The sequence below is a fragment of the Mus musculus genome, chromosome 19 (assembly GCF_000001635.26).
Source record: "Mus musculus strain C57BL/6J chromosome 19, GRCm38.p6 C57BL/6J".
NCBI classification, from domain to species: Eukaryota; Metazoa; Chordata; class Mammalia; order Rodentia; family Muridae; genus Mus; species Mus musculus.
In genome coordinates, this window is record NC_000085.6 from 35,815,800 (window position 1) to 35,958,030 (window position 142,231).

At 39.5% G+C, this 142,231-nt stretch overlaps 1 long non-coding RNA gene and 1 pseudogene across 1 annotated transcript; one reads left to right on the forward strand and one right to left on the reverse strand.

Annotated features, from left to right (window-relative positions):
* Positions 1-19,421: 19,421 nt before the first annotated feature.
* Positions 19,422-108,779, reverse strand: A830019P07Rik (RIKEN cDNA A830019P07 gene). The gene is made up of 5 exons (NR_152130.1): positions 108,571-108,779; positions 107,688-107,748; positions 26,565-26,622; positions 25,475-25,530; positions 19,422-20,814 (listed from the first exon to the last, which is right to left on the reverse strand). It is a non-coding gene; the product is annotated as an RIKEN cDNA A830019P07 gene (long non-coding RNA).
* Gm17926 (predicted gene, 17926) lies at positions 54,280-54,973 on the forward strand (annotated as a pseudogene).
* Positions 108,780-142,231: the final 33,452 nt, after the last annotated feature.

The following is a 142,231-nucleotide window of genomic DNA, read 5'->3' on the forward strand; positions in this document are numbered from 1 at the left end:
CAGAACTTTAGCCATATGTGATTGTTTTGAAGTTAAATTTTTGACCTATTCTGGACAAATTATGTGTCAACCAAAAGCAATTTGGAATTACAAATCAAAGAAAAATGGGCAATCTCCACCATGGTTTGAACCATTAAATAAAATTTAGAGCAGCTGAATATAAAATCATCTTAAGAGGAGTTGAATGTGAAGAAAGGAAAAAGGCAGTGAGATGAATAAAAAAGGCAAGGAAACAGATCTGATAAGATGGTTCAAGGGGAGTAAAAGGGCTGGTCTTATAAGACTAGCCTCCTGAGGCTGATCTCCAGAACCTACGTTGGAAGGGAAAAAGCAACTCCTGACAGTTATCCTCTGACTCACAGTCAGTGACAACACATGTGCATATAATATAGACAGACATCTCACACTCATGCATACACATACAAATAATAATAACTAATAATAATATACACACATTCATGTAATGATAATTAGTGATTTGCATTTATAGGAAAGTAGGGAGGATATATGGAATGGTTTCGATGGGAAAAGGGGAAGGAAGTAGTATAATTATTATCATAAAAATAAAAAAATTTTAATTATAATAAGTAAATTAATAATTTTAAAAGTTAAACCATTAATTATTTTGTGTCCCTAGATGTCCACAAAACATCTTCAGGCATTCTCTGTTTGGGTTAATCACCATAATTGCCTTCTTGAATACCACTCACCTTCAAAAACATAGAGTCCCAATGGCAACTCCTCTACTTTTCTCCCTCATCACAGATTTTTTTTTTTAATCTTTAGATCCTTTCAATTGCTATCATCCCATTCTCTATTTTTTTCAGACTGCTGCTTTGGCACTGCCCAGCTAGTAGCTCTGGAAAGCTCTGATATTTTATTTGCATTAAGAGAGAGAAACCCTATCTTGAAGAGAGAGAGAGAGAGAGAGAGAGAGAGAGAGAGAGAGAGAGAGACTCTGTTGAGGGTGGAAGTAATAGATTCATCTCTGGTTTTTATTGATTCCTGAGGTATGTTAGTTATTGGTGAGATGAGGCATGGAACAAGAACATGTTAGAGGTTTCCTTAGGCAAATTATTTCCTACTTACTAGTTCTACTCTTCCCAGGAGGATCTGGAAGCCAAAGAAATTACAAGGTTGAATTAGAAAATACAGAGGCTAAACAGTGATTCCACACATCCTTTTTATTGTGTGTGTTCTGGGAAGTGTGCTCTTCTTGGGAGTAAATATGGGTTATATAGCCCAGAGATCTAAAATGTCACAACATAGCTTATAGGATGTCTATAGCTCACCAGGAACTGGTAGCCATAAGTTCCTGAGAAACTAGAACATGCCATAGATGCTCAGATTATATGGCATAAGCAAATCCCTCCAAAGGTATAATTAATAATTATATACTAATAATTAATTAAGGTATCCCAAAAGAATACATTCTTGGTATCAGAATAATGGCAAACTCTAATTTGCATATGGTTTCCAAGCCCCTTTATTACTTTTTCAGATATCAATCCCTTTATGTGTTAGAATATTTATTGAATATCTGTCATTGCCTAGTCACTATTATACATTGTGTGATAAAATGAGAAATTTTTCCCAAAAGTAAAACCAATCAAAACAAACTACTTGCTTCTCCAGAATTAGAGACTAAACCCCAATGGAACTCCTTATAAAACCAGAGGCCTCCAGTCTCAGCAAAGGATGCTCCAGCTTCCCATGAGCCAGAGTGCAGTTCAGGAACTGATCCTTCCTCTTCAGTAGTAAGCACATCTAAATTGGACAATGGCTAAGCAATTAGTCCCCCATTGGTGAACCTGTTTCTGATTTTTACCTCTAAAAGGAGAAATCAATAGCAAAATATGAGCCTCCATAAGAGCATAGACCCGCATGGCCAGAATCTCTGGCCATACATCTATCTATAGGATAATAGAAAAGTTGTACCTTTATTTTTCTTGCTGTAGTCTGGCCTTCAAGTTACCCCTATCCCCTTTAAAGCTTAATCCTTGATCTTTTCTCCCAAAACACTGGAACCCATCACATGACAACTCAGACAGTACACACCTTGGCACTGAGAAAAATGTTTGTGGTAAAGGAGCCTAGTATTCTTGAAGCAGGAGCATGTGACTTTCCATGAGATTAGAAGAATAATCTGTGCCGGGCATGGTGGTGCACGCCTTTAATTCCAGCACTTGGGAGGCAGAGGCAGGCGGATTTCTGAGTTTGAGGCCAGCCTGGTCTACAAAGTGAGTTCCAGGATAGCCAGGGATACACAAAGAAACCCTGTCTCAAAACAAACAAACAAGATAAGATAAAATAAAATAAAATAAAATAAAATAAAATAAAATAAAATAAAATAAAACAGTGTAATCTGTGACCCAACCACCATCCAAAGTCGATCCACTCTGGTTTGGCCTGTGGAACGGATGATACTCTATCTCACATTACCAATCAAAGGCAGAAGAATCAGAGGTCTTCAGCACGCTGGTCTAAGTGGTCCCACAACTGATCAGTCTAGGCATCCCCTTCTCCATATAGTTCCTGATCTGTATGTGACATTGTTTCTACAGTCTGTGATATTTCATTCTAGACTTGAATCTAGAAAGATGATGCTGATAAAAGTGATGATAACCACTAATATCCACTGGTGTGTGTGTGTGTGTGTGTGTGTGTGTGTGTGTGTGTGTGTGTGTGTGTATGTGTGTGTGAATAGTTAAGAGAAATATATACATCATTTCATCTTTACAAACATAGCTGCTTTTCATAAAATGAGACATAGAGCCATGAGAGGTCATCTGTGGAAAATGGAGGAAATACAAGGTCATGTGCACTTTCTACTACATCTGTCATAATGGCATGATACATTCTGACCCAAAACATGTTTGCATTACAGAATAATTGCTTTAGAAATGAATATAGCAATGCTTGGGCATGTCCCTAGCCTTATCTAGGGAGCACACACTTCCAAAACTAAGCACACTGCTCTCTTACATTCTTCTAACAGAAATTTCTCAATCCAAGCACTATCAACACTCCATGGTAAAAGACGTGGCACTCTCTAAAAGGGAAGATCTTATGGCCTACAATGCTTGAGGATGGATCAAAAGTAATTATATTTTCTTCCCTGTAAGGAAAAGTAAAAGGAGGTCTGCTTCTTTAGAAACTTCTGGTCTTGTTTAGTTAAATCTATTTTCTATACCATAACCAGGGCATTTGTCTGAAACAAAAATAATTCATTCAAAATTATCCTGTTAAATTTATCTTCAAAAAATAAAAGCATCCTGTTTCCGAGTCGCAAGGCTGTCTTCATTCCTAGGCACTGGCAATGCAGCATTGAACTGCAGGAGGATGCTCTTCCAAAGCACACGTCATACATTTGCTGGTGTCCATGCCCCGTGTCAGCCTCAGCTCTTCTCTTGGATTGGCTTTGGATTGCTCATGATTTTCACCTCTTGTCCTGAACAGTGGACTTGCTTCACGTATCCTAGACAGTTCTGCAGCTGTCTAGTGTTCAACCCCAGGCCTCTTCCTGGTTGTCACTCTACCCTCACTTGCTCTGAAGTAAGAGTGGATCACCATCCCGAAAAATCTACCCCTTAATTTTGTTCAGATAATGATTTTTAAGACTTCACCATCTGTAATGATTATGATTGCAAAAGTCACTTAATTGATTATTAGAAATGTAATTTGAGCTTCAGAGGAGCTATTATAAAAACAATATATAATGAAATTTCCATGCTTAGCTTTTCCCAGTTTCAGATGCCTCCTCCTGCCTGCATACAAGGCGAACTTAATCTCTTGCTATTCCATCTCTGTTAACTTCTAAGTCATTGAGCCTCTGGGAAATAAAATATTTTCCTCATCTATCTATATAAAGCATTGAAATATTTTTAAAGAATTTGGTCATGTCTTAGGGAATAGAACCAAAAGAAAATTTTCATGGTAACTCGGTGCTTATCTTTTAATTCTGTGGTGACTAATGACCACAGGAATTATTTTAAATAAGGAGAAAAAGAGAAGAAAGCTGACATTTATTGCATCATTTCTTTAGCTATGTGCACATTTTAGGTATAATTTCACTCCCTGGTCCAAACTGCACACATCTCAAATGTTTTGCTGAACAGCCTAAAACTCTCTGGATTATAAATGTATGAATTTCCTTTAACAAATCCTTCTGCAGTAAGTTCCCTGGTGATGTGACTATTGTGTTCAGCCATTATATTTTAATGGTTGATATCTAAATGTGTGCTATTTCTTAAATGACTGTCTTCCTGATTTAAAAAGAAAGAAAGAAAGAAAACAGAGTATTAGCAAACAACAAAAGAAGAAGGAAAAAAGACATCACAGACATGAGAAAAGATGACCACTTTCAGGCAGGATCATATTGCAGTACAGAAACGTCCAGTAAGGGCTATGGAGACGTCCCAGTGATACCTTAGCCCAGTGATATGCATGTGCAACACCAGTAACAATGGTGAGTGTTCTGGAGAGAGGAAGGCAGGCAGGTAGATTCCCTGGGGCTTACTGGCCAGCCAGTGTAGCTGAGCTGTTAAGCTCAAGATTCAGTAAGACACACTGACTCAAAGCTATAAAGTGGAAAGACACAGGTGAAAGCGCCCAGGATCAACCTCAGATCTTCATCACTATGCACTCATAAATGTGTGTGCGTTTACACATACAAATGCACACACATACCTGTAAATGCACCAAACACACACACATACAATAAAATATTTAAAAATAAAATCAAAAGATTAGTGGATACAAGCCTCAGATATTATAAAACTAGGGAATGGCCTAGTCATCAAGCCAGCTAGGTCCTCAGTAAAGATCAAGTGTTTCAAACTCACTACAACCCAATAGTTATTCAAAACATGTGGAGAAACAGATTTCCTAGATGTCTCCTGATGATGACCTTGCTTCCTAGCCTTGTTAAACTACCTCCTCAAGTTGAAGAAATAACTTCTGGGCTTGGGAGATGGTTGGCTGTTATTTCAGAGGATCTGGGTTCAACCCCCAGCATCCACGTGGTGTCATTCCAATGGACCCAATATCCTCTTCAGGCCTCCATGGACACCAGACACACAGGAGGTGCACAGATGTACACCCAGGGAAAATATCCATATATGTAAAGTAAAGATGATAAAACATTAAAAAAAAATTCTACTTTGCTGCAGTGACAATAAGCCACTCAACAGGCACAGGCAAAATACAACAGAGCACTTCCTTCCTCTCCAGCTCCCTCCAGCTCCCTGCCACGGCTTTTTCCAAGTGCTTATATTCATCTGCCTCTAATAAAAAGTACTTGGTGTTTACATTCTGTTCTAAGACAACATTTTCTCATAAGGTCATAGCTTTCTTTGTTCAGTGAACATCAGATGTGCAATAGATAAAGTAATAGAGATGTCCTTAGGCAATAACATTTCCAGAAGTATATATTATAATAAGAACTTCTAGCTGCATTTGCCATCCAAGAAAAAGAGATTTCCTTTTCTGCTGTTTCCCAACATAATTGCTGCTACTTACAAACTGGAGATTGTGTGTCACTATATTAGCATTTATAGCTATATGAAATCTTAAGAGAGCATTTGGCTGAGCCCTGTCTCTAAGGACCCTGTCTGTAAGAGCCCTCCCTGTAAAGAGCTAAGGAAGCTTGCTTGTTGTGGGTTCTATACTTTCTGAGAAGTGGATTAATGCATAATTATATAGGATTGAAAGATGTGGCCTATGCAGTATTGGATAAATTCATGCTGCTGTGGGTTTTTTTTTTTCATTCCCTAAAACGAGTCTCTCAACTTTCACAGCTGTGAATGTTCTCAATCTATTTGACAGAGTCAGAGAAAAGGAAGAGAGTTCACACAATAATTGCAAATAAAGAGCCCTTGACTTCAGCTCACCAAGACTGGTTTAATCTAAAGCAAAAAAGAAATGAGAGGGGGGAAAAGTGAAGACTTTCAGAATATCATCAAACTATTTCTATGTGTCTGGATTATAAAGTACTCCTCAGTAAAATGACTCACCAGAAAGATGCGCTAAGACAGCAAGCATGAATGCCTGGACATGTGTGCAGTATCCTACTCTTCCTCTCTACCCCTCTGCTTTCTCCACCTGGGATTCTGACTCCTTGCAATTCCTGCCAATCAAACTACTATTGATTTAAAGGGCTAGCTTAAACGAGGTATCTTTCTAGAAGACAGTGTCAAATTACCCAGAGTATTTTCCTCCTTTGTGCTGCTCAAACACGGTTTCCCTTATAAAACTCTGTCTTCTCCACTTAATAGAAGCATAACAGGAATAAAAAGATGAAAAAAGTATTTCTCTCTGTCTAATTTAGGCCCCGAAGCTGTTCTAGTTAACTCTGATTCATGGGTAAATACTTGATTATCCGAAAGTAGCCTTGGTCTTCAGAATGGTGCTTGGTTTATCTCAAGCAATAACTTTTATTAAAACTATTTTTTAAAGATTTATTTGTGTGTGTGTGTGTGTGTGTGTGTGTGTGTGTGTGTGTGTGTGTATGTCCGTGAGTGCATGTGCACCTGTGTGTGAAGGTGACCATGCTTATACACATGAAAGGAAAGGACATCAGATCCCTGGATGCTAGAGTTACAGGCACTTCTGGAATACTAACTTTTTATGTGAGTTCTGGGATCCAGTTCTCATGATTGCATAGCAACAGCACATACTCTTAACCACTGGACATCTCTCCAACAATCAGGTAAGTATTCTTAAGGGAAAGAAAGTTGCTTTCTATCATGTGGCTACTTAAATCTGTCAAATTAAGTATTTTACATGTATTTCTTTGTTTCAGTACAAATACCATATTTAAGGTGTTTTTCTTCACCATATTACATGTTAGAATAGATACTGCAGTTCATATATTTTTCTGAAGAGAGCTCTTAGCTAGTGCATGCTAAAGCCAGAGTTAAGACTCAGTTAAGAAATGAGTGTTCTTTTTTTTTCTCCCATACCTTTGTTCTCAAGAAATAAAAGAGGGGTGCTTCATTTCCCCATCCTAATCTCAGACTCTTGTAGGGAGAGGAGTCTCCACATGGTCTCTTTTCTTCCTTCTCTTCTTAGGTTCCCTCCTGAGATGCAAAGAGAAAGTCATTCCACTGAGCCTGAAATTCCAAGTCAAATACCATCCTTCCTTGTTCCTATTTTCTTTGTTGACCTTTTTCTGTCAATGAGGCTCAAGGCAGGCTTGTTCCTGCTGCTAGTGACACAGTGCCTGTTTATACAGAGGAACAAGCCCTTGAACCACCAAGCGTGCTTTTTAGTATGTATGTCAATATAGTTCATGTAAAACACACTGACAAATGGAAGCATAAATGTCATTTTAATTTATGTTTCATATGAAATAATCTTCACACTTCTTTGCAGTGTTATAGAAAATATGATTTTCTGGTTATAAATGAGTGAAATAGATCAATCTATTCCTTAGTTCTCCTAGGACAAGCCGTGCAATATACTCATAAAAACATAATTAATTCTTAGATTGTGTACAAAAATAATACCCAAATTTGAAGGAATGATGATTGTATGATACCCTGACTAGTATAAACTATATGTAATGAGAATCATATTTTACAATGAATGTAAACACAAAACCAAAAGCTCTAGGAAAGAGCATTGAAGATGCTGAGTCATTTAAAAAATATAATTGATAGTGAATCAAGAAGAGACTAGAGAAGGCAAAGAGAAGTCCCAGGAAAAGTGTTTCTCTTGTCCCCAGATGCCTGATAGACCATGTGGAGGGAAGTCCAGGCATGTGTCATGTCAACCATGTTACTCTAAATGACAGAGATGATACAGAGAATAAAACTCTCAAGGAAAGCTGATTTAGTAGAAGTGTCAGCTAAGAGTAAGAATTCATACAAATTTCATGATGCCATTTTTTAAGCAGCTGAGTAATACTCTATTGTGTAAATGAGCCACATTTTCTTTACTCATTATTCTGTTGAGGAACATCTAAGTTGTTCCCAGTTTCTAGCTATTATGGATAAAGCTGGAAGGAACATGGTTGAGCAAGTATCCTTGTGGTAGAATGGAACATCCTTTGGGTATATGCCCAAGAGTACTATAGCTGGATCTTGAGGTAGATCAACTTCCATCTTTCTGAGAAACTGCCATATTGATTTTCAAAGTAACTATACAAGTTTACACTCCCACTAGCAATGGAGGAGAGTTCTGACCTCCTCCATATCCTCACCAGCATGAGTTGTCGCTGTGTTATTGGTCTTAGCTATTCTGATAGGTATAAGAGAGAATCCCAAAATAATTTTGATTTGCATATCCCTGATAGCTAAGGATTTTAAACATTTAAGTGTTTCTCAGCAATTTTAGTTTCCTCTATTGAGAAGTTTCTGTTTAGATTTTTACCCAATTTTTAAATGAATTATCTGGGTTTTTTATATCTAGTTTCCTAATATCTTTATATATTTTGGATATTATTTATATTGCATATCTGGAGTTGGTAAACATCTTTTGCTATTCTGTATGTTGTTGTCTTGTCTGATCGATGGTACCCTTTGCCTTACAGAAGCTTTTCAGTTGCATGACGTCCCATTTATTAATTGTTGTCCTTGGTGCCTGCATTATCAATGTTATCTCCTGTGCTAATAGATAGAAAGCTATTCCCTACTTTCTCTTCTATCATGTTCACTGCATCTGGTTTTATATTGAAATCTTTGATCTACTTGGACTTGAGTTCTGTGTAGAGTGATAGATATAGATCCATTTGTATTCTTCTACATGCAGCCATCCAATTAGACCAATACCATTTGTTGAAAATGCTGTCTTTTTTCCAGTGTGTATTCCAAGATTCTTCATCCAAATTCAGGTGACCGTACATCCATATGTATGTGGATTTATGCCTGGGTCTTATTTGAGTCAATTGATCAGCATGTCTATTTTATGCCAATATCATTCAGTTTTTATTACTGTAGCTCTGTCATACAACTTGAAATCTGGAATCTGGAGACCTCCAGCAGTTCTTTTATTGTTCAAGATTGGTTTAGGTATCCTGGGATTTTTTGTTTATCCATGTGAATTTGGAAATCATCCTTTCAAAGTCTGTAAATAGTTGTGTTGGAATTTTGATGGGGATTTACTAAAACAAAGGGCTTCTCTCCACAAACAGACAGTGGGGTCCCATTGCTGACTATAAAACCCATACAACACATTAAACACAGAAAAGTCAAGCTGGTCCCTACATGGAGCCTTCTTTACCTCTATGTTCTAGTCTCTTTGGTGTGGGAAGGTAGTCTGCAAGCCACTGAAAGATAAACATAGACACCAACCTAGCCACAGACCTTTAACCTACAACCAGTTCTGCCTTCAAAATATGCTTGGACAATGTTGGCACAGACTTGTGGGAATAGCCAACTGATGTCTTATTTGACTTAAGGCCCATTCATGAGAGGGAACCAGTGCCTGACACTGCTTGGATAAACAAGAGACTAGATACCCCAGAGTCCTAGAGTAAAACCAATTACTACTAGTCTAAAAAAACAAAGTATCAATAAAATGATTTCTAATGACATTCTGCTATACTCATAAATCAGTGCCCTCATCATCAGAGAGGCTTCCTCTCTGTCAGTAGATAGAAATGGATACAGAGACCCACAGCCAGACATTATGAAGCTAAATGGGCTAAATGGGATTCTGCATCAAAAACCCTACCCTTAGAGCTCAGGAAACCTCACAGAAGAGAAGACAGTGGCAGCAGGAGCTGGGAAGTCAGAGGGGATAGAGGATACCAAGAGAACAGGATCCTCTAATTCAACTAAGCAAGGCACATATGAGCTCACTGAAACTGAAGCAGCAAGCACAGAGCCAATATGGGTATATACACAGATGTATATATATAATTTGTGTATATATTATAGCTTTTAGATTTTCTGGACTCCTGATGGAAACCTTTGCCTGCTCTCGAGACTCTTTTCTTCCAATTGGGTTGTCAGGTCCAACTTTAATATGACAGCTTTTTCCTCATCTGAGTATTTTTATTTTGTCATGTTTGGTTGTAATCTTTTAGAAGCCTTTCTTTTGTAATGAGAGACAGAAAGGATGTATCTAGAGGGAAGAGAAAGTAGAAAAGAACCACGGGGAATATAGGGAGGGAAACTATGATTAGGACATATTGTATAAGAAAAGAATCTCTTTTTAATAAAGGGAAAAGTTTTTAAGTAAGAATTTCTTCTGAGTTAGTGAAAGAATTATAACCATCAGACCAAATCAAAGTATAGGAAACTTCTGCTAAAGGAAGGAGCTTCTATCTTATTGTAATCTCTCAGAAAAGATTCTTTAAACCCTTTATCCTCTAGAATCCATCTGACTCCACATTCTCTAATAATTGGCCCAGCCAAAGCTTCAATTTTCTACACTCTCTCCTGCTCACCTTCTAACATGGCCACAGGGGGTTCACTGAAGGCTGGAAAAGAGGTAAGTACAGGCATAGCTGAGGTAGAACCTCTCCACGCATTTCAGTGGGTTTTGACAGAAGTTCCCAGGGTCTTTGCCCTTTTCAAACACTGTTACCAAGGCAACTGGTTGCTTGTGACAATGAGAGAAGACAGCTCCTACATGAAATTATGGCCACTTTGTTCTGAGAACAAAATGATTTCAATGATCAGAGCTTGTTTTACACAGAGCATGAGCTCAACGCCTATGTTCAAAAATGAGGCATCAGCTAAGTGGTTCCTCTCAAAGAAAACAGAAAGGATGTGTGTGTGTGTGAAAAGCAGAGTTAAACCTCAGCCTTAGGATTCACCATCAGGAATGTATCAGGCTTTGCTCATGTTTCTGTTGTAATAACAGATTGCACCCTGCCAAGGACAAGAATGTCAATACTACACCACAGTAAGACCAGTTTTGTCATGCCACTTCTGATGTAAATAAAGTCAAAATAAGTTTAAGCACATGGATTTTCAAGCAAAATTATCTTATTCAAAACACATGTTTGGCTACCTAACAGCTTAATGACCTTAACTTTAGTAAGCCACCAAACCTTTATGCCATTTGGATTGTTCTCTCTGAAATAAAAGAATAGCAACCTCTTAGTGGCTGAGTAAATAAATTTGTAAATACATAAATAGTGTTTAGCGGGTATCTGTCTTTTATGAGTGCTGATTGTTACAGTTATGAAAACAATGCTAGTGGTAGTGATCAAGATAAAGGACATAAGAACATGGTAATAGAGACCAGTAAAGAGAATAGTAGGCCTAGGAGCCCAAGGATGTGTGCCTGGGTACATAGGCAAACAGATCCTGGAAAGATGAAATGGCATTTAATATGAGCGTCTATGCTCAAACATTGTCCTCAGTAAAAGTAACAGCGTTTGTTGGGGCCAGTCCTTGAGTCATACAAGGGAACATGAGGAAAATGAAATTGGTGCTGAGGTCTCACCCTGGCCATTAAAAGCTACCTTGAGGATCTCCTGATACTAAAACTCCTTTCCTCCTTTATTCCAAGTGAGCACATGGCCACCTCTGTTAAAACATCATAAGTGTCTGTTCTTTCATTTAATAGTATTTATCTCTAGTTATAGCACAATAGACCTTTGAGGAGGGGATACACAGTTTGTATTACTTTAGTACCATCCAAAGCATTGTTTTGTGTCACAGAGAATATCCTCAATAACATTAGTTAACTTGATAATAAGATGCATTCTATTATAAGGTTTGGGACAATGTGGTATCCACAAGTTGTTCAGAAGTTAAGATTGATTCAAAAAGAATGATACGTCTGATTCATTTCTATGAAGGAAAATTAAGTACATGAAAGTCTATAGAAAACAGAATATCTCTTCTCCTCTTGCACTCATTCTATAAACATATAAGAAAAGATACTTCATGCCAGTATGATTACTTACCCCTCTGGCTTCTGTGTTATAGAAAATCCCAGTGTACTGGAGCTACATAGACATGATCCAGACAGACACAGAAGTACCCTAGTTCCACCTCCAACACGGGAATTAACGCGAAGATTTTTGTTTCCAGATAGTGCTGTTAAGGGAAGAAGACCCTCTTTTCTCAAAGAAACCAAAAACCAAATAGGTTGGGGAGGTTCATCAGAATGACTCAAACTATGTGCCCAAACTGGACTCACGTGAAGAGCTTGCAAAGCTACTTGTATCCAGGCACCAATTAAATTAGATCATCTGTGGGTGTTTTCAAGGCGCTGGTCTCCTAAGGAATCCTGGTTTGTCACCGTTGTTTACTCTGTATGACTTAGGACAAACTGCTTAGACTATTTGTAATTTATTTTCTCCACAATGAAGGGGATAATGTTCTGCTTACTTGATGACGTTACTGTGTTATGACACTAAATATGCGATGGTGAAAGCAGGCTAAGACACAGGCTTGTTAATCCCAATCTGAGCCCATTCTGTGATTCCACTGGAATTATGGGAGCATAAAAGGGTAACAGTGGGACATTCATTTGGAGCGACAGCCACTTGTTACATAGGGAGATGCATACTGAGCATTTTACAGTGCCTTCCTTTTATCTGAGTCTTCTAGGTTGTGTATTGGTCTCCTTGTCTATGCTCACAAACAAGGAGAGCAATGGGATAATGTATTGAGGGTTAATGAAGTGTTGCTTCTCTGCCTCAGATGTGAGACAGAAATATAAAAATGCTCTTGAAGTCAGCCAGCAGTCCTCTGTTGGCAAATAGCATAATTATATCTGATGCCAAATCTATTTCCACCTAAAACTTCTATTTTCTGTGATGAACTCAAGAAGGCTATTTTTTGCTTGGAGATTAAGATCAGCTTAAGAATTGTATCCCACACACTAAGTGTACATCACCATGTTGTGCAATAGAAGTTCTTGGTCCCATGTAACCAAGAGCTGTGATCACAACTCACTCCTAAGAGAGGCAGAGTTTTGAGTGAGGGTAGATCCCTCTAAGACACCATTTCTTACCTTATGAGCATGCTTTTCATTTGATTTGGGGATTAGTAAAGATTGATTACGACCTAAGTTACCAAGGTTTGCCCATCATATTTTGGAGTCAATCATAAATGAACGTGTCATATCCATATCTACTGCAATCTTAACCCCAGTGAGTAACATTCATTGAGTAACAGCAGTCATCAGGTAGAGAACCCTGATAAACATTTCAAATTTATTTTTATGTCAGACAACCTTCATAATCCTCTAAAACATCTATTATAAGTATACAGTCCATAGGGTAGTGTTGCAGTTTTCCCTGTCCAATAGTGCAGAGGAGGTCTGTGATTGGACAGGGAAAAGGGAGGCAGAGCTAAGAGTTGCAGAGAAAGAGGGAGCATGTCAGAGGAGGGGACAAGCAAGATGGCTGTGGACACATGGTATTTACCAGCCACAAGTAGCTATGATTTCACAAGGTTAGAAATATTGGGATAAAGCTTTTACCATTATCAATTGGCTCTGAAATTATTGTATTGGCATCGTATAAATTGTGATATTATTGACATATAAGTCAGATTGGTTAATTAAGCTTTAAGAGTCAAGATTCTACCAGGATACTGGGTATTGTGATCTGATGGCTGACCATGGGGTGCATGGGGCATGGCATGATTGTGAGAGGAACTGGGGTTGGGGGGTGCTGCCAGAAAGATGGCCCTGTGGGGAGCCCTGTGGTCTGGTGTGGCTGGAGAGTTGGCAGGTTCATTTTTTTAATATTTCCCACAACAGGGTAGAAAATCTATAGCTTAGAAAAACACATCTAGAGTTGTGAGTTCAAAGACAAGAAACAGGATTTTATATACATCTGACTCCCAGTATGAAATGGTAGCAACAAATGTTACTAGGAAAATGTTTAGCTGACGAGTTCTGCTCCAGATGCCAAAGGAAGGCCTTCCCAATGAAAACCTACTCTGAGCCTCTGGAGTCCTTTCCTGCACTTCTTCACTAAATATCTACTACACTGATAATGGTGGCACTTAATGTGTAAAGACAAAACGTACATAAAAACTAGGGAATGGCCACTTATTGTTTTGACAGCAATGGCTACAGCATTTACATAAAATTCATTCTAGAATAAGCAATAAGCTGTCCATAGAATGATAATTATCTTCTCATAGTTGCTGTAGAAAGATTACCACAAATTTAGCAGCTTAAAACAACACAAATTCACCAACCCTGTCGGTACACACCTTTAATCCTAACACTCTAGAGGCAGAGGTAGGGAGATTTCATGACTTTCTGGGCCAGCCTGATCTACCAACATAGTCTGAGTTCCAGGTCAACCAGGGCTACAGAGTGAGGCCCAGGCTCAACAACAACAACAAAAACAAGAAACAAAAAACAAAAAACAAAAAAACAAAACAAAACAAAAATTCCACAAGCTCATTCTCCTACACTCCTGAAAGTTGAGGCATAAAGATAAATTTCTGGACGATACAGGTCAGGTTTCAGGAAAGCTAATTCATTCTGGATAATTCTCAGATCACGAAGTGTCCCTTCATTCTTGATGAGGGCTCCATCTTCCATTGCCCCAAACTCTTGCTTTCGTCCTCACAGCTGCCTTTCATTTGGGTCATTTGGTACCATTCTTGCCAGAACTCTTTGAGATTATGACTTAGAGAGCCTAAGCACTCTCTCATCTCAAAGTTTTTAACTTAGTCATATCAGAAGAGTCTATTTTTTTCTTACACTCACATTTTATTTTTTTCCACATTTTTATTAGATATTTTCTTCATTTACATTTTAAATGCTATCCAAAAGTCCCCTATATCCTCCCTGCCCCCTGCTCCCCTACCCACTCACTCTTACTTCTTGGCCCTGGCATTCCTCTGTACTGAGGCATATAAAGTTTGCTAGACCAAGGGGCCTCTCTTCCCAATGATGGCCAACTAGGACATCTTCTGCTACATATGCAGCTAGAGACATGAGCTCTGGGTTTACTGGTTAGTTCATATTGTTGTTCCACCTATAGGGTTGCAGACCCCTTTAGGTCCTTGGGTACTTTCTCTAGCTCCTCCACTGGGGTCCCTGTGTTCTATCCTATAGATGACTGTGAGCATCCACTTCTGTATTTGCCAGGCACTGGCAAAGCCTCACAGGAGACAGCTATATCCGGGTCCTTTCAGCAAAATCAGAAAAGTCTATTTTGTCCTGAAAGTTAGCACAGGTACTTGAGGTTAGAGCACCTTTATAGATGACATTATTCTATCACAATTAGCAACAATTACATTCTAAAAGGAAAAACATGAATTTTTTAATGAATTATTATAAGCAATTGTTGCATGAGTTTTCCTGGGGAAATGTGAACAAACATCTACTTACCCCACATAGAGCACTAATAAGAGAACAAGGAAATAATTCTATTGAAATACAGCTTGATAAACTAGTGAATCCATAGGGTTAGTCAAAGAGCAAGAGGGTTCCAAAGACAGCTGAACCCACTTGGGAACAACTCATGAAATGCATCTCTGAGGCTTCCTGCTCATTGTGAAGGCAGTTCTGCTCTAGTCTACCCTTGAGTCCTCAAGTCTCTCCTAGGACCTGCTCATTACTAACATAAATTCAGGAAGGGGCCTCCTTATCCTGGGACTTTCTTAGCTTTCCTTCTTCTCTAGAAGAGAATTTTCACTTCTGAGAAAATTACTCCAGAATAGCACTACATCTAGCTTCCAATTAATTTGGGTGCCTTGAAGGCTCACTTTCATGGCAATAAAATTATATTTTTCTTCATGTAGGTGTAGTGACTGGGTCACAAAACAGCTTGCATGAGCACCTACACAGGAACCACTGTGGCAAGTTATATTTAGAAGTTTTTGTTTTTGTTTTTGTTTTTAATATTCCGGAAAGAACTATTCCCTTAGTAAAAATCAGCCTTGAATTTGTTGCAAAAGGAGAGTGAGGATTATAAAATTCAGAGAGTGGCGAAGACCATGCATTTAATGTTAAATGGCTGATAAAGAAAGCCAAGAAGGTTAGAGGAGAAAAATTAGGGAAATGCAGTTTCTTGATTGATAATTGAGCTGTTTCAAATCTTGATTAGAAAAGAACATGGCAGGAAAACCTGTGCTTTTGCTTCCTAGAGTTTTTCAGTTCTAACCACGGGAAAAAAAGAAAACTGGAGTGTGAGATGCCTTCTGAATGACACTGGAGACCAGAAATGAAGAAACCCTCGGGAAAAGTGTGGTGAGTCAAGCCTAACCAGAATTCTGCTTGCTTTTCTTTCAGTACCCTTGGAGTTGGTGAGTTGGCAGCATATCCCTGATACCCTGGGAAGGGATGCCTTGATGAGAAAAGAACAGACAAATCTTCTAGGCACAGACAAGACTGTCTACTCTGAAGGTTCAAGTTGCTCCTGAGAGAATCATGTAAAAGTCAAAGTGTCTTTGGAAAGAGATTCACAATTTCTAGCACTGGAAAAGCCTTGTTTATCTAGATATGGCCTTTTTACAGCTTGATTCTAAGAAGAATAATTCAGTACATATGCATATATATATATATATATATATATATATATATATATATATACATCTCATCAAATGACATTAATTCATGATGCTATTTTTAAAAGCTTTAGTTTATTCTCAAAATAGTATATATTTACACATGAAATGTGCTTTGAAACAACTATCAATAATGAGTGAAATATTATTGTCCTAATTAGAATTTATTTACCATTAGGGGAAATTGATAGTGGGTGAGGCAGATGGAGGCTGTGATCTACCAGTTCCTAAAACCTACTGGATCATTTATCATTCTTGAAAACATGCACCAACACTGGTTCATGTATAAAATGCATAAGAATTATGAATTTTAAAATAGTGACTCTGATGCATGAGGACTGGATATTGGGTTTCCTCACAGAGTCTGTGTTTCCTATAAACTCCTGAGTGGTCTCATTGCTTCTGTTCTCCACTTTGAGCCAGATGTTGTCAAGAGCCTTGTAAAATTACAGATACCAAAGTCGCACATCAGACCTTCTAACAGACCAGTTACTTTAAAAGCCGCTCCAGACACCTCTCTCTATTTCTAGACTTCTACTGATGGCGTGCACTGAGTCTGCAGGATTTGTTTGCAACTAGAATGCCTGCTCTGGACATGTAATAATAAAAGTAATTAAATCTGATTTTGTTTTACTATTCATCATTTGTTATCATCCATTATTCATTCAATTTCTCAGATGTCATGTGCATATCATGCTCCCTATGAAAGTTTTACATAAACTCTGGAATAGCTACCAACCTGTGAAGAACCCTACAAAATCACCTGAACAAATTTTGTAAATAATTTCAGGAATTTTCATGTATTTTGGTCCACTGATGGTGCAGTTATAACTCCCTGAGAAACCATGTGTCAGTGGTTTCATGATTCAGCTACTGATGTTCTCATTCCGCCCTCTGAGCCACATGCAGCGCTGTCCCCACAGCAGACTCCTCATCCTTCGCGGGTGCTCTCCATGGTGCTGACCTGAAACTCTCACCATTTTCTTTCCTCCCTCTCTCCCTTCACCCCACCCTGTCTTATTTTCTGTTGATTCTTTCTGAATGTCACATCATTCACTTCAATACCACTCATCCCCTCATCCCTTCATATAAACCTCCCACCCTATCATCCTATTCTTCAAAATAAAATAAAAATAAATAAATGAAAGCAAGCAAATAAAATATCACCATGGAAACTTCAGTGTGTCATGGTGTGTCACACAATATATCGTTCTGTCCAAACATCCTTACTTTTTTTAAAAATTGTTTTCAAGATAGGATTTCTCTGTATATCCCTGGCTGTCCTGGAACTCACTCTGTAAACCAGGTTGGCCTCGAACTCAGAAATCCTCCTGCCTCTGCCTCCCAAGTGCTGGGATTAAAGGCATGCACCACAACTGCCCTGCCAAACATCCCTACTTTTAAACCTTCATTGCTGTAAGTCAGTAGTCTGGTTCCAGGCTCCAGCCTCTGCCACACCATCAATACTGAATACTCACCAGGGCTCTTCTCAGATATCCTGTTTGTGCTGTGTCATGGAGATCCATTAGAACCATCCCTATCATGTGCTCCAGCAGTTCATAATGGGGTGGATTTGATGTGGGCCAACTCAAAGCCCTGGATATAGGCCTGGGTAGCAGCCAACCTGAACAGCCTGCCATCTCTCCTTCAGCACCACCACCAGGACCAGTTCTCCACAACTCTCTCAGTTAACTCAAGCAAGTGCTACAACCACCAAGGGGCAGGGCCAGCTCTCCTGCTCTCATCTCAAGCCTACTCACCCATATCCATGACACCAGGGTCAGGTCTGAGGTCTGCTGTGCTGCCCAGCTAAGGTGCAGTGGCAGGTCTACCAAGTGCTACAGCTGTCAAGTGGTGAAGCCAGCTCTCCTGCCTGCCACAGCTCTGCAAAGCCTTTGAATAGCAACATAACCCCAGGCAGAATACCAGGCCAACGATGTCTGAATAGCTTTTGGTAGTAACATAGGCCACAGACATTGACACAGAACACCCCCAAGTTCCTGCATAGCCAAAGACCCATACATGGCAGGTTGGGTTGGGTGAGCTTATAGATGGGGTAGATGTTGCGGTGGGTCCAGTGTCTGTAGTATCATGGGTTGGGACTTTACTATGACCTCAGGTGACAGCTTAGGCTTTTCACATCAGGCTGTTCATCACCACCCTCATGTCTCTAGTTTAGCCTTACTTCATAGTGCTCAAACAGTTCCACTTTTCTTTCTCTCATCTCTCCACCACATATGTGCACATTGTAGTGGCTCCTGAGATGGGTGACCATTGAGAGGGGTCAGTCCTCTGGGTCTGTCACAAATCTCTTAAGTAAACCTTGGACTGGGGACTTATTCAGTGCTGTATAAGAAGAGTGAGTCTGATAGGTTGGACCACCAGCAGTTCACATCTCAGCAGATGCAGGTTTCCTTCTCCCTGCTTCAGTGCCAGCCACACTAAGGTAAAATGTATTCAATCCTTTCCTCTGTTAAGTTTTGTAAAACACAACAAACAACAGAAGTACCCTCTCAACTGCAATTTTTCCTTCTGAGAACAAGCTTCTGATTTCCAAGCTCTTTTGCCAGTCTCTCAATTTTAGACCCTTCCTTCAATCCTAGATTTTAACTCAGTAGAAACTTCAATCAATAAGACAATGTTTTTTGCAGCATGTTCCATGAACATGCTTTAACATATACAAGCATTTGTTCGACCAAATTTCTTGCAACTTCAGCAGTCATAGAAACCCTCTGCTGAAAATTACCTTTATTTTTAGTCCCTTAAATTTTTGTAAATGCCAGGGCTGAAGAGCAGCATAGTGGTTAAGAGTATGTACTGTTCTTGTAGAGGACCAACCTTCAACTCCTGGTGCCCATTTTTAAGCTTATAACTGCCTATAACTTTAGCTCAAATGATATCCAAAGCCTCTGGCTTCTAAGGTCTTCTATATACACACACACACACATGCACACATACACAAATTAATACTATTATATTTCAATGCCAATATATTTTTAATATAATACAATTTTAACGGGGAGAGTATATAAGGAAATATAAATGTGTTAACATTACAATGAAAAATGGAGTTATCTTTGGATTGCTAGTGACATGCACAGACACTCACTGCAGACTTTTGGAGTTATATGATTGATCATCTTTATCATCTTTTCTTATAAGTGTCTTGAGGAATTGTGCTCTGTTCAACAACACGGAGATACATCTGAGTGTTAGTAGGAAACTGTAATATATGACAGCATACACTGAAGATTTTTGCTACAATTTTCCTTATTTAAGTGTACAAAATGCTAACAATGCATAGATGATAGATACATTAAATAATGAGAATATAGAAATAACTTCACAATGTATATTTAAAAATGACATGCACGTAGATTTTATATGTCAGAATCATGTGGTTGCAAAACAAAAAGGGAAACATAAGTATGCAGTTGATTGAAGAGTCAATAGTACAGAGCATCATCTAGTAGCCTTTATGGTAAAGCTGATTGCCCTCTAGCATTAAAAAAATGAGTAGTAGAAGTGTAGTTTCATCCAGATGGATGTGCACTGGTGCTGTCCTCTGAATATCACCCAGATACTAGTAGGTGCTGGTACATGCTGAACAAGAGACGTTTCTGTTCACTGGATGATTTCTTTGTTAAATATCTTTCTTTATGAGTAGCCTTAATACATAGAATGAGCATGAGTCTCTACCAAATCATCCAGAAAGAATGTGAATGGCTTTGACTTCTAAGGACAAATTTTAAATGAACAGAGAGTACACCAAAGCAAAAATGATACAAAATCAAACCTACAGAGACAGAATTGGTCTCACCAAAGCACAAATTATCTCAGACTGATATGAGTAAAATACATATTTAAAGGAAGATGGTAGCCATTATAAATTGCTAGGTCCAGCAAGCTGGAATTGGTAAAAGACTTTGTAAAGTCACATGAAGGCAATTCACTCACATGCTTTACCCAGGGGACTTTATTCTTTCATCCTTGTTTTTATTTGGGAAACAGGTTTCTTGTGGGAAAAAAATTACATATTTTTGCTCCTATGGCTTTTTATCTCTCATATATATAGTTTCTACTATCATTGCAACAAATTACATAAATTAAGTAGCTCAAGTACTTACTGCTTTATATTTCTGGATTAAAAAGTAAAAGATGTTAATGAAATTGATGTGTCAGCAACGGACATTATGTTTTATGGATGCACCATAAGGGAGAATATTTTCTTTGCTTTTTTTCAGATTCTGTTAGCTTCCAGGGTTCCTTCGCTTGTATATACATGGCACCAATGTTTGCTTCTTTAGGCACGTGGCTAATTTGAACTCTTGCTCTCCTGATGTGGTCCTTGTTCTTATGCCACTGAGTCCTTAAAGTAAAAATATGCAACCATAAGATTTTAATCTTATCTAGAAAGTCTAATTTGACATACAAGCTTGTAGGTATAAATTTGTTGCAGCCTACTTTTAATAAGGGTTCGACCTCTCCTCTAGCCCATCACCCAAGCGAGGTAGTGGAAGAGAAAAGTTATTAGGATTTGAGGGACCTGTTCAGTGATAGTTCATTGGGGGAAAGCTCAATCATTTTTCTCAGCAGTTCAGTCCCATAGCAAACACCAAATACAACTCAGCAGCTACAGACCAGTCCTCTAGGTAGGCAGACACCAAAACATAAACTGGCAGCTACAATCCAGTTATTTCAGCAGGCAGACACCAAGCATGAACCAGCAGCTCTAATTCAATACTGAAGAAACTGCAAGGCTTGCCAACCAGCCTGAGATGAATCTACAGAAACAGCAAGCTACTCCAAGAACCTCACCAACAAAGGTGGCATTACCACGAGTAGAGCTCAACAAAACTATGTAAGGCAAACCAAGAAATGCATGTCATTAGCGAAGAAGAGCAAGACCAGAGTAAACCAAACCAATGCTCAGTGCACATCTCCCACTGTGTGTGGAGTCATACATAAACTCCTTCATCATGCATCCACTCATGTGTCCACTATATCAAAACATCCTTTTACCTGTGTCTGCTTCAGGAAAACATTCTTTCCTTTGTCTGCTTTAGCAAGCCATCCTTTCACCTGTGTGACCCAGTAAAACATCATTTGGCATAATTTACTTTCCTAAGAAACTAGAAGTTTCCATTTCACAAGCTAACAAAAATGAAATATGGAAAAGGTTGGACACAAGCTGGTATCAAGATAACATAGCTTTGAAAAGGAAAGCCAGAAGATGGTAAATAGACACACAAGATGTGGCTACCTACTTTTCTTCTTAGATTTCTTTAAAGAAGCTTCAGCATTGAAAGTAAATGCCGTAATAGTATCTCATGGAGATAATTTAAATTATGCCAGTGGATACAGAGGCAGGGGTAGTCAGAGGAACACACGGAAGTAACACTGTGCATGATCAACTCAAGAAAGGAAGATAAGGAAGAAGAGGAGGAGAAAGAAAGTTTATATACAGTGTAATCCTTAGGAAATCCAAGAGGAAAAACAAATAGGCACAAACAATCACCAGTCGATGAAGAAAAATTAAATATTAAGGTAAATCCCAATAACTCTCCAAATAGAGCATGAAAGAAAGAAAAGAGAATAAAACTGAAGTTAGCAACCACATAGGACAATTAGTAGAGTGACGTCTGCTTCTATTTGTTGTGCTTTTTGGGACTCTGGAATATGAGAACCTTGTTCTTGATCTCTAAACTTTGAAGTTGATAGATGGCTCCCCATCATGGACCAAACAAGCACCTGTGCCACCAGCAGCATCACCACGTTGTAGAACTCTTACTTTTATTCCATGATGTGAGCTACTGTTCTATCCAGAACCCCTGAAGATCATGCTTGATTACACACACACACACACACACACACACACACACACACACACACTTGTCAAAACCAGACTGCTACTGCCACTGCCACTACCTCTGCCAATTCTAAGGAAAAAATAAAACAGCACTGTGTATCATGGGACAAAAGTCCCTGAACACGTTTATCTTGCATTTTTGAGCAACCTTATTTTCAAATTCGGTTCATGTCCCATGGCCACTGTTCTGTGAGCAGACAAAAGGTTTAACTACACATCTAAAGAGCAGACTTTCCTTTCCTGCTGAGGTTCTAATAAAACCAAAATTCTCTCTCTTAAAAACAAACAAACAAACAAACAAACAAACAAACCTCTTATGTCAATTTTAGGAGTCACGTTATTGTTAAACAGAATAAGGAAAACTTAGTGGCCTATAAGTAACAGTCTTCATCAAGTAGTAGAAGACATGAAATCTTCCATAGAGCAGGGATGGTCGTCTACTTAAGACACCTAGCCACTGACACAAACCAAGGTACCTAAAACAACAAAACTTCATTGAAAAATGGCCCTTGTCAGATTATCTCCTCATGAATGAGACTCTGTCTTTCACCTCTTGAATCTAGGGCAGGCTTGTGAGCTCCTTTAGTGAAAAAGACATAGACACACTTAACATTTTCTGGGCAGATGTGAGCAAATGTCTACTCACCCCAGACAGTGTGCCACTGACAGACCAAAGAAAAGTTTCATCCAAGTCAAGATAAGGAAACCAAAGAGTTTACTGGGTTTACTTATATGAGCATGGATGACAGAAAGCAGCTGTATCAAGAGAAGTCTCATCTTCAAATGGGTGATAGTCTCACAAACGCTTCAGAGATAGAAATCTCCCTTTCAGTTAATCTTCTCCCTTATGTGTACTGTAGGACCTGCCGAGACAACGAGAAGCTGAACCAGGAATACTAGGGGAGTGGTACAAGAGTGAGCAGAGGCTGAGTTAGCAGGGAAGGGGCTGGTGACCCTCCCCTTACTCCTTCAAGAGAGTCTGCTGATGCCCTGGTCTTGTGGAGGTCTCTTAGAGGCAATCAATGCTGCTCTGACTTGGATATGGTAACAGCACATCCTGCTCAGATGATAGCACTGCACACGATACCCAGATGATAATGTTCCACATAGCCCCAGCCTTCAAGTTAAGGCAGCTGTCACTCAAAGCTTCCATCCTTGCAAAAAGTTATTAGCTTAAAAAACAAATACTACCATCTTAACCATGCCCTCGACCTTGCCTGTCTGACAACACACCAACCTGCCATTAGCCATTTTAGGATTTTAGCTTGTATGCTAAAATGAAAACCTTGAGAAGTTTCATTGCTTTTGTGGGGAAAAATTATGTTTGTTTTTTTTTTCTGGTAAACTGACCTATAAAATACCATAAGCCTGGTGTGTCGACCTACATGGCAGACATAAAGCTTCTTGGCTTTTATTATTTACAGACACATGCAAAAAAAAGCACTGTAATCTTTATGCAAAGACAAAACAAAAAAAGCCCAAAGGCTAGGCAGTCTGCTAGCTTCACCCTCTCAAATTCTGCCTTTGGTGAGCTCACTCGTGCTGTTAAGGACAGTCGTAGCTTAATTTTGCCTCCTAAGACCACTGTTCCAACACCAGAAAATGAGGTTAAATCAGGGACACAAATACAAAGGTGAACACTGCAGTCTATCCTTTGCTTTCATCTTTTCCTAGTGAATATGCTTGGTGTGTATATTTAGGCTCCAGATCACAGAACATACAGAACTCTCTACATTGTGCCTCTTGATTTATTTGATTTATTATATTGATCTCTGTGGTCTTGGCCCATTCAGCAAAAATTCATACTTACAGAATGTGTTTCAGTCTTCAGCACAGCTAAACTACTTCACAGTGTCTCATCAAATTACCAACTAGCACCTAACTTCAGGGGAGTAGCTTATTTTTTGTAAGTTTTCTGTTTTCTCATTCTTTAAATAAACATGCTGAATGGTAGATTCCCTAATGCCTCTCCTTTCTGTTTTAAGGTTTGGTGAAATTAGGGCCAGAGAGCTTTCTAGGAATAAATGCATCCAGTGTTCAGGAACCCTAAAATTTTCATGGAGAGATAATAAGCAGTAGTTGAGGAGTCCCAATTGTCTCCCTTGATTCAGTTGGAGACAAGTTGCTGGAAAGCTCAACTGACAGAATTTTCCTGTAGTATGAAATATCATTTGAAGTCACTGCTCCAATAGTTTAGAAGATGATGACAAAAGGTAAGAACTAGAAAAAAATCTGTAGAAACAGAATAAATATGCCATGGTATGCTAGTATAACCCTTGTAATAGATATTCAGCACTGTCACTGTATGTGGAACATGTGGACAGTGCTCATATAAGCAAGTGTTGTTTTGAACAAATGCAAAAATTATGTTGGAAGTGGCCCCTGGTGCACTTGTGGCTAAAGTAGACTTTGTAATAGCAAACATGCAACTTTATTCCCACACACTGAGTAAGACACAGAACCGGACAAAGTTTAGTATTATCACAAGCATTTACAGACTGCCTCAAAGCCATACAATAATTGAAACCATGACAAGGAGATAGTTATAATTTGAAAGCCAACTCTCATTGCATAAATAACTGGTAAACTGCCTAATTTCTGTGAATCTAAGTTTCTTCACTTTCAGGTTTTGAAAAGGAACCAGTACATGGAAAAAAAAAAAAAAAGAAGAAGAAGAAGGGGGGACAACATCTGTAAAGTCTTGTGAAATATAGTGTTCTTTTCACCTTTATCATTGTATTAAATCTCATAAATGACTAAGTGACTACAGGAAGCCTAGATATTTTTGTCTCATTTACAACATTCTGGCTTATTGGTAGCATTAACATATTATGAATAGGACACTAAAAATCATATTAGAAATAACTGCGAGTACTTCCATACTGTGTGAGGCTAAGGTCTTACAACTGACCAGAGTAGCAATAGGATGCCTCCCAAGACTTCCTCCAACATTTGTGTTAGTGAGGTTTGATCATTGTTCTAATGCCCAGTCTAGGTGTGAGCAACAACCATCCAATTAAGGAAGTTCTGTTCTTTCTATAGGCATCAAATATGTCCCTGAGAAGAGCCTAGAGAATCAATGTCTACATTCTGTTGTTCTCACCCTGATAGTATATACAATAAGGGGTTTCTATGTTCATGGAAACTTAGTAATACAGACCTGGGTATATGTCTCCCCTATGTCAGTTAAACTTGGCATTTGGCTCCAAAATGGTCCTGTAGGAGAGAAACCAGAAAGACTCTTCTTGGTGTGTATCAATGCAAAGATAAGGCTGCCAGGCGTACAGGTAGAGAAAATCTTAGTGAGTTTAAACTTTATAACCAGGACAAATGATACATACACAGACCTTTACCCCATCCCCAGGTATTAACCTTACCCATTTACATTTTAAAAAAGCAAAAGTCACAGCCGTGCAATTTTATTCGTAAAGTACCAAACACTTGACACTTTCAATGACTTGTTCTGGTTTTCTTGACATAACTCTTTTGGCTAGTAAAGAAAAAAGTATTTAGTATAAGAAATTGGCAAAACATTTAAAAATAATAATTAGTGGTGCAAGTATAATCCATGATTCCTTAAGGCAAACAATGGAGCAGAATATTTGTGAAGCTGACCACGGACAGCCATGTTGTCCATCCAGTAGGCTCTTTTGTAAGGTGAGTTTGACATGGCACATAACTAGAGATCAGGTTTGATGTGTTCTCTTCATAAATCTGACCCAACATTTCAGATTGTTTTACCACTGGAATGACAGAAAAGGCACTCCACAGACAGCATCGTGACTTGGAGCTTTGGATTTGTTTGTTTGGAACTCTCAATACTTGCATTTTTAAGTGTTGCCTAGTTAAATAAACTAGGTAAGTGAAATCTAGTGTATTATGTGCCATAAGGCAGTCTCTCAATGGAAAAGATAGGTAAGATAGCAAACCAAATGAAAAAATAAAATCAGTAGGTCCCCAAACCCAAAAGGTACCAATACTTTTTTAAAAAGTTGAAATTATCTGATTAAAATGCTAAATAGTCCAACATAAAATTTTTTCAATAAGTATTTAGGAGCTTGTTGGAACCAAGACAGTATATACAAAATCAAAGATGGAAACAAACAATACAGATGAACCAAATAGAAGTTTTAAAGATAAAGCCTGCAATAAACTAAATTCTGAACTCACTGGAAAGGCCCAACAGCAGACTGAAGAGGCTAGAGGAAGAATCAGTGGAGCTTAAAATTAAACCATAGAATATACTCAACCTGAACAACGAAGAGAAACGAACTGGAAAATCAAACTCATGGAGGCTCAGTTGAAGTTCTGGGAAAGAAGTAAAAGGACCAAGAACAGGTTAGGAGGAGAGGTAGACAGCAGTAAGGATAATTTTAAAAGGCACAGGGAGTCATAATATTTTATGTTCACCTAAAATTGCATGTAATGTGCATATGCATATTGTGGACGCCCGACTCGCCAGCAAGGAAGACGCCACAACAGGATTCTTCTGCGCACGCTTATTGGGAGAGCTTGATAGAGAAGGCGAAAGACCCTGAGCCCCAGAAGTGGCGCTGCTTATATAGGCCTAGGAGTGGCGTCTATACCTGATTGGTTGTGCTTTCAGTACCTCATTTACATTCCCCAGGATGGGCTGTGACTTGGCGCAAAACCCTTATGCACATGAGCACATTGGTTGTTTACCAGAACTTACGGGTGGTGGCCAGTGGTAGCCAGTGCCATCTTGTAATGGCGTATGTGGCTTCCCACACATATGACAATATGTCGTTTAAATGAAGCTATGCCTATGCCATTTAGAGTAATGATGGTTCCCGTGACTGCCACAATAAAACTGCAATATTAGACGTGAAAAAGTTCCTCTCAATTTGTTGGTCAACAGTGTCCAAAAACCCCCAGAACAATACAAGCTATTTCCATTACTGTACCTTGCCTTCTGGAATTTGAAGGTAAGATCCAATTGCTTTGCTGAACGTACCACACACTTTGGACATAAAACTAAAGGGAAATGAAGTTGGACTTGACCTATAGCTTATTCCCTGGGGAATGTCTGTTAAAGAAGGAAGCAATTAGTAGTCATAGATCTAAAAGAAGAACCTACTACTGCAAGGTTCCTAAACCTATATATTTTTTTTTATTATTTTCTGAGTATATACCCACAAGTAAGTGTAGCCTCATTCCTCACCAAAGAAGCTTCTTTTTGCAACAATGGAGGATGTCATAGAGATACACAACTGTTCAAAACACAGAGAATACATGACCATTGAGTACCCAACTTCAACTGATGTATCTGCAACACAACCCCTATATACCTACTTTCGGGGATGAAAAAGTGTGGAAAAATTGAAGCCAGATACTCAGGATGTCTGCTGTTAGAAAGTGTACCTCTAAGCACCACAGGGAAAAGGCACCCATGGACCCTCAATAATATGGCTGCTTTAACGAGGCTAACACAATGACAATACAAGTTGACATGTCAATGTAGACAAGAGGAATCCCACAAGGTTCCCTTCTACTCCTAGAGCTGTAGGCAGGTAGCCAGCACCTGACGAGTGAGGAAGACTCAGTTCTCTCCCGAGATGAGCTCCATTATAGGTTGTATAATCACAAAGCGTCATCCCTGGAAACATGCACATACAGGCCATGCATAATTAACAGGAGTTTGATGTAGATGTAGTACGCATGTATGAGTTCTCAAAAAATATAATCAGCAAAATTAAAATAATCATTTTAAAGGAAGCAATACTGAAGCTTTTTTCAAAAAAAATCACTTGAAAGTTTTACAAACATGTCAAAAGACAAATTTATGGACTAAAGGAACTGAGAGGAACTCAGACTGAACTCAAAGGAACCATCAATAAGACACAACATGGTTAAACCTCAAACACATAGAGGCAAAAAGAAAACCTGGAAAGCAACCAAAGAGAAATAAAACATTTTTTGTAGGAATAAAAAAAGCAATTTTATTGATACAGATTTCTTGTCAGGATCAATGAAGTAAGGAAGATATCTTGGCACATTTTCTAAGTGTAGAAGTAAAAGAAGTAACATTTCAAAATTTTATAACCAGCAATACTATCACGCAGGATACTCTGAAGAAAATATAACACACACACACACACACACACACACAAAGAAATTGCCATAAGTAAAACTATGGTAAAAGTATGCTCTCTGAAGAGAAACAAATTATAAAAGAAGGATTATTGTAATGTCAAAATAGAACAAAAACGGTTGTTTAAAGGATAGATAATTTTTCCTCTTACATTTTCTAAGTTGTGTTTGATTGTTGTTGTTGTTTTGTTTTTTCGAGACAGGGCTTCTCTGTATAGCCCTGGCTGTCCTGGAACTCACTTTGTAGACCAGGCTGGCCTCGAACTCAGAAATCTGCCTGCCTCTGCCTCCCGAGTGCTGGGATTAAAGGCGTGCGCCACCACGCCCGGCGTGTTTGATTGTTGAACCAAAACTTATAGCATTGTCTGATTCAATTCTGAATGTAGGTAGAGAAGATAACCAAAGTGATCATGATGGGGAAGAAAAGGGGTGTAGAAGGACTAAGACTTCTATGCCCTCTCCATCTGGACAACATGAAAACGGTAGATAGTAATGGATCTGCATATCTGGAAACACATAAACGAGTTAGTGAGCCTAGTATCCACAACAGAGCCACTAAGAAGCACTAAAGATCCTTGTAAAGGAATCTGAAATGATCCCAAGGAAGATAACAGAACCTGGCCTCTGGAGCAAGGTAACCTGAGCTAGCCTCCTGGCTAAGCTGCACTGAAAAAGGTGACTTACTGGCTTCCCTGTATCCTCCATCACTGTGTTTTTAAGTTAGAGACAACAATATCACTTTGTGGGATTGTGATGAGATTTTAAAAGGTTAGTGTTTACTTATACCAGGTCCTGATACACAGTGAGTATTATAGGAATATATTAGATATATGTTCCAATTGGAGAAAAACTCGAGTTGTAGCTCAGTTGATAGATTGCTTGCCTGGCATACATGAATCACTGTTTCCTAGAACTGAAGAGATGCACAGTAGTAAGAGGGTACCTAAGATATAGAGACAAGAAGATTGTGGTCATCATCACTTTATACCTAGTTTGAAGCCATTTTGGAATATATGAGACTGCCTCAAAAAGGGGACAAAAATCCAATCAACACAATTGCCAAGCAAATGGCTCAAGAGAGGCAGGCAGACATTCAGTTGTTCCTCTTACCACGACCACCATGACTAAATATCATACTGTGACAGTCTTTGCTTTCACACTTAATCTATATTTTAAATGACTTTACAATAGACAAATCCCTCTACAATATGTGTTGATGTTTATATTCCACCTCATTCCTCTTTTTCCAAAGGAGGTAAAGTTCACAGACTTTTTTTAAAGGTAATTTTGACACAGATTTTGATTACTGGATCACTTGAAGCACTCACTAAATTTGTTTTACCAGTACAGTGAGTAGAACATGCTTATGGTACAATATGGGAAGACACTCAAATTATTCTTGGTTTTACATGTCACTCCAAACTCACAAGGAGAAAATAGTATGTTGGTTACAAGTAGAGACTCTGAAATCTGATCACCTAAGTTCAAACTCCAACTCTACCGTTCATTAGCTGTGAAATCTTGCTTGTGGCACTCAGGTTTTTCAGGCTTTGCTTTCTTCCCATTAAAAAGGGGGAAATAATAGTGTTTGTGAAGATGAAATGGGTTAATGTACCTAAAACACTCCAAACAGTGTCTGCCAATAAGCCAAGTGGAAAGACTAACTGCAGTCTGTTTTGTGATGGCCTAGATTCATTCCAAAGGCATGCAGACAAGGAAGTTGTCTTGACCCTCTATGGAAAATTAAGAGCAAATTCCACCCTTTTAGTGTTTACCAGTGTGAGCAACCAAGAGTGGTATAATAGAGCCATCAGTAGGTCTGTAGCCTGTTTCACACTGCCTTCCCATAAATCATTTTTTTAAATGAGTAAAAATTTACACATTTTTTTTTCATGAAGAGTTTTGCCATAGGAGCTGTCTTTAGCTGCACGCACATAGCAGAGATTAACACATTTCTTTCCTGGCACACAGACTGGCTTGTCTCATCGTAGCCTCTGAAAGACTCAGCATGAGCTTTACAATTTTTGTATCACTTGACTTAAAAGAATTGTACGACTAAAGGAGTTTATTCTTGAGTTTCTGACAGTTGTAAGTCACAACACATGAACCTACCTTTGGAGACAGTGTTTGTTGTATTCTTAAATGGAGTTTAAAATAAACTGTTAAACTACAGGCTTAGAGTAAAACCTATTTTGGGGATACTCTTACTCAGTATATAAACGAGCTGTGCCTAGATAAACTATATGAGATTCCATAATTCCTACTAAAGAATAACAGATGATTACTGCAAAAATTTCAACTTCAGCCAGGCTCTGAGGCTCATGCCTATAATCCCTGCGAAGTCTGAAGCAACAGGATTGCCATAAATCTCAGGCCAGCATGGACTACAAAGTCAGATTGTCTGAAAAAAAGACCTTTCCCTCCTTCTCTTTTTGTAGTGGTTTGTTTGTTTGTTTGATCATTTATAATGGCTGAATAAGCTTGGAACACAGATTTATAACAACAACAAAAAAGAACTATACATTAATCTATTTCCTTTATTCAGCCATGTAGCAAGATCTTGACAATACAAAGAAATAATTCTAAATTAGTCAGACTTCATACATCATAGAAAATAGAAATCTGGGCGTCTGATACATCTCTCATCAACTCATATCTAATTAGTATATGTTAATGTATTTCATATTCCCTCCATAGTCTCAATGTTATAGACACTTCTTAGACTATTCCTAGCAAATCCTTAAATTCTACTGGAGACACTGGAAGCCAAACATTCCCGTTACATCTGCTGGTTATCCTATGATCTGACAAGGCAAGTGTCAACTATAAGCTATAGAGACCAGTAGGAATGGGATTCTAGGCACCCCCTCTTATTACTAATGCTCTCAGGACTCAAGGTCAAACTAAAAGAGAAGCCTCTCCATAACTCTTAAGAATATCTGCTCTAGCTTAGTGAAAGCCTCAAAGATTTAAAGAATTGGATGTAAATAATAAAATAGCTAGAGCTCTTCAAGCTGTGGCCCATGTGTGCATTGAAAATTGTTTTCATGAAGAATAAGTTAAAGAAAGCAAGCCAAGGTGGTTGTAAGTGTAGACCAAAGGGCACTCCAGCCTCTATCGTTCTGACAGTGTGGTTTCAGTCACACAGCATATGCTTAACTTTGTCTCCACCATTTATTAGCTGTACAATATCAGCTATGCTGAAACCTTGTTCAACTGTAATAATAGTTTCATTCTTGTAGGATTGTTTGTGATGATTGAAAGAACTAGGAAGTGTAGAGTAGTGCTATTAAAACATTTTGACATTTCTGTCATTGAAGAGACATTTACAATACATGGGAGAGAGATTTACAATACAGTCTGAAAAATAATAACTACTAAAATGTATTGTGGCTGCTATTGTTCTGTCCTGTGCTAAACACACATTATGCAATTATACATATAATGTTTAGTTAAATGGGGGAAGAGAGAAATATCCCTTGTAGAAATTTTTCAAGTGTTTATACAGATATTCTGCCTTCATAAATTAGCCAGTACCCCCACCCCCAGAGCTCGTGTCTCTAGCTGCATATGTAGCAGAAGGTGGCCTAGTTGGCCATCAGTGGAAAGAGAGGCCCATTGGTCTTGCAAACTTTATATGCCTAAGTACATGGGAACGCCAGGGCCAAGACGCGGGAGTGGGGGGGGGGAGTAGGGGCAAGGGCATGGGGGACTTTTGGGATAGCATTGGAAATGTAAATGAAGAAAATGAAAAAAAAAAGAAAAGCAAAAACTCTTAGTCCTTGAATATGTAGTAACTTTCTTCAAGAAATACCATATGGAACGGGTGGGGAGGCAATAATTTTACAGTATTAAATGCCCCCAGTGTATTTATCTTTATGCCTATAAATTACTGCATCTCTCAAACCTCATTGGAAACTTCTATTTTCAGTAATTGTTGATGAATAAAAGACACCCCCACGGGTAGTCATTGTGCAAAGATAAAGAGAATGTGGGATGTTCGGTTGTCAGTGGACGCCTATATCAAACTCTCTCAAGGCTCACTGAGATGTTCCACCCTCCATGAAGCATCTGTATCACTCTCCCCTCCAAAGGCTCACTGGGACGCTCAGCCCTTAATGGCTCAAGAATCACCATGGAAGAAGAGACAAAAAGATAGTAGGAGCCACAGGTCCCAGGTGTCTGCAGCAAAACAATGCTCGATGTGGAAGGACCACTGCACATATGAACTCACAGTGGCAGTGACTGCATGCACGAGACTGCACAGGGTCAATCTAGATAAAATCCCAGCACAGACGGAGGACTGAACACGAAGTTCCACCCCTAGCTGAGGAGCTGTTGGCAACAGAAGACTGCTAAGAGACTAGGATTCAATTTTCATTAAGAATTCAGCTCCTAAGCCGGGCGGTGGTGGCGCACGCCTTTAATCCTAGCACTTGGGAGGCAGAGACAGGTGGATTTCTGAGTTCGAGGCCAGCCTGGTCTACAAAGTGAGTTCCAGGACAGCCAGGACTACAGAGAAACCTTGTCTCGAAAAACCAAAAAAAAAAAAAAAAAAAAAAAAAAAAGAATTCAGCTCCTGAGGGGCCACCTATGCTCCAGTATTTAGCACAGTACCCAAGCACACACTGGCACCAGTAAATGGACTCAGTGTTTACAAAGACAAAAGTACATGAACTTTAGAGGAGAAAAATGATAGAAATGGATATGGAAGCAATTGGAGGGAAGAAAATGTGGTGGATTTAATAAAAATACATCTTCAGGCACAAAATTCTCAAACGGGGGGTCCATCCCATAATCAGCCACAAAACCCAGACACTATTGCATATGCCAGCAAGATTTTGCTGAAAGGACCCTGATATAGCTGTCTCGTGTAAGGCTATGCCAGTGCCTGGCAAATACAGAAGTGGATGCTCACAGTCATCTATAAGATGGAACACAGGGCCCCCAATGGAGGAGCTAGAGAAAGTACCCAAGGAGCTGAAGGGGTCTGCAACCCTATAGGTGGGACAACAATATAAACTAACCAGTACCCCCCAGACCTTGTGTGTCTAGCTGCATATGTAGCAGAAGATGGCCTAGTCGGCCATCATTGGGAAGAGAGGCCCCTAGGTCTTGCAAACTTTATATGCCCCAGTACAGGGGAACACCAGGGCCAAGAAGTGGGAGTGGATGGGTAGGGGAGCAGGGCTGGGAGAAGGTATAGTAAACTTTTGGGATAGCATTTGAAATGTAAATAAAGAAAATATCTAAATTTTAAAAAAAGAATAAACATTCTCTCCCTCAAAAAAATAAAAAAAAAAGTAAACAGATGGTCCATGCGTGTAACTCTAGTACTAAGGACAGAGACAGGTGGATCCCAGGGTCTCACTGGCCAACCAGTCCAGGAAGCTGAGCTCTAGGTTGAGTTAGAGACTCAGAAAACAACAGAATAACAGAGGAAAACACACAACATTGACCTCTAATCTTCATCTAAACAACATGGAAGGATGTACCAGCAATGTGTACATGTGCACATACATGCATACATCACACATCCACACACATGTGTGGATGCACATGCATGTGAATACAAACATACGCACACAAGAAAGTATGAAAAGCTATTATAACCAAGTAGAGTCTATAAGATGGGATCAATATGTAAAACAATTGATGCAGTAATAAAAAAAAAACATTAAGTAAAAACTAAAGCAATCTGAAGAAGCTATAAATTTTAGTTAATAATGGCATCTGGATATTGGTTATTTTTATAAAATGTACCATATTAATATAAAATGACAATAATAGAGATTACTGAATGTGTCATGTAAAAACCCAATGTCTTGTTATTGTTTTTGTATATCTAAAACAGCTCAAGGAAACAAAGTTTATTTTTTAAAAACATATTATGACTTGGTCCATAATAACACTTCAAGGGGTACCATAGAAAGCAAGACTGTCTGGAGCTATCAGTTTCTGTCATGAGGAGATTAAGAGTTAGAGAAGCAAAACAGGAGACAAAAGAGCAGCAAGGACCCAGAACAGAAAGCACTAAGTTGTAGACTAAAGACTGCACCTCTCACAGTGGAAGCCTTAAAAGACATGTTAGAAAGGAGATGTGGGAAATAACAGCAGGAAACACTCCCAGCAAGCCTCTTGCTCTCTTTAAATTAAGATGTTTGTCATTATTCTTCTGCTAGGAAGGACAGCTAGAACCCACCAGGCCTGTCCTACTGATAATGGCATTTATCTGCCAATGGCAATGTGTTCAAATGACTGGTGACTTATAGGTTCACCTAAAGAGATACTTGTGATAAGAAAAAGCAAAACCAAACCAAACAAAATAAATCATCATTGTTAGTCAGAAAGAAAAAAATCCTTGTGTGCATAAAACAAACCTCAGAAGAGCTCAATCTGAAGGGCTTCATTTAGATAACGCCTGGCCAATCTCACCTTCTGAATAATCATGTGAATTTTTAAGTTGTTGAGAGTTGGGAAAGAAGATATTGGACTTCAGGTACAGGTGAAAATGTACTTGTTGCAGAAGTATGTCACTTGGAAGGGACATGGGGAGTGTCAAATTCCCAAGTCAGGCCCAATGGCTCTCTCTCTGCTTGCTGCCTGAGCATGTGGATGTAGAAATCTAGACTACTGCTCTACCACCATGTCTCCTTGCACCCCACCATACTTCCCACCATGATGACAGTGGATTAAAACTTTGAACTGTAAGCCAGCCCAATTAAATGTTTTCCTTTATATGTGTTTCTGTGGTCATGGTGTCTCCTCATAGCAATAAGACATTGACTAAGACAGAAGGAATGCCTTGAGGCTTGGGTTTTATATTGTACACAACTCAGTTGCCTCCAAAGCTAGTAAGTTAGCAATTTTCCATCACCCAGAAGACAAGCAGATTTTTGCATTAAGAACACCAGTATAAGTAACAGGGTCAATTGTGCATATTTAAATTCCAATTTGTGAAATGAAGAGTAGAATTTATCCAACCAATATCATTTGTAAAGACAAGGATAGACAGAAAGGTTTTGTGCCCAACTATGACATAGTCCCATTCAAACAAATATGCCATGTGAACCCTTTTATTACCCAGGTTTTATGGGGATAAAATACACATGACTTATTGGCTACCTTAGCCATTTATAGGTGTATAATGCAGTCACATTAAATACATTCATTTTGCGATGCAATCATTACTGTTATCCATCTGCAGCTTTCTTTTTACAATACTGAGACTCTAGTCTACACTAACTATACAATGCCTCCCTATTCTCCTCTCCTCCAAGCCCATGTATGAGTGTGTGACTACACACACATGTGTGTGCACATACACACATGTACAGGTGCACATATAGGGGTGTGGCATGTTAATAGCAGCCATTTAATTAATATGACCTAACACCAGTTTCAATTTTCAATTTGTAAATTTTTAAACTAATATCTATTCAGGTCATTTGCCCATTTCTAGCTGGGTTAATTGGTTTTGTCATTATGTTTTACTTCTCTAGAGTCTCAATATTAATCTCCTCAGATATGTAAATATTTATAAATATTTTCTCCCATCCTGCTGACTCCCTTTTAACTGTGTTAATAAAGTTCTTTGATGCAGAAAAAATAAGCTATTGTAAAATCCAATTTGTCTAGTGCTTCTCTAGTTGCTTAGTTCTTTGATATCATATCCAAGAAATCGTTGCCAAATCCAGCACCAGACAGCTTTCTCTTTATATTGTAAGAGCAAATTATTTGGTATGTGTTCTTTCCTATTATTTTTTATTAATTCTTTTTTGTTTCTTTTGGTTTTTCTCTTGGTTTGTTTGGTTTTTTGGTTGGTTTTGAGAGGGGAATGTTCAAGAACTCACTGTGTAGACCAAGCTGGCCTAAAACTCACAGAGATCTCCCTGCCTCTGCCTCCTGGGTGCTGAGATTAAAGGCTAGCACCATTGTGCCTGGCTTCTTGTCACTTCTTTAGTTAGTATGCAAATGCATGGGTTTCATTATGTCACATTCATACAATATGTCAGGTTCCTTGTTTTTATTCATCCTCTCTCACATTATCCTCTTCCATCTCTTTTTAGTCTCCCATTATGCTTGTTCCCTTGTCTTCCTAAACAGTATCCCCTATCCTTCATGTCACATGTATTCATTTGCCCTCTTAAGATCTCATCCTCCCATCTCAAGGTTCCTTATTCTACTTTTATGAGCTACATTACCCTGGCATGTGTGTGAGTGTGTGTGTGTGTGTGTGTGTGTGTGTGTGTGTGTGTGTGTTGCACATGTATGTAAAATGAAAATATGGACATTTGTCTTTGATTGACACAGTGACCTTCATTTTCGTTTATTTTCTTGAAAACATCAAAATATCATTTTTCTTAACAGATGAACAATATTCTGTTATGTGTATATGCCATAATCTACATATTCATCTATCATCTATTGATAGATATCTAGACTGTTCCTATATTTTAGCTACTATAAGTAGTAACGCAGAGAGCATGAGTATATAAGTATCTTTGTGGTGTATGTTGAGATAAATTCCTTCAGGAAGATGCCTAAGAGTGATACAGCTGGAACATACAGTAGTTTTGTTTTCAGTTTGTCATTCAATTTCCTCATTAAGTTCCATAATTTACTGGTTTACGTTCCCCAGCAACTGGCATTTCTTGAGCCCTGATTTGGATGACAGTTGTGGACACTCTAAGCTTTCATTTCTTCAAGATTTTGAGAACCTGGAATTGTTAGAATTGATAACAGCTAAGAGAATTAAATAAACGCAGGCACTTGACTACTACTAGTGGCTGGTTTATTCTCTGAATCAGACTCAGTAGCCAATTAAAAAGTTCGTAATGTGGATACTCCTAACTAAACAGGCTGGAAAAGCTGAATGCAAACTTAAGAAATATTGCAGTTACTCAGTAGATTTGCATTTGTGACTTCATTACTCTTGAAACTGTGAACACCTGGTCGGTTCCATTGCATCAAATACGAGGCTAAGATATTTACCCAGTTATTTTTGTTTAATGTTTATAGTCATTGATTTCAGAATACAGCAGGGAAGATTCTATCATGATTATTATCTGTAGGTCTGTAACAATATTTTGTTTTATAAGTCCTTTTAGTTTTTTATTGACAAGAAAAAGGTTACCACTTTTTTTTTCTCATGTGAACCAAATTCCAAAAATAAGGTTGTGGTATTTTCTTAACATGCACAAAGTTCTAGGTTTAATTCCTAGCTCTGACAGAAGAAGAATTGAACAGTAGTTTATGATTTTATTCTGTTTTGTGTTATTATAACAAAAGGCCTGAGAGTGCATGAATTCATGATCCAATTCTCTTCCATTATGTTCTACCTCTTAAAAGTTCTGTCAGACTGTTTCTAAACACATGGAATTGTGAGGAATAAACTGCTGAAACTATATGGTATTAAGTGTGTGTGTGTGTGTGTGTGTGTGTGTGTGTGTGTGTTAGTGTATTTGTGTTAGTGTGTCTGTTTGTCTGTGTGTAAGTTGGTTTTCCACCAAACAAAAATGTTGAACTATCAAATGAACACTGAAAATTATTTTTTCCCATTTTTATTAGATATTTAGCTCATTTACATTTCCAATGCTATACCAAAAGTCCCCCATACCCACCCACCCCCACTCCCCTACGCACCCACTCCCCCTTTTTGGCCCTGGCATTCCCCTGTACTGGGGCATATAAAGTTTGCGTGTCCAATGGGCCTCTCTTTGCAGTGATGGCCGACTAGGAATTATATTCCCATTAAAATATGATATTGATTAAAAATAGGCAGGTACAAAAACTTTTAAAGTACAGATTTTATTTTATCATAGTTCTTTAAAGGAAACATTAAATATGAATTTTATCTGCCTCCAACTCTGCTACTAAGTAGCTCTGTGAACTCTGTAAGGCGCAGTGACATTTATACTGAGCTGAAGGATCAAACAAATCTAGATTTTTAAACTGTCTTATAGCAGGACATTTATTTGCACAAGATGACAATACAACATGTGAAACAACAAAAGTCCTACTTCTCTCTACCCTGATCACAGCATTGCCAGGCACCTGTTCCTACAAATAGTTAGATATAATACTAACCATTGGCAATTTAGGGTAATTTACTCTCAGGTTGGAAAAGACATCTGTCAGTATAACCATGAATCAATTCAAATCTTCATCTCCATTTTAGAGAAGTGGTCCTCCCCTTTTGTCCACTTTCAAAGTTTCTCACATTCCTTAATTCAACACATGTTAGTATAGAATTGGAGGTAAGATAGGTTAGACATTAACTCATTAATATAAGAGCTGAGCCATCTAGTTGACCTGCTTTCTTTATGGCATAATTCTACAATACAAGTGCAGTTGATCGACATAGACGCTTAGCTACCACTCACTGCTATTTGCAGAGATTTGGCTAATCTTGACTGTGGAGTATAAGTTCATGATCCTAAAAATCCTAAGAAGAGTACTCATATAGTTCAAAAATAAATAATTTGTGTGAATATCAGAAAAAGTATCCTTAAAGAGGATACAGCACAAGCCAACACATATAAACAACAAAGCCAATCACCAAGAGGGAAATGCAAATAAAAGGCACAATGAATTCTACTGAAGAGTAAAGTTGCAGATTATGATCATTGTGGGACTATTTGCAACAACCAAAAGTGTCAGGTTAGAGGTAGAGGATAAAGAGAACGCTTTACTTCTATAAAGTAGAATACGACAAGAATACTATTCTACATTGATGTATAAAAATAACCAATTATGGCAACATAGATGAAACTGGGAGATGTTGTACTAAGTAAAATAAGCCAGACGTAGTAATCCAAATATTTTTTTGTTTTCATATATGTGTGGAGGCTAAAGGAGTGCAGTTAAATAGGGGGAATAATTTCTAAAGATCTGTAAAACACGCACACACATACACACACATACACAAAGCTGGTTGACCACAATTAAGTGAATATTTCTGGTGGACACCATGCAGGAAGAACTATGGGGGACAAGTGAGTGTCCTGGAGTTGATCCACCATTTTGCACCACTACAATGGATGTACCTTGGAGAAGTATAGGTGGGGGTAGGGAGCAGGGGTCATCTCTGAATTACTTCTTGCTGCTGCTGTGCCTTCTCATTAATGTCATTGCCACAGTCTTCCTGTATCTAGCATTGTGTGAATGGCCAAGGGGAGACCCTCACTGCCTATATTCTGGTGTGATTTCTTCATGGGAGACAACCCACTCTATCGGACAATTTTCCCACAGATCAATGAACTTTCATAGAATAATGCTCTTTTAATGAATTAATAATTTTACAGAATTCCTCATTTGATTTAAATAGTTTTAGGAAATTGGGGTAGTTGATTAGGAAGATTCAGGAGATGATTTAGGTCGTTTTGCCACAAGAGATAACAAAGATAAAACTAAGAGTAGAATCTGCCCCCTCTTTGTAGAGTAGTGAGGGCTGTATAGGCTAGAAATGAAGGATAATGACCTTTCATGTATTACAAGCACATAGTTGTACTTGTGAATAAGTTTGAGACTTAAGGACAAAGAAAGCATTCATTCTCAGTTGAGCCTGAGTTCCATGATCTTGTGATCTAAGGATATGGTCACAGGTTTTGGTGTGCTATATGAAAGGGCAGATCTATGAACAAAAAGTAAATAATCCTATTATGAATATAAGAATAGAGAATAGATGATTCTAAGACATAAGATAAATGATTTGTTTCTTGGTAAATACAAATTGTCATCAGCCAGCATAGGGAAACTAGCTAAAATAGACTTGGCTTGATTAAACTTTGCTAATCAATGACAAAAGAATTATTGCTTTGGGGTTAGGATGAATTTGTGAAAAAAAAAGATAGATTGGAAATATTTAGTTAGGTGTGGGTTTCAAAAGAATATATAATCAATAATCATGTTGTAATTTCCCTTTGTGTAATGATTTTAGTTTGTTTTTGGAGGATATGTTTTTCTGGTGATTGTTTTTGGAGAATATATAACTTGCGATCATGAGGTGATCTTTTTTCTTACATAGTGAATTTTTGTCTTAGATGATATTAAAAAAAAGACTAAGAGAAAAAATGTCATTGAAGCCTTCTTTTATCCACCGTGTATGTGTGTGTGTCTCTGTCTGTGTGTCTGTGTCTATGTGTCTCTGTGTGTGTGTCTGTGTCTGTGTGGTTTTCCCCCATTTTAGTCAGCTCCAGATAATTAAGTTTTGCTGCCTCAGAGAAAAGATCTGCTGAGTGATTAGCCATGGATGACAGACACACATCCTCCTCAGTGCCTGATCTGTTGAAGCTGGTCTTCAGCATACTTCACAATAGCTAACGGAGAAGACTTTAAAAATAATGCTTTATGTATGAGGTAATAAATATACCAATTACCTTGATGTGATCATTATACATTGCATAAATGTAGTGAAATACTACACTGTGTTCCATAAATATGTATAATAACATGTTTTAAGTTAAAACATATTAATTGGAATTACAATACAATATTAAAATGGTGAAAATTTTAATATAAAAAATAAATGTCTTAGAAATGTAAGAGAATATCTGATTTATTGCTCCAATCATACCCAATGGTGTCAGTACCCATCTGTAGACACATGATTCAATCCATTAAGATGTTTGAAAGGAACTGGGAATTGAGTATATGGGACTACATTCTCTATTTGTGATTTTCATCTACATAAATCTGGCCTTCTTTGTGTTGCTTAGATCAATAGTTAGCTCTACTCTCTGCCCAGCTACTTAAGCCAAAAGTCATTACATGCCTGTCCTGCTGGAGCATCTTGTCCTCATTTAGCTCTGCAGCCTCACTTCAAAAGCTCTCCTTCACTTTCGATTCTCCAGAAACATGGTCAGTCACTGGCTACATCCTGCAAGCTCTCCCACTCTGAGCAGCTCCTCTGCAGCCATGAAAATGCCACTGACATGTGATCAGGTATGCTGAGATCATCGACCTTCTCTATACTCCTAGTCACTCGTGTGCAGGTTGTCGGGATTTTCTGATTTCTGACTACTTTGAGGGAGGAGCTACCTCTTTGTGAACTTGGTGCTGAGGGAACTCATCTCTCTTGATAACGAACAACAACAACAAATCCCATCAAATTAAATTCTCCACTTACCCAGATTCTCATGATTCTACTGCTGTATTAAAATTTTGTAACTTAATTTTCACCCTTCACAGAACCATGGAATACTTTGACAGTGCCCTATGTATATGTCATAGCTGTTAACTTGATGGGTTTTAGGGACTCTTAAGTGTGGAAGTGGGTATGTCTTGGACTCTTCTGCCTGTTCTTAGGACTCTTTCTCCTGCTGGGTTGTCTTTGTCCAGCCTTAATGTGATAACGTTTGCCTTGTCTTATTGTGCCTTATTTTGTCCTGTTTGGCTGTTGTCTCTTGGATGCCTGCTTTTTTCTGAAGAGAAAATGGAGGGCTAGTTTATCTGTGGAAGAGAGGAGCTATGAGCAATGGAGAGAAAATGTGGTTGGGATATGTTGTATGAGAGAAGAATTTATTTTCAATTAAGAAAAAGAAAAAGGGTATTAGACTACAAACTCTACAGATATCTGTCCTAAAAATTCCAGTGTTGAACTGGTTGCCTTCAATTGTTTTTCTTGTTTTTTAGCTAAATTGTATAATTTACCATATCTTTCCTGAAATTTGATGAATTTCTGAGTGCCTACGATAGTAGAATTTTGGACCAACTTGTTGCACTGTTCCTGAGTTCACTTCCTTCTGAGAAAACAAGCCCCTGTTACTGAAGAATCCCTCTAAGAACATTATCCCATAGCAGACTCCATCAGGGTTTCCTTTTGACTCAGCCAACCACATGGTGATAGGCTACCTTAATCATGGCATAGCCATAGCTTTCTGCCCTCTTTATTCTGGTAGAATGGTCACCCAAAAATGTCAGTGGTGCTATTGCCACCATAAAGGCAAAATGCAGCATCCATTCTGTGAAGCTAATTGATGTCCCATTGGCTTCAAGATAGCGTGAATTAGCAGCCTCCACAATGGCACTTCATAGGGCTGAGTAAACAATACCACAGTCATTTATGTACTGTGGCTCAGCTGAGCCAATGTTTAACCTGAAATAGGCCAAACGTCCCTTGGATCACTAAAATATAGGCCAAGAAAAGAGATATTTGATACCTGTAAGGACAGAGCTATCCTTAAGAATAATAATGAAGAGAATTGAAGGACAGGGGAAGGACTGGACTACTAAACATTCATTATTTTCAGTCCTTTCATACTATGTACTCCCAGAACCTCAGCTTCAGCATTAGCTTGTCAGGATGAAACCTTGTTGGTTCAATCATCTTCAGTCTACTGTGATCACATCTTGCTCTCCATTTGTGCCTGATACGTGCAAATTAAAGAGTTCATAAAAAATAGATAGTACTGAATAAATAGGTTAAATATGAAATTGAATGATTATAATATAGCCATATACATTTTGCTGGCTATAAGTCCAAATATTCACATGTATATTAATTCTCAGTAAAATAAATACCGTCAGCTTTGGCAGTTTGAGTTCGAGCTACATATCACTTACTGAATGGGTAACCTTTAAAAAGAAATTTAATTCGGAAGCAGCATTGCAATAGAAATCTTACCTGATTTTAGTCACAAGGCTATGGATAAACTGTCAAGGCTTATATCAGATGGTATAATTTATTAGCAAAGTTTAAAGGCTTTTCTATAAAAGCCATAAAATACATAATATATAGTTAATTCTTGGAAGAGAGAAACTTTGCAATTTTCCTCACAAACTTTAATTTTAAATTGCTTAATACACTAATCAGAACAATCCAAAATGAACCATTAAGAAATGGAAGATGTAGATACACAAGAGAGTAATTGTTAGTTGTATTCACTTACACATTATAGGGGCTAAGTTCCACAGCATGCTGACTATAACCTAAGGATACAGGAAAGTCAGTAGCTTGGCTCAGTGAGGTCTAAAAGTCTCAGATACCAGGAATCCAGTGACACTAACACCCAATTTAAGCTCAAAGCTCAAGCCCTGAGAATTTGGCTCAGGGTGGCAGGGAATAGTACTTATCCAAGTCTTATGGTGCAAAGAAAACTTGGAGCTACAATGTCTAAGGTCGGGAGAAATGACACAACCTCCAGAAGAGGCAGAAAGTAAGGCAGGGAAGAAATTTACCTTTCTTCTGCCATTCTGATCAATCAGAGCTCTCCACTGAGTGGTGGCACCCCCTGACACAGACTTTCCCCACTCAGCTGACCCATTCAAGCACCAACCTCCTTGAAAATGCTGTCACAGAAATACCCAGAAAGATGTTTCCTAGTTATCTGGATATCCTTCAGTTCATTCAGTTAATCTGAAAGATTAATCTGATTAATGATTGATAATTAACCTGAATGGTTAATCAACTGTCACAGTAATATATTTGTGGAGGGCTGGTTAAGAAGCAAGTACTATAAAAGAAATATCTATTCCTTATCATTCAATCATTAGTATATATTTCAAAACTAGATCCTTTTCCAGATGATTAAGCTAATCTTTAGGGGTCAAGTGCCTTGAGAGACAGAGACACAATGCAGCTTCTGGTTTCTGTGATTTAAAAACTCATCAATGTCTCTGGCAATTATTGTTAGTTTTTCATTTTTATTTTTAAGACTTACTTATTTTTATTTTATGTGTATGTATGTTTTGCCTTCAGGTATGCCTGTGACCATGTGTGTTCATTGCCTGCAGAGGCCAGAGGAGGGTCTCAGATCCTCTGAAACTGGAGTTACAGGCGGTTGTTAGTTGACCTGTTGCCACTAGGAATCAAAGTGGCACCTCTGAAACAGCAAAGAAACTCTTAACTACTGAGCAATCTCTCCAATTACCTCAACTGTTTTAAAGAGCATCATTTCACTTTCTTTCATGGTATTAATTATTGCAACGTGAATTCTTAACCTTAAAAAACTAGGGCTGCAAAAAATATCTCAAAAAACCTAAGGGGTAGAGAAATCATGAAGGTAGGGGTTTAGAAACAGATAGCTTTGTGAAAGGAGAGTTAGAAGCAGGAGACCTAAGATGGAATTTAGAACAAAATGGAACTGATGAAAGGCCAAAGTAATTAAACAAATAAAAGATGTCCCCTACTTAACAAAAACATCTGCAAATTGAAAGGCTCTTCTCTGTCAAATCAAAAATAAAAATTCAACATACCTTAGTAAAGTTACAATCACCTAAAACATTTTAAAAACCTTAAAGGCACAAAGATTGTACACACATTGCTCTCAAGTGAATAAATATAAAACAGGCATTTTCCCTAACAGAAGTTGGAAAAATAGTAGAATAAAATCTATAGTTTAAAGTGTAAAACTTAATTCTTTAGCCCATCAAGATATGAGCATTCTTTCGTTGATAATATACAAGATAATAGATAGTAAATACAGTCAAAGGAAAAGAACTGGACGCATTACTCAGACACAAGCTAAACAAAAAAAAATTCAGTATGGAAAATGAGAAGACAGAAATCTCAACAACTGAATGTGATTAATTTGTACATGTAAAATGCTAAACACATCCATAGACAAAGTAACAGTGATAATTTGTCAAAAACTGCTTAGTACTAAGAGTTAAAATGTACTTACACTAGCAAAAATATGTTATAACATACAACAATTACTGTTAAGATGATTTAGGGGTTGTCATTGGGAGGGTACAATAAATTTTTAATGGAAGAAAGGAAAGAGAGAATGTGATGGCTCCAACAAGCTTTATCATGTAAAGTGGGACTGCCAAGGGAAATGGGTTACCCAACCATGCGTGCACTGACTATGAGAAATGACTGACTTTATTCCACAAATTTTGAAGCAGAATTCAGGGAAACCACTAATATAAGGGAAATGATAGCAGAACATCCAAATTTGCAAGAGAAAACAAATAGAATAAATATCCATCAAGCCAGCAAGCTTTTAAGAGCAAACACCAAAATAGTAGAAAAATAGTTATTAAATCCAAAGAATGTCTAAATTAAATCATTCCTTGAATGTGAACAGATAGGATTCTCCTATTAAAATGAGGACCACCGGGCTACATTAAATGTACTTTTCTCATCATAAGGGTGTTTTATAATACCCTTACGATGAAGTGACAAAGACAAAAAATAGAAAAATCAGCAATTGTCAGAAAAACACAAAGAAAATATAAATGACAGTATTCTTATCAGAAAGGGTAGAATTTATTAAAATTTATATAGGGATGAAGATATTATTATGCAGTGATAAAGTCCAGTTGATGGATTTAGCTATTATTATGAACTATACGAACTGAAAGCTCATCTGTTAAGTATCCACTCAGAATTCGAAGAAAGCTGGGGGACGAGTGCTGTTGCAGGGCCTGCAGAATGGCTCAGCAGGCAGAGCTGCTTGGCACCATGCCTGATGACCAGAGTTCAGTCAGCAGGAGCCATGTGGTAGAAAAAGGACCGAATGACTCCTGTAAGTTCTCAACTGATCTCCATTTCTGCATTGTAGGATACTTCCTGGACAAATACAAGCATGCAAAACAATTTGTTTTAATCCTAATCTAACAGAAGACTTCAATGCAACTCTTGGTACTTAGTCATCTAATGTAAAAACACAGCTCAGAAGTTAAATAAACACAGAAGACAGAAGTTGGCTCAGAAGTTTAAGAGAGCCTACCCCTCTTGAAGAAAACCCTTCTTTGGTTCCTAGAGTACATGTTAATGGCTCATGACATCGAGTGACTCCAGCTTTGGGAGATCTTTCTCCATTTTCTGACCTCTGCTGATACCCACACTAGTGTACAAATACTCACATACAGATACACAGAATTTAAAAGTAAAAAAAAAATCTTTTTAAAAGAAATATTTAATAACATCATCAATAAACTTGACTTGGTAGATACATACAGTGGTTTTCAGAGCTTGTTTGTAGCAGATTTTGAGAGTTCATTATGCATATTCTTCTTGTCTACATAGTTGATGATGTCACACAGGGTGCTTGAAACAAGCCAGGATAAGAGTATATATACCACAGAAATGTTACAAACCATCCTATGAGAGAGCTGTGACTTAAACATTTATTACCACATCATTGGAGCTGTGCATAGAAATTTATATTCTTCAAATAGAGAATATAATTTGTGTATATATGTGTTTTCATAGAACAATTTGAAAAATCGATCATGCAATTTATCTGGTTTTACAAATTATATGTTTTTTGACAAAACACCAATACAATTTAAACTTCATAATATACAGATAACAAAAAGTACTGCTGAGAAATTTATAATATATCTTGCAAGTCTCAGATCAGACAATCATAATAAAAGGGAACTTGAAATCATATAAAATGTAAGGAAAGAATCATTTGTCAAGAATCTGTGGGTTTAAGCACAAAGTCACACAAAGGGACACATTTAGGCAATTAACGGGAGAGTTAATATGATTTAGACATGCAGTCTATTTCCCCACATAGTGACAGGGTGAATCCCATAGCCCTGCTAATCACAGCGCCTACACAGCAACTCCACAAAGCTATAAAGTGCAGTCCCGGTGGTGTTATTGGGCCAGAAAACCCAAAAAGTGAATTATGGAGCATAATTAATAGCATCACACTACGGCAGACCCTAGCATACAGCCTTACACACTTATGTGTACAGCCCAGTATCCTCACCTGAACAAGAAGCTATAGTTCTAATCATGGATCCTAGACTGAAGCACTGGAAAACTACAGACAGCAGCCTGCAGCCCTACCCAACCTGAGTACCTAAGTGCAACTAACTAATCAGCACAGTGAATAACCTGGAAAAAAGAACAGGCCAGGCCTTGCACATCTACGGAGCTCAGCTGAGGTCTGATCGATGATGGAGTCCAGCTGTCTCACTTGGCTATGGGAAAAACCCGAGGCCCAATCCAATTTTGGAACCATCCTATGGCCACATTAAAATATGAAATCTTCCTAACAGCACCATCCAGCTAGAGAGCAAACTGGCCCTCTATGTACCCAGTGATTACAGATGGCACACAATGACTGTGTCCTACGGTGAGGCCAGTATTATACAGCTGGCGAGTAGAGCCAGCTACTCCGCATGCTCAGAGGGCAGTTCATCAGCACTAGCCCTAGGAAATCTTAATGGGTTTTTCCATCTGAAATGAAAAGCAGTTATTAGCAACATAAGAGGATATAAATGTATAATATGCACCAGTTCAATTCATGTCTGATTCACAATTACTTCTTTTTTTTTTTACTTTTTACTCTTTAAATTTTATTTTCAATTGACAAATACTAATTTATAATTATAGGGTACTGCAAACTTTATATGCCCCAGTACAGGGGAATGCCAGGGCCAAGAAGTGGGAGGGAATGAGTAGGGAAGCAGGGTGAGGGGAGGGTATAGAGAACTTTTGGGTTAGCATTTGAAATGTATATAAAGAAAATATCTAATAAAAAAGAGAAAAATAATAATTATAGGGTACAATGTGATTATTTATGTTTACAATGAGGAGTCAAATAAATTTGCTGAACAGAATTATCACCTCATATATGTGTGGTGCCTTATAAGTCACTATAAAATTTGACATAAAAGTACATAGATAGATAGATAGATAGATAGATAGATAGATAGATAGATAGATATAGCCTAACCTTTAATGACTGAGACATCTTGAATATATAAAAGTGAGTATAACAGTAATTTTTCATCTAAAATATAAAACATAAATTATATAATATAAATAACTTAAATATGAGAAAGAAAAAGGTAACAGTATAGAACATAGTAAATGATTAAAAATGTTCTTACGATCTTAAAATGCTACAACTGTAAAGCATGTAATACAAACACCATGACAGCCAATATCGTACTTAGTAGCTAAATGCTAAGGGAAAGAAGTGGGAGCACATAACAAAAAAAAAATCCTCAAACACAAATGGGACAGGAAAGTATCTAATGATGGAACTATAGAACTGCCAGAGGTCTCATACACAATAGGGGTTTTCTCTGTACCAATAATCTCTTCAGCCATAAATTAATTAAATTCCACAATCAAAATACATAAAGTGATTACATTATTTTTACCCTTGTCATTTGTTTTATAGGAAAAAAATTACTACAGAGACACAGGGGCTAAAAGTAAAGGAATGGAAAATATATCCTATGATAATGAAAATCCTAAGGGGAAAGATAGAGTGTCTATATTATATAAGAGAAAATTAAATTATAAGTCATCGATGATGCCAAGAAACAAATAATGTAATTATATAGTGATAAAGATGTCAATTGGTGTGAAACATAAAATGTTAATCTGTTCAATATAAAAAGATCTAAACATAAACAAATTCTAACATATCTGAAATAATAAATTAACAAAATTTAATACTACTTTGAATTTAATACTCCACCTTTAATAATGGATCATCCAAGAAGAAAATTAATGAAGAAAAATAAAGGAAAAGGGGAGAAATCCTCTCTTAGGTCTAAACTTCACACAGAAATGCTTATGGGTAATATTATACGCTTAACACTTTAACACGCTTAACATTCAGGCCAACAGTACATAACAGGTGTCTTATGAATTCTCCAGATGGATATAGATACCAAAACTAAAAATAAATTTACCAAATAGAATTTGAAAATGTATCAAAATATTTACACTATATTAACACATGGTGAATAGACATTTGATATCCTAATGTCATAGAGCATCTTAATAAGAATTAGATACTAAGCAATGATTATATGTGTGACATAAATATTGCTTGTCACTGTCATGGAGGTTCTAGAAAATTCAATTAGATGAAAAATGGAAAATAATGGCTAGAAATAATGAAAAAGAATCCATATTATTACTGATACGTGTTCCTTTACCCAGGAAAACAAATTAACTCGAAATTTCTACAATCATTGAGTGATAAAAATCAAGATGTACTAAATTAGGCTTAATATTTTCTGTTCTACAACAATGACAAAGGGGGAGAAATCATACATCGCATATGTAAGATGGGAAAATAGATATTTAAGCAGATGGAGAAAACATTTGCAGTTATCCTGGCTCAAAGTGTCAAGGGAACAAAGGAGAAAAGATGGACAAAATCTGAGAGAAAATACGTGAAAATTGGTCATCATACAAAAATACAAAGAAACTGCATTGGCAGAATTACCTGAAATTTTATTTAAAAAATAGTCTTCAAATGATTGGGTTAATTAGAAGAAAGGTGGATAATGACGTGGCCAGAGGTTATCCTTGCTGCTTCCAACTCTAGGTGGAGTCAGTTTCAAAGATGTTTCCTCCCAGCACTGTCTTCTATACACATCTGCGTACTTACCCAGTCTTTCTCTGAAACACATCCATCCGGTGTTTTACTAACCATACAGATGCACTCTAATTGATTCCATCTCTCTACCAATGAGCTCATTACAGGACTGGTTTCTCTCCCCAAGTTTCAGACAGGTAAAATGATGGTTTGGGGTTGTTTGTCTGATTGTTTGTTTTAATTATTTTATTTACTTATATTCCTGGTCCTCCTTCCCAGAGTTCTTCACCCCATACACCCCACCTCTGAAAGGGTGCTCCCCACCCTCCCACCTACCCCTACCTCACCCCCACCAGCGTCTCTCTACCCTAGGGCATCAAGTTTCCACAGGATTAAATGCATCCTCTCCCACTGAAGCCATAAAAGGCAGTCCTCTGCTACAAATGTGCCTGGAGCCATGGACCAGTCCATGTATGGTTCTTGGTTGGTGCCTTAGTCTCTGGGATCTCTGAGGGGCCCGGGTTAGCTGACACTGTTCTTCTCCCTATGGGACTCCTTGAGTCCTTCCCCTAGCTCTTCCATAGGGGTGCCTGACCTCAGTCCAAAGGTTGGCTCTAAGTATCTGCATCTGTCTCAGTCAATTGCTGGTAGAGCCTCTCAGAGGACAGCGATGCCAGGGTGCTGTCTACAAGCACAACATGGCATCAATAATAGTGCCAGGGTTTGGTATGAGCACATGGGATGGATCCCAAGTTGGGTTGGTCACTGGGTGGCTTTTCTTTCCGTCTCTGCTCTATTTTTGTCCCTGCATTTCCTTTAGACAGGAACAATTCTGGGTCAAAAATTTTGAAGATGGGTGGGTGGCCCTCTGTCTCAGCTGGAGGTGGTCTTTTCCTGTTCCATCTCCCCACTGTTGGGCATTTTGGCTAATATCATCCCTATTTAGTCCTGGTAGTCTTTCACATCCCAGGTCTCTGGGGCTTTCTAGAGGTCCCCTTAAACCCTTCTAGTTCCTATTTCGATTCATTCTACTGGTCTTACCTCCTGTCTGTCCCCCCCCCCCATACCTGATCCTACTCCTCTTTTTCTCCTCCCCCCCCCTTTCCCACCCATGTTCCTCCCTCCCTCTGCCTCTCATGACTATTTTGTTCCCCCTTCTAAGTGGGTTTGAGATATCCACAGTTGCCTTATAAAGCAGCAACATTGTTAGAAAATTTAAATCATCTTAGGATTACAATAATACACTTAAATTTTGTTTTATATTTTAGTTATAAAATATTTTAAGATTCAAGACTGAGGTGTGAATAATGCAAACTTTAGAAGAAAGGATAACAGAAAACTCTATCCTTCCATATACTCACCAATTAAATATCTTACTGCACAGATCTCTTGTCTAGTTATTATATTACTTTAGTTGTTCAAAGTCATTATCCTTCTGCCTTGGAACATAATATTACTTTGAGGAATCTGTTGCCAACCAAACTGTGATTAATTTGCAGGTATTGATCTTTTGTCCTGTCATTTCATATTTTAGTTTGGGTGTTATGTTGATTTCTCATAAGTGAGTTGCATAATCACTGTGTTAAATTATTAAGAAATCAAGTGCAAAAAGAAAAATAACTTAATGTAAGAAGAGTTTTGTCTTTTTCCCATGTATGATCTCACCACACATATTCATATACATTTACATATATTTGGGTGACCCACAAAATTTATTCTTGCATTTTGTTTTCAGTGAGCTATTACTTAGTTTTTTCAGTTCCTACAAATCAATGGAATCATAAACTAGGAACACACATATTTTGTCTTGAAATGGTTGTTCTTAAATTGAAATAACCCACAGTTGTTAATTGTTTCATCATAAAAATGACCATCTCTTTATTTTGGATGAAGCCTAAGAGCTACTTGAAGATGATGTCAAGTACCCGAGGCCCCAGCACTTAGGGGCTGACAGTGGGGGATCACTAAGCCCAGAAGGTAGAGACAAGTGCACCCCTGTCAGGAAAGGAAGCAAACCCTTTAGAAACAGCTTGAAAACACAGTCTCCCGAGAGTTAGGTGCATCTTCTCTGACTGAACCCAGATCCCACAGTCCTCTGCTGTATGTGTGTTGGGACGTTATATTGGCTGGTGTATGCTGCCTGGTTGGTGATCTAGTGTTTGAGAGATCTCAGGGGTACAGGTTGAGACTGCTGGTCCTCCTACAGAGTCAACCCTCCTCCTCAGCTTCTTCCAGCTTTTCCCTAATTCAACAACAGGGTTAGATGCTTCTACCCATTGATTGGATGTAAATATCTTCATCTGACTCCTTCAGCTCCTTGTTGGGTCTTTCAGACTGCCATCATGAAAGGTCCCTTTTTGTGTGCACTCCATAGCCATAGCCTCAGTAATAGTGTTATGCCTTGGGACCTCCCCTTGAGCTGGATCCCACTTTGGGCCTGTTGCTGAACCTTCCTTTTCTCAGGCTCCTCTCCATTTCTATCCCTGCAGTTCTTTCAGACAAGAATAATTATGGGTCAGAGTTTTGACTGTGGGATGGCAACCCTCTTGTCCACTTGATGCCCTGTCTTTCTGCTGGAGGTGGGCTCTATAAGTTCCCTCTCCCTACCATCAGGCATTTTATCTAAGAGTCCTGAAATGTGAGACTTTTTGCCTTTGAGTCCTGAGAGTCTCTCACCTACCAGGTCTCTGGTGCATTCTGGAGTGTTCTCCCAAAGTCCTACCTCCAACCTTTGGGGGGGGGGGAAGAGAGAGAGCTTTGAAAACCCATAAAATTAAAATTTTGTGACTAATACTCAAACCGAGGCTACCCGTGGGATGTAAAAACACTTAGCAAACACCACACCATCCTGTGGTCATCCTATGACCCCAGTTATCTTCCTGAGATAAACAGAGATTTAAACAAAGGGATTAGTGAGAGACTGTGGGCCTGAGTCATTTGCTGGCAGTTTTCATGTAAAAATTAAACTCTGGAGATAAGACACAAGTTACTACTGCATTTTTCTCTGGAAACTAATAAGTCTAGTTTATTTAAAAATTTATTCACCCTAGTAATACAGACTTGACCTAGTTCTCTAAGGAGAATATGTACACCCCATTTCATGTTAAAGATGCACTGTCTTCTCCCTCATGTTTGCAAGCAGTAAGTGTTTTCTTTACTAAAATCATTCTTTTATAGCCTCATATTTTTCTGTTTCTACATCAAAGGAAATACTCACAGATGTTTCAGCACATCCTGACATAACACAATATTGCTAACACTTGTCTTCCCTGCTAGACCGCAAAGTCTGTGAAATTAGAATCCTCATCTGACTGGATTTTAATGCCCATTGTATCATAAGCCTTGTGTGGTTCTTGGGACACTCGATATTTATGATCAAGAAAAATGACAGTTGGGAAGGGGAGAAGGAAAGGAAGGAAGGGTCAAGATCCACTCGAGCATGTGAAAGTGGGTAGTGACTCCTTACTCAGTACATGGTTTCTATTACAATAGCTGTCACTACTCATATTTTGTGTACAGAGTCATATGTCTGTTTGCCTGTTGGCAGACATCGTGAAAGGCCCTAACCATAATAAAGCCATATTTTCAAGTTAGTATTTTGTAATAAAAATAATAATAAACCCATTACCATGATTTCTTTCCTACTTCCACACTAAGCTCGAGTCCCATTTGTTCTACTTTGTTTCTGTTGTGATAAAACACTAACCAAAGGCAACTTATGGAGAATGGAGTTTATTTGGTTGATAAGATTACAACCACAATAGGAAGTCGGTGGAAGGAACCTAAAGGCAGGAACCGACACAGAGACTATGGAAAAATGTTGATTACTGGCATGTAGGTTCATGTCCAACTGCCTTTCTTATAGGCCCAGGATTATTCCTGCTAGGGATAGACCCACCTACAGTAAGCTAGTCCTTACCAATGAAAAATTAAGGAAACACTCAACAGACACACCCTCAGACCAATCTAATAGAGGCTATTCCTCGGCTGGGTTCCCTCTTTTTTGGTCTGTGATGTTGACAGTCATGATCAACCATAACATTATGTATATAAATCATTGTCTCCAGAGATACCTATAACCAACCAAGAACAGTAAATTTATGTTTCATTGGAAATAGATTTCCTTAAAGGGCAAATTCATTGTTTCATAAAGTTCAACAAAATATATTTTAAATGTTTGTGTGTTTGAACTTAGACTTGTGAAGATCCAAAAGTGTTTTCTACCATAGAAAAAGCATTCAGTTGAAAGAGAGCCAAATTTATATCTTTACATTTCTCACTCTCAGCATTGGTTATCTGACCTAGAAAAACAATGGCACTCTACTAGCCTGTCAAGTTCCTATTGTAGTCAACATAATTACCTCAAGAGTATTATGATAGTGTGTCTGCTTTAGGAAAGTTTGGGATACTTATTAAGCTCAATTAGAAAGCTTTTGGTTACAGGCAAGCTATATATACCACCATTGTACCCCTTAGAGTAATTAGGCAATGTTGGTCATTGTTGTAATTCATAGGCATCATAACTGGGTAGAACTATGGCTACTCCCATCCCTTGAAAGCTTGAATGGTTACTTCTAGTGCCATGAAATCTAGTCCTCATCAGGTAAGTGCAATTCCTAAGAGCACCTCTGCTTCTGTAAACCTTCAATCTGTTGCTTCCAAGTGGCCATGTCCAATAAAGTACTATGATCTCACTCTACTTGAATAGAACTCACCCTTGTACCAGTTCCTCTGCTATGATCCTGCTGTCATCCACCATTTAGTGCATAGCTATGTCAATGGAGAGTTTAAGGAGCAAATACTTGATGCCTTGGGGATGAGGAAAATAATGATGTTTCTCTTCTATCCTTTAGGTATGACCTTTGTATGTGTGCTTTAAGCAACAAAGCCAATAAGTTTCACAATATGAACTGTGAATTTGGTCACAATCTTAGTGGATTCTTACCTTGGTCATTTTGCCTGGTCCACTATATTCAAGAAGAACTGTGTGTTGGGCCATGTGAACACTACACCCTCATCAGATCCAATCAACTGAAGATACCAGGACTAGGGGAGCTTTTGGTGAGTCCTGGTGTTGCACTAAGAGTGTTGTTTATACCTGACCCTAATAAAACCATCACATGTCTGAGTCCTGGTGACCTTCTAGTAGATGGCAGTATATAGAAGAAATTCTGTTTAGTGAAGTTGCTCCACTTTAAGCCTCTGGAGAACTCTACCTCACAAACAGGATGCCAGATTCCTCTATGACCAAGCCAATTTCAAAATCGTCCAAAGAATACTTCAAGAAGACTCATTGATGAGTCATCTTGTTTTACCCACATCTTTTGAGACCAAAAGAGAGACATGCCTGAAATCCTTTCAAAATTTCTGAGATTGTTTGTAGAAAAAATACAAAAATTGGGTGATAGGGAACACTAAAAAGGACGGGTCCTTTAAATCAGCAGGGTCAATGCTCACGTGAACACACAGACTGAAGCAGCAGCACCAGTCTACACCAAGATGACTGCATATGTATTATGGCTCCCACTTTAGTATTTTTATGGGGATGTAAGAATGAGTGGGCCTCTGATTCTTGTGCCTTCTCTTGGGCTTTTCTCCTTCTTTTCGTTTGTCTTTTCAATCCTGGTATGATAGTATTTGCTTTATCTTACTGTATTTTATTTTATTATTATTCCTTATAATCCTGGTTGCTTTCTAATGGGAGACAGAGAGAGAGTGGATTCAGATGGAAGGGGAGGGAGGGAGAAAAGAGAACCCATAATCAGGATATATTATATGAGAAAAAAATCTATTCACAATAAAAAGAGGGAAATGCCAAAATAATCATTTTGTATTTATAAGTATTACTCTGAATGTTTTCCTTGTAACACTGACCTTAGCATTCTAAAAGTAGGCTAGCTGCTAAAAGAATTTTTACTAGGTTAATGATGGTTAATAAATTTCCACATAATATCTTCTCTCCCTGTTTCTTAGATGAAGTCTTCAGAGGATAGAGGAAGCACCGTCATCTTACTTTAAACTTTATCTACACCCAAGAATTATATGCTTCTAATCAGGAATCTTAAAATGTCCCCTTGAACTTCTCTTCATTGATCTAAGCTCTCTTTCATGCTGAGTAACATCATAGTTTATGGTGTTAACATCAGTGATATAAATTAACTCTCAAAATGAATGCAGAGGTGATAAAAGCAAGTAAGTCAATTTATTAAAAGTAAGTAGTAGAGTCAGTGACTGGGGGAATGAATGGTTCACTGGGGTCTTCTGTAGGCTTTGGACTCTGAGTTCAAATCCCCACCAACCATGTAAAATAAAAAGCCTGGCATTTCTATGACTGCCTTTATTTAACCCTAGTATTCCTGAGAGGGTGCAGAAGAGCCAGCCTAACCAAAATGCCACACTTCCATTTTAGTAAAAGATCCTGTCTCAGGCTACAAGACTGAGGATAACGGATGACAGACAATGTTCTGATCAAGTCTCCATGTACAGATGTTCATGTATACGTTCATGTACATGCTGCATACAAACAGATACAGGTATCTAAGTGATGACAGATCATACACTGTACTAGCTACTTTTCTCATTGCCATGTCAAAAGTATCTGGTTACAAAAAAAAACAGCTTAATAAAGGAAAAGTTGATTTTGACTATGTCCACCAGAGAGGGGAAGGTATGAGCACAGGAATGTGAAGCAGCTGGTCAAACCACATTGACAACCAGGAAGCAGAGAGAGAAAGAGATGCAGGCTGGTACTCAGGCTGAGTTCTTTCTTTCTATTCAGGTTGAATTTCCAGCCTATAGAATGGTGCCCCGACACACACACACATACACACACACATTCTGAGTTGATCTTTTTTTTTCACCTAAACACCCTCAGAGACACATTCCAAGATGTATTTCCACAGTGATTCTAAAACCAATCAAGTTGACAATGAAGACTGACCATCACATCTGTAGGATTAGGGTTTGGGCCACTGGAGGAGGTGGGACTTACCGTGCACCTGCGTGGGGTGGGTGTTGGACTATGGGAAGCCATGGGACACCACTCTGGGGATGGGGAGCACAGTCTGAAGTCCAGGGGACAATTGAAGCCAGCTCGGGGGTCCCCGGGCCTGCAGGGAGGCTGGGGCCATCTGGTTCTGAGGCTCTTGGGCACCCAGGCACCGCTGGATGCTCTGGAAGAGCTGAGAATTGAATAGCTGGATCTAGCACAGGGCCAGAGGGGAGGAGAGAGCACTTAGCTTGTTTGGTGGGTGGCTTGGCTTGGTGGAGGCCATGGCTGAGAGCATTGAGAGGCCTTCTGTGGGAGATTAGATGGCCAGCTCTTTAGGCAAAGGCCTGTTCCGTTGCTTCCCATAGCAGATCCTGATGAAGAGAGACAGTCCATCATTTGTTTTGTTTGTTTGTTTGTTTGTTGTTTTGCTTTGGGGGTGGGTTTTTTTGGTTGTTTTTTGTTTTTGTTTTTGTTTTTTTGTTTTGTTTTTTGTTTTTTCGTGTTTTTTTTTTTTTTTTTTTTTTTTTGCGACAGGGTTTTTCTGTGTATCTCTGGCTGCCCTGGAACTCACTTTGTAGACCAGGCTGGCCTCGAACTCAAAAATCCACTTGCCTCTGCCTCCCAAATGCTGGGATTAAAGCCGTGTGCCACCACTGCCCAGGGGACAGTCCATCGTTTTAAGACTTTTATTATCATGGCAGAAAGTGGATGTGAAATCATACCCCACACACACACACTTCTCAGGGTGGGCCTGAGGTAAAATACCTTTTGCAGGGAGTAGTGTCTGAAAAGGAAAGTGTATTGGCCAAGCCTCCAGGCCATTAGGTACCTCATTAAAATGGAGATCTGTCTTGAAGCTATGTGACCTGTGGTCACCCTCTATCTGTAGAGGGACTTGGGGCATTGCCCTTACATGACTGATGGCCACAAATCTATGGAGGGCTGTGGTCTCAGGTCAGGAGCCTAGTGTCTGGGAACCGGACAAAAGGCCTGCCGTCCTTCAGGGTCACCTGGGTTTCCAGCCTGTGCTCTACCAGGAACCAGGCTGCCTTTCATGGTCCTACACACATGCATGATCTACATCCCTGAGACTGATAGTTGACATCATTGTTTTGTGTATTTTAGTCATTAATTTATTCATTATCTATATACATTCCTAGATACTGGTCTGGCATAATTACAAGGACCTTTATTAAATCCAGAAATTACATTTAGAAAATTGAAATCAGGGGTCTGCCTGAGGCATAGCCAGCAGAGAGGAGAGCCTAGCATAACTGTCCTCTGAGAGGTTCCACCCATCAACTACCCTAAATGGACACAGAAACCCACTGCCAAACATTAGATGGAACTTGGGAAGTCTTGTGGTAGAGTTGGGGGAAGGGTTGAGGGATCAAGAGGACATAAAGACGCCATCAGAAGACCAATAGAGTCAACTAACCTGGACTCTTGAGGCTCCCAGAGAATGAACCACCAAGCAAAGAGCATACCAGGGCTGAACCTACCCACCCCCCAGCAGAGGTGGAGCTTGGTCTTCATGAGGGTCTCCTAACAACTGACTCTGTTGCCTGCCTGTAGATCCTGTTCCCTGGGCTGCCTTCTCTGACCTCAGTGGGAAAAGATATGCCTAGTCCTGCAGTGACTTGAGGTGCCAGGGGGACAGGGTACCCAGGGGGGACCTCTGCCTTCTTAGAGATGAAGAGAAGGGGTGGAGGGAAGGGATGAGAGAGAGGGGAGCTGGGAGGGGGGCTGTGATCGGGATGTAAAGTGAATAAATAAATAATTAAATAAATAGGAAAAAGGAAATAAAAACAAAAAATTATAAGCTAAGAAAAAAATTGAAATCACATTCTTACAAATGTTTAGTGAAAAATATCATTAAAAATTAAAATTAAAAAATGGTCAGGTTTGATTATTACCCAAATTCAATAACATAGAAAATACAGAACTGACTTAGAACTTTAGGAATGCAGGATCATTTGTTTTTAATTCCATTTTTAATTGAATATGAATGTGTGTCAGCTATATCTTAAACTATTTTGTGTGTATTAGCCATATAGTGATTCCTGGCACTGAAGGAATAACCCCACAAGGAGCTCACCGCATTTATAAAGTGACTGTGAAGCAGAGAGATAACGTTTCTCTGCAAGTAATGTGTCAATGTTGCTTTGATGGCCAATATCACCTATCAGACAGTTGTGCCGGCTAAGTCAAGAAAGTGCCTGTAAGCACTGGGTAATGACCCTACCTGAAGCAAGCCTGCTTCCTAATGTACTTGCTATCATCATACCCAAGCCCATCTGGTTTTTTTCTCTCTAGTCCTCAACATCCCACATTTCTTTTTCACTCTCATGGAAGTGCCTCAGATAGCAGAGACTGCTGGTTTTGAAGAAAATGTTAACAGCAATCCACAGCGGTATGAGCATCAGTATTTGTCCTAAAGAAGAAATCAAGAAGATAACAAGAATGTGCTTTATTCCTGATCAAAGAGTCTTTTCTGGGGCTGGAGAGATGGCTCAGCAGTTAAGAGCACTGACTGCTCCTCCAGAGGTTCTGAGTTCAATTCCCAGCAACCACATGGTGGCTCACAACAATGGCTCAGTGGTTAAGAGCACTGACTGCTCCTCCAGAGGTCCTGAGTTCAATTCCCAGCAACCACATGGTGGCTCACAACCATCTGTAATAGGATCTGATGCCCTCTTCTGATGTGTCTGAAGAGAGCAATGGTGTACTCATATACATAAAATAAATAAATCTTTTTAAAAATCTCAAGAGCCTTTTTTTGGAGTATGAATTATCTACATTATCACTTCCACATTTGGAATATGCAATGTCAAGGACAGAGAGAACATTTGTTTGATGTGCTTGGTTGATTTTGTTTTTCTTTTGTTGTTTTGTTTTGTTCTGTTTTTCAGGATGACGAAGACTTTATTGAATCCCCAAAATCTCTTGTTGAGATCTGTTCTTCCTTTTCCCCATTTTGTAAGACACCAACAAAATGAACTCCTTGCTTTACAACGTAATGTACAGCCAACAGTTGCAAAACACAGATGACAATAGCAGCAATAGCAAAATGACTTGGGATTGCTGACTGACAGGGAAAGTCCAAGCAGCATCTGCTCACACTGCCAAGTCCTCTTGTAGGCTGGGTTTCCTAAGAATATAGAGAGACAGAAATTCCCTTTTGCAGGTCAGGTTTCTCAAGAAGCTGACTCAAACAGAGATTGGTCTGTGGGAAGTCCCTTAAAAATGTTCTCAGTGAAAGATGGGACAGGTGGAGAAGGTATGCAAATGGTAACAAATAATTCTTAGCAGTAGACCAAAGCAGTGATCATTTCCTATGCCTTTCAAGGGGGACTTTTTAAACCTTAGATGATTAATCTCTAAAACCATCAGGTTTGTCAAATTAACTATTGTACTTCATGTTATTTCTTAAAATTGTAGAAAGCATTATCCTTAGGAGAAACAGTAACCATAATAAGCTTCTAGTTTCTGTGACTCACAGGAGGAAGTCTAGCTGAGACAGCATGCATGGATGTATTATCCCCCGGGGCTCAGTGGCAAGCATTCCACAGTGAATAAATATAATTATACTCCTTAATATTGGCAGGTTGTCCTCATTTCCCTCTATTATATTTAATCTTCTCAAGTTTAATTCTACATTGATAGCAAGAAACTACACTATAACTCTGTGGTTTTTATTAATTACTGATAGGTAACTGATCTTCTCTTCTCAACTCAGAAATCATTGCTGTCTCCTCATCTTCTCTATCACATCACTATGGGCCAAAAAGCTACCCTAGGCAGTGACAGTTCCATGTTTCTGGTCCCTTCTTAGAGTTACAAGTTACAAATGTGCTTTCTGGTATTTCTTAGTTGACTGTGGGGACAAACAGTGTGAAGTTTTTAGAAGACTGATGAGAAAAAGAGGGGCCTAGAGTCCTCTAATCAAGTCTTATGGGATATATGCTGCATAGAAACTAAACCATAGACAATCAGAATACTAGGTGGACGAGGGAGCAGAGACCCCTGAAACCATGGATAGCTGCCAGCCGGCTGACTCCATGTCTCATTTCCTTTCCATCAGTTTCCTGGAGGGAAAACGGGAATTTCTGTCTTTATATGATGTTGTTCTTCATAGAAGCAGAAACCTTAAAGCTGCTGAGACAGAGAGAAAGCAAGGATGCTTGATCATTTTTGTATAAATTCTTAAGGTAGGGGGAGTAGAGTCTACCTTCTGTTTTCATGAAACAAAACATAGCTCACCATTTGCTTATTCTGGATGTGCCTCGGCTGTTTCCTTGGCCATTTTACTGCTTTAGTCAAGCAAGCATTCCTTTGAAGACAGATGTGACAGAACAGTGTGCCCTCCATATCTCTCCAGAAACAATAGGAGAACGCTGTTACATACACAACAGAGGCAAGCTTTTCATAGATCCTTTCTGTGCTAGTGTTTTCCAGACTCAGGGTCTACATCTAAAGTTTCAAACTATACTTATGTATCTGCCTGGAGATTTTTTCTGATGCCTCTCTAAAGTCTTGTGGGTAAAATAGATGCTGACAAACAAAACAAATTGTTCCATTATAATCACCCTTGTGTGAGAGAAAGATTTGACATAATCATTTTCAAAGCATAAGATCAACCTTACCCAGACTTCTCACTTTCTCAATATCTACAACTATTATGCTTGGGTGTCTCCACTGGGCACAAAGAATTATGGGAAATTTGATTTTAAAAAAAAAGCTTCTATATTTCTTAATTATTAATCATTCCAGACCAATGATATATTTGCTCGCTTAAATACAGAATTTACTAAACATAAATGTATACTACAATGTCCATTAAAAGATTGTTCTAGGTTTCTTACTGTGAGCATGTGCTATTCTATACATTGTACATACATTAATCCAGTCAAGTCTCATAAAAAGGCTCTTGCACTCAATGTAACCATTAATTTCATTTTATACATAAGGAAGCTAAGGCACAGAGAGACAAGTTCTAAAGTCACACAGTGAATAAGTCTCTAATGATAATCCTAAAAGCAATGTTCATAAATCAAGATCAGTACACCTTATCATTTAATAGAAACTTGGCTTGGTAAAATGTCTATGTTCTCAAAGAAAAAGCAGTCACTTCTGTTAAGAGAAGCTCCTGTTCCTAGCTATTTACTGGCAGAGTTAAATTAGAACTGTTCTCAGAAACTGTTCTCACCATGCGTGGAAAATTGACATGTAGCTACATAGATTGTGTGATCCATGGTGACCCTATACCTTCCTGCTACATCAGGAAGAGAAAATGTCTGAAATACTGGAGTTCCCCTAAAACAATCATTCAAAGTATCATGAACTCCCAACTCAAAGAGTTACTAAGGAACTGTTGCAGCTTGCTTATGAAGTATACCCCAAAGCCTCATGCGTTGTACTGTGGTGTTGATGGGAAGTAGAGGAACTTTTATGAAGAGGGGCACCTTCAGGAAACAGTGTTTAAAGATGGCATGCCCTTGAATGGGGGCGGTGATATTGGCACTCTGCTCTTTCTCTTCTCTGGCTTTTATGAGTGAGAAACTGCCCTATCTATGCTATGACCACCTCCCATTATGTTCTACCCCACCACAGACCTAAAGCAATGTGACCAAGTGACAAATGTGGACAAACATCTCTTAATCTATGAACCAAAATAAGGCCTTATTCTTTCAAGTTGCTGTGTGCCAGGGATGATGGCACAACAACAGAGACCTGACTAACACAGGCCCCAGGTGGATAAATTATTCAAACATGTGTCCTCTCCATATCCAAGAATTTCCTTGCTATAATACTTGACTTCTGCTACCCTGTGAATAGCAAAAAATAATTGCTTGCACAATTCAGAAAAAAACTGTGACTTTTAAATACAGTTAAACGCTGCTTCCCTCATGAGGTGCCAGAGTCTTGTAAATTCTACGCTACTATTTTTCTTATCCAAATGAATTACAGAGCCCTAGATGCTCTAAATAAAAATGTTGTGCTTAAATCCAAGACAAATTCAAGCTAACAAATGGCCTCAGTGTCTGCCACATACAGTAAAGAAAATGTATGGCTCCTTGGCATGTATCTGAGATCCTCACTTGCTCCCAAAGATAATGAGGCCACTCTAATTAAGAATTATAAGTTCTCTCTCGTGTGGGTAAAGCGATGACACATTTAGTGATGGAGAACACACAGCTTTTTCACCCTCTCTGTCTTCTATTCAGAAGCATCTCAAATGTTTTGGTGATTTAGAGAAAAAAATAAGCAGGTTATAGAATAAGCACAAATACACAATTCATGATGAAGACCCATAGTAATTTGAGAAGACCCATTAAAGCCAAAAGTCAAAATAATCAAACACAACAAATCTATGAGCAACACTAACAACATGGACTGAACATGCACTGTGTAAAAGGTACCTTTCTAGTGTCTAACATACTCATTCTCTTTGTATGGAAATCATGAGATAGGCACAATCTTACCATCTGTATATTGAGATGAGAAAATTAAACACAGAGAGGCTAAGTAAGTGCTCAAGGAAGTACTGACAGCTAAGGTGGAAAGAAACATTTCAGTCCAGGCACTTCAGTTCCAGAATCCCTGAGCTAAGGCATTGAGGAGCGGCTGCATCCTGGAGTGGATTTTTACTGCTCGTCATTTTTTTTTTCTGGCCTCAGAGATGAAGAAGTTGGTGGTCAGTCCTTTACCTAGAGGAGCTTGTGGAGAGAAGAGTCTCTGCTTGTGATTTGGAGAAGAAGCCATTGTTTCTCATACAGATTTAACAAGTTAAAAAAATAATCACCACACAATGATCATACTATATTACACAGAACTTCCAAACACGTTTATCTACCTTCTCCTGGCAGAGTAGACAGTCGTTAGTGTCTCACATTTTCACTTATAACTATGCTACTGTAAGAAGCTAGTGAACACTAAATACACCCATGCAAATCACAAGCGACACAGGACGAACAGCACATCTGATATGTGAGCCTATTTTATCCCACTACGTCCAACCAGTACAAATCTGTTGATAGTAACATGTCCATTCCAATCCCTGACATTATTCCTGACATTAACTTAGACACAAGAAATGGGTGAGATTTGAGAGTGGGCTACAAAGTCAATTGAGTCTTTGGAAATACCTACTCTGGGGTCTCAAACTCCTTTCTCTTCAAAATGCAGGATGTGTTTGGAGCTGTCAGAATTTTACCATTTATTAAAATATAAGGAGACCCCAGTCCTGTTTATATTACGCAGTATTGTGTCACAGATGCAGATAAGTATTCCCAGCAGATAGATAGTAAACAGTGAAGACACATTGATGACAGAATAGCTCAGAACAAACATGGCTTCTGTAAATCTGGTTGTATCACTGGTGAGAAAAGCCAATGAGACCACTTCAACCAAATTTATTCTAAAATTTCTATTTCAAAATATAAAAGACATGGAAAATGTTCAGACTGCTTACCTCTCAGGCTATCTTATGTACTCCAGAATTCATTGACTATAATACTAGCATTTGACACCAGGTTCAAGACAAACTTCTTCACCCACCCAAAACCATATTCCCAAATCAATATGCAAAGTCTTGTTGCAGTATTTGGACTTTAAACCAACTGAAATCTAGAATCCATCATAAATTTTATGTTCAGTGATAAATTATGGGGTTTTTTGTTTGTTTGTTTGTTTTATCTTTTTGAGGTAGGGTTTTATAACAGCCCTGGCTGTCCTGGAAATGGTTTTATAGACCACGGGGCCTGTAACTCACAGAAATCCACCTGTCTCTGCCTCCTGTGTGCTGGAATTAAAGGAGTGTGCCACCACTGTCTGGCTATAATACAGGTTTGGGGGATCTTTTGTTGTTTTTGTTTGTTTGTTTGTTTGTTTGTCTTATGTTTTGTTGTGTTTTGTTTTTCTGGGCAAAAGCATTTTTAAGCATCTTTTACTTCAGCGTTCTCAGTTTTAAAATCAAATAATGATGCATAAGAATAAATTTTAAGATATGCCAAAAATGTTAACTTAGCAACTGTAATTTAGGCAGTGTGTAATAAATGAAGGGAAAATATCAAACTCTACACTCAGCCTGAGTCTCATTCTATATGTGATTTCTTTTAAGTCTTCATTTTTGATGTCTCTGAAATATACAGTTAGAAATAGATGAGTTCTCAGGTCCCCAGAAGCTTCAAACAGAAAGGGAACGCACTCCAGCCTCCTGTCCATCTCAACACACACACACACACACACACACACACACACACACACACACACACACACACACACACTACAGTACAGAAGCAGTTGTCTTCAAATGTTTCTTTTCCAGAAGGTAATTAATATACTACAATAGGTTCACTCCCAGACAGGAAGGCCATTAAAATCTCTCTGGTTAATAAATTGAAGACACGCCCCCAATTCCTCTGTCAACAAGAAAGCAAGCTAGATTTGTTCCTCTAGAGACCAATTGATCAAACTAATGTCTTCGGTTGTGGGTCTTCCACGTCTAATGATTCTGTGACTTTCAATGATTCTCATCACGATGTCATTTCATACTAACCAGTTACTAACAGTATGTTCCTTCTGGGTGTGGTGGCGCATGCCTTTAATCCCAGCACTTGGGAGGCAGAGGCAGGCAGATTTCTGAGTTCAAGGCCAGCCTGGTCTACAGAGTGAGTTCCAGGACAGCCAGGGCTATACAGAGAAACCCTGTCTGGAAAAACAAAAAACAAAAACAAAAACAAAAGCAAAATTAAAAAATAAAAGAGTATGTTCCCTTTAGTCTTTCATCAACTTTCTCCCTTGGTGGCTCTTCCTCCAAATCTGTCTTACTTACTCTCATAAATAGATTTGGTAATTAGAAATGAAAAGAGAATTCCATCAATGCCAGAGCCACCAGTGCTTCAAACCTTTCACTTAATTTTCAGACAAGAGTGGAAATAATTGGGCTGCACTTGGCCTATTTTTATGAAATTATTCTGCGGAACAGTCTTTACTTCAGAACAGCTCCACCTTATCCACCTCCGTGGGTTTGCTAAAAGGAGGGTAGCAGTTTGTGGAAAGAGAGTTGTAAGCCTTTAAACCATCATATTTAAAACAGTCAGCCCAAATCATACATACTTCAGTGGGCACAGATGGAAAGCCCAAAACTAAAAGAAAAAATATTCAGTAGCATTGATAATTTAGTAATAGTACTTCTCTTCAATAATCAGGACTATACTTTAAAGTCCTTGCAAACTCACATTGGACTGCACAAGCAATTGCATGATTAGTAAATGCCAGAATTTCCATGAGGAATCCCTAAAACGCATTTCTGGTTGGGCAGTCGACATGAACAGCATGGATTTTCCTAACAGAGATGAGCTGCATTTCCTGCAGCTCTCACATGTTCAAGTGATCAAGGCCAAAGCCCCTGGCTTTAATCCTGACACTCCTGGAACAGTACATGTTATTTAAATAAAGTTAATTATCTCTGAAATGCACAGAATGAGTTCTCAGGACCCCAGAAGGTTCAAACAGATGGGGAAAGCACTCCAGCCACCTGTCCATCTCAAAACACACACAGGCACACACGCATGTGTGCGCGCACGCGCGCGCACACACACACACACACATGCACACAAGCACACACGCTCAGTACATGTGCAATTTCCTTCACATTTTTCTCTTCCAGTTGCAAACACATAGGAACAGCAGTGACTGCTGGGATTAATTTGATTGTCAGACTGCAGGATACTACTGAGGTCATTTCTACTACTGCGCAGGGTCAGAAAACCGTGGCAAGCGATTGAAAATGGCTCCCTCTTCCTTCTCTTAGCCATGCTGCTCAAGTGGTGAATTGGCACAAGGTTCGGTTTCTGTGCAACTCTGCTCTCTCCACATTCTGTCGAATGCCAAGCATGAGTGCATATCTCCAGTTGCTTCCAGGGTCATCTTAGACTAGAAGCTATTCCATTCCTTTTTACCTCACCCCTCTCTGTCACTGTCTTTCCATTCCTCTACAGCTGGAAGACATGATAGATTAGACATATACACCAGAAAGAAAATAGAAATTATGCTCAGACATTTCCCAGATTCCCCAGAATTCTGTGCCTGAGACTTCAAGTTCCACCCACTTTTAAATATGGTTGCTTTGTCAATTTCCTCTCAATGTTCCATATGGAAGCCTCGTCCTGGAAACCTTCTCATGAAAGAGAGGGGAGTTTGGGTCTCACTGAGAGTCCAGATGTTACGAATCATTCTGTTCTAATAATTTATTGTCACCAATAACGCTTCAACAACAACAAAAAAATGGTTTGGAAAAATGCTATGATTTCAAAAATGGCTATAAACAATTTTTTTTAAGAATTAGCTTATACCCTGACTGAGTATGCAAAATATGTGTGCTTATCTGAAATAAGCAGAGAAAAATTCTTTTATCTGAATTCATTCTCAAGATTCCCAAACATCCTTCCCAGAATCCTACAGCATACGCGTGCACACGCGCGCGAGCACACACACACACACACACACACACACACACACACACACGAGTGGGTGTATCACAGAATGATTTTGAGATCTGATCTTTCTAAATCTAGCACCTGAACTGTGGAGGTTCCCTTGGTGTTCCAAATAATTTGAAATAAAACAATTGGTCTCAATGTTTCTTGTACACTGAGGGGGGAGAAGGAGTGCAGAGGGAGGGGGAGAGAGAGAAGGAATGAAAGAGAGAGATGAGAAGAGAGAGACAGAGGGAGGAAGGGAAGCATAGAAGGAGGGAAGGAAAGAGAGAGAGAGAGAGAGAGAGAGAGAGAGAGAGAGAGAGAGAGAGAGAGAGAGAGAGAGTTTGGTTTAAACACACCAGCAATTTTCTGTTCTCTCTACCACACACATCAGGTACAAGTTCACTGTGGAGAGTGGCTCTGGAGGGCACACCCTGGGGTGGGGTGTGCCTGGGAGAAGCATCTAGCTGCCCTCTATGCTTACTGGAGCTCACAGAGCCCCCTTCACCAGGAGCAAAGTCGCACTGTGCTTTCATCGGCTTTTCCTGCAGGCTAGTGACTTGTCAATAATGAAACTTTCCAGATCCTTAACCTCCCGTCCTGTCACAAGAATCCTGTCATTTACACACCATTAACTGGAGCACACCAAGAAACTGGAATAAAGCTGAGAGGATATTCCACAGCTGCCTCCTCGGGCAGATATAAAACCTCATGCCTGGCTTCCCAAAGGTGGGGAAGAAACACAGAAAGGCCAAAAACATCCAAGAGTTGTCAAACTGCAGAGTCCTTCCAATCAGAAGGTCCTTGCTATTGTTATAACAGATGCGATCTGTGTCAGTTTCAGTTTTCCTTCATCCCCAGAGGAATTTTCAAGCTGTTGCCTTTAAACTACCTGAATGTTTTCTAAAGTACATGAGCTCTTAGAGTAATTACAGTGGAATGGTTTTTAGAATTTCAGACCCTTGATGTCAGATGTCTAGTAGGAAAAAAATAAAAGCTTTTTTCTGAGTTTCTGTTACAATGTCTGCTTTCTTGCTTGTGTCTCTTTGTATTCAAAGGAAAAGGGAGCTTTGGGGTACAAAGACAGGCCAAGCTGGCTCTCCATAGAGCCCTTAAAGAGAGAAAGGAAACTTTGAATGTGTCATCACATTGCAAGGGGAAAGCCATGGTGGTGGGAGCCAGGTGACAGTGGAAGTGGAAGTAAAGGAGGAGGAGGGTGACCAGAATCTAGAAGGAAGTTAAAAATCATGTGCAGGCAAGACCTGGTTACCCTCCCTCCTTCCTCGTAGGGAGGAAAATTCTAGGTAGCTTTGCCTTTCTTGGGGTGTCGAGGGAAGGTGTCACATGAAGGATGGAATGATCACACCTACTGCTTGTCCCAACAAGCTGCTTCAGTCATCAGTAAACATACTCCCTAGGCCTTCTATTCATCGTGTGCCTCCCTAGCTAAACCAGACCCTAGGTTATAGAACAAGCTTTGTAAGCTATTATGTAGTTAAAGAAAAATCTCCAGCTTTATGGGATGATAGATCATAAAAGAAAGTATTCCTCCCCCTGTTGTCACAAGCAATCACACCTATGAGTGCTTTTTATCTCACCTGAGAACATGATTAAGAGATACACAAATACCTTTATACATAAAGATTTTTTAAATTAAGATAGGAATCATATGAAACATACTACCCTGACATTTGCATTTTCTGCTCTGTGTATTTGAACACTTTTCCATAGCAGTACATCCAAATCTAATTTGTTCTTTTCAAAGACTAAATTGTATTTGATCAGGCTGTAATTTAATGAGTCCTCCCTAAGTGGCCATTAGGTGACTCAGTTGCTGGTTGCTACTTGCCATGGTACAGTTATTTGTGCCTTCATCTTTGAGTAGCTAGGCAAGTATAACACAGAAGTGAAATCTCCTGCTACAATTTTACCCTGCTCCTTTTAACAGATAATGTCAGTTGTCCCTCAACAAGTAATGCCTGCTGTTCACCGATGTGCAGAAAACATATTTCATTTTTTTGTATTTTAATTTCATTAGTTGTGAATAAAGTCAAGATTCTACCTAATAATACAAATGCAAAGTATGACTTTACAGTGTCCTACTATGCACAAACACAGACATACAAATTTTATTGCAAATGACTTTGGATCCTTTGCTGTGTTTTTGCTACAGTTTGTTTGTTTGTTGTTCTTTGATTGTTAGAATACATATATGAAATTATATGTGTTTTACTCATATTTTTTTCTTTGTCCTCTAGGATTCTTTTACTTTGCTTACAGTATTATAATATGAGAGCTTTGGTATGTTTTATAGACAGAGCCCAAATAAACTCTCTCTTGTATTTTATATTTGTATTGTATTGTATATTTGTATTGTATTGTATTGTATTGTATATTTGTATTGTATTGTATTGTATATTTGTATTGTATTGTATTGTATATTTGTATTGTATTGTATTGTTTATTTGTATCTTGTATTTTATAACTTGGATGCTTTCTATCAGGTTTCAAAGGCTTAGTTTCTCAAACTTTTGTCGACAACTAGCATTTTCATCTCGTACTTTCATAACCTAATTCTTTAAGTATGGCTGTTTTAATCAACTATAATCTATTTTGGCATAATGGCATGAGGTAAGAACGAGCTAATGTTCTTCATGAATTTTTATCTTTCCAAATGAAATTTACTGCTAATCTAATTTTATTTCACAAATTTTCAATATTATTCTGTATTCAAATTCCAAATCATGTATAGGCCTATTTGTAATCTTTTGCATTCTATTTCACTAATGTTTCCAGTTACACTTTAGCTACAAACTTACTCAGTTTGTTTGACTTTGTTATGCAATTGGGGGAAGGCATACATGGGGAAGAAAGGCATCACTAAGGTCTTGAGCAGATGAAGGGGGCTGTTAAAGCATGGGAGACGCTTCAAAGAGAGTTCTGGCTCAACATCAGATACAGGCAGCATGACCAGGTCTCTAACTTATTCTCAAACAGTAGTCAGGGAAGAAGATGGTGAACAGGATATATGATTAATATCCCCTTTCACACTAATTCATTGCCCAGATGAGGACTCCTGGTGGCTGGAAGTTTCTTGGAACTCCCAGACAAACTCTGCCTGTTGGTATCTATGAGAAAGGTAACAGCAGATACTGCAGCCTGATCAAAAGTGGGACTCTTATATTGCATCCTTACATTTATGTCATATGGTTCCCAGTTTTTAAATATACACTCATTATTTTAGAAATAGCTAGTGCTTGTCAAACTAAAGACTCTTTTATGCCCATGGAACATTTTGTACCTGATGCCTTTGAGGGTTAATTTTTTTTCACACCTCTTTTTTTAGACTGTAATGTTTTCAAGCTGGAAAAGTGACATGCAGAGTCTGTCTTTTCAAGAGTGGAAGCTTGGGTTTCCTTTAAAGTGTGGCTTTAGCTCTGTGGAAAGCCACTTGAGTGGGTCCTGCTTATGTAATCCCCACACGAAGCTCGGGGGAAGACCTAAATGTTAAACCCAGATGCAAGCTGCTCCATTGGAAGCCAAGTTCTGTTTAGAAACAAAAACTTCACAGAACGGTTAGGGAGCCTAGAATTCTACTGCTTACGTCATGTCTGCAGACATCTCTATTCCACGGATTTATCACATCTCACTCCTTTAGATCAATACATGTGGCAAAGCAATGCCTCCCTGGGTCAGTGATCCTCCTATCTTAGAGTTGGAGAGGCAAGGCGAATATCTTAGCTTCAGACAGATGCCTGGGAGGAATCCTGCCACTCTCTTCAGCCCACACTGCAAGAAAGAATAAAAAAAAAATGGACTGTGCCTGAACTAAAGCTTCCTATCTTTTGGCTACTTGTTCCATGTTAGTGTCATCAAAGACTGAACAAGCCGTATTAGAAAAAGGTACATTGTTCAGCTGTAGTGTTCTTACGTGAAGTCTTGTGGGAGAACCGTATTACCATGTTCTCTTTCTCTAGCAAGTGACTATGCCTAATCATGTTTGCAGTGGGAGGGAAGGATGGACGTAGATGTGTAAAAGGCTGTAAAGTTTGAGGATAGGTAGCCCAACTCTAGGAGACGTGCCTAAGGGCACTGCCCTCTGAAAGTTTATGCAGCTTCACTGAGAGAAGACTTGAAACTGGATGAGACACTAAAAGGGACCAAATTTGAACCATATTTGGCATCCTTGGGGCTCTGAATCCATTCTAAAACCCCCTTTGTGCCTTGCACCATGGGACAGGCATTTATGGGAGGTGGCTGTGCCCACCTTGGATAAAGTAGTCAAGACATGTGAAGCTGTTGAGCAAAGGCGGCTGCCAGAACAAAAGCCAGTTAGCTAAGGTAGCAACCATTATTTACAGATACTGTAACATCTGACCATTTCCCAGTAGCTCTTAGAAATACGTGATAAAGATATTCAGGATTCAGCAGAATTTCCACAGGTGGATAAATTGTGTTTTAAGAGGGAATAAGGCTCCATATCTAGTAAGAAGGGCCATTTCTTTATGAGGGCTTCCTTTTTATAAGGTCTACTTTTGTTTCTTGTATCATCTTCCCCTTTCCAATATTTAAGCTTTTAACTAAGCCAGCCTCTGCCTCTGTCTCACCTCAGGGACAGTTTCCAAATTGTTTAGTAAGTCCATCAGAGCAGAAAGACTCCATAGAAACAAAAACAAAGCCAAAGCCAGCTGACCTGGTGGCTGCCTCGCCTCTCCTCTCCTCAGACTGAGGTCTCCTAGATTAAGCTTGCAGTCCTTGCTCATATGTGAGCAAAGGTTTCCAGGGATGGGTGGTTCACACACCCTCAAGGAAATGTCCTAAGGCAAAAGATATTATTTTCCAGGGTTCACCAAACAAAACCTGAAATACTTGAAGTCCATATAAAGTTCTTCCCCTCTTGGTCACTGCCTCTTTTCAGTCTGAGCCTCCTTTGTAATGGCACTCGAAGCACATAAATTTGGAGACTCGAGATGATGCTTGTATTCCTCTATGGATAATGTCGTTATGGGGTTTTCTCTTAAGGCCACGCATTCCTGAGGCAGTCATGAAGAACTTGACTCATATAACTTATGAGTTTCCTCATTAGCTTAATAAGCACCTATCAAGCACACACTTCGTTTTATACTTTTTATTCATCTTTTTTGACAATTCAAATACAGCTGAGTGCATTCTGATTATGCTCACCACTTCCCAGACTCTCCTATCTTCCTTCTGTCCCAGTTATCTTCTCCTCCTCCCTACGGCTCCCCTTCCCATTCATATTTTTCCCTAGTTTTGTTACCTGCTGGGTGTGTCTGTGTGACCATGAGTTTGGAACTATCCACTGGTCCTGGGTGAGCATCACCACTATGACCTGTGATACCCGGTGCTCTCAGAGGCAGTGAGCATGTGGGCCACTTGCTCGTGGCTCTACCGCTGACGACAGAGATGCTTTGGATGATATCATCTTCTATTTTCAGGGCATTTTTACTTGGAAAATGGTCTCCAAGTGACAATAAAGGAAATATCTGTGATTTAAAAGAAATTGGGATCTTATGAAAATAATATCCATGTCAATGCATACACAAAAAGAAACCTTATTTTTTTGTATTTATAGAATAAGAAAATTGATGAGGGCATAACTCTCTGAAAAGAATCTTGAATAGGCTAGCAGATCATTTTTAAATTGAGGGATTATGGTGAATAAATGGTTAATTGGTATTCATGTGACCACATTTGAAATTTTTGAAAAGAAAAAAAAAGTACCATACTGATACCATTAACATGAATAAGAAGAATACAATGGAATTGAACATGCTGTATTAGAATCCTTATTTTCAATCTCATAATGATGTGTGTGTTCGCGTGCATGCGCGCGCGTGTGTGTCTGTGTGTGTGTCTGTGTGTGTGTCTGTGTGTGTGTGTGTCTGTGTGTGTGTGTGTGTGTGTGTGTGTGTGTGTGTGTGTATCTGTGTGTGTGTGTGTGGTGTGTGTGTGTCTGTGTGTCTGTGTGTGTGTGGTGTATGTGTGTATGTGTGTGTGGTGTGTGTGTGTGTCTGTGTGTGTCTGTGTGTATGTCTGTGTGTGTCTGTGTGTGTATGTGTGGTATGTCTGTGTGTGTATGTGTGGTGTGTCTGTGTGTCTGTGTGTGTGTGTGTGTGTGTGTGGTGTGTCTGTGTGTGGTTTGTCTGTGTGTATCTATGTGTGTGTGCATGTGTGGTGTGTGTGTGTGTGTGGTGTGTGTATGTGTGTGTGTGGTATGTGTGTGTGTCTGTGTGTGTGTCTGTGTGTGTGTCTGTGTGTGTCTGTGTGTGTGTGTGTGTGTGGTGTGTCTGTGTGGTTTGGCTGTGTGTATCTATGTGTGTGTGCATGTGGTGTGTGTGTGTGTGTGTGGTGTGTGTATGTGTGTGTGTGGTATGTGTGTGTGTCTGTGTGTGTGTCTGTGTGTGTCTGTGTGTGTGTGTGTGTGTGTGTGTGTGTGTGTGTGTATGTGTGGTGTGTGTGTGTATCTGTGTGTGTGTGTGGTATGTGTGTGTCTGTGTGTGTGTGTGTGTGGTGTATGTGTGTATGTGTGTGTGGTGTGTGTGTGTGTCTGTGTGTGTCTGTGTGTATGTCTGTGTGTGTCTGTGTGTGTATGTGTGGTATGTCTGTGTGTGTATGTGTGGTGTGTCTGTGTGTGTGTGTGTGTGGTGTGTCTGTGTGTATCTATGTGTGTGTGCATGTGTGGTGTGTGTGTGTGTGTGTGTGTGTGTGTGTGTGTGTGTGTGTGGTGTGTGTATGTGTGTGTGTGGTATGTGTGTGTGTCTGGGTGTGTGTGTGTGTGTGTGTGTGTGTGTGTGTGTGTGTGTGTAACACCATTGCCTCACTTATAGAGACAGACAATATTCCAGGGAAACAGCTCTTTCCCTGTTGCTTTTTCCTTAAGGTAGTTATAAAAGAAACTATTTAAATAACTTGCCTGCTTTGGAATTAGGCTTGCTTGCTGAAATTCTGTCAGATTCTTGAAAAATTAAAATGATTGATCTTAATAAGGATTTTGCTGTGATTTTCACTTGTTGAAATCTGTATATATCCTTGAGTAGACCTCCACATTTTTTCTAACTACTTTGTGCTTTAAAACAAACAACATATTTATTTTTCTGTCAATTATTGGTATACAGAGTGGTTCATTTAGCATCAATAAAGGTGTAGTGTCTTTTAGGGTTAACTTTTAAAAATGAATCATTAATGAACAAGACTAAGTGTTTGCTCCAGGTTAAATTGAACAGTAAATCCTTCCGGGCCTCTAGAATCACTCCCACACATTGGTATGGCAAATTTAGTAACCCATTTTCCTGTGGATTACAGTGGGTTTACTCTGCTTCAGTTTGTTTTCTCAGTTCTTCCATGAGCTTGTTTGCCTGGAAATAAGAATATTCTAGCCTCCCCACCTGCATCAGCCACTCTCTTACTCCTTTAATTAGCCAGTGCTCTTGAAATCACTTTTCAGGTACCTCCTACACTGTTCTAAATCTATCCGGAGCTCCCACTGCTCAGCTGTTGATAGTGCTTACTAGTATTCCACTGGCGGTTGCCTTCCCAAAAGACAGAGAATGGAGAAACATTGTTATATTCGAGGGCTTGTCTACAGAATGCATACCACATACATACATGTAGTAACTCGTATGTATGTGTTCCTTTCAGTGAAATTCAGTGCTTGATGTTTAAAGAATAGACAGATAAATTTAAAAAAATATATATGCCATCATTGCACAGACAAAAAAGCCACAATACAAATCCTACAGTCCAAAAAGATTAAGCAATCTATTAGATGAGTATATTTTTGAAGCATTACTGCACATATTTCAAGATGTTAAACATAGAAGGAATTTAGAACAATGGTTGGCTACTGAAGAAAAGATAAAAACTGACAAAACAAGAAGTCAAAGGCCTTTATGTTTAACATTGCTAACAAAATAAACTCATAGGTGCATTCATTATTTAAATCAAAATTCACAAGAAAAGCACAAGGAAAATTGAGTATAACCTGCTAATAGTCCTTAAATTCTTTCTGTATAAAGCTAGACTGTATGGTGCTTATGCCAACCATTTTCTACTACAACCTTTTTCTAGATTTTGCCCAGTAGGGATCATGATCTGTATGTTCTGCACCTTTGGTTTGTTTGTTTGTTTGTTTGTTTGTTTTTGGTTTTTTTATTTTGTTTCTTCCATTATAATAGGAATAATTTCCTATTGTGTTAAAGTCCTAAAGCACAATTTCTACAAACAAAAATTCTGGAAGTCATTTAAATTTTTTTATTCTTTTTACACGCATGTGATATGCCCATTTTGTAGGCATATAGGAGTGGGGAGATGTGTATGCCCATGCTCACACATACAGGGAAAGGGCTCAACATCTGGCATCTTCCTCTATGACTCTTTACCTAATTTTTTTTAAGACAGGATCTCTCACTGAACCTGAGGTTTGACGGTTCAGTCAGACAAGCTGCCAGGATCTTCCTGTCTCTCTGTGCCCAGTCCCAGTGCTGTGGCATGAGCACCTGTGTCCTGCTTTTATCTAAGTACCATGGATACAATCCGGGTTCTTAGTCTTCACAGCGAACATTCTACCTACTAAGCCATTTTCCCAGCCCAATTTAATTCTTATTTCTTAGTAGTTTGGAATCTTTCTTTTTGTTACTATCTGTAACTTGTGTCTTATGTAACTTTTTGTACATTTCTTTAAGGGCAATTTCTAGGAAGGTAACTGGTTTTGCTTTTGCTGCAATTTAGAAACGTAACTTTAGTAAATGTGATATTTCCTTATTTAGCCTGTGAAAACACATAAAATATTCATTTTATTATCCTAGTTTTACTGAGGAATATTGACGAGTAAAATTATTCACTGTACAACTGCATGTCCTCTGTGGGGTTTGTTTCATTTGAATTTTAGTGGTGCTAGTATTTGGACAACAGATCATAAACCCTCCACCACTGAACTACTTTCCTAGCTCACAATGACATGAGTCTGTATGTGTTTTCTGTTTTACATGTGAAATGTTCCCCCACAGGTTCACGCGTTGAAACACTTAGTGCCCTCACCCAGATGGTGGCGCTGTTTGGGAAGGTTGTAAAACTTTTTAGGAGGTAGAAGCTTTGTTGGAGAAAATCAGTCACTGCAGCAGGCTTTAAGACTTTGTAGCTCCACCTGACTTCTTCCTGCTGCTTCCTGAATGCAAATGCAAGCAGCCAGCCTCCTGCTCCACAATCATTCCTTCCTGGCCAACTGCTATGCCATCCCCTGGAGCTACCAACTGCAGAAAGCTATGACTTTTTTAAGTTGCTTGTGTCAGGGTATTTTATCATAGCAATGAGAAAGTAACTATGACATGAGTCTACACTGGTTATTAATATAATAATCAAGCTAGCTAACATACTAGTTCAGCTAAGGTTTTTGTGCGTTCTAACTTGTAAAGATAGCACCTACTCAGTAAATTTCAAGAATTACACTGTACTGATATTCTTGTTTGATTTTATTACTAAAAATAGAACATATGGAGTAAGTTATGAGGAAATTCAACTTATTTTGGCGAATGGTTCTAATTCAATGTTGAGGGGCCTCGTCCAGTGATTGTATTCTTACTGTCAGAGCAACAGGATGATTTAAAGCTCTGTGTGTGTGTGTGTGTGTGTGTGTGTGTGTGTGTGTGCTTTTTCATCTCTCTCCCTCAGGTTACCAAACTACCATCAATATTTAATTATGGGAGTCCTAGTCTAATGACCTTATATAATCCTAAAGGGATCCCAAAGGCCCCATCTCTAAAAACCTAAGTCGGGTTCTTTCCACACTCTTTCTATCTCACAGTGGAGACATATTGTTAGAAACCATATTCAAATCCTGGCAACTGTTATTACCAATAGTCACCACACCGTGCAGTAAGCCTCTACGACTAATTCACTGCAGGAATATGCTCTTTGTCCAACGTCTCCCCTCCACCCTACCCTCTCACTTTAGGTGTCCACAGTTTTACTCTCTGATTTCAAATCAACATTTTTGTTCCACATATAAATGAGAGCAGCGTTATATATTTATTTTCTGTGTCTTTCTACTTCATTTACTATAGCATTATTTAGGATCATCCAACTTGATCCTAACTGGCACTACAAATGAGAGTCTCCTTTTGGAAAAGGGCTGAGTAGCATTTCATTCTATACACACTGCATTTTAATACCTATTCTTTTCCCTTTAAAAAAATGTTAACTGTCTCTTCTCCCTGTGAAAATATAACCCCTGTGGTAACATTTGCTCACTTGCTATATTTATAACACTTGACACAGAGCCTGGTATATAATATTTGCTGAATAAATATGTCTTTCACAGATCAGTCATTAGTCCAACATAAGATTAACAAAGATTGCTATACATGTTCATCCCTCTGCATCAGTGGGGAATTGCTTTCAGGACCTCCCAAGAATAATAAAATTTGTTGACCGTCAAGTCACTTTTATAGCATGGCGTATATTTTCATATAGCACATGTACATTCTCCTGCATACTTTAAATCATCTCTGGACTACTTAAAATACTTAATACAATGTAAGTACTTCACAAATAATTTTCATACTAACTTATTTAAGGAAAACAGGCTGTCCATGTTCATACTAGACAATAGTTGAGCTGAAGGTCCAAACCCTATAGTGAACAGAGCTTCCCAGCATGTTGATGGGATATAGCAAGATCCAGGGGAAAAGTACTGTTTCCTTGCCTGACTTTACTTCTTTCTAGAAAGCAAATCTACTGCCTTTGCTGTTCTGGGCATCTTTCACTGACGTTAGATTTTAGCATTTCCAGCCTACTATTGTGGACTGAAAGCTAGTCAGTCTAGGAATCTTTCTGGGCTTCAGGTCCAAATTGAGACCGCTAAACAACCACCAGTTTCACATCTCTCCAGAGTGCTACCAGCCAATGTTGGCCTACCCAGCCTGTGCCAATTATATGCCATTCTAGTAAAGCTACTCTTCTCATATTTATAAACCTCTAGGTTTTATTCCTATAGAACACCTTGATTAATACAACCCTCAACCCAGGTTATTTGCAATAATGTACTTGCCTAATAGCTTGTTTTTATAAAAGGTCAAACGGCTTTTGAATAAAGGCCTAAATAGAAAGACTATGTGAATGAGCAGTATATTAGCAGCCTCAAATATGGTTCTCTTTTTCTTAGAGAGTATCTGCATCTGGATTCGGATGTTTGGCAGTTGTTTCGGGAGCTCTGTGGGAACTGCTTACACAAAGGCATCAGCAGGTCTGAGGAAATCCCACTTCAGGGAAAATTTTTGGGCAACACTCCTTAATAAGAACCCAGAAAACCTGTGTGGAGACAGTAGCTATGTCTGTATGTGAAACTCTCCCTTAGAGAATCTTAAAAATAATAGGAAGGAGGAATTTACCAATAGCAAATCAGGAGCCTGCACTGAACAAATGAAGAGCAGAGAAACTTCTATCAGGCACGTATTTGTGGGAAGCAGATGTGATAAAAGTTATCCTCTGTGATCTTTGCTGACAGATATTAATTGTCCACTGTTAAACTGGATCATCTCAGAGCCTTTCTGCTTGATGCCCAGGTCCTTAGCTTCTAACAAAGATGCTCTCCAATATCCCTGGGTACCAGGATGAGGACCATTTGTGAGAAGGGACAACTGTGATGGCACAATTACCACATCTGTGGGTCTTTTATGGAAAACTAAAATTAAATAAAAATTTTAAAAATAAAGATAACAAAGGAAGTGAATCCATCTTGTAGTTGACAAAGAAAAAGTAAGTTCAAATGGTCAAATCATGAGCACAAGCACAATGAGAAAGGCAGAGAGCAGCAGAAAGAGAGCAAGAGGGACTGGAGATGCCAGTAAGAACTTGGAAGCAGACAGTACAAGCAGGCAAGCCCTTCCTAGTAGGAGCCAATCCCCTCCAGGACAATAGTCTGTCAACAGAGATGTAGAACAGAAAAAACAGAGAAGAGAAAAAAGGAGACCAAACGCACAGCTTTAGCATCGCTAGCTCCTGCGTGGGTCTGAGACTCTATCTAATGATATTATTAAGATTTTATTTCATATCGTTTTGTGTGATAAATAAAAAATGATTATTACTTTTATAAAAATTATGCATTATCATAAAAATTCTTCTAACAATAGCAAATGGCAAAGTACAGTGAAAATATTAAAACTAAATGACACCTACTGAAAATTATAATACACCCTAAATACATAGTGAACATTACCCCAGTTAAGTCAAAATAGTCAGTATAGAAGTACAATATATTGTGCTCTCTCACACATACATATACATACATACACAATATTCATAAACAAATGCCTATGCCTACATACATATACACCACACAATTGTCTGCACATATACAGAGAAATTGTTAAAGTGTATGTGGTGACCAGAAGTCAACCTCAACTGCTTCTCGGGAACCACCACTTTATTTTTAGAGACCGTGCATTGACTTGGAATTCAGTGGTTAGGATAAACTGGCTCGGCAGGGGTCCTCAGGAATGCTTTTGCCTCTTCCTTCCCAATGCCAGGAATATAAATTTGTACAACCACACCCAGACTTTTCATGCAGCACTCAGATCCTCTTGTTTGCATCAGAACACTTTAGTGGCTGAGCTTAATCCTCAACACAGATATTATATTTTTGCAAAATTGAGTACTAGTAATTGATACACAAGCACGCACATGCATAGATATACACACACATATGCAATATAATTCCATATATTTTTATGCATATGTGTATATGTATATAAGTACATATATACATGTTCACATAAAATACATATACTTACATATATATATTTATATATGGAATTTCATTGCTTAGGCATTTATTTAAGCCATAGACGTACATGTGAACACTGAGAGATATGGAGAAAAGATTCTGGAAAGATAAAATTGTATAAATTAGAGAGAATTCAATTCACACAGTGAGCATGAGAGTCCCAACATTCCTCCCATATTTATTTTCAATGCTCTTATAGAGTAAAGTATCTTTGTGCATGAGTATGGACTTTGGTATTTTAAAATGTTTTCTTTTTCATAATGTGTTTTAAAGACAAGCTTATAATTTTGCCTACTTTGCAGCTAAGTAACGACAGACTTCCTCTGTGGCTAGAGATTTCAACTCACTAGGTTAAAAGAAGTTACCAGATAGGTAGGTAGATCGCTAGTCTTCAAGGTCATTGAGCATGGACTCCTCTTTTGAAGTCAATTATGGACCCCACCTCCTGAGACCCTAGTTATGATAACTTTAAGGATGAGAAAGTATCACAATTGTCTTGAACTTTCAAACACTATTGAAAAATACTCTGTATACTTTTTAATATATTGATAGGCATCTCCTTCTTCATAACAGGAAATTTTTCTTCTATGATTTTATTGAAAATATTTTATGTGCCTTTGACCTCCATTTCTTCTCCTTCTTCTATTCCTAATATTCATATACTTGGTTGTTTCAAAGGGTCCCAGATTTCTGGATGTTCTTATGCCTGGAGTTTATTAGATTTAATATTATCTTTGATCAAGGCATCCATTTCTTCTACCTTGTCTTAAATGTCTAAGACTGTCTCTTCCATCTCTTGTATTCTGATAGTGGGGGGACCCTCTGAGGGTCCTGTTTGAGTTCCTACATTTTTCATTCCCAGATTTCCTTCAGTTTGGGTTTTCTCTAATGATTCTATTTACACTTCCAGGTTTTGAATGGTTTTGTTTCTTTTCACTGTTGTTTATATCTTCATAAGATTTGTTTAAGGAATTTATTAATATCCTCTTTAAGAACCTATAACATGTTTATAGAGGCTATGTTAAAGACTACCAGATGTATCACTGCCCTGACCTCAAATTGTACTACAGAAAATTAGTTGAAGAAATTAAAAAGCATGCTTTTGACACCAAAACAGACATCTTAACAGAAAAAGTTGAAGTCACAGATATAAATCCACACACCTATAGACATCTGATTTTTATTTTTTTATTAAGAAAAAGCATACATTGGGGAAAAAAAGACTGCATCTTCAACAAACCTGGTCAAACTGGATTTCTGAATGTAGAAGAATTCAAATAGATATATGTCATACCTGTAAAAACTCAATTACAAGTGGATCAAAGACATCAGCAAAAACCAGATTCACTGAACCTAATAGAAGAGAAAGTGGGGAATAGCCTTGAATGCATTGCACAGGAAAAGACTTTCTGAAGAAAGTCAACATTAGCACAGGCACTAATTTCAACAATTAATAAGAAAAACTTCATGAAACTAAAAAACTTCTGCACCTAAATGACACCATCATTCAGACAAAGTGGCAGCCAACAAAGTGCAAAATATTTTTACTAACAACACATCTGATATGGTGTTAATACCCAAAATGTATTTTTAAAAGTGTTTAAAAACTGGATATCAATAAAACAAATAAACCAAATTTTTAAAGAGGGTACAGATTTAAAAAGAGAATTATCAAAATGGGAAACTCAACTGAATGAAAAACACTTTAAAATATTCAACATTCTTAGACATCAGGAAAATGCAAATTAAAACTACTTTGAGATTTCATCTTACACACATCAGAATGGCTATGATCAACAGAACAAAATAACAGCTCATGCTGGAAAAGATATGGAGTAAAGGAAACACTTGCCCATTATTGGTGGGAATGCAAACTTGTACAGGCATAATGCGAATCAGTGTGTTAGTTTTTCACAAAAGTGGGCATCAATCTACCTCAAGACCTAGCTATAACACTCTTGGGAATATACACCAAGAATGCTTCGTCGTTTCACAGAGACTGTGAGGAGCCATCGTGGAGAAGCAAAAAACTAGCAGGTGAACTTCCTGAGATGGTTCTGCCATGGACTATACAGTTATTGGTGGATTTGCTTCTCTAGGCAAGGCCAAGGGTATGACATCTGAAGAAAGATTCCTGCTATTAAGGTGGTTTTACTGCTGTTATTTAATATATATAACAATCACTAGGTGTTAACCCACCCTTTTGAGCAGATTTCTGCAGATCAATGAATATGTACTGTCTTATAGTGATGCTATAAAGACAAATAGTTGATTTCTTAATTCTTAATGATTATTATATAAGAATTCCTAAAATTAACCCAAGGCCATAAAAGGGGAACTAAGGATTTTACGATAGGTACAAGGACAAAAAATAAATATTGACTGGGTTTAATCTATATGAAACTTCACTAATAACTAAGTACAAAATTATGCTTTTTAACTTAGAATGAACCTGTGAAACTAGTGACAGATAATAAATAGTTAGCCAGATTATTATACTTAATAATTATTTGATTTTTTTTCTTTACACAAAAGATAAACAAAGTGAGAAAGAAATTAGGGAAACAACATCTTTCACAATAGTCGCAAATACTATAAAATACCTGGGTGTGACTCTAACTAAGCAAGTGAAAGATCTGTATGACAAGAACTTCAAGTCTCTGAAGAAAGAAATCAAAGAAGATATCAGAAGATGGAAAGATCCCCCATGCTCATGGATTGGTAGGATTAATATAGTAAAAATGGCCATTTGCCAAAAGCAATCTACAGATTAAATGCACAGCATTTTCAACAAATGGTGCTGGCTCAACTGGCAGTTAGCATGTAGAAGAATGCAAATCGATCCATTCTTATTACCTTGTACAAAGCTCAAGTCCAAGTGAATCAAGGACCTCCACATAAATCCAGATAAACATAAAAATATAGAAAAGAAAGTGGGGAAAAGCCTCAAGCACACGGGCACAGGGGAAAATTTTCCTGAACAGAACACCAATAGCTTATACTGTAAGATCAAGAATTGACAAATGGGACCTCATACAACTGCAAAGCTTCTGTAAAGCAAAGGACACTGTCAATAGGACAAAATGGCAACCAACAGATTAGCATTATTATTGCTACATCAGGGTAGGAGGAAAGAGCAGGATTACAAGAAGAGAGCAGAAAGAACTTTTAAGAGAGAATATTTTTGTTTGTTTGTTTCGGGTTTTTTCACTTTCTCAAATCTTTTTTCAAATCTGGTTTGGGTTTTTTTTTTCTTTTCTGTTTTATTTTGTTTTGTTTTGTTTTTCTTTTATCGGATATTTTCTTTACTTACATTTCAAATGTTATCCCCTTTCCAGGTCTCTCCTTCGGAACCCCCCTATCCCATCCCCACTCCCCTGCCTTTATGAGGGTGCTCCTCCAGCCATCCTGCCACCCACCCACTCCTGCCTTCCCACCCTGGAATTCCCTTACACTGGGGCATCAAACCCCCCACAAACCCCAAGGGCTGCTCCTCTCACTGATGTCCAATAAGGCCATCCACTGCCACATATGCAGCCATAGCTATGGGTCCTTCCATGTGTATTCTTTGGTTGGTGGTCCAGTCACTAGGAGCTCCAGGGGAACTGATCAGTTGACACTGTTGTTCAGCACATGTGGCTGCAAACCCTCTCAGCTTCATCAGTCCCTTCTCTAACTCCTCCATCAGAGGCCACTGCACTCAGTCCAATGGTTGGCTGTGAGCATCTGCCTCTGTATTTATCAGGCTATGGTAGAGCTTCTCAGGAGACAGCCTTGTCAGGCTCCCAGCAGTAAGGACTTCATCCAGGCTTGGCAACTGTATATGGGATGGATCCCCAGGTAAGGCAGTCTCTGGATGACCTTTCCTTCAGACTCTGCTCCAGACTTTGTCTCCATATTTGCTCTCATGAGTATTTTGTTCCCCCTTCTAGGAAGCACTAAAGCATCCACACTTTGATTTTCCTTCTTCTTGAGCTTCATACAGTCTGTGAGTTGTATCTTGGGTATTCCGAGATTCTGGGCTACTATCCACTTATCAGTAAGTGTATGCCATGTGTGTTCTTTTGTGATTGGGTTACCTCACTCAGGATGATATTTTCAAGTTCTATTCATCTGCCTGTGAAATTCATGAAATCATTGTTTTCAATAGCTGAGTAGTACTCCATTGTGTAAATGTACCACATTTTCTGTATCCATTCCTCTCTTGAGGGACATCTGGATTCTTTCCAGTTTCTGGTTATTATAAATATGGCTGCTATGAGCATAGTAGAGCATGTGTCCTTACTACATGCTGGAGCATCTTCTGAGTATATGCCCAGGAGTGGTATTAATGGGTCCTCAGGTAGGACTATGTCCAATTTTCTGAGGAACCACTAAACTGATTTCCAGAGGTATTGTACAAGCTTGCAATCACACCAACAATGGAGGAGTGTTCCTCTTTCTCCACAACCTTGCCAGTATCTGCTGTCATCTGAGTTTTTTATCTTAGCCATTCTGACTGGTGTAATGTGGAATCTCAGAGTTATTTTGATTTGCATTTCCCTGATGACTAAGGATGTTGAACATGCCTTTAGATGTTTCTTGACCACGGAGTTTCCTCAGTTGAGAATCCTCTGTTTAGCTATGTTATGCATTTTTAGTATGTTTACTTGGGTCTCTGGAGTCTAACTTCTTGAGATCTTTGTATATATTGGATATTAGCCCTCTCTCAGATGTAGGATTGTTACAGATCTTTTTTCAATCTGTTGGTTGCCATTTTGTCCTATTGACAGTGTCCTTTGCCTTACAGAAGCTTTGCAATTTTATGAGGCCCCATTAATTGATTGTTACTCCTAAAGTCTACACCATGGTGCTCTGCTCAGTAGGGTTTTCCCCTGTGCTCAAGTATTCAAGGATTTCCCCCACTTTCTCTTCTATTAGATTCAGTGTATCTGACTTTATGTGGTGGTCCATGATCCACTTGGACTTGATCTTTGTTTAGGGAGATAAGAATGGATCAATTTGCATTCTTCTACATGTTAACCCCTAGTTGAGCCAGAACCACTTGTTGAAAATGCTATCTTCACCTCCCCCCCCCCCGGATGGTTTTAGCTCCTTTGTCAAAGATCAAGTAATCATATGTGTGTGGGTTCATTTCTGGGTCTTCAATTCTGTTCCATTGATCTACCTGCCTGTCTCTGTACCCATACCATGCAGTTTTATCACTATTGCTCTGCAATACAGCTTTGGGACAGGGATAGTGATTCCCTAGAATTTCTCTTTTTGTTGAGAATAGTTTTCGCTATCCTGGGTTTTTTGTTATTCCAGATATATTTGAGAATTGCTCTTTCTAACTCTATGAAGAATTGAGTTGGAATTTTTATGGAGATTGCATTGAATCTGTAGATTGCTTTCAGCAAGATGGCCATTTTTACTATATTAATCCTGCCAATCCATGAGCATGGGAGATCTTTCCATCTTCTGGGATCTTCTTTGATTTCTTTCTTCAGAGACTTGAAGTTCTTGTCATACAGATCTTTCACTTGTTTGGTTAGAGTCACACCAAGATATTTTATATTGTTTGTGACTATTGTGAAGGGTGTCATTTCCATAATTTCTTTCTCAGACCATTTGTCCTTTTTGTAGAGGAGGGTTACTGATTTGTTCCAGTTAATTTTATATACAGCTACTTTGCTGAAGTTCTTTATCAAGTTTAGGAGTTCTCTGGTCGAATTTTTGTGGTCACCTAAGTATACTATTATATTATTTGTAAATATTGATATTTTGACTTCTTCCTTTCCAATTTGTATCCCTTTGACTTCCTTTTGTTGTCTAATTGCCATAGTTAGAACTTCAAGTACTATATTGAACAGATAGGGAGAAAGTGGGCAGCCTTTTCTGGTCTTTGATTTTAGTGGGAATGCTTCAATTTTCTCTCCATTTAGTTTGATGTTGGTTACTGGTTTGCCATATATTGCTTTTACTATATTTAGGTATGGGCTTTGAATTCCTATTTTTTCAAGACTTTTAGCATGAAGAGATATTGAATTTTTTTCAAATTCTTTTTCAGCATTTAATGAAATGACCATGTGTGTGGTTTTTTTTTCCTTTGAGTTTGTTTATGTAGTAGATTTTGTTTATGGATTTCCATATATTGAACCATTCCTGTATCCCTGGGATGAAGTCTACATTATCATGGTGAATAATCATTTTGATGTGTTCTTGGACTCAGTTTGTGAGAATTTTATTGAGTATTTTTGCATCAATATTCATAAGGGGAATTGGTCTGAAGTTGTCTTTCTTTGTTGCGTCTTTGTGTGGGATTTTTTGGAGGAGAACTTTTATAGAAACTTTTTGTAGAACTGAAGAACTTAGAAATAAAGCCTAAAATCACTTTTCACAGTGTCCCTTTTTCTTCCTGAGACTTCAACTAGCAGGCTGGGAGTTAGAGCTATGCAGTTTCTGCAGAGATAGAACAGGCTACTTTACTTAATCCCAGACTATTTTCCACAATATGGAACCCATACTTGACTTCCCTTGGGTGTCAAGGACTTGAGACTAAATAGGCCAGAGACCTATGGTAAAACCCAATACTATTGCTCTACTAAAGGAATGCAGCAATAAAATGACTCCTAATGAAATTCTGCTATACTCAAAGATCAATGCCTTACTCAGTCATCATCAGAGAAGCTTCCATTTGAAGTAAAAAAAAAAAAAAAAAAAAAAAAAAAGACCAAATACAGAAACACAGACAGACCTTATTCAAAGAGTGAGGGGAACACTCAGCACTGAACATAATGTCTCTATCAAATCCCTCCTTCCCTCGGAGCTCAGGATCTATAGAAGTGTAGGTAGAAATAATGTGAGAGCCAAAGGGGATGGAGGACACTGGGGAACCAAGGAAACAGGACAAATGCACAAAGACTAAGCATGCCCAGCACTGGCAAGGAAAAGGAGAAGTGGACACTGGTCCCATCCCTAACCCAAAAACTATCTCTAATTGGTAACCACTTAGTTTTTTCTAAGGAAGACTCACTGGGGAGACAAAGCATACTTGAGAGTGGGCTGTATGCCCAGCAGTAGACAGCTGACACAAAATAAACTCAATGCCATCTTTAGAGAAATCTTTTTAAAGTAGCATCTTTGTCTTAGGGGTTTTTTTTCTTTTTTAGGTTTAACTGCTTTTTTCCATTTCTTTTTTACCATACAGGTCCTTTATGTGTAATGGCTTCCAGTTTTGTGCTTTTATGGGATTCCTGAGTATGTGAAAGATGGATCTCTGTGCCTGTTTCTGGTTCTTGTGCCCTTTCTTGGGTTCTTTTCCTTATGTTTGCTTTGTCCTATTGTAATGTGTTTGTTTTTGCTTTATCTTATCACATTATATTGTAATTTATTAATATCCCTTAGAAGCCTAAGAGACAGAGGGATGGGATACCGATTTCAAGATATATTATATAAAAAGAATCAATAAGTGAAAAGAATGTTTGTGTCTTGAACAACTGGCAATTTTTCATTTTCTTATTATTGTTATCAGAATGTGTTACAGAGCAACTAAAAATTACTTCCTTAATTTATATTCATTGATAGAACTTGGAAGTTGGTTCATTTGGTTAGTTGCATGGAGTAGAAGCATGAGGAGCTAAGGGATCCCCAACACCAACATAAGAACAAAATAAAACCAATGTGGGTTCAAATCTATAATGCAGTACCAAGGGGGCTGAAAGAGGTGGATGACTGCAGTTCACTGAATAGCCAGTCTAGCTTGACCAGTGACCTCCAGGTCCAGTGAGAGACCCTGTTTCACAGAATTGGGTAGAGAGTGGTAAAGGAAGATGTTGGATCTTGCCCACAGACCTTCACATCTTTCCAGACACATCCTGACAAACCACACACACACATTCATTTGGGCATGCATACAAACTTATAGCACACACCAAAAAGATTCACTTATGAAGATGTCCCCAAAGCAAAAATACCAGATTATTCTTTAAACTGCATGGAACTCTTTCTGTTTGTGTCTACTTATTTAGCAGCCCGTTTTGAAAAAATACAGAGGAACCCTTATCCTTCATTCTTCTACCCTTTCCTCAGGTCACAATGTCTACTAGACAGCCATTTTACATGTTGAAGTTTCATTGCATAGTCTGTTGTTGAATCATGATTTCCCATTGCCTTTTGGACTGTGTTTTTTTATGAGCTGTGCATCACACACACACCATGACCAAATCATTTATCCCTTGATGTCTGACATATTAAGTACATTTTCGAGAGAACCTGACAGCTTCTGGAACAGGCGGAAGCACAGAGGCGCTGAGGCAGCACCCTTTGTGGGCCGGGGACAGCCAGCCACCGTCCGGACCGGAGGACAGGTGCCCGCCCGGCTGGGGAGGCGGCCTAAGCCACAGCAGCAGCGGTCGCCATCTTGGTCCGAGACCCGCCGAACTTAGGAAATTAGTCTGAACAGGTGAGAGGGTGCGCCAGAGAACCTGACAGCTTCTGGAACAGGCAGAAGCACAGAGGCGCTGAGGCAGCACCCTTTGTGGGCCGGGGACAGCCGGCCACCTTCCGGACCGGAGGACAGGTGCCCGCCCGGCTGGGGAGGTGGCCTAAGCCACAGCAGCAGCGGTCGCCATCTTGGTCCGGGACCCGCCGAACTTAGGAAATTAGTCTGAACAGGCGAGAGGGTGCGCCAGAGAACCTGACAGCCTCTGGAACAGGCAGAAGCACAGAGGGGCTGAGGCAGCACCCTGTGTGGGCCGGGGACAGCCGGCCACCTTCCGGACCGGAGGACAGGTGCCCGCCCGGCTGGGGAGGCGACCTAAGCCACAGCAGCAGCGGTCGCCATCTTGGTCCGGGACCCGCCGAACTTAGGAAATTAGTCTGAACAGGTGAGAGGGTGCGCCAGAGAACCTGACAGCTTCTGGAACAGGCGGAAGCACAGAGGCGCTGAGGCAGCACCCTTTGTGGGCCGGGGACAGCCAGCCACCGTCCGGACCGGAGGACAGGTGCCCGCCCGGCTGGGGAGGCGGCCTAAGCCACAGCAGCAGCGGTCGCCATCTTGGTCCGAGACCCGCCGAACTTAGGAAATTACTCTGAACAGGTGAGAGGGTGCGCCAGAGAACCTGACAGCTTCTGGAACAGGCGGAAGCACAGAGGCGCTGAGGCAGCACCCTTTGTGGGCCGGGGACAGCCAGCCACCGTCCGGACCGGAGGACAGGTGCCCGCCCGGCTGGGGAGGCGACCTAAGCCACAGCAGCAGCGGTCGCCATCTTGGTCCGGGACCCGCCGAACTTAGGAAATTAGTCTGAACAGGTGAGAGGGTGCGCCAGAGAACCTGACAGCTTCTGGAACAGGCGGAAGCACAGAGGCGCTGAGGCAGCACCCTTTGTGGGCCGGGGACAGCCGGCCACCTTCCGGACCGGAGGACAGGTGCCCACCCGGCTGGGGAGGCGGCCTAAGCCACAGCAGCAGCGGTCGCCATCTTGGTCCCGGGACTCCAAGGAACTTAGGAATTTAGTCTGCTTAGGTGAGAGTCTGTACCACCTGGGAACTGCCAAAGCAACACAGTGTCTGAGAAAGGTCCTGTTTTGGGCCATCTTCTTCGGCCAGGAGGAGGTCCAAATACAAGATATCTGCGCACCTTCCCTGTAAGAGAGCTTGCCAGCAGAGAGTGCTCTGAGCACTGAAACTCAGAGGAGAGAATCTGTCTCCCAGGTCTGCTGATAGACGGTAACAGAATCACCAGAAGAACAATCTCTAAACAGAGTCAACTATAACTACTAACTCCAGAGATTACCAGATGGCGAAAGGTAAACGGAGGAATCTTACTAACAGGAACCAAGACCACTCACCATCACCAGAACCCAGCACACCCACTTCGCCCAGTCCAGGGGACCCCAACACACCTGAGAACCTAGACCTAGATTTAAAAGCATATCTCATGATGATGGTAGAGGACATCAAGAAGGACTTTAATAAATCACTTAAAGAAATACAGGAGAACACTGCTAAAGAGTTACAAGTCCTTAAAGAAAAACAGGAAAACACAATCAAACAGGTAGAAGTCCTTACAGAAAAAGAGGAAAAAACATACAAACAGGTGATGGAAATGAACAAAACCATACTAGACCTAAAAAGGGAAGTAGACACAATAAAGAAAACTCAAAGCGAGGCAACACTAGAGATAGAAACCCTAGGAAAGAAATCTGGAACCATAGATTTGAGCATCAGCAACAGAATACAAGAGATGGAAGAGAGAATCTCAGGTGCAGAAGATTCCATAGAGAACATCGGCACAACAATCAAAGAAAATGGAAAATGCAAAAAGATCCTAACTCAAAATATCCAGGAAATCCAGGACACAATAAGAAGACCAAACGTACGGATAATAGGAGTGGATGAGAATGAAGATTTTCAACTCAAAGGTCCAGCAAACATCTTCAACAAAATTATTGAAGAAAACTTCCCAAATCTAAAGAATGAGATGCATATGAACATACAAGAAGCCTACAGAACTCCAAATAGACTGGACCAGAAAAGAAATTCCTCCCGACACATAATAATCAGAACATCAAATGCACTAAATAAAGATAGAATACTAAAAGCAGTAAGGGAAAAAGGTCAAGTAACATATAAAGGCAAGCCTATCAGAATTACACCAGATTTTTCACCAGAGACTATGAAAGCCAGAAGAGCCTGGACAGATGTTATACAGACACTAAGAGAACACAAACTGCAGCCCAGGCTACTATACCCAGCCAAACTCTCAATTATCATAGAGGGAGAAACCAAAGTATTCCACGACAAAACCAAATTCACGCATTATCTCTCCACGAATCCAGCCCTTCAAAGGATAATAACAGAAAAAAACCAATACAAGAACGGGAACAACGCCCTAGAAAAAACAAGAAGGTAATCCCTCAACAAACCTAAAAGAAGACAGCCACAAGAACAGAATGCCACCTTTAACAACTAAAATAACAGGAAGCAACAATTACTTTTCCTTAATATCTCTTAACATCAATGGTCTCAACTCGCCAATAAAAAGACATAGACTAACAAACTGGCTACACAAACAAGACCCAACATTTTGCTGCTTACAGGAAACTCATCTCAGAGAAAAAGATAGACACTACCTCAGAATGAAAGGCTGGAAAACAATTTTCCAAGCAAATGGTATGAAGAAACAAGCAGGAGTAGCCATCCTAATATCTGATAAGATTGACTTCCAACCCAAAGTCATCAAAAAAGACAAGGAGGGACACTTCATTCTCATCAAAGGTAAAATCCTCCAAGAGGAACTCTCAATTCTGAATATCTATGCTCCAAATACAAGAGCAGCCACATTCACTAAAGAAACTTTAGTAAAGCTCAAAGCACACATTGCGCCTCACACAATAATAGTGGGAGACTTCAACACACCACTTTCACCAATGGACAGATCATGGAAACAGAAACTAAACAGGGACACACTGAAACTAACAGAAGTGATGAAACAAATGGATCTGACAGATATCTACAGAACATTTTATCCTAAAACAAAAGGATATACCTTCTTCTCAGCACCTCATGGTACCTTCTCCAAAATTGACCACATAATAGGTCACAAATCAGGCCTCAACAGATTCAAAAATATTGAAATTGTCCCATGTATCCTATCAGATCACCATGCACTAAGGCTGATCTTCAATAACAAAATAAATAACAGAAAGCCAACATTCACATGGAAACTGAACAACACTCTTCTCAATGATACCTTGGTCAAGGAAGGAATAAAGAAAGAAATTAAAGACTTTTTAGAGTTTAATGAAAATGAAGCCACAACGTACCCAAACCTTTGGGACACAATGAAAGCATTTCTAAGAGGGAAACTCATAGCTATGAGTGCCTTCAAGAAAAAACGGGAGAGAGCACATACTAGCAGCTTGACAACACATCTAAAAGCTCTAGAAAAAAAGGAAGCAAATTCACCCAAGAGGAGTAGACGGCAGGAAATAATCAAACTCAGGGGTGAAATCAACCAAGTGGAAACAAGAAGAACTATTCAAAGAATTAACCAAACGAGGAGTTGGTTCTTTGAGAAAATCAACAAGATAGATAAACCCTTAGCTAGACTCACTAAAGGGCACAGGGACAAAATCCTAATTAACAAAATCAGAAATGAAAAGGGAGACATAACAACAGATCCTGAAGAAATCCAAAACACCATCAGATCCTTCTACAAAAGGCTATACTCAACAAAACTGGAAAACCTGGACGAAATGGACAAATTTCTGGACAGATACCAGGTACCAAAGTTGAATCAGGATCAAGTTGACCTTCTAAACAGTCCCATATCCCCTAAAGAAATAGAAGCAGTTATTAATAGTCTACCAGCCAAAAAAAGCCCAGGACCAGACGGGTTTAGTGCAGAGTTCTATCAGACCTTCAAAGAAGATCTAACTCCAGTTCTGCACAAACTTTTTCACAAGATAGAAGTAGAAGGTATTCTACCCAACTCATTTTATGAAGCCACTATTACTCTGATACCTAAACCACAGAAAGATCCAACAAAGATAGAGAACTTCAGACCAATTTCTCTTATGAACATCGATGCAAAAATTCTTAATAAAATTCTCGCTAACCGAATCCAAGAACACATTAAAGCAATCATCCATCCTGACCAAGTAGGTTTTATTCCAGAGATGCAGGGATGGTTTAATATACGAAAATCCATCAATGTAATCCATTATATAAACAAACTCAAAGACAAAAACCACATGATCATCTCGTTAGATGCAGAAAAAGCATTTGACAAGATCCAACACCCATTCATGATAAAAGTTCTGGAAAGATCAGGAATTCAAGGCCAATACCTAAACATGATAAAAGCAATCTACAGCAAACCAGTAGCCAACATCAAAGTAAATGGAGAGAAGCTGGAAGCAATCCCACTAAAATCAGGGACTAGACAAGGCTGCCCACTTTCTCCCTACCTTTTCAACATAGTACTTGAAGTATTAGCCAGAGCAATTCGACAACAAAAGGAGATCAAGGGGATACAAATTGGAAAAGAGGAAGTCAAAATATCACTTTTTGCAGATGATATGATAGTATATATAAGTGACCCTAAAAATTCCAACAGAGAACTCCTAAACCTGATAAACAGCTTCGGTGAAGTAGCTGGATATAAAATTAACTCAAACAAGTCAATGGCCTTTCTCTACACAAAGAATAAACAGGCTGAGAAAGAAATTAGGGAAACAACACCCTTCTCAATAGCCACAAATAATATAAAATATCTCGGCGTGACTCTAACGAAGGAAGTGAAAGATCTGTATGATAAAAACTTCAAGTCCCTGAAGAAAGAAATTAAAGAAGATCTCAGAAGATGGAAAGATCTCCCATGCTCATGGATTGGCAGGACCAACATTGTAAAAATGGCTATCTTGCCAAAAGCAATCTACAGATTCAATGCAATCCCCATTAAAATTCCAACTCAATTCTTCAACGAATTAGAAGGAGCAATTTGCAAATTCATCTGGAATAACAAAAAACCGAGGATAGCAAAAACTCTTCTCAAGGATAAAAGAACCTCTGGTGGAATCACCATGCCTGACCTAAAGCTTTACTACAGAGCAATTGTGATAAAAACTGCATGGTACTGGTATAGAGACAGACAAGTGGACCAATGGAATAGAATTGAAGACCCAGAAATGAACCCACACACCTATGGTCACTTGATCTTCGACAAGGGAGCCAAAACCATCCAGTGGAAGAAAGACAGCATTTTCAACAATTGGTGCTGGCACAACTGGTTGTTATCATGTAGAAGAATGCGAATCGATCCATACTTATCTCCTTGTACTAAGGTCAAATCTAAGTGGATCAAGGAACTTCACATAAAACCAGAGACACTGAAACTTATAGAGGAGAAAGTGGGGAAAAGCCTTGAAGATATGGGCACAGGGGAAAAATTCCTGAACAGAACAGCAATGGCTTGTGCTGTAAGATCGAGAATTGACAAATGGGACCTAATGAAACTCCAAAGTTTCTGCAAGGCAAAAGACACTGTCTATAAGACAAAAAGACCACCAACAGACTGGGAAAGGATCTTTACCTATCCTAAATCAGATAGGGGACTAATATCCAACATATATAAAGAACTCAAGAAGGTGGACCTCAGAAAATCAAATAACCCCCTTAAAAAATGGGGCTCAGAACTGAACAAAGAATTCTCACCTGAGGAATACCGAATGGCAGAGAAGCACCTGAAAAAATGTTCAACATCCTTAATCATCAGGGAAATGCAAATCAAAACAACCCTGAGATTCCACCTCACACCAGTGAGAATGGCTAAGATCAAAAATTCAGGTGACAGCAGATGCTGGCGAGGATGTGGAGAAAGAGGAACACTCCTCCATTGTTGGTGGGATTGCAGGCTTGTACAACCACTCTGGAAATCAGTCTGGCGGTTCCTCAGAAAATTAGACATAGTACTACCGGAGGATCCAGCAATACCTCTCCTGGGCATATATCCAGAAGAAGCCCCAACTGGTAAGAAGGACACATGCTCCACTATGTTCATAGCAGCCTTATTTATAATAGCCAGAAACTGGAAAGAACCCAGATGCCCCTCAACAGAGGAATGGATACAGAAAATGTGGTACATCTACACAATGGAGTACTACTCAGCTATTAAAAAGAATGAATTTATGAAATTCCTAGCCAAATGGATGGACCTGGAGAGCATCATCCTGAGTGAGGTAACACAATCACAAAGGAACTCACACAATATGTACTCACTGATAAGTGGATACTAGCCCAAAACCTAGGATACCCACGATATAAGATACAATTTCCTAGACACATGAAACTCAAGAAAAATGAAGACTGAAGTGTGGACACTATGCCCCTCCTTAGAAGTGGGAACAAAACACCCATGGAAGGAGTTACAGAAACAAAGTATGGAGCTGAGATGAAAGGATGGACCATGTAGAGACTGCCATATCCAGGGATCCACCCCATAATCAGCTTCCAAATGCTGACACCATTGCATACACTAGCAAGATTTTACTGAAAGGACCCAGATGTAGCTGTCTCTTGTGAGACTATGCCGGGGCCTAGCAAACACAGAAGTGGATGCTCACAGTCAGCTAATGGATGGATCACAGGGCTCCCAATGGAGGAGCTAGAGAAAGTACCCAGGGAGCTAAAGGGATCTTCAACCCTATAGGTGGAACAACATTATGAACTAACCAGTACCCCTGAGCTCTTGACTCTAGCTGCATATGTATCAAAAGATGGCCTAGTCGGCCATCACTGGAAAGAGAGGCCCATTGGACACGCAGACTTTGTGTGCCCCGGTACAGGGGAACGCCAGGGCCAAAGGGGGGGAGTGGGTGGGTAGGGGAGTGGGGGTGGGTGGGTAAGGGGGACTTTTGGTATAGCATTGGAAATGTAAATGAGCTAAATACCTAATAAAAAATGGAAAAAAAAAAGTACATTTTCCCTAACATAATTCAGAAAGTCTACTTCATTTATTGGTAGCTACTGTTTTTTGTCTTCAGTTGATGAGTAGATCTATTGAGAAGCCTGGAAAGCTTTCTCTTGTGTACAATTTTAATTTTCTGGCCATTGACTTTTCCTTCTTGGCATTCAGTAGTTTATCCTGGATGTATCTTACTATCCATAATTCTATACCAATTTTTGTCTTTCTATGATAAACTGTCCTTTTATCAGTAATTTTGTGTTTTTATTTAGTTTGGAAAAATTACTCTCTAGTACATTTTGGTTTGGTAGTTTTATCCATATATATAAAATTGTGCTTATAAGCACCCCTCGAATGTATGGAAGTCATGCTTCAGTGTGCACTGTTCTTTGTACTGCGTCCCTTCTTTATGGTCATTTATCCTTGTGCTATGTCTTCTGCTTTTTCTGACTTCAGTTTGATCATTTTGTGACATATCGTAACTATCTTTTGTTATTTTCATTCTGTGTTTGTGGTTCCCCATGACTTCCATCATTCCAACCTGACAGACATGCCAGGAGTCTTAACGTTGTTCTTTCTTGTTGCTTAAAAAAGTATGCTTATGTCTGTATTGATTTTTTTCCCTGCTCCTCCCCTAATTTCTGCTGGCAAAATATTCATTTTTCTCTTAGTGTGCTACTCTTTTCTGAGAACCTATTGGGCTCTGTCTTTTAGAAAACAATGTAACATCATTAAAAACACAGATTTATTTTTCTGTACTCTTCCATGTTTGGGATTTCATATTGTAGTGCATTTTCTTTTATTTTTTTAAATTTTTGTCTTCCAAAATAAAAATAGTGATTTCTCTTTAAATAGGGCCAACCATTAGGTAAGGAAAATTGTGGGTGAGGTCCTCTATTATCATGGCCAGTTTCAGAAAATCTTCCACCACCTGTGTTCTGGGCTGCTAACACTTGTGTCAACATCAGCATTGATTTAATCAGAATAAAAGAAAACAGCTATCTGGACAGCTTCGGAACTGTGTTCCTCATCAAAATGCCTTTCTGATAAAATATGCATTTTAAAAGGTTGAAATATATACATGCCCAGCTGCAGACTTGTCACTCCTAGAAAAAGAACCCTTTCATTTCCTAGCTTCCCCTGGGGACAAAAAGCCCTCACCTCTGTTCAAGTCCAAGTCATTGAGCCAGCCTCACTATGGAGTGTTTCCTCCTCCTCATTGAAATGCAGACAGTTGGCAAATAATTAACCCAGAAGTAAACAAGGACAAAATTAGTTAGAACCAAAAGATTCATAACTGAAAGGGATGCTTGGGAGAGAGAGAGAAAAAAAATAGCAATGACTCATGTTGAAAATTATGCAGCAAGCAGAGTTAATTGTATCAGAAATTCTAATATTAGGATATATATTTGAGTACGACAGAATTTCCTAGCCAATCTGGGTCCCTAGTCAATCAGTTAAGCTCTGATTGCTCACAGTCATCCCGGAACTCACATGTTCTGTATCTACACAGAGACGCCATTAGGATTCGAACTGCAGCCTTGACTGCTCAGCTTCATCTCTGGCACCTTCTCTTGCTGTGCACTGGGAAGCCACAACTCATTTAGACCAGAGGCTGAAGAGCACAGTGAGACAGTATAGAGGGTACAGGAATGTGTAGCTATTGTCTGCCAGAGGGCAAGGTCACAGGTCAGGGACCCTCATCTGCCCTTGGTGCTTTTGTGTACCTGAGACCAAAGGAAAGCAAGTGAACAAAGCGCCATATCACATTTCTTCTTTACCCTACCCTAGTCAGCTGGATCTGAATCAATAAATCCACTGTCTAGATGTGATTTGATAGTATATGAAGTGTCAGGCATCCACTGATAGCTCTTGAAGAGAGTCAGGGAAAAGGATTGTAAGTTTGCAATGACAGGTATGCTATTTCTCAGACCATTGCTGATAGTGGATTTATTGACACAGATCTGGCTTCCTTTCTGGAGACGTGATCTTTTTCTTTCAGTCATACTTCCATATTTGTGATGTCATCAGCTCTGGAGTCTGCACATGACCTGGAATGATGTTGGGATAAAGCATTTAACCTCCTGGAATGAAGAGCTCAATAAAATAATTTTCTTTATAAGACTATCCTGCTTCAGTCATTTAGTAATAGTAACAGAACACGGACTGATATAGACACCTATTACACCTTTGCTAAGAGCGATCACTAAAAATTCATCTAAGGAAGTGATCTAGAAACATTTTGCTAATAACATTCAAATTTTCACATTTTCTATTGATTTTTTCACAACTGTCTCTTTAAACAATATCTCAAAAATAATTAAGACAGATATCTAAATTCATGGCCACAAATACATCACGAAATTATTCATCTTCAAAACTTCAACCTTGACAGTTTAATACAATATCAAGATTATAATTTCCTAATTTCTTCCATATAGCAATCACTAAAATAATTGAAACAAATTATCTAAGTTATATCCGTATTTATTTATTCATAATTATCTAATCAGCTAAAGTATTTTCCTGTACTTTTTGATCATTATATAATAAATACTTCAATCAGTTAAGTTTAAAGTTTAATCAACTCTGACTTCAATGTCTATGGAAATGTTTTAATAATCTAAATTGAAATCAACTATGATAATTTACTCACTCCTCTCACTGGTATTTAGCAGTTTCATGAGGGGCACATGTCATAAAGTTAGCCTTAAATGGCTTTGTATTATATTAAGCAAAATTCATTTTTGTTAAACATAACATAAACTTCATTTTAATATTCTATAGATTTCTCTGTAAGAAAAATAGCACATCAAACCTGCTAAATAAATTTTGGCACAATCATCAAATATTATTCACCTCCATGTTTAAGCATGTGAACTTACTTCAACATCATTGGACAGAAATTTCAATAGTTCTGTTGTGAAGAGCAGGTCAGCTCCATGTCACCAGAGTCTGTGAATTGCACTGTAGGAGTAGGCCAGGCTGCTGCTGTGAAATTCCGATTAGCGAGTGTACCTGTACACACACTTGTATAAATGATATACAACGAGTGAGATGTACAGAAAAGCAAATATATCTGGAAGGCAATTAATTAGACAAGAGCAGATTCAGATCCACAGGGCTATATGAGAGAGAGATGGACCAAGTGGGGAGGCTGCTCCCCAGGTGGGGGTCACAGGTCAGGTGACAGCATGGGTGACAGCAAATACTGTGAATTAACTGGTACAATTTTCTAATCAGGCATCTACTGGCGTTTATTACGAAGGGTGAAAATAATAAAGAAAGATAATATTGCCACGCCTTTGATAGCACCAGTGTTTGGCCTAGTTGGGACAGTGAATGAAATGAAAAGATGACAAATGAAACTGGCTAAGAAAAGCTGGGAGTGCTCTGGGCTTTCTGATGGAGAAGCCGCTACACCACAAAAGCTCAGTGTGTCTACTCTGTGCAACTGAACAGGAAGACAGAATTATTGCATAAAGCTGAACAAAGTGAGGGGTTATTGCATGTAGATAAATCAGGAGACAATGTTAGTACATACAGCTGAATAAGGAGACAGGCTCAACTTAACTCCTTGTCTATATAGGAGCAGCCCTCAGGCTGTAAACATCTAGGTACAGTGGGCATTTTCTCCACATACTGTTACCATCTGCACTCAGACCTAAGAAAGGCTTTGCCATCCCTGTGAGCCTCGCCTGGGGAAGGCTTTGCTACTCCCATGGATCTAAATCATTAGGACTCCACACAGCCAAACCCAAGTCAGCAACACACATTCACTTTGGACTTTACCTGGCCACTGCAGGAATGACCTGTCACCCACTCCCTACTAACATTGTCAAACTATAGAAAAGTCAAAAAGAAAATAAATATCCTGTAATGTCCATATCTGAAGACAAACATTCTTACTAAACACACATTTATAACACGTACACATAAAATTTTCAAAACTGCAACCCTACCACTGCACTAATTCTTACTTAAAGTTGAAGCTGCCCATTCAAACTGTGCCATGCATACTGAAGAGATGACTCAACTGTTAGATACTAAAGCTCACAACCAAGAGACAAAACTATATTGTTTTTCATTTTGTATTATTTACTATAATTCTGCAATATTTCTATTGATGACTATAAAACAGTCCTTTTAAGTTATATGTTTTAGGACCATAGAGATGAAGTCAATCTTATGCACGTAGCCAGTAATGACCATAAAAGTTTAATCAAGTTTCTACTGTTTAACATTGAAGTGTCTTTTAAGTTTCAAATGTCACAGATATTATTAAATTTTTTTTAAATTTCCCAGACTTTCCCCCTACTCTCCTCCTCTGATACTTGCTTTGGCTCTGTCTTTTTCCCACTCTCTGGGAAAACCCAATTGTGCCTGTTAATTCTTTGAAGTTTTGCGATGCACACCAAGAAAGAAAGAGGAAGCTGAAGTAGAACAAGAGTTGTGGGAGCAAGGATGAGAGGAAGGAGGGAGGTTCTGAGAACCTCAGAGGATGCCATGTGAGAACAGCTGTGTGGGAGAATAAGACAGGATAAACACACTGCAAATGCTAACCCTTCACTGAATGAAAAACACTGCATCCAGGCTCTGATGTGACCAATGAGTCTGTTTCTGTGCCAATGCCAGGCTGTTTTTACTATTATAGATCTGTAGTACAATTTGAGGTCAATAATCATGATAACTCCATCAGTTCTTTAATTGTTCAAAAATTGTTTTTGCTATCCTGAGTTATGTTTGGGGTTGGGTTGGGTTGGGTTGAGTTGAGTTGGGTTTGGGTTGGTTTGGTTACCACATGAAGTTGAGAGTTATCCTTTTAAGATCTGTGAAGGGTCCTGTTGGAATTTTGATGGGGATTGCACTGATTCTGTAGACTGTTTTTGGTAAATGGGTCATTTTTACTATATTGATCCTTCTGATTCATGAGCATGGGAGACCTTTCAATCTTCTGATATCTTCTTCCATGTCTTTCTTCAGTATCTTAATGTTTTTATCATACAAGTCTGTAGTGGGTTTGGTCTAAAGATGCTTGCATTATGTTAATTTGGGTCCCCAAAATTGTTTTCATGAGAATCCACAGGTCTGTACATAAGACACAGAGTAACCCTGCCTCCAGTTGGTTCTGATTGATAAATAAAGTTGCAGGGCAGATAGAGGCAGGACCTTTAGGATCCCTGGTTGAGGGACCAAGTGAGAAAGGAAGAACACTTGCCATGCCAGGAGGAGGAGAGAAATGTCACACCTTAGAAGGTGTGGGACAGAGAACATAGCCACCATGTAGGAGTCTGGGGATGCAGGGAAAGCAGGCCCAAGAAGGCTGCCCAACTGGGTTCAGGTCATCAAAGATGTACTATAGGATTTAGTAAGTAATAGCTCAGGAATATCAGAGGGAGGTGAATTAGCCATGTGGAGATTAGGATATGGCCCAGCCATTAAGTTCTTTAAATATAAAGATTGTGTGTGTGTGTGTGTGTGTGTGCATCTTTCATTTGGAGGGAACCCAGAACTTTGGGGTGGGTAGCTAGGAACTCTGAGATTAAGTATTGTAATTGGGTACTGCTACACAAGTTTTACACTTGCTTGGTTAGAGTTCACCCAAGATATTTTACATTATTTTATATTTTATTTAATTTGAGTCTCTTGCAAAAGGTACTATTTCCCTGATTTCTTTCTTGGTTCATTTGTCATTTGTATAAAAGAGGGCTACTGATTTTTGTGAGTTTGGTGTGTATCTTGCTACTTTGCTGAAAAAGTTTATTAGCAGTACAAGTTTCCTGGTGGAATTATTAGTGGTGGTGTGTATACTATCTAAAATTATATAACTTTCAAATAAAGATACTTTGACTTCTTCCTTTCCAATTTGTATCCCTGATCTCTCCTTCAGTTGTCTTATTTGTCTAGATAAGACTTCGAGTACTATAGGTATGGATAAAGTGGACAACTTTGTCTTGTTTCTAATTTTAATGGAATTGGTTTGAGTTTCTCTCCATTTAAGTTAATGTTGTCTATGAGTTTACTGTAAACTGCCTTTATCGTGTTTAAGTATGTCTCTTGTATCCCTAATGTCTTCATGACTTTTATTATAAGGGGGTCTTGGATTTTGTCAAAGATCTTTTCATCATGAGATGATCATGTGGGTTTTGTCTCTCAGTTTGTTTATATGGTGGAATACATTTATTGATTTATGTATGTTGAGCCATCTCTGTATCTCTGAGATGAAGTCTATTTGAACATGGTAAATGATCTTTTTGATGTGTTCTTAGATTTTGTTTGCAAGTATATTACTTAGAAAGTTTGCTTCAAGTTTGGGGGAGGGGATGTTGTCTATCAATGTTTATCCTTAAGTGTTGAAGTAGATTATCCTCCTTAATCCCTAAATCTGAATGAATTCAAATCATTAACACTTGTGTCTCACTTTCTGTCTGTGTACTGTAGTAGAACTCGAAAGACCATGGCCATGGAGTCTCTTAAACTAGTACCATTTGGAGATAAGAAGGCAGAGACTGCTTCTGTAGGAGTTGTAAACATGCCCCCCTGCTCCTACGCTCCTACACACACACACACACACACACACACAAACACAAGAAATAATAAACATCACTTTTGCTCCATTCTACTGTTCAGGAATGAGATGCAAGTTACATACCTAACTGCAGGAAAAATTAAATATGTGGTTCATTGTAGCCTCAAAACAGGCAGCTTCTGCAATCATTGCCTGTTCTACAGAATCATGGTATAATGGTTATGACATACTTTTGATTTTGATAAGTGGTAAACATAGGACCCAGAGATAATGAACCTGGAATATCACCCCTATGTTTATGAATCTTGAATATGAATAAAGTATCTGACTGAAGGCTGAGTTGGAGTTAATTTACCTTGATAGCCATGCCCTATGGAGGCCATATTCCCACCACAAAGATATACCTTTCACAAGAGCTATTAAGTTTTCTGTCATGCCCAGGAGCCACCCATGTTCATTTAGTCATGTTGTATTCTTTTTATTACCAAAATCCCCATTTAATAGAGAACATAAATTATGCTGAAGTTATGTTTTATTTTTACTATAATTAGTCTGTGTCTGTGTGCTCACAGCACCCCTTGTAGAGATGGCTTACACATATATTATAATATATATTATGATAAATTGATCTGTACATAAAAATTTATGCTGGGTTTTTATTCATTTCTTAGACTAAATGCTTAGGTTAAATGTATCCTTTAAAGTATTCTTGTAGTAATTATACATTTCCATCATTTAAATATCAATACAAAAATCTCCTAATATGATAAGCATTTCATTTCATCTTTGAAAAACAAAATTTTCCCCATTGCTCATAGTAGCCAACAGAAGAAGGCATTATCCTGTCCTAGGATTAATGTTAAAGGCACTTGCATGAAGCCAGTCATGTATGAGGAGACCCCTCCTAGTGTGAGCTTTCCAGAGATGGCTGCCCTCAAACTCAGGAGGAGGGATTGTCTTCGCTGCAGCCTTCTGCTCTTTGGTTTCAATCCTAGGTTTCAGCAGAGGCCATGTCCCTGGCCTGCCACCTCCCGTGCTGGCCTCTTCTTTACACCACACTGACTGTCTCTGCAATTTGTAAATCACCAGAGCATTATTAGTTGGTCAGAACTTATGACGTTGCCTATGGATTGGTGTCTCAGGCCGACACATGTTCAGAGATAACTGTCCTTTTCAACTTTGTGGTTAAGAAGAAGAAAGAAAATATAGGATATTGAGATCACAAAGCATACTGGCAGTCCTCATGAGCTTGCATGCCTCTGGTAATTCTGACACAGCAGTATCTTCAACTACACAACTGTAGCCAGTGCCTTCTTCTAGACTTCGCCAAAGGCAGCCAACACCACCCAGTGTTTTGTTGCTGATGTTTGATTCACTTTACTGTTTGAGAGAAACTTTTCCTTGCAAAAGAAATTTACCATGACAATTAATTCTTAAAACAAAAAGAGAATATCCAGTCATCCCTCCACATCTGCAAGTTCCACATTTCAAGATGCAAATATTCCGGAAATTATATTGTACCAGTACTGAACATGCATTGACTTTTGATTTCCTGTGTTATTACATCTCAAACGACAAAGCAATACACATGGCATTTACATTGTATTGGATATTGTAGGTAATCCAGGAATTATCTAAAATACATAGGCAGATGTGTGCAGACTAAATACAAAAACAGTGTCACAATACTGAGGGGACTCAAGCACCTGCATTTGGTACAACCAATTCCTTGTGAGAACTGAGTGATAATCATAAAATAAAAAGAACATGTGCACAATGTTATTTAAGGGTGGAAAACCTTGATGAAAAATGAGTAGGCCTTGTAAACTTAAATTTTTAAACCCTATTTTTAATAGATATTTTCTTTATTTACATTTCAAATTTCCTTTCCTAATTTCCTCTCCAAAAGTTGCCTATACTCTCCCCACCCTGCTCCCCAACCCACCCACTTCTGCTTCCTGGCCCTGGCATTCTGCTATACTGGGGCATAGAACCTTCACAAGACCAAGTTCCTCTCCTCCCATTGATGACCTACTAGGCCATCTTCTGCTACATATGCAGCTAAAGACACAAGCTCTGGGGGTACTGGTTGGTTCATGTTGTTGTTCCTCCTATAGAGTTTCCCTACCAATTTAGCTCCTTGGGTACTTTCTCTAGATCCTCCATTGGGGGCCCTGTGTTCCATCTTATAGATGACTGTGAGCATCCACTTAGGTGTTTGCTAGGCACTGGCATAGCCTCACAAGAGACAGCTATATCAGGGTCATGTCAGCAGAATCTCGTTAGCATATGCAATAGTGTCTGGGTTTGGTGGTTGTTTATGGGATGGATCCCCAGGTGGGGCAGTCTCTGGATGGTCCTTCTTTCCCTCTCAGCTCCAAACTTTGTCTCTGTAACTCCTTCCATAGGTATTTTGTTCCCTATTCTAAGAAAGAACAAAGTATCCACTCTTTGGTCTTCCTTCTTCTTGAGTTAAACCCTTGGTCTTCCTTCTTCTTAAGTTAAACCCTATTTTTAACATGAGTTTTTAAACACTTTAGCCTCCCTTCTAGCCCATCACCCACCAGAGGTAGAGGAGAAGAAAGATTATTAGGATACAAGGGCAGTAGACCTGTTTAGAAATTGTTCTTTGGAGGAAATCCAGTCTGCATTGTTAGGAAATCAGCAATTCAGTTCACAGAAATCAGCAGTGGCAGCTCAATCCACTTGCAAACACTTCACAAATTATCCAGCAGTCCAGTTCAGTAGTGTCAGGATAGCAAAATACCAATCAGCAGTGGTGGCATGACCTAGCAGAAACAGCCAGGCCTCAGCCAAATCTGCATGAGTCAGCAGGAACAATTAGGACCACCAGGGAGAAGGACACCTGTCTCTCTCTGCCATGCCTCTCTCAATGAAGTATAGATCAGCAAAGACTAATATACAAGACCAAAGATGTGTTGCAAAGCTAACTATTCAAGTCTCCATTACTGTCCTTTGAATCTTATTTATACTCCCTCCAAACATCACATGTCCTCCACGGGTCTTTCCTCACCATGTATCTTGCGTCAGTCTTAGCAAAACCCCACATGAATCCATATCAGCAGACATCACTGTGAATCAGCCCAAGTCCACAGAAGAGGCAAGAAGCCACCAGAACACCAACAGAAGTTTTTTTGGTGTGTTTCTCTTTATGGAATCATGACAAATGGAGCTCAGCTATGCAATGTAAGGTGAACCAATACATGCACGTTGCTAGTAAGGCATCCTTCATCACACCCCCTTTCACTGTTAGCTTTAGTAAAAAATTCTTTCACCTGTGTTTGCTTCAGGAGGACATGCCTTCACATGTTTGGCCCAGCAAAACACCATCCCACCTAACTGGCTTTCCAAAGAAACCATAAGATTCCATTTCTGACTCTCTTGGAAACTTTTGTTGTTTTGAGGACAGGTTCTCACTATGTATCCCAGGTTGAATTAAAAATTATAACAATCTCTAACGCCACAGCTTCCCAAATGCTGGTATTGCAGACATGAACTACAAACTTTAATTAAAATATGGTGTTGACAGCCTTTTGTTGTGACACCAAAACCATAAGTAAAAGATTGGGCTTTTAAAAAGCCACTTGTCAAAAAAAAAAAGGCAGAACAATTTTATTTATAAGTAAATATGATTCATTTACCTGAATAAGGTTCTTCACTAACACCTTGAACAGTTTTTAAAGAAAGAGGAAATATTACAAATGCATGTTCTAAATATAACATTATATAAATCATATCAAACAAAAAATAGTTGATCATGGTCGGGGGAGAACCTATGTGAAGAGATACTGGGATGAGAGAAGGGGCTGATACTGGGTTGTAAAGTGAATAAATACATAAATAAATACATAAATAAATACATAAATAAATTTTAAAAAGTAGTTGATCAACCTCACCCCCAAAATCTCAGAGATTTTGAGAAAGGATTTTGATTAAATACTCCCAAAGGATATTAGATTGTGAGTAAATGTCATTTTAAGCCTTAGGAATACTTCCTTATTAGTAAGTAAATTAATATAATATATTTCTTAGCTGTCCATTTATTTCATTCCAAATCTGTTATGCATTTCAAAACCAAACTGTAAAATAAACTTGGATGGGCAATGGTGGCATATTATTGAAAAATTCTTTGCAAATCTGAATCCAGCATGACACTTAGTGGAGAAATAATGAAAATATTTCTATTAAAGCCCAAAGAAAGGACAATTGCAGTCACCAAACATTATTCTGAGGATTCAAGCCAATGCGATCAATTCAGTTAAATGAGCTATACATATTTGTGTGTGACTGTAAAAATATCATTACTTCCAGTCAATAAAAGGTTATAAAATATATAACCTTTTCCAATTTATAATTTCCTGAAAACCCCAGGGGCAAAATAGAAAAGTTTTGGACTATTAAGAAAATCATTAAGATAATCAGCTTCAAGATGCACAAAAACACAATTACTGTCTTTCCATGTCTGTATAACCAGATATAGAACTACAGTATTTGCAATAGCGATGGATAATTTTTTTAAATGACAGAAAAACCAAAAGGAAATTTTTTACCGCTAGAAATTGTACAAAGCATACAGAGAAATGAAACTTAATTGACTAAATGAAATGATGGTGCTTGATTCTGGTCAGCAAGATGTGGTACCGTAAAGGAGTCAGCTCTCTGGAACATAGACAATAAATCCCAAATAAAATCACCATGGGATTATTTTAATATTTTTAATTTACATGAATTGTGTGTGTGTGTGTGTGTACATGTCTGATGTGTATGTTATATGCATACATGTGTACATGGATGCACTTGCACAAAAGAGAACACCCTATGTCCTGCTCCTATGAGGCAGTGTCTCTCCCAGCCCCAGGGCTAGGCTGTCAGGAGTCGCAGCAGTGTTCCTGCCTCAGCCACTCCAGCACAGACATTACGGACACCAGTGAGACTGCTCTTGACTTTTTACTTGAGTTCTGGAGATCCAAATACAGGCACTCCTGCTTCCACGGGAAGATCTTTTACCAGCTATGCCATCTCCTCCTTTTCAGATTGTAACAATTATTTTAACATTTATCCATAAAGAACATAATGGAAGCCATTCAAAGAGCAGGAAGAGGATCGTGAACTTTCACCTTTAGAGAGTAACTCCCAGTGTTTCACAGTGACAGAAACACTAGCATGAACTGTGTTAGCATGGAGGGAAAAAAGAGAACAATTTCAAAGAATCTAAGCACAAATGAAAATATAAAGAGAACTTAGTACATGATAAATGTATCATTTCCAGTAACTGGAGAGTGATTAATCATCAAATGATATTGGACAACTGGCCTTATTACAGAAGTTAAATTTCATAAATTATAAGTATAATAAAATTCATAATAAATGCAAAAACATGAATATAGGTGAATGCTTTTAACCTAACAAATTGTAACAAGAATTTTGTCACTGAAGCCAGAAGCTATAGAGTGAAATCAATTCACATAGAATTTCTGGGCAACAAAATCAAAATGCCACAATGATAATGTTTGAAGGACAGGAAAAAAATAGCAAGACAAACAATGCATAAAGAATTACTGCTATTACACAAAGCATTCCCACAAACTACTTACGAAAAGAATGATGGCCAAAAGACAATCAAGAGTCAATTCACAGAAGTTCAAATTGACAAAAGTACAAAGAGGTTCAGTTTCATCCCTTGCTGAGACGCAAACACAATGAAAAGAAATCATTTAAAACCACAAAACTCACCACATAAATGGCCAGACCCGAACATGGCCAAAGAGGGAAGAATTGTCCTTGCCAAGAGCTGCTGAAGAGGATAAGAGAAGACAGGCTTTTCAGGGAGATGGCTTTGTCAATCCATGTCACAATCATAAATGAGAATTTTTAGAATCAGTTATAAATAAACCTCATTCAATCCAACAATCTCATATACATAGAAATTCTACACACACACACACACATTGGAGAAGAAATATGTGCAAACATAACCCACTGCTTTGTACATAAAATTGTAAAGAGAAAATAAAATGTCCATCACTAAATGATTAGTTAGATAAATAATGTGACATGGTGTGACACATATCATATTTAGAATATCTATATAGCTGTATAAACACTAATCCAGTGTAGGATACTCCCAGCTGAATTGTGATGTGTGCTATATTTGTTGTGCATCCATATGCACTAAAAAATCTACGTGTTTATTTCTTGCTGGTGAATTTCAGTGATTTTACTGTCCTTTTAGTTATGTCATTCAGTTTTGCTTTGTTTTTGTGTTGTTGTTGGTATTTCGAAACTCCTGTCATTTTAACTACAAACTCCTAAGGTTTTTCAAAACAAAAAGTCTCAGCAGCGAGCTCTCAAACTCGCTCACCGTCTTTGTTTCTCCCACTGCGCACGTGCTGCCACATCCCATCAATCCTAAGGGCTACAGTGTGTTTCCCTTCATATCTTTCATTAGGGCAGATCTTAAAATTGGCAGTACCTCCCATGGATGCTGCACAGGAGGCCACTGGCCACTTGCAGATGTGTTCGTGGTTGTCCTTACTGTGTCATGTTGTTTGGGGGACAGTTGTGGAATCTAACTGGCATTTAAAATAGCTTTGGTTACTTTTGTATAATGACTCACCTCAAACCTCCATGGTGTAAAATGACAGAGACCATTTCTCCTGTTTCTGGACGTCATGATGAGGTTCCAATAAGGAAGTCCCTTAAGATCCCATTCCCTTGTCCCACAGTGGCTGACAACGGACAAACAGGAAGTTGGAGGAAATAGGAGAGGCTGGAAAACAGTATGCTCTTCCATGCGGTCTCAGGGCTTTTCCATGTGACTCTCTGGGAGTCCAGCCAGCCTGGTGGTCACGGGGCCTGAGAATGTTGCCATGGAGGCTCCAGGCTCTGACACACTTTCCAGCAAGCCAGCTGCCAGCTGCATCCTCACCTCTGATCTGTCTTCAGAAGCTGTGCAGCACCCTCCTGCTGCCTTCTTCTGCTTACAGGCAAACCCAAAATACCATGATATCCAGGAGGGAAGAAATCAGGCGTCCCCTCTTAATGTGGAATGAGTAAGGTTCCAGAAATTGCATTACTGTCATATTTTTGCTAGCAGGGGTTCAGGGGAATCTGCCGCAGTTTTATAAAAGATCATACCATTGTTTAGCACTGAAATGTAAGGTCATTTTTAATCCAGGAAGGTACTGTCTGATAAGAAAAAAATAATTGAATTCTTATCTGTTTAACAATGCTCTTTCAATACATTTAAAATAAAAATCCTAAATGATAAAAGAACATTGCCTCCAGATTTATCGGCACATTTTTTTTTCCTTCTTAGTGACTACACGAGAGATGCCTTCACTTGTCATTCCATGCCCACCTCTCCTTGAGAGGCTGACCCACAACACCCCTCCCCCCATGCCCTCTGGCTTCAGAATGAGTTGGACTGGTGAGCAGACCTGGCGACAGAGGAGACAGAGGAAGAAGAGGAATCCCCAACACTAGCACCCCTCCTTCCCCTGTGTAAGCCTGCCTGACAGCTCCACAACTCTCTCCCAGGTGTCTAAAACACATCCCTCCCTGAGTTCTTCTGAGGTCAGAGGATGACAGCTGCTCAGATGCCCAGTCCCAGGTCCCCACATGTCCCTTGATGGGTCTGTTCTGTATTTATAAACAAACTGACTAATGAGAGGCCACTTGACTCTGGGGAACAGAGAGCCACTGTAATATTGTCTATTTATAATTCACTGTGCCATAAACACAACTTCAGTGATGTCAGCTCAGCATTGCACATGGTTTGAAGTTGTTTGGCCCAGATCTAACCTTGTTACGAAGCAAAACTAGAGGAGCACCCAGACGGGGAAACCAGTTAGCATCCATCAGTGAGGACCTACAAAGGGAGAGGATACAGATACATGCAGAGTTGGATGAGGTGGCAATAGCTGGGATGGAATAGAAACAGGAGTGATTTTACTGTGCTACCTAAGAAACCTGGGGAGGATAGAATAATAATACCCCAGGACTCTCTACTTTGCATGGTTCAGTGTCAAAAGTTAAAGAGGACCCTTGAACACTGAGAGACCTGGGTTTCATGCAGATATAAACTAACATAAGTGAATTTATTTTCTTAATATCTCTGAGGTGAGCTCAGCCTTAGCCACATTGTACATTGTCATTCTAGGAGAACCCCAGACAGTCCCAATCATCTGCCATCTTAACAGTGAAAGCAATTGCAATTCAACCCATGAGGTCAGACATTTATGGAATTGAAAACCAAATGTAGCCTGTTCAAGAAGCAATGAATGAAGTGAAATTTTTCTTGTTTTTTTCCCTAACAAATAACTGATATTTTTTTTGTTTGTTTTGCCAGTAGTAGCTGGAAAAGAACACACAGAATATGACTGGTTGTGGGAAACAGCTTGACAGAAATTCAGTTATCGTTTAAAATCAAAGCATGACTTGAGGGATGATTGCCAAGTTAATTTTTTGTTCCAGTGATCCCAGTTATTGAGATATGAGCAGGAGAAACATAGATCGAAAATGATCCTGGCAGCATGTGGCCCTCACACTGCGGGTGTTTGCGCAGCCCTCACCTGGATTCTCTCCCTCTTCAGCCGCAAATCATAAGATGTTCTAGGTGAGCGAATTCCAATCTCCCTAATGCTGTGACCCTTTAATACAGTTCCTCGTGTTGTGGTGATGCCCAACCATAAAATCCGTTCATTGCTACTTCATAACTGTAATGCGGCTACTGTTAAGAATCATGTTGTAAATATCTGATATGCATGATATCTGATATTTCACAGGTGACCCCTGCAAAAGAGTCATTTGATGCCCAAAGGCTCATGACCCACAGGTTGAGAACTGCTGTTCTATGTAGATTCTGTGACCCTACATTTATAGTAACTGTTACCCTGTTGCACACAAATACCCACCCTTCCTCCAAGAGACAAGATATGATGCTGTGTTCTTCTAAAAATATTCACTTCCCTTTAATATGAACTTCTCTGGTATGGTGACTCACAAGGATTTCAGACATAGGACTCCAGGCAGGTCTATAAAACCCTACCATGGGCCAATGAGATGGCTTAGTGGGTAAAGATGCTTCCTGTCCAAGCCTAACAGCCTCAAATTGGATCCCTTGGAAGACAGAGCCAACCCCTTTCAAGTTGTTCCAAGACATCTACATATATGCACCCATATCTTACATACGTGTCCACACATACACACATATGCACACACACACATATACACTGTTTATAATAATAATGAATAAAAATTTAATCAAAAAGAAAAGAAAAGAAAAGAAAAGAAAAGAAAAGAAAAGAAAAGAAAAGAAAAGAAAAGAAAAGAAAACCCTGCTTCAGCAACACCTTGGGCAACCTGTGCGACGTGTGAGGCACACCACACTCCATGTCATAATTAGAAGGGAGAGAAAGGAGAAGTGTTATACTACGTGGCTGATGAAGTAAAATGTTCACTCATAATTATGAACCTTGATATATTAGAAGGCCTGGGAGAGCCTTTCAAATATTCTTCCCAGCACAAAGTCTCTTTCAGGCCAAATTTTCTTAGTGGCTACTCTCAGAAACCCATCTTGAGCTAACATGAACAGATGTGAAATTTACTGGAAGATGTCTGAAGGAAGAAACCTGTGAAGCCCACAGTCATCCTGGATGTTAGAGTTCTTTCTACTGAATCCCACTCTCCACAGGCAGCCAACCACCTCAGCCTCTGAAGGAATCGTGAGGAAAGCTTCTCGTTCCACAGAACTTACTATTCAGAGGGTTTTGTTGGGTTTCTTACCTGTTTTTTAATTGGTTATTTTATTAATTTACATTTCAAATGTTATCCCCTTTCCCAGTTTCCCCTCCTCAAACCTCTACCCTCTTCCCCTCCCCCTGCCTCTATGAGGGTGCTCACCCACACACACACACACTCCTGCCTCAGGTCCCTAGCATTCCCCTATGCTTGACATCAAACCTCCACAGGACCAAGAGGGTCCTCTCTCACTGATGCCAAATAAGGCCATCCTCTGCTACATATACAGCTGGAGCCATGGGTTCCTCCATGTGTACTCTTTGGTTGGTGATTTAGTCCCTGGGAGCTTTTGGGGAGGTCTGGTTGGTTGATATTGTTGTTCTTTTTATGGGGTTGCCAAACCCTTCAGCTCCTTCAGTCCTTCCCCTAACTCCTCCATTGGGGTCCCCAGGCCCAGGCCAATGGTTGGCTACATGCATCCACATCTGTATTGGTCAGACTCTAGCAGAGCCTCCCAGGAAACAGCTATAACAGGCTCCTTTCAGCAAGCACTTCTTGGCACCAGCAATAGTGTCTAGGTTTGGTGTCTGTAGATGGATGGATCCCTAGGTGAGGCAGTCTCTGGATGTCCTTTCCTTCATTCTTTGCTCTACTCTTTGTCCCTGCATTTCCTTTTGACAAGAGCACTTCTGGATTAATATTTTTGATATGGGTGGTGGACCATCTATTCAGAGGTTTTTAAGAGAAAATCTGGCATCGTTAACATCAAAGTGGCAGTGTCAGATGTCCTCATTTTGAAGACAAGTAAAAAAAGATTTGAGGAAGACACTAATGCATCGTTCACGGAAATGTACTTTATCTATTAGGTGAGATTTCCTGAAGCTAAATATGCATGTTAGTTTATGCTCCAGCAATACTGCTCCTAGGTACACTCCCAAAAGAAATAACTGCTTATATTCACAAACAAGTATTGTGGGTCTGGGTATCAGGTTTTCCACGGAGATCTCTGTCCAGGCTTGGCGCGAGGGTTTCAGCGAAGGGGATCGAGTGCAGGCAGGGAGACAAAGACTCTGCTATGCCTTTCCAGGTCGCTAGGTAACTCTGAGCCACTCTGAACTTAGGTCAGGCTGAGCCTACAAGAAGCCAACTACCCAGTGAGGAGTGCGGTGGGACCTCAGGTGGCTCTTCAGGAGATAAGATCTCTTCCCACGTGTTACAGCTCTTGGAACAAAAGACCCAGATGAAGGAGTAGTTCTCGCGCACCTTTAATTCCCTGGATGGGTTTATATACAGTTTTGGGGGTGATTCAGAGTTCGACAGCAGGTACCTCTCATTGGTTTAGACTGGGAGTTTGGGGAAAACCTTATTTGCATGTGGGAAGGCTTGGAGCTGCTCCTACACACGCTTCTCCTGTAGGGGGCTGTGGGGGCGGTAACTTCGACAGGAGCCAGGGGTCCAGAAGACATGATCAAACCCCTTCTGTCCCATGTAGGTGGAAACTACCACTCACCGGGTCCCACCAGGGTTCAAGACCTAAGCTCAACTGCAGACCAGGCTGTCTGTGCGTAGCCCTTGCCCCACAAGGTATAGGGGAGTCACGGTTTTCAAATAGAAATGACTTATTGGAGGGACTATGGTGTATCTGTTCATTGGAATACATACAATTTTGACAGAGTGAACCTAGTGATATGTTGCGGTGAATTCCCAACCCTAATAAGCCCATGCAAGAAACAGGCAACTCAGCTGTGTACTTATAAATTGCACACTTACATTGGGCAGATATGCCTCTATACCACTTTCTTCCCCAGCTATGAAATCCCTGCTACTTGCATTTTCTCCAGGCCATGTACTTCTGCCCATTCTTCCCTGCAATTTCTCTCCCTCTGTCCACTTCTGTCCACCATATTCTCCAACCCAACTCCTCCCCTTCTCTTCCTGTCTTGCCCTGAAAACCCGCCTCCTCATTTTCACCCAGTGATTGGCTATTTGTCATCTTTATTAGCCAATCAGATAATTAAGGGAAATTCCTCTAGCGTGGTAGATCCCACGGTGCGCATGAATCTCACATAGATGCTAAGTGAAAGAATCCCAGATGTTTATAAAGAGCACATTATGTGATTCCATTTGTGTGGAGTTCTAAAACAGACAAACCTATTCTATTTAAATGTGGATATGAATGGTGGTAACATTGGGGGATTATCGAGTGGTAGAGGAATAAGAGCTGGGGTGCTGGAAGTGACCAGTATCAGAAGGACTGTCTTATGGGCATGATCACTTGTAAGACTTCAAGCTGTCCATAGGATGCATGTACTTTACCAAATATGAAATATACCCCAGTTGAAAAAATCAAAACGAAAGATACCTGAAGCAATTAATATTTATATATCACCTTATAAGATTGTCTTCTGACCAAACATGTGGCACTCAGAAGAGTCTCAGTCCAAGCAGGAGGAAAAAATTTTCCCCAAAAAAGCAACATTTGATGCATCTTGTAACTTAAAATGCGTTGCTCTGTGTGCAAGATATATGTGAAACCTTACATATTTTATTTTATTTTTTTATGCTTGGTAAACTTTTATTTTGAAAGAATATCTTAATAGGACAATTACAAGTGACATTCAAGGACTGTTTTATACCATGAGTTAACTAAAGATTTAGAGATGAATGACCTTTTTCTAAACTATGGAGCAATGACTTGACTGAATTTTGACTCTCTTGTTATGGCTATAGAGTCATGATTGCATTGGATGGTATATGAATTCACACATATGATGGTTAGTAAATAAGTAATTACAACAATAACTGCTAAAATTCATATATCTTATCATGTTACTGGTATATGTCAAAAAATACAAAAGTCAAAATTCTATTTAATTTTAATGAATAAAAATGTAAAAAATGAATATTAAAAATGTAAATTAAAGGTAACTTTTAGCTCCTGGAATAGTAATTATACACATGGTGCAAGGTGTCTCCTAAAGTATTTTTTTAACTTATGGGGTTTTGTTGTTGTTGTTGTTGTTGTTGTTGTTGTTGTTGTTGTTGTTGTTACTGTTGTTGCTCTTGTTTTGTTTGGAGGTGGATTTTGTGTTGTATATTTTGTTTCCTTTTATTGAAAATCGATTTTTTTCTCATATATTTTGTCCTGATTATAATTTCCCTTCCCTCTATGCTTGTCATCTGGATCCACCTCATTTCAGCCTCTTATTAGAAAATAAAGAGGTTTCTAAGGTATAATAATAATATAAAATAAAAAGAAACAGAAGCGACACCAGTCTGTGCAGGTGAGAGTTCAGACTGCAAAAGATACACAGTTTCTGGGACAGAAATCTTTTCAGGCTCCAGACATCCGGACACCATTCCCCTCCAGAGGAGAGGTGGTTGCCTGGGAGAGCTCTGACCTCCAGAGCAGGTGAGAGAGCCATCTTGTGTCCCAGTACATCGGAGACCAGTCTGTGCAGGTGAGCATGCAGACTGCAGAGGCAACACATCTTCTGGGACAGGCCCTGTTTCTGGCCTTCATCTTCAGCCAGGAGGCATGTCTGAATGCCAGACCTCTGTGCACCTTCCCTGCAAGAGGAGAGCTTGCCTGCAGAGAGTGCTCTGACCACTGGGATTCAAGAGAGAGTTGGACTCCCAGGAGTACTGACAAGGGTAACAAAAGCACAGGAGGAACAAGCTCCAGCCAGAGACAGCTAGAACATCTAACACCAGACATTACCAGATGGCGAAAGGCAAACGTAAGAATCTTACTAACAGAAACCAAGACCACTCATCATCATCAGAACCCAGCACTCCCACCGCAGCCAGTCCTGTATACCCCAACACACCCAAAAAGCAAGTCTCGGATTTAAAATCATATCTCATGATGCTGGTAGAGAACTTTAAGAAAAGCATTAATAACTCACTTAAAGAAATACGGGAGAACACTGCTAAAGAGTAGAAGTCCTTAAAGAATTACAGGAAAACACAACCAAACAGGTGATGGAATTGAATAAAACCATCCAAGATCTATACCCAGCAAAACTCTCAATTACCATGGATGGAGAAACCAAAGTATTCCATGATAAAACCAAATTCACACATTATCTTTCCACAAATCCAGCCCTTCAAAGGATAATAACAGAAAAAAAACAATACAAGGACGGAAACCACGTCCAAGGAAAAACAAGAAAGTAATCCTTCAAATAACCTAAAAGAAGACAGCCACAAGAACAGAATGCCAACGTTAGCAACAAAAATAATAGGAAGCAACAATTACTTTTCCTTAATATCTCTTAATGTCAATGGACTCAACTCCCCAATAAAAAGACATAGGCTAACAGACTGACTACACAAACAGGACCCAACATTTTGCTGCTTACAGGAAACCCATCTTGGGGAAAAAGACAGACACTGCCTCAGAGTGAAAGACTGGAAAACAATGTTCCAAACAAATGGTCCGAAGAAACAAGCTGGAGTAGCCATTCTAATATCAAATAAAATTGACTTCCAACCCAAAGTTATCAAAAAGGGCAAGAAGGGGCACTTCATAGTAATCAAAGGTAAAATCTACCATGAAGAACTCTCAATTCTGAATATCTATGCTCCAAATACAAGGGCAGTCACATTCATTAAAGAAACTTTAGTAAAGCTCAAAGCACAAATTGCACCTCACACAATGATAGTGGGAGACTTCAACACACCACTTTCATCAATGGACAGATCATGGAAACAGAAACTAAACACGGACACAGTGAAACTAACAGAAGTTATGAAACAAATGGATTTGATAGATATCTACAGAACATTATTTTATCCTAAAACAAAAGGATATACCTTCTTCTCAGCACCACATGGTACCTCCTCCAAAATTGACCATATAATTAGGCACAAAACAGGCCTCCACAGATACAAAAATATTGAAATTGTCCCATGCATCCTATCTGATCGCTACAGACTAAGGCTGATCTTCAATAACAACGTGAATAATAGAAAGCCAGCATTCATTGGAAACTAAACAACTCTCTACTCAATGATTCCTTGGTCAAGGATGAAATAAAGAAAGAAATTAAAGACTTTTTAGAGTTTAATGAAAATGAAGCCACAACATACCCAAACTTATGGGAGACAATGAAAGCAGTCCTAAGAGGAAAACTCATAGCCCTGAGTGCCTCCAAAAAGAAACTAGAGAGAGCATACACTAGCAGCCTGACAGCACACCTAGAAGCTCTAGAAATAAAGGAAGCAAATTCACCACCCAAGATGAGAAGACAGCAGGAAATAATCAAACTCGGGACTGAAATCAACCAAGTGGAAACAAAAAGAAGTATTCAAAGAATCAACCACACCAGGAGCTGGTTCTTTGAGAAAATCAACATGATAGATAAACCCTTAGCCAGACTAACGAGAGGGCACAGGGACAGTATCCTAATTAACAAAATCAGAAATGAAAAAGGAGACATAACAACAGAACCTGAGGAAATCCAAAACATCATCAGATCCTACTACAAAAGGCTATACTCAACAAAACTAGAAAACCTGGATGAAATGGACAACTTCCTAGACAGATACCAGGTACCAAAGTTAAATCAGGATCAGATTAATGATCTAAACAGTCCCATTTCCCCTAAAGAAATAAAAACAGTCATCAATAGTCTCCCAACCAAAAAAGCCCAGGACCAGATGGGTTTAGTGCAGAGCTTTATCAGACCTTCAAAGAAGACCTAATTCCAACTCTACTCAAACTATTCCACAAAATAGAAACAGAAGGTAGTCTACCCAATTCGTTCTATGAAGCCACAACTACTCTAATACCTAAACCACACAAAGATCCAACAAAGAAAGAGAACTTCAGACCAATTTCCCTTGTGAATATCGATGCAAAAATACTCAATAAAATCCTTACAAACCGAATCCAAGAACATGTCAAACATGCTCCACTATGTTCATAGCAGCCTTATTTATAATAGCCAGAAGCTGGAAAGAACCCAGATGCCCCTCAACAGAGGAATGGATACAGAAAATGTGGTACATCTACACAATGGAGTACTACTCAGCTATTAAAAAGAATGAATTTATGAAATTCCTAGCCAAATGGATGGACCTGGAGGGCATCATCCTGAGTGAGGTAACACATTCACAAAGGAACTCACACAATATGTACTCACTGATAAGTGGATATTAGCCCAAAACCTAGGATACCCAAGATATAAGATACAATTTCCTAAACACATGAAACTCAAGAAAAATGAAGACTGAAGTGTGGACACTATACCCCTCCTTAGAAATGGGAACAAAACACCCTTGGAAGGAGTTACAGAGACAAAGTTTGGAGCTGAGATGAAAGGATGGACCATGTAGAGACTGCCTTATCCAGGGATCCACCCCATAATCAGCATCCAAACGCTGACACCATTGCATACACTAGCAAGATTTTATCTAAAGGACCCAGATGTAGCTGTCTCTTGTGAGACTATGCCGGGGCCTAGCAAACACAGAAGTGGATGCCCACAGTCAGCTAATGGATGGATCACAGGGCTCCCAATGGAGGAGCTAGAGAAAGTACCCAAGGAGCTAAAGGGATCTGCAACCCTATAGGTGAATCAACATTATGAACTAACCAGTACCCCGGAGCTCTTGACTCTAGCTGCATATGTATCAAAAGATGGCCTAGTCGGCCATCACTGGAAAGAGATGCCCATTGGACACACAAACTTTATATGCCCCAGAACAGGGGAACGCCAGGGCCAAAAATGGGGAGTGGGCGGGTAGGGGAGTGGGGGTGGGTGGGTATGGGGGACTTTTGGTATAGCATTGGAAATGTAAATGAGCTAAATACCTAATAAAAAATGGAAAGAAAAAAAAAAAAAGAACATGTCAAAACGATCATCCATCATGATCAAGTACGCGTCATCTTAGGGATGCAGGAATGGTTTAATATATGGAAATCCATCAACGTAATCCACTATATAAACAAACTCAAAGACAAAAACCACATGATCATCTCATTAGATGCTGAGAAAGCATTTGACAAAATCCAACACCCCTTCTTGATAAAAGTTTTTGAAAGATCAGGAATTCAAGGCCCATACCTAAACAGAAAAAAAGCAATAAACAGCAAACCAGTAGCCAACATGAAACTAAATGGGGAGAAACTCCAAGCAATCCCACTAAAATCAGGGACTAGGCAAGGCTGCCCACTTTCTCCCTACCTATTCAATGTAGCACATAAAGTCCTAGCCAGAGCAATTAGACAACAAAAGGAGATCAAGGGAATACAAATTGGAAAGAAAGAAGTCAAAATATAACTATTTGCAGATGATATGATAGTACATATTAGTGACCCTAAAAATTCCACCAGAGAACTCCTAAACCTGATAAACAGCTTCAGTGCACTAGCTGGATATAAAATTAACTCAAACAAATCAATGGTCTTTCTCTACACAAAGGATAAAAAGGCTGAGAAAGAAATTAGAGAAACAACACCCTTCACAATAGTCACAAATAATATAAAATACCTTGGTGTGACTCTAACTAAGGAAGTGAAAGATATGTATGATAAGAACTTTAAGTCTCTGAAGAAAGAAATTGGAGTAGATCTCAGAAGATCCAAAGATCTCCCATGCTCTTGGATTGGCAGGATTACTATAATCAAAATAGCTATCCTGCTGAAAGGAATCTACAGATTCAATTCGTCCCCCATCAAAATTCCAACTCAATTCTTCACTGAGTTAGAAAGGGCAATTTGCAAATTAATCTGGAATAATAAAAAACCTAGGATGGCAAAAACTATTCTCAACAATAAAAGAACCTCTGGTGGAATCACCATGCGTGACATTAAGCTGTACTACAGAACAATTGTGATAAAAACTGCATGGTACTGGTCCAGCCACAGACAGGTAAATCAATGGATGAAGAACTAGAAATGAATCCACACACCTATGGTCACTTGATCTTTGACAAGGGAGCTAAAATCATCCGGTGGAAAAAAGACAGCATTTTCAACAAATGGTGCTGACACAACTGGCAGATATCATGTAGAAGAATACAAATTGATCCATTCCTATCTCCTTGTACTAAGGTCAAATCTAAGTGGATTAAGGAACTCCACATAAAACCAGAAACACTGAAACTTATAGAAGAGAAAGGGGGGAAAAGCCTTTAAGATATGGGCACAGGCGAAAAATTCCTGAATAGAACAGCAATGGCTTGTGCTGTAAGATCAAGAATCGATAAATGGGAACTCATAAAATTGCAAAGCTTCTGCAAAGCAAAAGACACCGTCAATAAGACAAAAAGGCCACCAACAGATTGGGAAAGGATCTTTACCAATCCTAAATCAGATAGGGGACTAATATCCAATATATATAAAGAACTCAAGAAGGTGGACTCCAGAAATTCAAATAACCCCATTAAAAAATGGGGCTCAGAGCTAAACAAAGAACTTTCATCTGAGGAATACGAATAGCTGAGGAGCACCTGAAAAAAATGTTCAGCATCCTTAATCATCATGAAAATGCAAATCAAAACAACCCTGAGATTCCACCTCACACCAGTCAGAATGGCTAAGATCAAAAACTCAGGTGACAGCAGATGCTGGTGAGGATGAGGAGAAAGAGGAACACTCCTCCACTGCTGGTGAGATTGCAAGTATGTACAACCACTCTGGAAGTCAGTCTGGAGGTTCCTCAGAAAATTGGACATAGTACTACCAGAGGATCCCACAATACCTCTCCTGGGCATATATTCAGAAGATGTGCCAACCGGTAAGAAGGACACATGCTCCACTATGTTCATAGCAGCCTTATTTATAATAGCCAGAAGCTGGAAAGAACCCAGATGCCCCTCAACAGAGGAATGGATACAGAAAATGTGGTACATTTACACAATGGAGTAATAGCTGAGTAGCTATTAAAAAGAATGAATTTATGAAATTCCTAAGCAAATGGATGGACCTGGAGGGCATCATCCTGAGTGAGGTAACCCAATCACAAAAGAACTCACATGATATGTACTCACTGATAAGTGGATATTAGCCCAGAAACTTAGAATACCCAAGATACAAGATACAATTTGCAAAACACATGAAACTCAAGAAAAACGAAGACCAAAGTGTGGACACTTTGCCCCTTCTTAGAATTGGGAAAAAAACACCCATGGAAGGAGTTACAGAGACAAAGTTTGGAGCTGAGATGAAAGGATGAACCATCTAGAGACTGCCATATCTGGGGATCCATCCCATAAACAGCCTCCAAATGCTGACACCATTGCATGCACTAGCAAGATTTTGCTGAAAGGACCCTGATATAGCTGTGTCTTGTGAGGCTATGCCGGGGCCTATCAAACACAGAAGTTGATGCTCACAGTCAGCTATTGGAGGGATCACAGGGCCCCAATGAAGGAGCTAGAGAAAGTACCCAAGGAGCTAAAGGGGTCTGCAACCCTATAGGTGGAACAACAATATGAACTAACCAGTACCCCCCACCCCCAGAGCTTGTGTCTGTAGCTGCATATGTATCAGAAGATGGCCTGGTCGACCATCAGTGGAAAGAGAGGCCCACTGGTTGTGCAAACTTTATATGCCTCAGTACAGGGGAATGCCAGTGCCAAAAAGTGGGAGTGGGTGGGTGGAGTAGTTGGTGGGGGAGGGCATGGGGGACTTTTGGGATAGCATTGGAAATGTAAATGAAATGAATACCTAATTAAAAATTACAAAAAAAAGGTCATTAACTCACAAAAGCAGTAGCACTCCTATATGCAAATGACAAATAGACTGAGGGAGAAATCAGGAAAGTCACACCTTTTACAATAAGTTCAAATAATATACAATATCTTGGGTTAGCTCTAAGCAAACAAGTGAAAGACTTGTGTGATAAAATCTCCAAAACATGGAAGAAAAATTTTGAAGATATCAAAAGATGGAAAAATCTCCCACCCTTGAAAGTGATGTCTAATTTAGGGGCAGACAAAATGAGGAATCATAGAAAGATTTGACAAAAATAAATCAGAGATAGGCTACTCCCAACTCTCATGAGAGCAGGCAGGAAAGAGGCAATTTAAGAGAGCATCTCAGAGAGATAGAGATTGTGGGGGAAGGAGGAGGAAGAGGAGGAGGAGGAGGAGGAGATGGATTCGAGACTTTTAGATTGTGTGGGCAAGGGGTCAATGAGGAAGAAGAACAGACAGAATTGCCACAACAGGGGAGCAGAGAGGTCAAAATTAAAGGCCCACCTACAGGTAAGAATCCGGGAAGAGGCCCCAGGGGTCATTTCCCCACTTGGGTTTGGGGAACCAGAGATAAAAAATAGATTTGGAGAATGTTAACTCAGGAGCATGTGTGCAAACCATTGGTCTCTTTATGCAATGGCCTTCTATATCACCTCTGACTAATTTTGGTTTGACATGTAATTTATCAAGTATCAGAACAAATATGGAAAATTGTTTCAGCTACAATTTGCTTGATAAACTATCTTCCATCCTTTTCCTCTCCTTCTGTTCGTATTGTGGAGACAACAAACAGCTGACCTATTTTTTTAATTCGGTCAGCTATTCTGCATCATTTTAGTGGTGAATGAGGCTATACACCATTTAAGGTTATTATCTGGAGAAGTCATTCATTTCTGCAATTTTAGTATTTTTATTTATTCTCTGGATAGTTAGGAATTATTTATTCTTTTCTTTTATTAATATAAAAATATGATATAACTTTTGCCTCATGTTCCATCACTAACAACGTTTGCCTCCTGCTTCCTCTTAGCTGTTAGTGGTGCACTGCAAGGTGGTTTGTAAATTCATTCACTTCAGCATTTCTGTTTGGTCCTTGTACATGAGCTCTACTTCTTTGCTGAATTTTCCTCCATGGTTTTCACATTCTTTTCCATGTCACTAACTCTTTCATCTGTTTTGCTAATGTTTTATCCAGGTGCTATACAGATTTTCTTACTTAAATCAAGAACAACCCTGAGATTCCACCTCACACCAGTTAGAATGGCAAAGATCAAAACCTCAGGTGACAACAGATGCTGGCAAGGATGTGAAGAAAAAGGAACACTCCTCCATTGCTGGTGGGAATGCAACCTGGTATGACCAAGCTGAAAATCAGTCTGGCGGTTCCTCAGCAGATTAGACATAGTACTACCTGAGGACCCAGCTATACCACTCCTGGGCATATACCCTAAAGATGCTCCAACATATAACAAGGACACATGCTCCACTATGTTCATATCAGCCTTATTTATAATAGCCAGAAGCTGGAAAGAACCCAGATGGCCCTCAACAGAGGAATGGATACAGAAAATGTGATATATTTACACAATGGAGTACTACTCAGCCATGAAAAACAATGGCTTCATGAAGTTCACAGACAAATGGATGGAACTAGAAAATATCATCCTGAGTGAGGTAACACAGTCACAAAAGAACACACATGGTATATACTCACTGATAAGTGGATCTTAGGAAAAAAGCTCAGAATACCCATTATACAATTTATACACCATATGAAGCTCAAGAAGAAGGAAGACCAAACTGTGGGTGCTTCAGTCCTACTTAGAAGGGGGAACAAAATAATCATGGGAGGTAGAGGGTAGAAGGGACTTGGGAGGAAGAAAGAGGGGAGAGGAAAGGGGGGCAGGATCAGGTGTGGGAGGAGACGGGAGAGATGTACAGAGAAAGGGTCAGAAAATTGAACAGAAGTACGTAGCAATGGGGGGGGGAACTGGGGGTAGCCAACAGAAAGTCCAAGTTGCCAGAAAAGAAAGAGGCTTCCAGGACCCTACAGAGATGACATTAGCTGAAATCCCCAACAAAGGGGAGATAGAACCTGTAGAGATCATATCTAGAGGTTAGGCAAGGCCCCCCAGTTGAGGGATGGGGCCACCCACCTTCTCAAAATTTTAACCCCGAATTGTTCCTGTCTAAAGTAAATACAGGGACAAAAAGTGGAACAGAGACTGAAGGAAAGGCCATCCAGAGACTTTTTTACCTGGGGATCCATCCCATATACAGCCACCAAACCCAGACACTATTGCTTATGCCAAGAAGTGCTCATCAGGGAAATGCAAAGCAAAACAACCCTGAGATTCCACCTCACACCAGTCAGAATGGCTAAGATCAAAAACTCAGGTAACAGCAGATGCTGGTGAGGATGTGGAGAAAGAGGAACACTCCTCCATTGTTGGTGGGATTGCAAGTTTGTACAACCACTCTGGAAATCAGTCTGGTGGTTCCTCAGAAAATTGGACATAGTACTACTGGAGGACCCCACAATACCTCTCCTGGGCACATATCCAGAAGATGTTCCAACCGATAAGAAGGACACACGCTCAACTATGTTCATAGCAGCCTTATTTATAATAGCCAGAAGCTAGAAAGAACCCAGATACCCCTCAACAGAGGAATGGATACAGAAAATGTGGTACATTTACACAATGGAGTACTACTCAGCTATTAAAAACAATGAATTTATGAAATTTCTAGGCAAATGAGTGGGCCTGGAGGGCATCATCCTGAGTGAGGTAACCTAAGCACAAAAGAACTCACATGATATGTACTCACTGATAAGTGGATATTAGCCCAGAAATTTAGAATACCCAAGATATAAGATACAATTTGCAAAACACATGAAACTCAAGAAGAACAAAGACCAAAGTGTGGATGCTTTGCCCCTTCTTAGAATTGGGAACAAAACACCAATTGAAGGAGTTACAGAGACAAAGTTTGGAGCTGAGACGAAAGGATGAACCATCTAGAGACTGCCATACCCGGGGATCCATCCCATAATCAGCCTCCAAACGCTGACACCATTGCATACACTAGCAATATTTTGCTGAAAGGACCCTGATATAGCTGTGTCTTGTGAGACTATGCCGGGGCCTAACAAACACAGAAGTGGATGCTCACAGTCATCTATTGGATGGATCACAGGGCCCCCAATGGAGGAGCTAGAGAAAGTACCCAAGGAGCTAAAGGGATCTGCAACCCTATAGGTGGAACAACAATATGAATTAACCAGTACCCACCCACCCCACCCACCCACCCTGAGCTCGTGTCTCTAGCTGCATGTGTATCAGAAGATGACCTAGTCGACCATCAGTGGAAAGAGAGGCCCATTGGTCTTGCAAACTTTATATGCCCCAGTACAGGGGAAAGCCAGGGCCAAGAAGTGGGAGTGGGTGGGTAGGGGAGTAGGGGAGGGGAGGGTATCGGGGACTTTTGGGATAGCATTGAAAATGTAAATGAAAATACCTAATTAAAAAAAAAAAAAAAAGAAGAAGAAGAAGAAGTGCATGTTGACAGGATCCTGATATAGCTGTCTCGTGAGAGGCTCTACTAGAGCCTGACAAGTACAGAGGTGGATGCTCGAAGCCAACCATTGGACTGAGCATGGGGTCCCCAGTGGAGGAGTTAGAGAAAGGACTGAAGGAGTTGAAGGGGTTTGCAACCCCATAGGAAGAATGACAATAACAACCAGCTAGACCCCACCCCCACCCCCATCCCCAGAGCTCCCAGGGACTAAACCACCAACCAAAGAGTATACACATGTCTCCAGCTGCATATGTTGCAGAGGATGGCCTTATCTGGCATCAATGGGAAGGGAGGCCCTAGATTCTGTGAAAGCTTGATGCCTCTGTGTAGGGGATTGCTAGGGCAGTGAGGCAGGAGTGAGTGGGTAGGTAGGGGAGTACCCTCATATAATCAGGGGGAGGGAGGGTGGGATATGGGGATTTTCAGAGGGGAAACTGGAAAGGGGGATAACTTTTAAAATGTAAATATATAAAATAAATAAAATAACCAATAAAAATTAAAAATTTTTAAAAAGATTCTGAAATATTTTTAAATATTTATTTTTATTATTAATTATGTGTATGGGAGGGTATGTGCACAAGAATGCAAGTGCCCACAGAAGTCCAAGGTGTGACAGGAGTTTTACGCTGCCTGAAATGGGTCTGGGAGTCAAACTCAGGTCCTCAGGAAGAGTAGCTTGGCCTCTTAACCACTCAGCCATCTCTCCAGCCCTCTGAAACCTTTTCCTAGCCTCTCAATCATCGACATTTTCAGTCATTGGGGCACTGTAAACTTTTGGAGGAATCGTGGCTGCTAAATTTATCAAGCTTTGTTCTCACCTGCTTTCTAATTTTCCTTTGTATTGTGTTTTCTTGGTGGTTTATTTTATGCACGTCTTCAAGGTGAGTTGTCTTCACTTAGGCTGACGAGCCCCAATATAAGCAAAGTGGAAAAACTCTGACAACAGTAACAGAATACATGGCAGTTGCGGTTCCACCAGGGAAAAGCACTTGCAAGCTTCACTGGCACTGTTGAGATTCGAAGCTGAAGAGGTCTGCAACCCTATAGGTGGAACAACAATATGAACTAACCAGTACCCCCAGAGCTCGTGTCTCTAGCTGCATATGTAGCAGATGGCCAAGACGGCCATCACTGGGAAGAGAGGCCCTTGGTCTTGCAAACTTTATATGCCCCAGTACAGGGGAATGCCAGGGTTAGGAAGCAGGAGTGGGTGGGTTGGGGAGCAGGGCGAGGGGGAGTATATAGGGGACTTTCAGGATAGCATTTGAAATGTAAATGAAGAAAATATCTAATAATAATATTGTTTTAAAAAGAAGATTTGAAGCTAGAGGTGTTAGCATGCCACTACAAATGAGAAACTTAAACAACACTAGCTAAGTAACAACACCCTTGTCCCTTTTCCCCTTGTCTTTCTCCTGTTGCTCTAATTCTCTTCCCCACTCTTTTTCAATCAGAAAAATAACTGGGGTGGGATGTATGAAGCAAGTGACCTACCTCTTTCTTTCTGCAGATCTCTGAATTACAACCTTCTGTTTGGGCTGAGATGGGAGAGGGAAACTTCTGGGACTGGAAGTTTTCCCTGGAAGACTGCGGTGGCTGAGCTCCATCATCAATTTGGTTGCAGTTAGACTCACATAGAAACTCGCCTCTAGGTATGTCTATGAGAGTTTCCAGAAAGGCTTCAATGAAGATGAAAATCTCCCTCTGAATGTGGTGGCACCATCTCATGGGCTGTGGTGTTGGACTCGGTAAGAAGGAAGAAACAGGCAGAGTATCTTGTGCTCCTATGTCCACACCTTCTTGGCTAGGGAGGACTAAGTCTTCTCAGCCTGTCAGACAAAATGAATCTTCCCCTTCTCAAATTGCTTCTTGTCAAATATAATTTTATAGCAGCAAGAAGAGTGAACCATGCAACGGCCTTTAACATTTCCATGCTTTAAACAAAGCCAATCACTGAACAGAAATCCTTTTATCTCTGAAAGCAACTGGAAATTTTGTACCTCATTGGATATCCAGGGACCAGGAAGAGAGATCTAATGATTAGGATGGAAAGAATGACAGGAGAAAAATTGGGACCTTTCAGTGCATTCTGTAAGCCAGTCCTATTTCAATGGTTCAACTTAAGACCTGGTCCAGGGTTACATGCATTTCAATTAATCTTGAGGGATACCTCAAGAGGGCCTCTTTCTAAATTAGTTCAGCTTTGAAAGAAGCAAATTTAGTTGAATAATCAATATGACGCCAGGTTTTTAGAAGGTAGCAAGCTGCTTTTATTTTATACTTTTATTCAACTGGTATTGACTTGCTTGTATTTTGCCATGCAATAGTTGGAAGCCTATGAATAGTTCCACGCCTCACAGAGAAACAAGGGTCTGCAGTTAGCTTCAGTAGGTAAGACCCTGGCAGCAGGGTCCCCGTGTGGGAACACTTGGTCAAAGAAAATAAGTTCAGCTGAGAACTAGATTGAGAATTAGAAGAAATAGCAAAAGAAAAATAGCTCCCAAGGAAGCCACAAATGTCAACATGCTCTAAGAATTAGGGCCCTACACTACAAACATATATCAATATTAATCAACAGAAACATGAACAGAGCGGTGAGCAGACGATTTTCTGAAAAGAAAATAAAGATGGATGACAAAAAGACAAGCATTCAACCTCCCCCAGGGAAACAAACATAAGCCCATGTGGTAGCCTCATCGTAGGCTCTTCAGAAGAGAAATCATAAAAGCTAATGAAAGGAAATAAAACTGTAATTCATGTAATATATGTCAAATAGCCCAAAGAGTTGTTTGTGAGCTTTGAAACCTGGGGCTGAGAACATAGCAGAACAGACCAGGACATGCCCGGGCAGGCCCATCGCCTCCCTATCTCCCACCCCTCTGACCTAAGTTAAATGTTACAGGCTGCTGATGTTTAAATGGACCAATCATGTGAAACCGCACCAATTCCTCCCCCAACCCCACTCCTTTTCTATAAAAACCCCTAGCTTCCAAGCCTCGTGGTCGAATCCACTGTCTCCTGTGTGAGATACGTTTTGACCCGGAGCTCCGCCATTAAAATACCTCTTGTTGTTACATCAAGGTGTTGTGTTCTATTCGTGATTCTTGGGTGCACGCTGAATCGGGAGCTGAGTTGGGGTTTCCCCACTGAGTTCTTTCACTGACACTAGAAACTATGTGAGGAGATGAGAGGACTCCCTCACACAGGGCTGTGGGTATGGGAAACAGGAGAATCCCTCATGCATCATCTACCTAAGGACACCCAGTCTCCCACCCAGCAAGTCTACTGTGACATGCTAGGAAACTGTTATGCATCTAAGCTTTCTTGCACATGGTAGAAACTATGTAGCTACTTACATATTTTTAACAAGTTATGAATGGAAATATTTGAAAACATGTAATTTTGAGTGATTACAAGAAATTCTGTGTCTCGGCATTCTTCCAGGAGTGCTTCTAGGAATGCCTGGGGGTCATCAAAATTGGGAAATACTCACGTTCTCTGTCTGAATGGTCTAGTGTTTTCCAGTGGCCTGTATACATCTTCTCAGGCACTTTAAGTAATCTAGAGCACCTGTACAACCCGGAGCAGTGCAAGTGTCATGTGCTTCTGCACCTCACTACCGTGTTCAGGAGACAAGAATGAGCGGAAGGGATCTGAGCGTGTTCACTACCGACCCAACTTGTTCTCAAATACTTTCAACCTCAAGTTGTTTGATTGCACAGACAGAGAACCCACAGATACAGAAGACTGACAGTCCAGCTAAATGTATCGGGGGCCTATTGACATCTGTTTCTCCTTCGAAAAATCAACTGTCTCTTTTTAAAAATTTTTAGTTCTGAGATTTTTACAAACTTACATCATTTCTGCCTTTCCTTTCCTGCCTTCACGTCCTCCTACATACCCATACTTGATCTCTTTGAAACTCATGGCCTCTTCTTTCACCATTATGTGTGTTTGTGTGTGTGTATCTGTGTGTCTGTGTCTGTATGTATATCTGTGTGTGTGTGTCTGTGTGTGTCTGTGTGTGTCTATATGTGTCTGTGTGTGTGTATGTGTGTGTGTGTGTCTGTGGTGGGGGGGTTGTGTATATGTGTCTGTGTGTATATGTGTTTATGTGTATGTAAATGTGTCTTTGTGTGTCTGCATGTGTGTGCTGTGTGTCTGTGTATGTATTTGTGTATGTGTGTGTATATGTGTGTGTGCATGTGTGAACACATGTGCACATGCACACATTTCTAAATGGTACCTATGCAGTCTGTATAAGATTACTTTTATATGTTTTCAGGGCCAACCATTCACAATTTATTTTATTTTATTAATAAAGTAAATTTCCCATCTCCAAGAGGATGTCCCCACACCCCCACGCCCTCACACACACCTCACTAGGCCTCCCCATTTCCTGGGGCCTCAAGTCTCTCAAGGCTTAAGTGCTTCCTCTCTCACTGATGTCAGACCAGGCAGTCTGTGTTGGGAGTCTCAGACCAGATTGTGTATGCTGCCTGGTTGTGGTTCAGTATCTGAGAAATCTCTGGGGTCCAGGTTAGTTGAGACTGCTGGTCTTCCTATAGAGTTACCTTCCTCAACTTCTTCCAGCCTTTCCCTAATTCAACCACAGAGGTCCCCAACTTTAGTCCATTGGTTGGGTATAAGTACCTATATCTGTCCCAGCCAACTGCTTGTTGGACCTCTCAGAGGGCAGCCATGCTAGACTCCTGTCTTTAAGTACAGCATAGCATCAGTAATAGTGTGGGTGGGTGGGTGGGGGTAAGCATACACAGGCATATTTCTAAATAGTACCTACTGAGTCTGTATAGGATTACTTTTATATGTGTTCAGGGCCAACCAGTCACAATTTATTTTAAAAACATTTAAGCATCTCTTCAATGTTCCACTTTCCCACTGGTTTATCTTAATATCTTTATGTTTGAAAGTCTTTTATTTATTATTCTATTATATCTCTATTATAAAAATCTTCATGTAATGAAATGTATAAAATTTTGTTTTCTTGTAACTAAGTTAGGATTAATTTTCTGTATTTAAAAATTATCATTAATTTTTAAGTAGCAAATAAAATGTCACTGATCCTGTTATATTAATTACTACTAAATTATTGTTTATTAGAAGAAAATGAATTACAAATGGTAATAAGTAATTAGTAAATATATGGTTTTATCATAAATTAATATTTGAGTAGAAATAACAGCTGATGTTTTGTATTCAGTTTCTAGACTCAGTAATAATTATTATTTCTAAAATGAAGCAGAGTTTACTGCAAATTAACAGCAGATAAAGGACTGGTGGCTGGTGTGCACAGCTTATATAGTGTATTAATGGGATTTTAAAGCAGCAAAATCTGCTATAGACACTTGTTTACTCTTGTGCGCACCGGACTCGACCAGCAAGAACGACGCTGCAACAGGATCCTTCTGCACACGTTTATTGGGAGAGCTTGATTGCAGAGGCGAAAAGACTTCGAGCCCAGAACTGGTGCTGCTTTTATAGGCCTAGGAGAGGCGTGTCTCATATCTGGATTGGTTATGCACTAAGCCTCATTTACATGTTCCTCATCTGATTGGCTACTCTCTCTCAGTACCTCACAGAGCCTCATTATCATACCTCATTTGCATGTCTCACATCCGATTGGTTACTCTCTTAGTACCTTACAGAACCTCATTATCATGCATCATTTGCATGTCTCACATCTGATTGGTTATACTCTCAGTACCTTACAGAACCTCATTATCATGCCTGGTCCAGGCAGTGTCTTTGCAAAAAACTTTACTGCATATGTACACATTGGTTGTTTGTCCAATCTTATGCATGGTGGCCAGCAGTAGTCAGTGCCACTCAGCAACGGCACATGTGGCTTCCCACAGTTTACATAAATCAAATAAGTGCATGGTAACCATGAACAAATGAAAGGGGCTGGTGAGTAGCCAGGAACCAGAGACCTGAGTCCAAACACAAAATGTGTGTGAATTTATAATATCCAATAACCTTTTCTCAATGTGAAAGAAACGTTTCTTCTACAAGCCTGAATAAACACTCAAAAAATATAAAACATAAGCTCATTTCCAATATATTTCTTTTATTCAAAGTGTGATGTTAATCTGTAGGAAGTACACATGGCTATCTGCATATGTTAACTTTTTAAACCTGAAATAATGCAGGTGGGTCAAGACAAGGACCTAGTGAATGCAAGTAGGCTCTTAATCTTCAGTGTAAGGTATTGGTCCTCAAAGCTGCAGTTTCCCAGCATGCCTTCTTAGGAGATCAAAGACCAAGGCATCCTCGGGAGCCCTTTGCTTAGGTGAGGTATGATACCAATGCACTTCAAAGCTCCTCCATACTTTTTTATGTGTTTTTATCTCACAGGATTCAAGTGGGTTGTGTTCTTTGGCAAATGGGAGACAAAATAGATGAAATCACACACTTAACAAAAAAAAGTCCTGATGTTCCAGTCTACAAAATATTTGAATTTAAAGCATTCATAGATCAATGTGCCACTTCTAATTCCATCAGATTACAAATCAGTATTACATGTATATGAACACACATACACACACCTATACATACATAAAAATGTGCACACATACACAATACTGGAGTAAAAAGTGAAAGCTAAATTCAATTTTCACCAAAAAGCGAATGTAATTGTGTTCTGTTGTTAAAATGAGGTCTTGCTATGTTGCCCAGCTAGCTTCAAATTTGCAGTCCTCCTACTTCATTCCTTCAAGTGCTAGAATTGCAATAGTGAACTACATTGCTGAGTAACAAATACTTTCTCATTATCAGTATAAACGATGGTGAAATGGGGAGGAGGTACTGTGGAAAGCCCTCTGGAATAAATATCCCAACATTGATGAGACTGGAAGATGTCACCAGTGGACTGAAGCCCAGAGAGCTTTGTTCTCAAGTCTACCTTGTATCCTCATTTTATACTCTAAAACAATAAGGTGGGGTGAGCAGACAAACAAGTGGACCTTCCTAGAAGCATAAGTGGCAGTTAGCTTTTTGCTTTTCAAAGGCATATGATGTGACAGCATATTGTGTAGACTTTTGTGATCAGGTTGCTAAGGGCAACAACCTATTGTTTTAACAGTTTCTCTAGGTCATTGTGTTCCAGGTAGCAAGATGAATCCCTGCTTGGCAATTAGCAGCATGGAGAGTGCTTTAAGCACATCACTAATTAAACCAATAAGTCAGTGTCTAATAATTGGCCTTTTCTACCATATTCCACTTAAAAGGTACATGTGATAATTGGGCACATCCGTCACAGAAATTGGAAACTGGTTACTTTAAATCATCCATTTTTGGAACTCTTCATGTTTTGGGTGTGCATGTGCACATGTGTCATAGGTAAGTATCTGTTCATGCATGCATGTGCATGTAAATAGTAAGGGAGGGCTATGTGCATACACACTCTAATTTGAAGACCAGTGCCTTGAAGCAAAGCTTTCCAGAAGGTCTGCATAAAATGGGTAAGGATATTGCTTTCTTCAGCCTTTAAGGCAGCCGTATTTTGGAATGAGGCAATATGGGAAAGACTTGTAAATCAGATAGAAATCATTGGTAAGGCCTATACGGAAGCATCTTTCACTTATATTAATATATACAGAGTGGCACATCCATAAATGCTTAAAGCAGTACTCTTTATATTACAAGAAACTGGCAGTAGATGAAATATCCATGAGAGCAAAGACAAAATGGCAATGTATTCAATTAAGTAAATATTATAGCGGAATTAAAATGCATGAACTCAATCTATGTCTCCCAATATAAAGAGTTCTCAGGAAACTAGCAATAAAAAAATAAACGCACTTTTGAGTTGGTGAGATGATTCAGCAGTTAAAGAGCACTGGGTCCTCATTCAGAGGACCTGGGTTCAATTCCCAGCACCCTCGAATAGGCACATTTTAGTGGACAAATATTTTATGGTAAAAACTTTTAAGTGCCAGTTACAAAAATATTCAGGGAAGATGCTTGCCTCCAAGGGAAGGAAGAGGGGGAATGCGATTGAAGAGGAGAGGAAGTACGAAGGTAACAGACGCTGGGTGAGCACCATCTCCTCTTTTCAGATGAAGCAACTGAAGCTCAAAGGGAAGAGGCAGCTTTCCTAAGCCACCCATCATTAACAAAAGCTTCGGAAAAGGTCCCTAACTTCTAGCTTTCTCTCTCTCTCTCTCTCTCTCTCTCTCTCTGTTGTTTTATTTTTTGAGACAGGGTTTCTCTGTATAGCCCTGGCTGTCCTGGAACTCACTCTGTAGACCAGGCTGGCCTCGAACTCAGAAATCTGCCTGCCTCGGCCTCCTAAGTGCTGGGATTAAAGGTGTGCGCCACCACACCCGGCTAGCCTTCTCTCTTAAGGAGTTAATGACACACAATGATGTCACAATAAATGAGTGGGTTTTATTATGGTGTATCCTCTTCCTTTTGTTCAAAATGTCACATTTAAAAGTTCTGTTTCACTTTTTTCAAAAGTTCAAATTTGTCTCATAACAATGATGATTCTGGAATTCAAGTTATTATCTCCTTTAAAGAAAATATGGGGGCTGGAGAGATGGCTTAGTGGTTAAGAGCACCGACTACTCTTCCAAAGGTCCTGAGTTCAAATCCCAGCAACCACATGGTGGCTCACAACCATCCTAAAAAGAACTGACACCCTCTTCTGGAGTGTCTGAAGACAGCTACAGTGTACTTACTTATAATAAATAATAAATAAATCTTTTAAAACAATAGAAAGAAAATATGGTTTTCCCCAATTGTCTTGTCAACAATAAATAACATACACAGACACATATTCTGTGGTGAAATGGAAATAAAGTCATATCTCTGTTTCTAATAGGCAATTTCTCTTAAAACCCAAGGCCCCAATAAAATCCACATCATAATTTTAAAAAAAAATTGGTTTCATCCAAAAATCTGTGCTTTAAATGATCCAAATGGATGAATGGGCATTAGGCCAAATTTCACTTAAACTTATTCAATTGAGTAAACCTATTCTTTTTGCCAATATTTTTAAGTTTGCTGCAATTCAATTTTTAGAAGCCAAGAGATCAAGCAGCAAGAAGAGTAATCTCTGATTCACACACCTAGAAATAGTCTCACCTAGAAATAGTGTTAATTTTGTCTCCAATTCTAAAATAGAGTCAAGCATTTCAAACAAACCCATTCATGAGGAAGCTGATGGAACTATGAGAGGGTGTTGAGTTTTCTTAACTAGAACTGCTGTCTCGGGCCAGGATCACAGCCCAAGCTGCCTCACAGACTCACTGAACTCTGCAAAGACCAGGAGCTGTGGGCAGCTGGCCAAATTACCCTGACAAGTCTCAGCTATTACCTAATTACTCTCATTCATTTTCATTCCAAAAAGCTAGGGAATTCCCTCAGTTCTCTGCACTAATGATATCAGAAAAGGGACCTGGCTTAAGTCACACAGATGATTTGGGCAAGAATACACTTTAGGGATCCCTGGTAGAATCTGTGGGTGAGCAACTGTAAGGTTTACAGAACCCTGTACTCAATAGACTCCTGTCACACTATCTGAAGTTTCTATCATAGGTCTTCAGGTTCCAATATTGATTTGGGAAATGGCTTAGTGTATTATAATTATGTGCCTTGTAAGAACAGGGGGATTCCCTGGGGATGAGAGAAGCAGCATAGGACAGGTCAGTTTGGATTAGGAAAAATACTGGAAGTTATACAGTATAGGAGGTTCTTCAAGAGAACAGAGCCAACAAGGAAACCGATCTATGGAGAGTTTCAGTTGAGAAAATGCCTCCATGAGATCCAGCTGTAAGGCATTTTCTCAATTAATGATCAAGAGAGGAGGGCCCTGCCCATTGTGGATGGTGCCATCCCTGGGCTGGTAATCTTGGGTTCTATAAGAAAGCAAGCTGAGCAAGGCAGGGGAAGCAAGCCACCGAGTAATATCCCTCCATGGCCCCTGTATCAGCTCCTGCTTCCTGGCCTGCTTAAGTCCCAGTCCTGACTTCTTTTGGTGATGACCAGCAATGTGGAAATGTAAGTTGAATAAACCCTTTCCTTCCTATGATGGTTTGTATATCCTTGAACCAGGGAGTGGCACCATCTGGAGGTGTGGCCTTGTTGGAATAGGTATGACCTGGTTGGGATGGGTGTGTCACTGTGAGTGTGGGCATAAGATCCTCACCCTAGTTACCTGGAAGTCAGTCTTCCACTAGCAGCCTTTGGATGAAGACATGGAACTCTCACCTCTGCCTGCGCCATGACCGCCTGGATGCTGCCATGCTCCCACCTTGATGATAATGGACTGAACCTCTGAACCTGTAAGCTATCCCCAATTAAATGTTGTTTTTTATAAGACTTGCCTTGGCCATGGTATCTGTTCACAGCAGTAAAACCCTAACTAAGACACTCCCCAACTTGCTTCTTGGTCATGACATCTGCACAGGAGTAGAAACCCTGACTTAGAAAACAGCAAACTCTTTTTCCTTTCTTCTTTGGTTAGTTTGTTCTTCAGAGACTTGGCTGAAGCCCACTCATATGTAGTGTACCATTGAGATGCTAGCCTTGGAAAATTCCTCAGAAACACAGTCCCAAACAATGTTTAACCAAACATCTGGGCACTCTGTGTCCAGATTATCCAGACTGACTCATAAAATTAACCATCACAAGAAGCTGCAATAGAAACTTAACCAAGAGAAACCACTGAGACATCAGGTGCCTGGAAACAGAGACATCGAAGCCTGAGATGAAGAAGCAGCAGTCATAATCTTCACTCCTTTAAAGTGAGCAGTGATATAAACCTGAACTAGAGAATTTGACACTTCACATGGGGACAGGTATTTGGAGACCCAAAAGTAGGTTCCACCAGAGTCTACCTGCAAATTTTCAGGTTTACCAAATCTGTGTAACTGTTTCTCTGTTCAGATTAAAAGAAACATAGATCAGAAAAGCAAAGGTGTACTTTTAGGAATCGCTGCTGTGAGTGTAGATTTTACCATCCAATAGGCTGCAGACCCAGAAGGAATATTAATAATTTTTCACTCTCTCTCAGGATCTTTCAAGACAGGGATAGAGAGAGAGACACACAGAGACCCTCTGTTTTAATTTATCTCTGCATCTCTGTCTCTCAGTGTGTCTCTCTCTATCCCTGTCTTGAAAGATCCTGAGAGAGAGTGAAAGATAATTTAAGCCCCTAGATCTGTGTCCAAAATAGACCTCACTAATGGCAGGGAGTAGAACTTGCCCCATTGTTCCAGGATGCCAGGTGTTTGCGGTTTTTGCCTTTATAAACCCCTTACCCCTTGAGTTCGTGGTCGACTCCCCTACCCCTGCGTGAGATAAGAGTCGTCCCCAGTGCACTGGTCTTTCCCGAATAAACCTTTTGCAGTTTGCATCAAGACCGTTTCTCATAAGTGATTTGGGGTGTCGCCTCTCCTGAGTTGGAACATGGGGGAGTCCTCACGCTGTGGGTCTTTCAGTCTCACTCTGTCTCTGACTCCGTCTGTGTGTGTGTGTGTGTCTGTTTCTTTCTATGTTTGTCTCTTTGTATCTGTCTGTGTGTGTCTCTATGTGTGTCTCTGTCTCTGTCTCCCTCCCTCTCACTCTCCCTCTCCCTCTTGCTCACTCAATTGTTCTTATTCTCCTTGTAGCCATACAAAAAGTATGCCCTCTTTACCATGACTTCAGCCTCACCTTGTGCTTAAAATAGTGAGACAAATAGACCACAGACTTAAGTCCTATGCCTATAAGGCAAGCGCATCTCTCCTCCTGTTTCTCTCTGCTATTTATCGCAACAACGGAAGTCTAGCAAGTAGTAACCAAAGTGCATTTTGTGACATAGAGGAAAAGATATAATGAAAAGTATCCGTCAGCTGAGAGATCAGCATTTCTAAATATAAACTAATGTCCTTGGTATCCCTTAGATTCAGTCCCCTCATCCCTAGTACACAGACAATAACCTCTTAGAACTCTTCTGAGGATTATTAGAATAACTGATGAGTAATACACACTTAACCCAGTGTCATTAATCACTGTCATAAAATATACAATAAATACCCATAAACCTGAAAGTGTATGCCTTGTAGTCATTCCATACTCCATGGCTAATATCCAGTGCCTTTGTCACAAGGAACTGATTGTTTCAATGACACATTGATCGGTTGCTTTGCTATGAGAATGGAAATGTAATGCATCGATCTTTTACCTGACTCCATAACCAGTGACAATATAAACTATTTAATGCAAATAATCTCTCAATGATGTGTGAAGTTGCCAGATTTCTGTTGTGAATTTTTTAAAGAAGGTTGCTGCTCTGACATTCACTTTAATAAACACTTTCCTTCCTCATATGGCTCCCTTCCCTAATGTCAAATTGCTTGTTCCTCCTCTCTCTGACTGGAAATAACGCACATCTCACATGTACTGGCCACATAAGATGTAACAGTCCACAATGCAGTCTTTCCAATAAGACCTCACTTCATGGGATTTCTTTAAACCAGTGAATCTGCAACACTCTGGAGGAAGTCTACAATATAGTCCATGGAGAGCTCATGAATGCTTCCAACATGATTGGAGTAGGTCCATACTGATGAGAAGAGTTTCCTGTTAGGAATCTTTCATATTAGAATAGCCTCATCCCAGAATGCTTTGCAAGCTTAGTGTTCTGTACAAGGTATGACTACACTATAGTAATCTCTACACAGGGCTACCTGCTAGGTTAATCCAATCCAGTCACTGCTCATTTTCAGTGGTCTGAAGATGAATTATTCTTCATACAAATGTAAACAGTAAATTAGTCTGGTGGCTGTATTGATTTACCTTATGCTATTCCCCAATAACTTCACAAATAAACCAAGATTTATTTAAGACTGCACTTTAATAGCTGAGCCATAAAATAATGTGTCTGAAACTTCTATGCTAATCTGGCTACCTCTCAATCCCATCTCATGATACTTGCATGTTACTATTAATCTGATTCTTAGGACCCCTTCTTCGTCCTCCCTGTGGATCTGACTTCAGTACTTCCTCTCACTAGCAGACATCCCACCCTATTCTCTTTATTCTGCCCAGCCACTGGGTAATAGGCATTTACTGACAAGGCAGAGAATAAATAGTAAGAACTATTTACACAAACTTGAAATAGGAGATTTTTGATATAAGCATTACAATGCCATGTCCAAATTGAAACAAGATAAAAGAACCAAGAAAACAGCATTTGAATAACCCAAGGATAAACTTTACACAGCATAAATAACACTATGCCTACAATTGTCAATTTATGATTCATATGTATGTGTGTGTGTATATATATATAATTTTTTCTGATCAAATTTGCTGAAATGTGGGGGTTTTCTTCCTGTCAAACCAATTTTTAAAATCTTATCTTTATATTGTGTGCTTTCTTAACTCCAGTTTTCTTATACTTCAGTTTTCTTCTTCAACCACAAAGTTATAATGCATTTACTTCATCAAAGACAGTTTGCAAAGTGCTGGTATATGCCATTCTCCTTTAAACAAATGCAGACAAAGCTGTTCCTGAAGAGCAATTTCTCACCTGCTGCAGAACGCAGATGGAATCGGGCCGCCCAGAAGAGTCTTCAGCTCTGCCACTCTCTACAGTTCTAGTAATATCTAGGTTTTTCTACAGGTGTATCATTCACTTTGGTGATTAATCCAAAACACTTAGATCTACAGCTGGCTTCCTCTCTTACTGTGAAATGGTGTGAGCTCATAGAATAAAGAGCATTTTAATAATAGCCTAATCAAGATATAATTAAGAAGGGTAATTGGGTAGCAAAAGTATTCCACAATACACATCAAAGATAAACTACAGATATTTTCTTACCACCTGCTGTTCTCCTCCAAAGAAAGCACAGGTGTGATTCCTTTTTGGCATAACTTTAATCTCCAAACCTAACTTCTGACAACTGCCAACCTCTCGCTCCTTCCAGTTCTCACTAGACATACTGGGTTTCCTTTAAGTTCTTATAGATGGTCATGTCACATCTGTTAGCAGATGCATATTTTCCAAATTGTAACCAAAGTGCAAATTTAGCCAAGTTTTTCTATGTTAATTGTGCTAAAATAATGATTATTTTTAATGATTTGTTTATTTTTATTATGTGTATATGTGAGGTTTTGCATGTACTTATGTATGTATATCTATACACATGTATATGTATGTGCACCACATTCATGTAGTGCCCTCAGAGGTCAGAAGAGGGCATCAGATCCCCTAGAACTGTAGTAAAAAAAATGTTGTAGGCTGTCATGGCAGTGCTGAGACTAGAACTTGGGTCCTCTCCAAGGGCAGTAAGCTCTCTTGGACACTGAGCTAGCTCTCTAGCTTTAGAAATTGTTTTAAGGGGTTATGGTTTAGGTAAAGTATCATGTGTTTCTAGTATGTAAAAAGTGCTGAGTTCAATTCCCAGGGCTACAAGAAAGAATGAGTGAAAAAAAGAAAAAAAAAGAAACAAACTAACAAAGTAACTGTCTTAGTTAGGGTTTTACTGCTGTGAAGAGACACCATGACCAAGGCAAGTCTTATAAAGGCAAACATTTAATTGGGGCTGGCTTACAGGTTCAGAGGTTTAGTCCATTATCATCATGGTGGGAAGCATGACAGCATCCAGGCAGGCATGGTGCAGGCAGAGATGAGAGTTCTACATCTTCATCCAAAGGCTGCTAGTGGAAGACTGACTTCCAGGCAACTAGAGTGAGGATCTTAAACACACAGTGACACACCTACCCCAACCAGGTCACACCTATTCCAACAAGGCCACACCTCCAAATGGTGCCACTCCCTGGTCCAAGAATATACAAACCATCACAGTAATAAAAAATTTTTTTTAAAGTGTAGACAATGCCAGTTTAAAGAGCCACACATTCAAATAAATTCCAGGCTATGGGAGCTGAGTTGGTTCTCAAAGGCTAAATGTTTGCACATAATATTGAACAAGTCGTTTCTCACTTTAAGCTTAGAATAAGAAACGACATCGCAGTCTGCGTTACTGGGGTGTTTCCAAAATGTGCTGACCCACTGGAAGTTCCCAAATGGCTTCTTGGTGTACTGTTAACGACCATCTGGCTAGCTATAGATAAACAAGTCTCAACATATGGGCTATAGCGCATGCACAGCTCTGCTCCACCAGTGCAGAAAATTGAGAAAAGGTCGCTCTCTTGATACGAGTATGTCACGCGAAACAAGTGGGCCCCGGCATTGGAGGCCCTGCCCTGAGAGGAACAGAGACGCATTAACCACGGTCCCTTCCCTGCTCCTCACTGGACAAGTCACAACATGTCTCCTCACTTCTTGCAAAAAAATATTTTAAAGTGCCAAATTGACTCTGGTTCTCCTCTCCTTCCTTTCTCTTTCTCCTCCCCCCCTTCCTTCTCTCTTCCCATTCAGAAACACATGTGACACACCAACCATAGATCTGTTCCCAGCATGTTGCTCAATATTGGTTGTCTTAGTCGGTGTTCTATTGCTGTGGAATGACACCATGACCATGCCAACCCTCATAAAGGAAAGCATGTAACTGCAGCTGGCCTACAGTCCAGAGGTTTAATCCATTATCGCCATGGCAGGAAGTATGGCAGCAGGCAGGCAGATGTGGTGCTGGAGAGGTAGCTAAGAGTTCTACATCTGAGCCAACAGGCAACAGGAATAGAAAGAGACACTCAGCCTGTCTTGAGCACTTGAAACCTCAAGACCCACCCCCAGGAACACACTTCCTCTAACAAGGCCACAAGTTCTAATAGCACCACTCCCTATAAGCTTATGGGAGCCACTTTCTTTTTTTTTCCATTCTTAATTAGGTATTTAGCTCATTTACATTTCCAGTGCTATGCCAAAAGTCCCCCATACCCACCCACCCCCACTCCCCTACCCACCCACTCCCCCTTTTTGGCCCTGGCGTTCCCCTGTACTGGGGCATATAAAGTTTGCAAGTCCAATGGGCCTCTCTTTGCAGTGATGGCCGACTAGGCCATCTTTTGATACATATGCAGCTAGAGACAAGAGCTCCGGGGTACTGCTTAGTTCATATTGTTGTTCCACCTATAGGGTTGCAGTTCCCTTTAGTTCCTTGGGTGCTTTCTCTAGTTCCTCCATTGGGGGCCCTGTGGTCCATTCAATAGCTGACTGTGAGCATCCACTTCTGTGTTTGCTAGGCCCTGGCATAGTCTCACAAGAGACAGCTATATCTGGGTCCTTTCAGCAAAATCTTGCTAGTGTATGCAATGGTGTCAGCGTTTGGAAGCTGATCATGGGATGGATCTCTGGATATGGCAATCATTAGATGGTCCATCCTTTCGTCACACTTCCAAATTTTGTCTCTGTAACTCCTTCCATGGGTGTTTTGTTTCCTATTCTAAGAAGGGGCAAAGTGTCCACACTTTGGTCTTCGTTCTCTTGAGTTTAATGTTTTTAGCAAATTATATCTTATATCTTGGGTATCCTAAGTTTCTGGGCTAATATCCACTTATCAGTGAGTACATATTGTGAGCAGACCATCACATTGAGAATGAAAATAATGATGGGAACACACGTTGAGTGAATAATGGAAAGTAGGGAAAATATCCTGGGCAGGGCAGGGATTGGGTTGGGGGTAGGGCATGTGTAAAGGTCAACTGCTGAAGATGATTCAAGACTTGTAAACATTTATACTCCTTTGATTGAGAACTTGGATGATAAATAAATGCTGAGAGAAAAAAATTCTATGTGGGAATTCAGTCAATTATTGTATTTGTACAAACTATTTGAGAAAATGACCCAAACTTTTAACTCAGACTGGTGAGTCCATGCCCACAATCAGTCTAATAAAACTATATAAAAATACAATACATACACAGGCACCTTGTGTACAAGACGCCATGGAAGTGCGTAGAGAGCTATGTATGCGTCCTGTATGATCCAGCTTCCAACACGCCCAAGAAAGTTCTGAGTATCACAGGTTTCATATTTACTGAATAAAGCTAAACACAGAGACAACAGAGCCTCAGTGTCTCTTACAAGTGCTTCCCTTCCCAGGCACGGTTTCCCAATGCTCAGCCTTGCCAGACAATGACAGCTGATCCCCTAAAGTGAGAGAAAAGATTAATCATCATGCTCACTTCTTTCTCAAGCCATCATACACTAGAGAAAATGTTTACCTCAGTCATTTCTCTCAGTTCTTAAAGCCAAAGCTGTGCCTTTGGCAGAGACGGGTTATATCATATGGGAAAGGCTAATTATTGGACATCTTCTCCCTTTCAGTTGCTAC